Source organism: Hydractinia symbiolongicarpus, chromosome 1, assembly GCF_029227915.1.
Source record: "Hydractinia symbiolongicarpus strain clone_291-10 chromosome 1, HSymV2.1, whole genome shotgun sequence".
Taxonomy (NCBI): domain Eukaryota; kingdom Metazoa; phylum Cnidaria; class Hydrozoa; order Anthoathecata; family Hydractiniidae; genus Hydractinia; species Hydractinia symbiolongicarpus.
Window position 1 is genome coordinate 3404691 of NC_079875.1, and position 126860 is coordinate 3531550.

Sequence of the window (126860 nt, forward strand, 5' to 3'; positions counted from 1 at the left end):
CTCTTACTGTAGAAGTATTCTGCTAACAATTTTGTGAACCCTGAGGACGTTCAAAACAGAGTATTTTGGTGGATTTTCTGGAGTATTGGTTACACACTGTACAGAATGATATTTTTAAACAACACCTTGTCCTTACACTCTTGTTGCCCTTTAGCTACTAGCTCTGCCCGTTCCTTCTGACTCTCTAACGCACCCATTCCGTTGGCACTATATAGCACTGTTTTTCTTACATCGTTAAGCGGATTTCGTAGTCACTCGCCGTTTCATTATCTATAGCTTTGAAGATGATACTAACAATAGAGTTCAATCTTAATTTTGCTAAGAGTCTAATACTTGTATTTTTTTGTGCCTTTAGGTTCAATTTCCTAAATGCATTCCTTAATCCTGCTTGACCTAAAGCAATAGCAATAGCAATGCATACAGGTGTACCAACACTTGTTGTTAATGCAGCAATACCACCACTACTTGTATTACCTAATAATGTATAATCATTCCATTTTACAATTGTGCCATAGGTTTTAAATCTCTTAGAGAGTTAATCACGCTCTTTAATCTATATACTTGACTTGCTATATTTCTTTCCATGTCGTGTGCACTTGGTAGTAATGAAGGATATAGCTTCTTGTGTTTCATATTTATTAGAGAATCTGCATGGTAATTGCTGTAAAAACCATATTTTTTCGGTCAACATAAACTCAAGTCTCTCTGTTGATTCCTTTAGATGGGGGTTAAAATTCTACATGATCATGCTTCCATAAGTTGCTTTTTTGATAGGGAGTATGGCAGGAATCTTCTTGCCTTTCATGAGGCAGTTCTTTTTATCAAGCGATAGGCAGACAAGTCGTAGCCTCAAGAACTTGTAACTCTTGTACCTATCTTTGTAATCACCCTTAGTGTAATACTTTACAAAAGTAGATAACCCCAAAATCAGCCTTAGCTCGGTTTTGATAGTTACTTTGCCTTACATTGCAGGTGCATATTGATGTTGGCTTGAGTATCTAGGATCTGTTTAATAGAATACGTATAACGTTTTTGTTAGGATTGGTACCTACATCCCTTATAGCGGGTTGATTGTTGTAAAACAGGTTAAACCAAGCAAGTTGAATGTTGATCGACTTTAAAATGATATTCGGGCACTAACCTAGATATTCGTCAAACACTGCAAGGTTCTTAATGTCAGTGATCCATCAATGCTTCATGTTTATTTTGGATGAATGGCAATATATTGCTACAACCCTAAGAATCTATCCAATCACAGTGAGTACCTAGAGCGTCTCGTAGCAAAGAATCTAACGAAGCGGATCACCATTAATAAACATGGAGACTCTTTTTATGTAGAGTTTGACAACATCTTTTCAAGACTCCCTTTCTCACGGACAGTCTAATCGGTCAGTGGTCTGTGCATCCTTTCTCGTTATGGCAAATTCAACTCAATTTTGCCACCTTCTATGCTACCTGCGCATGTGGTATATCTATGAGACACTTGCTCTCGTTGCAATCTATAGGTCGAGCCATCTACTTGTTCCATACCTACTTCTAGATTCACAAGATCTTGTCAGAGCTTGAGATTCACCAGCTTGCTCCAAGTGCTTTCAACGTCTGAACAACCTTTTAAACCAGCAAAAACTGCAGCGATTTTTCAGCGAATTCAAAGTGCTTTTACACGAATTTGCATGGAGGAAACAATACATCCTATAAATCTGGTAATCTAAGCGTCAAAACTATCCTGGTGCGGGGCTTAATCTTTTTAATAGGGTACCATAGTCTAGATTGATCTTGAAAAAGTCACAAGGTCTTATGCGTGTATGTGTAGAACGATCATCACAAAATGTGAGATTTTACGCTTATTTCTTGTTAGAAAGTCAAGCTAACAATAGGTTACGTACAACAGGTTATAAAGATAGTGCTATCGATGCTCAGCGTCCATACACGACGTCGTTTAAAGATCTTATCATTAGGCCCACAGGCAAGAAAATTGGCTACTTCCAAGGTGTGCTGATGTATGCACGTAATAAGATCGATTTCACTGTAGTCATCGGTTTGTACAAGATACCTAGTGATATGAATCTATATTTCAATAAAATTCTAAATCTTGATCAACCAATAGCTTTTTCACATTGGTTAAAATTTCTATGGCCAATAACATACATTGCCTAACGACGCAGCGTGTAGAGGTCGCTGTAAACCACATACAGCAAAAACGCTACCAGCTCTAGAGCCAAGCGGAATAAATAGGGCTTTTCCTTTCAATTACTCTAGTTTTAAAGTGAATTTTTTTAAAGCTAAATAAAAGTTATTAAACATTTTTTCCAGTTCTGATAAAGTTGGCATGGAAAGTTGCAAAAAATGGCCCGAAAATCCGTTTTTTCCTGATTTTCTAGTAAAATCCGAAAAAGTCGGGAAATTGGATTAATCAGGTGTCGAAAACTTACAGAAGGATTCTACTTGATGAAAAAAGGTGTGTTGTGAAAGGTATGTTTCAAGTTCAAAGGATAATCCTAAGAAGAGTTATATTTCCCCGATTATAAGGATTTCATAGAGATTTTTAGGGGTAGTTTCAAGTAACAACCAATATGTAAATCTGGGAGGTATAGGACCTAAACACTTGGCATGCAGGTGTATAATAGATAAATATTGGAACTCGATTAGTATAATGCAATGTAGCGTAAAGAAGTTAGAGACCTTAAGTATTAATAGTAATATTATATCTTTGTCACGTAGATCTATTGGTAGTGATCCATAAAATAAATGATGAGTATTTATTTATAGTGATAGAAGATGCATTAGAAATCACAAGACGAAATCTTGTGGCTCTGAGCTTGTTTATCAAAACAACTGATACAAGTGATAACACTTGAAGAATTGGAGTGTGAAAATAAAAACAAACTAGAAGTTATTATATATATAGAATGTGATGTATATGAACTATCAGATGAGATTGATAAAAAATCACAAGAATCGTTAGTACTTAAAGATGAAATACAATAAACAAACTATTAAGGAATTAAAATAGCAGATTTGTATAAAGTATAGTGTGAAGTCTTCAGTTTTTTAGATACCTATATGATAAGCCCGTAACACTCTTTCACATGTTCTGGAGGTATTACAACATCCTTAGAAACTTGTAATAATTCTTGACAAACAAAACTACGCTCGGGACCATTTGCAAGGTAGTAGAAGACTATTATGCCACGATCTAGTCTATACGCTTTTCATCAATATAGGCTTTTCATCAAAGTACTGTTCATGCTTTCGCAAGCGGTACCAGATTTTATGCCGATCATCTGAGTTTTGATGTTGTTAAGGATTCTTACTGTAGAGTAAATTCATTTGTAATGTACTACTAGTCTTCTCTGTGATAACTTTTGTACATTTTGTTGCTTGAAGTGTCTTTCTGCAATAATCTTGTTGAATGACTCAACAAAAGCTGTAAAAGTTTCATGACGCTTGGTCTCTACACCTTTACCTTCTTGTGGATATCCTTGATCATGTCTGCGACGTCTGCAGATTATTTCGTCCTCAAGGGTCTTCTTACCTTAATTCCCCTTCTTGCACACCTAAAAATATCGTGTCTAGTCGAAAATTTAAGAACATTTTAAGAAGAACTTTCTATTTTCAGAGGCAATTAAAAAACATTAAACATTTGCATGTTAGTGAGCTAATTAGAAAAAATGCCTCCGTAATAATTGAGACTGGCACCTGTGTTCCCACCTACCAGAATGCGCACGCATGTACAAAGATATGCAAGCTGTTTCAGCCTTTTGTAAACATTGACTAGTCATTTATACTTTTCGGTTTTTGGTGAGTATGAAATTACGTAACATCATTATGGAGATTAGTATACGCCTTAAGACATAGGGCGTAAGCCGAATACTAATATAAAATGTACCAGCAGATCTTCGTGCAGAAATTAAACAAACCATATTGAAGTGTAATGACTCACAGTTCATAAAAGAATATCAGCCTTTTTTATTTCACTCTATTTTTCTAAAAAAATAAATTATTTATAAACATAATTTTTATATAAAACATATTCGTTTTTTTTTATACCTTAAAATTAATCATGGTTGGACATTTTGATTCGTTGATTCTTTATGGCAATGAAAAACCTATAATTTATTATATTTTATTTTATATATTTTTTTTATTTATTATATAACTCGTCTAAGAAATATTTATCCCACGCAGGGTAAACTTTGTTTTGTTTTTCAAAATCGTTGACACTAAATTTGCACCTCAACTGCTCTCGAATGAACATCAAATGGCCAAAGACACTAAAGTCTGTGTGAAATTTAAACTTCGTCCAGAAATGAACAAATGCGAACTATCATTACTGAGTTTAGCGACGACTTTATTATCATTTATACTCCTTATAGTCGCGTTATCTTCGAAAGAGTGGATAGTTTCGAAAGGTGAAGTGGTGAACTGCCATTGTGTCAATGTCACGAGATGTGATACACCTAAGACTGTATTGAAACGAGAATGTAGTAACATATTATGGGAACAAACTTACAGCTTATTCTCGACATGTTTCGAAATTGTTGACGATAATAGAATAATTATAAAAAAATGCGTTGATTTTACAGAATTTAGGGATGCAATGTGTAAATCGAAAGGAACTGGAGATGAAGTGTTCAAAGGTAATCCTGTCCATAATGCACTGTGGTTTAATGCACGTACAAAAATAAATACATTAATTAGTTCTTAAATTTGTTTCAGTAAATTTAACTACCAGGGAGTGAACAAAATATAGTGCTAGTTTTTAAGCAAGTCCGTTTAAAAAGTCATTCTCGTCTCAAGACCTCTTTAGGGTAAACGTCAAGTTTTACCTTATTTAGGTCTTGGGACGAGAATGGTTGGTTCACCATTCACACCACACGAAAACACCACCATTTTTTGACGATGTAGATATTGACGACAGCAAAATGCACCGAAGTCAACAATGTAGTTTTTTATTCCCATGAAAGGAAATTAAAAAATTTTTTATAATAATTTAATTTTTGCCTATTTACTTTTTATTTTATTTTTAGAACAAGTTAGTGGGTTTATATACAACCAATATATCACTTTTTTATGCGTCACCACATCTCTTATCATTACTTTGCTATCACTTCTGGTAGCCATCATGAAGACATCCGTATTCAAAAAACAGACCAATAACTTAATCTTATATTATTCATCTGTAGTTTTTAGCGCATGTGCAGGTAAGTGACCATATTTTATTCAAAACAAAACAACATCTCGTTTCCAGGGTATCTAGCCTTTTTCATTAAGTTAATTTCATTGTTGGTCGCTTCTTAATAACGGTTCAGTGACCAAGAGACCTTGGGGACGAGAATGATACCAACAAAGTACAGAATGTTGCAAGCTTTTATGTTTTCTTGTTAGCAATCTTCATCATGGCAGCTTTGATAGAAGCGTACTCCAATTTGGCTTTCATCAAGATACCAAGCGAGGTAAAACTTACAAGCGATGACAGCAAGATGAATTATCAAGCCAACATTGGATATGGTTATGGTATAACGATACTTATTTTAGGTTTGTTAATTCTTGGTATAATGCTGAACATTTTAGAATATAAAATAACAAAGAGACAGCAAACTATGACAAAGGTGAAAGTAATAAAAACGGCGCCTCATTCAGGAAACCTTGCGTATCAAGAAGCACAGCTTGATTGGCACGATAATTTGGAAGAAGAGCAACTTGATTGTGATGGGGAAATTGAAACAACGGTTTGGTAGACAAAAGTTAATAAATTATTTTGTTAAATTTCGTTACAAAAAAGCAACAAAACCACGTGACTATTGTAGTTTGTCATCGATGTAATGATAAGTGACGCATGATTTATTCAAACGTTTAATAATTTCAGCGCAGCTGATATGACAATGTTAGATTTTTTACATTTCATTATGCATAAAAATCGATACCCGCGTGTGATGTGTAACCGCGTGTAACTATTAATCGGGGAAATGATTAAAAATAAATGTCTCTCCCAGAAAAACAGACAGAGAAGTGATGTTACCAGCGCCCTCTATTTCTTTAAATTATTGTTATTTGCTAAAATTTAAAAATACTTTTAACAAATGACTTAAAGGGTTGCAAGACGATTCAGACTGTCGCCGCTACGTTAGTTATATTATCTTACTGGCAACTTGAGAGCTCACGTATCCTATAACATGGCTATAACAATAAGTAGGGCGTATTGCAATATGAAATTCAACTATATGATGAATTTATTATTTTCAAGCTTTATCTTGTAATTAATGAAGCCATTCTCCTTGATATCCAGCCCCGGGACGTTTTTTGATGTTAAAATAAACCATGTATAATGGCGTGATCAACCGGGTATTTAAAGTTTTTCCAAACCTGTTTACATCGCTTTGCAAGAGTTTATTTTTGTTTTATTATTATCTTTTATTATGTTATTATTTTTCAATTATTTTTATCTCTTTTCTCTGGTAGGGTAGCAGAGTAGGGACAAAGGTCAAGTATTAAGGATATCTTTTGTGCGGTGTTTGTGCAACGTCGGTCCCAGGGTCTTGTTGCACCTGAGCCGTTAATACGGAGTGGCCACTGCTATCAACTTCATCAAGAAGGCAAAATGCGGTTGGTGTTTGTGTTTAAACCGCTCAGATTTAGGTTTTTCTTTTTACGCGTTCGATTCGAGCGTGGAGCTGTTCGTTTTATGCCCTTTTTCACGACAACGTCTAAGGCTCGTATTTTTACAAAACAGCGTATGCTGCAAAAGAACATTATGGACGTTTCACCAACTTCTCTTTTTGCTGAATTCTATGATGACGTCATGCAATTATTTTTCTATCCCAAATTATTTCAACGAGCTAACAAACAATTTTTGTAGAGTTTTGTAACCATACGAAATCCCTTTCGTTACTTTTGCATTAAAGAATATGAAAGTAGATAAAACATACTAAAAACTCCGCAAAAAAACTGTGGATTTCTTATACCCCTCCAAAGCAGACAACTTTGTAAGACGAAGGGTTTGATTTGGTCCTGCGAATTTTAAAGAAATTTCTAACAGCGCGACTTCTATAAAGTAGACACCTTTAGGTAACTTTGATAGACAACTTCCCATCTTTTTTTTCTTCATCTCCCCCATTAACATCTTCCTTCCACCTGGACAATTATTTTATACAGGCAAAAACCTAATAAGAAAAATGATAGAAAGTTTTTGTTAAAGCTTTTCTTCTCACACTAGCTACCATAACTATATATTCAAAAAATAACACTTTATAACAACCTTAAGAAATAGCTTTGTTAAAAATAATATGTGCTAGTGGGGTTTAAACCCGATTGCGAACTTATGATCATCCCACCCAAAAAGAGTTTAGTCACTTGTGACCAAATAACGAACTTAGCTGGTGCACTAAGCTACTTATAACTTCATTTATAATCCACTCGCAAGCAAATTACTCTGTCAAATATTTTTAGATATTGGATATGAAATAATTGACACTCCTTCATAAAAAACAAATTAATCCTAAATAATCTCGACGAAGAAGAGCGGCCGAAAAAATAATGTTAAAATTTGTCTCGCTTTGTTGATATTCGATTCAGATGCGCTTCGTCAAATATCACAAGCTTTACACCGATTCCACCTCATCCGATATCAGTTTAATAAATAACTTACACACAAAGAAAGTAAATGTAAAAAAAGGGATCACACCAAGCAGAGATATACAGCGTACGTTGTTTTTTATAAGAAATTTGAAAAAAAAAGTCTAAAAATGTTATATTGTAGAAGAACTACTTTGTTCATCACTAACATACTGCCTGGCAGTGAGCGGGATTCGATCCGCAGTCCCCAAAACTGGGAGCCGCAGACGAACCCACTACACTTACATATTGCCGCACGAGAATGTTTCACCCCAGATTGGGGTGAAACATTCTCTGTTGAGAATGAAATACGGATGTGCTATGATAAATATCCACCTATATCTAAAAATGTTTTTCAGACATTTATGGATCTATATTAATATGCTCACGAACATCTGTTTGTGAGTCAAAATGGTAGCTGTGAGTAGCGACAGAGGAATTCCCGTGGACTTACGACGGTCTAACAACGAATAGCATTATAACATAGCGGTACGAATTTTCACGGAAAAATAATTTTGCAAATTTAGCAAAAATCTACAAAAAGCGAGAATATTAATACCTGCAAATATTAGTTGTAATAAATAAATACGCCACTGACGTTTACCTGAATTTAATTATCTAAGTGTTTAAAATTATTAAGTAACATTGAAAGTAAAAACGTGAAATATAACGCACACAAAATGCAAATATAATCTATCTGTAAAATTCTAAAATAAAATAATACTATAATACTGGGCATGGAACTTTATTACTCAATCCATCTTTCTCCTGTCCTTCTTGAGTTTGTCTGTTCAATTTCATATGACTACGAACTAAATTATTCGTCGCTAAGGCAGATAACAAGGAAAGTTCTCCGGCCAATACAGTTGCGCATATAATACGAGCGAGACGCTGCGAATTTTCACCGATAATGTCTCCGCTTCCATGAACACCGAGCATCTACGGTAAACAATGGCAATTTTTTTAAGACACAGCAAAAAACAATTCGATTGAGTTGGAACCCGGCGATTATAGGGAGTACAACTAGACATCCGAAATACAAGCTTAGAATGCACCTAGTATAAGAAGGCTAAGGATTCATAAATACAAAAAAAAAACTGGCTGGTCAATTTTGCCTGTGGAAAAATTTAATACAACGCCCTACGCCTTTTAACTTGTTCTGTGTAAGACTTGATACATCAACACAATTGTGAAGTTTACAAATATAGATTTACACGACAATATTTACATGACAACACGAGAAAAAGTACAAAAAAAAAATTCAACACATGCCAAAGTCTCTTTCATATAGACATCCGAAAATCTTTATAAAAAATGTTGCAGCCTTGAAAGCAAAAAAAACTTTATGGTCACACGTAAATATCAAAAACGAGCATAAATAATGACAGAATGAAATTTTTAGACAAACATGAAAACCTTATTTACGGTTAATGTCGCCATAAACCGCCATCGAAAATCGAAAATGTCAATTTCTAGCATATATTGATAAATACCTTTGTGCAAAAATCAGTAAACAACAAATGAGTGGTTTCTAAGAGAAGCTGTTACGTACAGATCCTAATTCATGGATCACTTTTATACTACCTGTGATCAATGATCAGAAAAAAATAAGTATACGCGCATGCGTCAAAAAACACAGACGCACCTGAAGACATGCTCGTTGTGTAGGAAGATTCGTTCCACCACCTATAGTGCCAGTCTCCAAAGAAGGCATTGTACAACTAAATATAACGAATACAAATACTAAGTATTACAATAAAAGAATATACATTCACAGGGGGTTGGGATAATTTGCCTCGATTAACCAATGTTTAAATTTCGTGACAAAGAAATGCATACAGACATATAGTGCGAAACACTGGTGAACAATTTTTAGTGACTGGTGTCAAAAACATCGGAGGAGGTGAGGACATCAATTTATCTAGCAGTACGACTTTCGTCAAATTTGCAATTGAAAAATGCTTGGAACATACTGTAAAAAACGCAGATTTTTGACAAAAAGTTTGTCTCTACTATCACAGATAATAATTTAAAGCGTAATAACTCAAATTTAGTGTAAAAAATTCCGCCATGAACTGCCGTAAACCAAATGCTGCGTCCTATTTGACACTGACGGGGAGTGAACAATGATAAATTCTTTGATAAAGTAATTTCCAAAAGCACAGCGTAGAAATTTGCCAACTTGTATTGCCAATTTGTATTTTAAAACAGTGAAAAACATAATGGGAGATTAAGGTGTGAGCGGGATTTGAAATCGACTGCTCGCAGGTAATCAGCTGAGATTGACCGCTCTTAACAGTTAATACGAAGATCAGGAAAACATTCCAAAGTAAACATCAAACGATAGAATTAAAGACATTCAAGTTAGCAGATATGTACTGTCGCTGCACCTTTTGTGTCTTGTATTGATAATAACGTTACCTTATATAAAGATCAGATTTGTTTGTTCCACTTGCTTCAAGTAAAGTAATACAGTTTGAACTGACGACATTTTGTGCAGGATCCTAAAATGAAGTTACAATGCGTTTAGTGGTAACTTACTTATCTTTTAACAACACGGGCGCTTATTAATTTGTTTTAGAAATTTATGGAGGGAGTTATAACTGGGGAAGCATAAAAAAAAGGGTAGGATTTAAAATTAGCTTTAGAATCACTACAAATTGTGAAGGATGTTTTAATTAAATTAATGTCGTGCCTTTATTAACCGTTATAAAGTATAAATTTGAGGGTGTGGTTACTATAGAGGGGGCGTACCTAGAGACACAGGTTTCTCCACATAGTGCGGTCAATGACTTTTTCAGGAGTATTCGAGGAGACTTTTTTCTTATGAGTGATTTCGTTCGACAAAAAAACTTTAAGTAAGAAAAAAGCGTGAACAGCCCCTACAACTGCACTAGTAAAAAAACTATTATCCCGGGAGTTTTTCCTATATTTTTAAGTTTCCACGGTTTTTTCCAAAAGTATATACCCTTTCCAGGGGTTTCCATGAGTAGTGGTCACCCTGAAACATCACACTCTGCAGGAAAGTAGAACAAACTGAAAGTATTCAAACTTTCTTTGTCAATTTCAAATGTTTTACGTACGTAGATAATAAACTTCTCTACCTAGTCAGGCTTTTTAGTGGTTAAACTCAGTATCGCCTGAGGAAACAAATACATTACCTGTCCAGTGGCGATAAAGATAGCAGTGACTATATTAGCAGCATGCGCATTTTGTCCTCCAATACTACCTGCCATGGCGGATCCAATCAGATTTTTATTTATATTCACGTCAATTAAAGCTTCTACACTCGTCTTAAGAGTCTAAGAATAAGTGAATTGTATTAATTATGCAGACATTCATGGAGAAATAAGTGAATGGTATTAATTATGCAGACATTTATGGAGAAATAAGTGAATGGTATTTTTTATGCAGACATTCATGGAGAAATAAGTGAATGGTATTTTTTATGCAGACATTTATGGAGAAATAAGTGAATGGTATTAATTATGCAGACATTTATGGAGAAATAAGTGAATGGTATTAATTATGCAGACATTCATGGAGAAATAAGTGAATGGTATTTTTTATGCAGACATTTATGGAGAAATAAGTGAATGGTATTAATTATGCAGACATTTATGGAGAAATAAGTGAATGGTATTTTTTATGCAGACATTCATGGAGAAATTCTTACTACCCAGAATTTAAATTTTAAGGTTCGTACTGGGCTGTCCTGGCCTACAGAAACCCTTTTTATCGCAGTAAAGCAAAAAGGTTAAGTAAACGGCATTATTTATGAAGACATTATAGTTATTACCCTAAATTTAAATTTTAAGGTACATACAGTCCTGTGTTTAGTGAAATGTTGTTGATTGTTATTTGAGGTACTTTTTTATCGAAATGAAGTAAGAAAATTAAAAGAAACGAGTTCAGATTATTGTTCAAATTTCCAAGAAGTTTAAAAACGTAAGTGAAGGATCATGCTCATAATGAGAAGAACACAACAATACCTTCTTTACAACTTCACCAGGTATTACAGCTTCACAAACGACACTCTTACCACGCCCATCGATCCTGTAAACGAACGTTGTGTAAAAAACAGTCACGAAAAGAAAGTGTCACTTTCATACAAGCAAATTTTTAGTTTAGCACAAATACTTGATGAAGTAGTTTCTGTTCAGGAAATGCAAGTTTTACGTAATTTCTCGAATTCTAAATAACTTTTTTATAAAAGACTCACCAATTAATAGCTGATGGTTTCTTGTCAGTGCAGTAGTTCCCACTAACACTGACAATCTCGAGGTTTGGAAACTGTACCTTCAGATAGCGTAAGGCATGTTCAGCTCCCTAGAATGCAAAAGAAATTTGTTAGTTTAAAAACAAAGAAAAAGAAATATTAAACCAAAATTCGAGAATATATGCATGATTGATCACTGCTTAAAAAGTAAATCGCAAGTATATTTTTCACAGCATAATAAATAGAGTAAATAAATACATAACATATATTCATAATATATATTTATCATATTAATTGAATCTTCTTTCCTACTGACTTAATTGAATTGCATTATCCGTCAGAAATAGATATAACATTCTTCTTGTTTGTCTGCTTTAATAACCACCTGGTGACCAACATCAATGTATTGAAATTTTTATAACAAATACAAAATTTTAATCTTACATTAAATTCAGCGCTTTTTGAAATACCACAAAACTTCCTCGTCCCAAAAATACAATTGCCCCCCCCCCCCCGTGACTTTTAATCTCTACATAACAATATTCTACTACTATTATTCAATTCATGAAAGAATTAAAACTTTCCTGTTTATGCCTGGTCGTCTCACCAACCTAAAAAAACTCGTTGATCACAGGAACATGGCAGCTTATCAAAATAACAAAACGTATCCTCCACTATGTTGAAAGACGATTATTCATTACCTTGGATACCATATTCATCCCCATTGCATCTCCGGTGGAGGATTTAAAGCGAATGAATAACAACCGACTTGCAACAACACATTTCACACTTTGAAGCTCAGCAAATCTGAAAAATATTGTACTAGGTAAATCCAAATTTATTCGGCTAAAAAAATACATTGGGATTCGTGTGTCGCTATTTCCAGCTACCATAATTGATTCCCAAACAGAACTATGTACTATAATATATATAGATATATATATATATAGGTTGAAGTATGGCATTTTGAACCTCAACAGTAGATAATTCAAATATAAGATTGCTATTTATTTTTTTTTAAAAAAAAAACAAAAGCAGATTTAAAAAGGTTTCATGTTTAGAATTTCCAGTCTCACATTATGCAGACATAATTTTGCGAAGTTGATGTTTCGTATATCAAAGTCGATATAACAGTAGATAGAAATCTTTTCAAACCTAGAAAACCTATGGTGGGAAGGAGTTTAGGAAACTGAAATTTATCTGCCCTTGCATCTTAACTACTCCAACATCAGTTAATACCAGCATACCTGCTACTTTGATTAAATGCTTCTTCTAGTAAAGACATGTTATCTTCATTCTCAATCCACTGCTTCACTTCACTGCAACGAAATAACATCAAATACAAAGATAATAAACCTTTCTTACTATCACCTTTTTTTATTAGCCGTGGTGGCGAAAAAACAAAACATTGCATGAGAACGAGGTTAGTTTAGATTAAGGTTAGGACGCCAAGCTATTGACTTGCCGTTTTGATCTTAATTATAAATTTTCAACTGGCACATTGGAAGTAGTGAATAACATTTACCAAGCTTCTTTGGCCGTTGGAAGTCTAACTACAGGTCCTCGTGTCATTCCATCACCAAGTAAATGACTGGAAACTCCACCAGAAGTCTGTGGAATGATGCAGAATATATAAGTATTTTATGTGCACACATTGTAGTGGTAAAGTACATATGCACATGAATGTAACGTAACAACATTTAACAATGATCACCAATGTAATAAAAATCAGCAGGGCAAAAGCAAGGTCACATCAAGACAAAATACTGAGCGAAATTACAAATTTACATATCAAGAAACATGTTACCACCTTTCTGTATTTCTGTTATTTAAAACCTATAATTTAGTTTTAAAATATATTTTTGTAATGTAAAAAATTCCATTTAATCTATTTCTTTTTCTAAAGAATGCATTGTATACTCGTCCTAATTAGTAAAAAAAATGAAAAACGTGTTAGTGAATACTTCACATACTTGAAACAAACGAAACGCGACATGAGGCAAAATATGAGTTAATATAAAAGTTAATATTCGCCATTTAACTTTGAAACCAGAACATGTAACAGGTAACAATTAAAAAAAAGTAACAAGAGATAACACCTATACCCTCAAAGCTGAACATCCACGGTTTGTACTTGCAACAAGACATCCTTCAGTTGTTGCCATAGGAACAAAATATTCATCCCCATCAAGGATAAGAGGACCTGCAACTCCGACTGGCAAAGCACAGTACCCAATTACATTTTCACAACATGCACCATACACCTACAAAACAAGGCTTTCCTGCAGAATGCTCAAACTGTTTTGTGTGAATTTTTGAAAAAGGAGACAAAAAGAAACTTAATTTTTCAGGTGAGCTTACAAGGTCTTATGAGATCAAATAATACCTTTTCATAATCATACAGTTTCCATGGTAAGTCTTCTAAAGAGTCTCCTCCATCACCTAGTTTTTCAGCTACATACATGCGCCTATAAAATAAAATTGATTTGCTAACGTTTGCTATATAGAAAGATAATTGCAATGGTGTAAACTAATATAATTAATTATAGATTATAGGTTAATATAGATTGTTAAAAACACAGTTTTCTACAGTTTTTTACTTACATATCTTGCAATTTTGTCTTTGCATGTTCATGATTCAGAAGATACACTTGCTCCTGTTACAACTAGCCTGATTCTTTCCAGTAAATAAAAAGTTTTTCTATAGCCCTTTATTAAACCCTTTCACTTCTATTTCATTAACACATATTGACGAATTTGATCACTTCAGATTTTTTTGACTAACTCATTGATAAGTATTTATCGTTTTAGTACCACTAATATACTTCTCAACGCATTGCAACAACATTATTATATAAACAAGGCATACCTTATGTTAACAGCTCGCTGAAAATCTTTTAACTGCACTTCCAAATTGTGCAATGGAACTTTTTTACTTTTACATAATTCTACTATTTCTTCATTGGAAAATTTGTTTAAAGAAGTCTAGTAAAAAAAGCAAAATTTCCTTCATATTAAAAACCCCTAAAAAACCAAACAAGAAGACAAACAAACAAACAAACAAATTCTTGACAATTCACTTGTTTGTAATCCCAAAACGTATGACGGTAGTGCTTACAATGTTAAAACCTTTTCATAAGACTTCTACCTCAAACGTTTGCAATTAATAAAACTTAAAAATCAATCCAACCTTTATAAGATCTAATGATGGTGACAGTACACCTGCTGCATTGATTGGTGAGCTTGTTTCGTGTTTTTTCAAAGATCTTCTGGGAAGCGACTTCATCAACTCGTGAGATAAATACTTGTACGCCAGTGTCATTATCATTACTGTCACATAGAGCTATGAAATAAACAAACAACCGAATTAAGTGAAGTAGATTCACGAAAAAGTCATTAGTTTGAGTTGTTAAACTTATTCATAAAGAAACATAAAAACTGACAAACCTGTTCAGCTGATACATTCCAACACCTAAAAATTAGAATCTTTTTAGTACTGTAAAAGTGTAGCTAATAAAAAATATAAACACTTCCTAACCTTAGGGTATAACATTGTTCAATTTTGTTAATAAAAGAGAATAGCCATTACAACTGTTGGATAACTTAAAAGTGTCATGTGTCCAATAGATGCTTCTGTTCTTGTCTGTTCTTTTCATGGAAAGTGTTCTTGAAGTGGAAAAAAGCCTTCAGAATAATCCCTTAATGAGCAGTTGCTCCTCATTTCAACAGGGTAAGTTGGTTATTTAAGTGAAAAGAAAGTGTTTTTTAGTGTTTTTTAAGTGACAAATACACACATTAGGCTTGAAACGAAACCCAAATTGAAGTTCTTACCTTGGTAAAATAACATATGATGTCAGTAACTTGTTATTTAGTAGATATGTGATGCAGTTGATGCCATGTAAGGTTATTACAGAACAACACTAAAGAGTGATTTTAACCCTACAGAAACCAGGTATAATGATAGGTGAGTAGCAGAGTAACGATATAAATTTACCAAAAAAAAACCAAAACATGCCAATAATACGTGAAATTTTATCTCAGAGTAAAATAAGAGTGGAAAAAGAGTGCAATTTCATTCGCACAAAGAAGGAAATGAAGCACTGAACTCATAATCATAAAAAAGGCTCTTTAAAATTGTCACATAAATTGTTTCTTTTGACTTTTTAAAAACAATCAACTGTGAAAAATAACACAAAATATCTACCATGAAAATTAATCCTACAAATCTGTGCAATAACAATATTAACTTTATTTAAATCTCTTAAAAGACACACTCACACATTGTCTTTGCATAACAAAGCTAAGACATTTTGTTATGCTTATAAAAACAGCACCTGACTCAAGAATTTGATTTTACAAATTAAAGCCCTCTCACCATAACTAATCTAGCATAAGCTCCAACAGGGTTGGCTGGTATTTCTGGTATTGATTCATCAAACATTGAATTTGCATATATTTTAGCTGAAGGTACATCATTGTCTTTTAGTGTTGGATTTAAGATCTAAACCAAAATATTAATTGTGACTTTGAATTTTTAGTTATTTTTCCACAAACATGGTTACAATGACTCAGTATGGTGTATCACAGTAATAATTCCAATTTGTTTGTAAGGTATACCTGAAGTTGTATGCTTGACAACGCGGGAAACAAGGTGACAAATGTAACACTGTGAACAATCATCGCCAAACATGTCAACACACACAAATGCTCCAATTCTTCCAAACCTAATTGTGAAAGTTTCATAAAACTGATTAGATACACAGGTTCGTTGTACTATATTTTAACACAAATTCCGTGCTTGTAGCTCTGAAACCAATTCAAGTCAACTTCACACAAGATCATTGGGTTTTGTATGTAAAATTTGTAAAAGGAACATGGATTTAAATTCCTACTTTACACAAAAAGTATTATTACATAGTTTGAGTAAAAATAATGATCATAGAACATAAAGTAAAGAGCAATGTTAAACAATATACCTGACAGAGCACCAAAAGTGATGAATAAACACTTGATGATTGTTTTTGTGAACAATTTACTTCCCAGTGACGTTGTCTTTTCAACAAAATCATCTTGACTGTTAACCTAATGCCGATGATAGTTTAAAGTTAAAAGCAATGAAAGTATGACTTTGGTAAATGTGTTTGTTATACAGTTGAATAGGATCACAAATTAAAATTTTAAACAATACTTCCTAAATTTTATGAAGTATTAGGGTATTGATTTTCAAGTTATTCCATTATTTTTTGTTCCTTATAGATTGTTCATGATGAATTGTGTAATTGCTTTTTAAATTTTTATGTCCAATCAACATTATTATTTTGTCTCATTCGCACAAAATTGTTAATCAATTTTTCATCATGACATACTGATATTCGTAAAACACTCAGCTATTATTCGATGCTTTTATCTATGATTTATTTAATGCAAACACTTAGTACAAAAACACAATTAAGACAAAATATTTAAAACCTCGTTGGCAAGAAATCAAACATTTTGAAAGACGAATAATTAAAAGTCTGCAAACACACATTATAACTATGAGACTACGAAATATGTTAAAAAAAAAAATTTTTCTTTAGTGAATGATGGATGTTCCAATTATTAGAATTAGATATCTAAAATTGTGTTGACCAAACACTTAACATATATTACAAGGGTCTTAATATACATTTGCATTGGCAATGCAGAATGGGGAAGAAACTAATGTTATGAATCTTATAACAAACCTTGTGTTGCCAAAATAACAACGAACGTGAGATTCGTCCACATTTATCCCAATCAAACAGAAATAAAATTGTTGGTAAACCAAACCTACAAGAAAAAATAATAGTTACTAAATTAACCGCGCTGTACAGCCAGTCACCGAACAGCAAAATTTTTACATTCAACTGTTAATTGTACCTTTCACTAGTGAAAAGACACTTTCAAAATTTACATAACGAAAAAGTACATTGTTGACCAAGAGCATAGCTATATGGGAACACCTCAGAGCAAATATACAATCAATATTTAAATATTTCAATAAACTAGATCATTTAAAACACTTGTGGGTAAATTTTGATTGTGAAGTAAATGCATGTGTGTTTTTCGCACAGCCATATTTTAATACCATTTGTCCCATAAGTAGTTACAAAGTTTAATTAAAGACCCTAACTTTTCCTATGTGTTCATATTGTGTTCAAAAGTATGACCACTATACGATTTCTCTGGAATTGTAAAATGAAAATTATAAAAACTACAATAAATTTTCTCCTTTAAATAATTCTTACCGTAACAAATATGACTTTTCTGGTATTAACAGCAAAACAAGACAAGAGTAACACAAACAATTCAACACGCAATATACAAGAATGTTACCTGAAATAAAAAAGACAATTATATGTGCAACATAAATAGCCTTATAAGGTATGATACAAAGTTCATCATATCAATGACGTTTTTTGGTAAAAAATACTAACATACGTATAATAATCTTTTTCTGTGAAGTAAATGTCTTCCGTGTGATTCTTGACATTTGTATAAATGCATGCAAAATGGATATGTTGAAAACTATAGCATCATACAAGAGTAGTTGAGAAAGGCTCTAAAACAAACAAAGCATGACGGTAGTAGCATATAAGGACTAGTGGTTAGATCTTTGACTCTAAGAAAATAAAAAACATGGGAAAACACTCATTATACATATACATATAAAAAGCTGTGTGCAACAATTTTAAACAGACAGGTGGCTATTATAATAAACTATTTGTTAGCCCATGCAAAAAAAAGCCAAACTAATTTCTGTCACCATTTGGCACTAGTATCCTACTAAATTAATAAATTTTGTAACTTTTCTCTGATTTCACAAGCTAAAAGTTCTGGTGACAAATTTTATCAAATATTACATACCATATTATTTTCCTTTCTTGTTATTATGTTGTGGTTACCATGGTAACCAAAATATAAATGAGACATCAGAGCAAAACAAGTTGTGAAGACCATAATAAGAACTTCAACATGTCGTTGGAAGCATAGTTGAACCACAGGTGTCAAAACTTTTTCCATTTTTTATATTACTTATCTTCTATTTTTCTAGTGTGTATGTATAAAGTACTACAAAAGAAAGCAGCACATATCAATCACACAAATTAATAATAATTTTGTTGTGCAACAAACACTTTGATTTTGCTCAAATCAGTTCTTATTTTTATAATTTTTTATGCAATTACAATATACCAGTACATATATACAATTATCAACAAAATAAAGAGGAAATTATAACAGCTTATATCTCTAACATTTGATGATCCTGAAAAAAATCTTAACCATACTGATTTATCCAAATAAGTCAAACAGTAAGGTACCAGTTAAAAAGAAGATACCAACAGGATAGATATGTAGAATTTGATTATTTTTTTTTTACATATTAATTGACTATCACAGTAGTAATTTTATTATTCAAATTATTTTTTGGTAAGGGAGAGGGGGGAGGGGGAGGGGGGGGGGGGGATTTAAAACTTTCTTGTGACCTGAGAAATGATAAATTAAAAATAATTAGACAATAAAATTATGTACATAAAACAAACAAGAAGCATTATTCCCCAATTCCTCATAAACTTCATAATTCACAAAGTTTAGCATTTTGTGGACTCTATTAATATGCATTAATAGAGTCCATTCTGCATTAATATGGACAAGTGTGCATTCTTATGCCCTAAAACAGGGGAGTAAAAGTAAATGAGAAGCAAATTTTTAAGCTAAAGATACGTTTGTGATATGTTTAACTATAAATCTTTTCAATTTATAAGTGTTTCAATTATGTCAATGTTGACTGGTCTCCTGCTTTGTGGATGGTGCCATCTTTAAAATCTTCCAAGTGGTCTAGATTATCCCACCATTTATACAAAAAGTTCTCTGTGACATATTTAAACCAAGGTGTAATTAAGGTATTGTTTTGTTCTGCATTTTTTAAAAATTCCTTAAGTCCTTTTTGATCAACATAAAATGTTTTCTGCACTTCATCTTCATTAACATTTTCCAAATCAATGTCTCTTTTGCAAATTAAAACATAGTCTATCTCGTGTTCTCCCCATTCCTTATCAGCTTTTGCATGGTAGTGTACTTTTGTCAAAACTTGAAACGATTCAACAGGAAGCTAAATATATAAGTTAAATACACATTTATTACAGTAAGTTAAACAGACATACACACAGGTTTAGGGGTGTAAAGATGAGGTTGCCCAGAATGCAAAGAAAACAAGAATGAAAAACGAAAATCAGGTGATAACATCTTTACTTTGAAGCTAAGCATTGTTATAGCACTTCAGTATACAAGATAAAATCGGGAGCAAAAAGACATTGATTTAAATATGTGTTAAGAAGATTCGTGTGAGGTGCAAAAATAGCGAACTAAAGACTTATCAAGATATTGTATATATGTAAATAATGAGAGGATCTTGCGTGGCACATAGACAGCAACGGTGGTGTCTTAGAAAGATGTAAGTAATAAGAATAAAAGCTAGTTGATCAAGTAGCAATTTGGTTGAAGAAAGCTTTTATTAAGGTTAATTTGTGGCTGTGATAAATATAGTGTGGGCAAGTCGCCAGGATGGTACAGGCTACATCAAACATGTTGTAAATGTTGGTGTATACCAAGGTTTCGTACTTAGTCCTTATTTGAAGCACTTTGGATAAAGTTCATAACAGTGTGTCCATAAGAGTTATTGTATGCAGAGTGAAGAATTAGCCTAAAGTTTGAGGTATAAAAAAAGGCAAGGGTTTGGAGTAAACAGAGTGAAATGTAAAGTCATGATTAGTATTATAAAGGACAGTCTAAAATATTGCCATTTTTACTAAAATGAATTTCTTAGACAAAAACAGATTAAAATAATAAAATCTATAGTTGAATTTCCGCGCCTGAAGGCGTAGGAAATTCTTTAAAGCCGTCGTTTTTTTAGAGTGATTGTATCGGATTTCACCTTCCTCTGAGAGGAGGATAGTATTGGTATAACTGACTAACTAATAAAGGGCGTTCACACTAGAATAAAGCATGCTTAGTATAAAAATGAAGTATGCTTTGACTAAAGCAAGTTGCCGGTAACATCAAAGGAAGAGCTGTAAACAAAATTTAAAACGAAATGTTGATGTTGTTTTTCTCACTTACGAATGAACTTTCACTTTCATAATACCCGCTCAAAATCCTCACTTTTAACACTCAAATATTTCTGCATAATTTTCATTCTATTGTTTCATGTACTTATAGCAGCTAAAGCAAAAATAAAGAGTGCCTCGAAGCACTCTAAATTTTTGCTTTATTTAAAGCATGTTTAAAGCAAGTAAACAAAAATGCGTTCACATTATTAAGCACGCTTTAAATTGTGCTCTAAATTTATAGCATGACTTTAAAATTCTAGTGTGAACCCTCCTTAACCCTGTCCCAAATGGTCAATTGAAAGTCACAGATTTAAACTTCGTACCCAATCTCCCTAAGTATTGGGAAGTCATCTAAATGACGTTTCAGGCTAAAATTGGACAAAATTTGGCACAGTTAAGAAAAAAAGTATGCTGAACATAATGGTGACATCCTAATTTTGATTTTTGTCACCTAAATGTAATTTTATGCCAAAATTGGTCCAAAAATTAAAACTACTTTATTTTCAACAAAATTTGGCACAGTTAACAAATAAAGTATGCTGAACATGATCGTGACATCAAAATTTTTATTTCTTGTCACCTAAATGCCATTTTAGGCCAAAATTGTTCTAAAAATTAAAACCACTTCATACTCGGCCAAATTTGGCACAGTTAACAAATAAAGTATGCTGAAAATGATGATTATACAAAAGTTTGATCTTTTGTCACCTAAATGTCATTTCAGGCCAAAATTAGTCCAAAAATTAAAACTACTTTATTTTCAACAAAAATTGGCACAGTTAATAAAAAAAGTGTGCTGAAAATGATAATCACATCAAAATTTTGATTTTTTGTCAACTAAATGCCGTTTAAGACCATAAAGGTTTCAATCGCAAGACTTTCTAGCATGAATGATAGGCTGTAATTTTTGTAGCAATTTCTTTTAAAATGTGAGTTTATTATGGCACGTTTCGTTTTGTTTGCGTTTGTTTTAAGATATAATGTCACTTGTGTGCTTTATCTTCACGATAGTGGATTTAGTGGATAAAAATAAGTTGTGCATTCTTTAATAAAAACAGCCCTTGGCGACAGGCAAAATATAGGTATTAAGTCTGAAAATATAGGTATCAATAAGTCTGAAAATATAAGTATTAATAATCCTGCTAGCCAAAAAAATGCTGCAGAGTTAAGTTGTAACCTGTATAAGTGAGACATTGGTAGTGGACAATAAAAGCTTTAGTTTTTTGGAAAGAAATGATAAAAGAATGATAAGAAGTAGATAAGTAAATATTATGAGAGATGGAAAGATTGGTATTGATTTAAAGCATTAAAGGCGTTAATTAGATCAGGTTGGCCGGTTGGGGCACTCAAAAACAGTTGGCGGAGGATAATTGTCTATAAAAGTTAAAGAACTATAAAATAAAGGAGGAAAATAGGTATTAAAGAATATATTAATAGAAACCACTTCCTGCATTGGGAACTATAAAAATAAGTTAAATTAATGCAAACAACCACTACCTATATTTAGGAAAACAAGTTGATTTTTAACACAGAAATGTGTAGGAAAACAAAAAACAGGCATCTTTACCGCATTCTTGTGAACACCAAGCTCAAAATTCATTCTTCTTTGAGCAGCTAGTTTTATTCCAAGGTCATTTTTTTCTTCTAATTCGTCTTTATCATAACTTGGATGACTGCAACAAGTATTTGTGAAGTAATTCGGAAAAGTAACTTTAAAACGTGACCTTTGTTGTAACAATAGCTCCTTCCTTGAATTGAATAAAAACACGCTGAAAGCACGATGCAACATGCCAATATCATTTTGATCTTTTAGCTTATGACATTCATGCTTAGTTGCAGCACCCAAAACTTTATTGTTTTCATCAACAAGTGGTACCAATATTTCAAGTTGTGACATTTGAATTTTACTTGCGTCAAAACTGGCTGACCGTTGTGACCAAATACTCATTTTATTAAAACAATTTAACTGGAAAAAGAACCTCATGCTTTTAAAAAATGATGTATATATTCTAAATGTAACAACATTACGTAAATGACCTTTCTAAACACAAGTTATATTATTATATAAAGGGGACTAAAGCAGCAGTTTCAGTTGCTCTCCTTTTATAACAAAGTAGGACAATTATATGTCTGTAAGGGCATTTCCTATCATTTTATAACAAACCACAGTTATATTTAAGCTTTATAGGTCATTTCAAAACAAATTACAGCAATATTCAAGCTTCTTGGAGACATTTTCTATTCATTTTAGGATAAAATGCAGTGATATTTAAACTTATAATTTAGAACAAAATACTGCGACATTAAGTTTCGTAGCGAATGTGTTTTCGAAATTATAGAATAGAATATGACGTATTCTATTCGTATTCTATTCTATTTAAGCTTTGAAGGAACATGTTTTTATCATTTTAAAAGAAATTCTGGCAATTTTATAAAATATTTAGGTTCAACAACTTTAGTTGGTTTTTAATTAGTTCAACATCATTTCAAAATTCGTTTTAATGATATATACATCACTCACACTTGTACATTCTATCGCAACTGATATTTTAACAATCATATTAAATCGTTTTAAAATCAATACTTTTTGACCATGACAAGAGTAGTTTCGATTGCTATATTGTATAACTAAATAAAGCAATTTTCAAGCAACATTTTCTTATCATTCCACAACGATATATGTGACTGTCCAGGGGAATTAGATAACAAACACTATGCAGGGTCGTTTTCCTAACATTTAATAAGAACTAAATTTGGGATATTTTGTAGAAAAACTACTTTGTTCATCACTAACATACTGCCTGGCAGTGAGCAGGATTTGATCCGCGGTCCCCTTCACCCTGATCAGACCTCTGATCATGAGAGGTGAGTATAATGCGTGAAGTTATATTGTAGAAGGACTACTTTGTTCATTACTAACCTAATCGGGGTGAAGCATTCTCTGTTTAGAATGAAATACGGATGTGCTATGATAAATATTCACCTATGTAAATTTGGGATCTTTAAGTTTTGTTGGGGTGTTTCTTTGTAGAACAAAATAACAATTTATAATCTTAGCATTGATTTCAAAACGAAATATGGAAATGAAAAATGTGAAAATAGAAGAATAACAAGCTAAAGAAAGGTAATCACAATAAAAATCTGTCTGGAAATGTTGCTTAGCTACCAATCTAGATTTTAGTCCAAAAAATTATCTTTGCTTAAACTTTCTAACATTGTTCATAAAACTCCAAATTGTGTCTAGCTCTGCTCTAAATTAGGAACCTTTTCACCTCCTCCAAAAAAATGGTTATGACCTAAACCGGAATACACCTTTTACGATAATTCGGGAAAACTAACACTCCATCGCAGCTTATTTAGCAATCGAAGGAGGTAAACATCACACTTTTATAAGAGTTTATTAAGGAGAAAACACGTTTTGTCGTGATAACTTTTCTTGCTGTGCTTTGTTTTTAATGAAAAGTACACATAAGTTGTATCTTATTATTATTAACGTTTCCTGAAAATTTGAAAGAAATTGATATATACAAAGGAAGTTAAAAAACTGAAGAAAACACGCCTTCGTCTCTAACAAACTCTCATAAAACATGTTTTTTACCTCCTTTTTTCCGATATTGTAAAACGATGGAGAGCCGTAGGAACGCATGTACAATTGAATTATCGTAAAGGTGTATTGCAGCATAAATAGCAAAAAGTAAACAAAGACACATATTTTTATGACGTGAGGAAAAAACAAGACATTCTTTTGCGAGACTGGCTTGATTGCAGCTTGGCAAGCTGGCTCAGTAATCGGGCTTGCTCACCACACGTTTTTTTTCATATATATACAGTTCAACAATATATGTGGATATGTAGACAGATGGGGAGGGTAATAAAGCAGTGTGCCTTTTGCGACATATCTTTTAGATTCAAATGGACAAAAGAATGCAAGGCTAGCATTGAATTCAATTTTTGGGATTTTAATCAAAACAAACTACAGATTCCGACCCTAGATGATAATTAATACTTGAGGAAGGTTAGCTAGGCAAGAAGCTTTCGATTTGAACTTTGAACCAACGCTACGCTTGGCCGCTTGGCCTTTGTGCCTCAGTGACAACAACAACACACCGTAATCCGTTTTTTGTAAGTTATTGGACAGTTACGAAAACGGGATATTATTTTGGACACGTTTTTAAGAAGTAAACACAGGACCCGCACCCAGAGAGATTTCGTCTGGCCGTCTTGTTATAAAAAGAGACAAGGAGCCTTGGGACCTGTAACGCAACCTAAATAAAAATAAATAAAACGCGCGCCGAAGTGTTTCCCCACAAAATTTGCAAAGGTACATATGATTTTTACATTGATCAAAGTTTATGCCCTAAATATTGTTTTTTTCCTTCGGGTAAATTCTTGTTTTAAGTATCCCATCGCTATTTGCGTTCTAGAAATGGAAATCTCCGTTTCTTTTTTGGGTTGTAACAACATTGGTCTTTTTCAGAAAGAGGCAATCTGGTTGGACAAAAAGGTTTACCCTTTCTGATTTAATTTTCCGACGCATTTAATTTCATATGCGTGTTCATTAAGTATTGCATTAATTTTGTGACTGCGTTAATTCACAGTTACTCGAAAAACCCAGGTTGAGAAGAGCGGCACACGTCAAAGGGTTAGCGCGTATATCTTGGCTTTATGTTAAACGCGTAATTTTGAGTAGGCAAGACAAACATTGCGGTGCATGCACAGAATCAAAATAAAGCTCTAGCAGGAAAAGAGAAAATATGGCTGCCAGTTCTGATTTATTTGAAGACGACTTCGAAGCTCTTAACAAAAATGCTAACACATGTGTGACAAGGTTGTTCTCTTCTAACTGACTGAAGTTCAACACAGGATTTCCCAAAGCCGATTAATTCTCCAGACGTTGAAAACCAAGTCAGCTCGTATTTTTATTTCGTCAAAAAGAATCACAACGTATCGCTCTACATCAAAATAATCGTTAGTTTGTCGAATTAATTCTTGTATAACTTTGTGATTAAAGCTTGAATTTGGTGTGATGTAATTGCGGTAGTCTCTTAAGGTACGTTGACTTGGAAGCACTAAAACACCACTATTGCGAAGCTCTTCATAACAGGACGGTGACTTTGCTGGCAATGACAAGCAAAACCATATTATCATTGGATGGAATTTGCGGCCTGACTTTGACGCTGTAAAAAGCTTCTGTTGCTGCTGCCAGAATAGATTCATAAATGGGGTCACTTGGTCTGGAGTGACTCCACTAAATATGTTAATAAAATCATCACTCATATCTTGATTGACATAAACACTAGCTTTTTCAAGAGAAGACTGCAAGTCCTTAATTTGACTTTCTAACTGTTGACATCTCAATCTTTGATTTTGAAGTTTCAACTTTAGTCTCAGTGGTAATGTAAAAGAAACTGGTGCTTTGTCTTTTGCAGGTTCAGCTCAACATCGTTCCCAGGGCTTTTTGTCTCTCATCGGCGCTGCGCTTATTGATAGGTCTGACGAAAAAGGTTCGTCATGTTCGTCTCGCCGTCCGATATGCAAAAAGAGACAACATGTACTGGGATCGAGGTTGGGTTCATCTAACTTCCTACTTTTAGCCTGTGCAGATTTTTCCTGTGCCTTGATAAAATTTGAACATGTATAACATACATCACTTGTACACAGTAAAAAGCAATCAAGAGTGCGGTTAAACTGTTTGCATTTATATGGTTTGTCATCAATAGTGGGTCGGTAAATATTGGAATTGCATGGGACAACAGTCCACCTGAAAATTATCAGGTACCCCACTGCAAATTTTAGGTTTTTCAACACGGTTCGTTAAATCTAAAATATTAACATTGCGAATACATCTTTTGTTGTCTTTATAAATTTGATGATGCTCTGGTAAAAACCAACGATACACAGCAGCTACATAGCAGGGTGATTTGTAGTTTGGTACTTGAACTTAACCCTTTTGCTTAAAAAAAAACAAAGGAAAATTTTAAAATACAAATTTTTCACTACACTTTTCCCAGTGTTGATTTTATGCAACCGCAATATATTTTTTGAATTTCCGCGCCCGAAGGCGTAGGAAATTCTTTAAAACCGCGTTTTTTTCTTTCGGAGCATTTTTTGAGAAAAAATCGACCCTGGGATTTCATGTTCTTCTGAGAGGAGGATAGATAGCTGACTAACTAACTAACCCTGTCCCAAATGGTCAATTGCAACGTCACAGATTTAAACTTCGTACCCAAGCTCCCGAAGTACTGGGAAGTCATCCAAATGAGGTTTCAGGCCAAAATTGGTATTCATTTTTAACAAAAATTGGCAAAGTTAACAAAAAAAGTAAGCTGAACATAATGATGACATCAAAATTTTGATTTTTTGTCAACTAAATGCCGTTTAAGACCATAAACGTTTTAATCGCAAGACTTTCAAGCATGAATGATAGGCTGTATTTTTTGTTAGCAATTTCTTTTAAAATGTGAGCTTATTATGACACGTTTCGTTTTGTTTGCGTTTGTTGTAAGATATAATGTCACTTGTGTGCTTTATCTTCAGAGGTTCATGCACCAAACCTCTTCGAATGTTTCGCATGATTTGGCATGACACAACAAATTAGCAGGTTGTCATCAAATATTTTGGTAGCGAGCGGAAATTCTTGTTTTGCGTTTAAATCACTCTAGTCGTTGGCGCGTGGAAATCCACTTCAATTTACCTGTCGGGATAAAAGAGGAAACGGCCCTATACGAAAAAAACACCACTCATACAATGTAATACATATATTCTGAAATAAAAAATGTCCATACGGGGCATATATTACAATGGAGGAGTGTTCCACAACACACACACAGAGATAGAGACATCCAATTAATCAAGCTTCAATCATCGAGAGTGTCTTGATGACTTATGGCTTCTTTCCAGAGTATTGTCTGACGCTGAAAACGAAACAAAAAACATTCTAAGAAAGCTGGCTGAGGTTGAGATTACATATATAATTATGTAGCTCTAGGTAAATTAGAAGAAAAAGATAGTGCGAATCTATATAGTTTTTATATAATTTTCTCGATATTAACTAAAGCTCGCGAAAATTCATTTCCAAGGTAGCATAACGTGAGTAGTCCGCATACTAAAAACAAAAGGTTGCAAACAATCCCCTCCTGTAGTCACATCATGCTATTGTTCTTTGCCCATATTCATTTCAAAAATAAGTTTGCCGCTTAAGTGAAGGGGGAGGTGGTATAGCTAGCAATTATCAATATTTTGTCCAGCCAAAATGTTTGTAACAGGAAGTGATTCAAAATGCGTTCACAATGTCAATCAGCGTTTTTATTCGAATGTCACAGAAGTGATTCGGGTCAAGCCGGATAGATCCAGTGTAGATTTACAATGTCCTTTTTTTTAGTAATTTCTATTCCCAGTGGTACAAATTTAACTGCAGTGGCGTTGATGAGACCTTAGTGTACTACTACAAATTTTAAATAGCTAGTCTTTGTTTCTAATGATATAAAAACAACATTCTACACATCTCACCTTTGTTGCATAAGAAACTGACCATACTGAATTTGATCAGGAGTTCCTGAGATAGTGATTACTCGTTCTTGTTTTCCTGGTTGTGGATCCTCTATTTTGATGTCAGCGCCACTTCTTTGTCTAAATAACGAATAAAAAAAAAATGAACACTACTTTCGAATCTTAATGCCGAGACAATTTAACTTTATTAAATATAAACAAATTAAAGGGAGAGACATTAATCTGGCTTATTTAATGTCATCTGCTCAACTATCATGCTCATCATTGATACTTTTTTTGTTTAAATGTATTTAACTGAGAACTAGGCACACTTGCACGATATTTTTACATTTTAAACACAAAAGAGGATATAAATAACAAACAAATATCTACTACTAGTCGTTAGCCCATGGAAAAATCCACAGGCTCACCCGTCCTTTTTATACCGCATTGCATGCGTCTCGTTACTTGCGCAGCTAAGCTACCATTTTGCGTCACAGACATATGGACAAACGTATACGGGTATTATAATATAGATTACAAGTTGCTTTAATTATTGAAATCACATTCAATGTAATTTGTTTAAAATGCATGTGAGTGGTACCTGATGTTTCGTATCCTTTCGCCGCCTTTACCAATTATAGCTCCAGCAAGCTGAAATAAACAAATCTAAGTTAGGAAAACGAAACAAAACAAGTTTTTTTCTACATAAAAAGGCAGTGACTATTAAGGGATTTGCAACAACTACAGTATAAAATTAAGTATAGACTTACATCGTTTGGTATAGTAACCTGTGTAGTTTGTGTGTCCATTCCAGCAGGTGCTAAATACAAGTAGAGTGGCAACCATAACATTATTGTTCGAAACTTCCACTTAAAAAAAAAGATACTTAAAAAGTATGGAATTTCTACCCGAGTTGTTAAAGTCATTATTTCCACCACCACCAAAATTGTTGTAATTTTGGTTACCACCAAAGTCAGAGTCGCCACCGAAACCACCACCTCCACCAAAACCACCTTGGTTGTTTTGTCCCTAAAAACAACCACCACCAAAGTGAATTTGTTAATTTAAACCTGAAAATAAAAAAATAAAAATAAAAACTACAAGTAACATACTTACCATGGGTGAAAAATTACTACCACGATTTCCTCCAAAATTGCTACCTCTACCACCCCCTCTTCCACCACGCATTCCTCCTCTCATACCTCCACGCATATTACCACCACCACCTCCACCACCGCCGCCACCACCCATGGGTGGGCCATAGTCGTTATAATTGGAGTTGTTCCATTCTTGGCTTGGATCATATAGGGCTATGTTCCCTTTAATTGGTTGTTCTTGCATTTGTTCGAGAATCTTCCGCAGGGCTGCAATGATTTCTTCTTCGCCACCACCAAGTGCAACAACACGTTCAGTGGAGCTCGGTAGGCATTCTTGATAGACTTTAATACTGGTGTTTGTGGTCTAAAAGAGAAAATAATTTAGAATTGCCTACCTAAAAGTAACTTCTTCTTGTTACTTATTCTTAAAACTTTCTTGGTTCAGGAATTAAAAATAACTGCTGTATTAGACAGAAAATCCATTTGTTTGTAAAAAAAGGCAATGGCTATTAAATTAATATTAGCTGCTTATTTGAAAGGAAAAATGTTTTTAGAAGGGAAGCATTTCCAGGTGAGGGCTAACAAAAATATATATTTCAAAGCATGTTTATTTAAGAGCTCCACGTATCACAACAAAAAAAGAAATAACCTCTCTGATCTCTTTGATTTTAAATCCTGCACGTCCAATGATACCACCAACTTGACTGGAGTGGATAAGAAAATCTACCTCATAAGCACTTTTAGGCGCTTGTCCACCTGCGTTTACTGGATAAGGCGGCTAAAACAGTTGAAGAAAGCAACAACATCAGCAGGACAAGCATCAAGTAAAAGTTACTTTCTCAAGGTATTAACAACTTAAGATGTATTAATTGTCAAAACAGTGTCTCTACATGACGTTGTAAGCTCAGTCTTTTTCAGGAATATTTGAGTAGGTGTGCGCTGATTCGCACGTGTAAATCAAGTAATGCGTGCAATGTAAAATGCACATGTTCACCTCCACATTAGTTAAGAACCGCATGGCTGCATTTCTTGGTAAGACCTGGTTACCAACAACGAAGGGGCCAGGCAAAAGAGACTTATGTCTACGTAGTTTTTTAACTAAGTCAGGAGTCGGTGAATCAGTTAGGATGGTCAGGTTGGCTATGAATAGGCTTGCTCGTGGATTAAAAGGACCAGGACTATTCAATAATTTCTGAGATCTATGACCAATACGGAAATCTATCGGACGTTTTGTCTGACGAGTCTCCAAAAATTATTTTGGGGGTTGCCATCTCACGCTACAAAATGGATTTTATAGGTTGATTTTGAAAACTCAATATTTATTTTTCAGGCGTGCGATTAATCACACACCATTTAGGAGTGTGCAAAGGCGTGAGCGTGCGATCGCATGCCACTCCTGAAAAAGACTATAAGCCATATGTACACATCTTCCTTTAGAAGTGAGAGGATTTTTGTCAGATTTGTTTTTACATTTAAAAATAAATTTTGTGAAAACAACTATGCATTACTTCAATAAATTTCAACAAGCTAGATAGTATGGTACTTACTTCATGACACAATGGGAGACATTCTTTTAAAACATTTATGGCATTTTCTTGAGATGCAGCAATTGATAATACCCTAAACATGATGATGCCATTCAATAAAAAATAGACAATGAACTTTTATTTTATCATAGTATATTTGTTTTAAAACGTATAACCAGTGTTACAGTTGTTAACACAAGGGGCAAAAAATAAGAAAATATTATGCATTATTTTCATAGAAATTGCACTTGCTAATAGATACGGGGAAAAGAGGAAACTTTCATCATTTCGGTATTGGAAGAATCTAATGAATGGCTATATTCATGCTTCAGTTCAGTTGTAGGCTAAAACATAACTGGCAAATCCTACCAAAAAAAAGCACAAAATACTTTTACTAATTTGTAATTGCACACATTATTGAATCTTTTTAGTGTAAGGTTGTTTGAATCAGGATGAAGGCATTTCTCTACAAAATGATTGGAACAGTGCCAACTTTACTTCCACCCTGGGTGTACGTATCAGCAAGAGCAAGATTTGAAAATTAACCAGAATCAAACCGGGAGAATGGGACCTACCGCTCGTGTGTATTAGAATCAGGTACATTAACAGTGGCATTGTACTATAAATATAATAACACCCAAGTGGAATATGGGTAGTTTCCGGGTAGAATATGGAGTTGACCAGGACATCAATTGCATCGGACGAAATCAAAACCAGGAATAACATGGTTAACAGACCAGGTTATAAATGGAAACCAGATTTGAAGTTGGGTTGGAGAAGGAGCGGGAAAAGAATAAGAAATAAACACAATTAGCAACTTGAAATTATATGAAAAAAACATTTAAAATTATATAAATCACTAGCGTGCCGTTTTTTTAAATTGGAGAAAAACAATATTTTTTTTCATAATTTATGTGTCACATCCCAATATGTCAAGCATCTGAATGTTTACCTTTCCACCCTTTATACTAGGTGCCTTATTATTGACTAGTTCTAACAATGAGCAACTTATCTTGACTTTCCCCAGACCCTAAGAAAGTCCTGTAAAGTCTTCCAACCCAATGGAAACACTGATAACATAAAGCTTTACTACCACGTTTAAAACAAGAATCCAATTAATTTTATGAAGCTGCAAGAAAAATTGCAGATCCACGTTTGAAGGCTCTTAAGAATTAGGTTTTCATTTCATATTGCTGGATAAATCCAATTCAATATAGATTCAGTGATTACGAGCCATCAGTTCTAATGTTCAGCTGTAAGGTAGCTGTAATATTTTTAGGTAGAATTTTGTATAAATTCTATTTTGCAGGTTATCGGGTCCAAACATTTCAGATAATTTCAAAAAGCTTTATATTCATTGTGGCTATAGTTTGGTATTTAGATACCACAACAGTGCCTACCAAAACTATAATGAGATACTTCCCCTTCCCAATTTTGAACCCTATGCAATGGTTGAAGACATAATTATACTTGGTGCATGTAGACTTGCATAAATAACACTGGTTATATACTAACCTCTGATCGTAATCTTTTGATTGTTTGGCCTCCCTGTAAAACAGAAAAATACACAATAAAAACTTTATATATTAATGGTTATGTGCGAATATCAAAAACCTTATTTACAGTTCATTTAGGGTGATCCAGACCTGTTGCCTAGCAGCATAGCTTGTGACCTACAAGTTTTAACAGGCTTTAAAATAAATGTATTATTTATGTTGAAACTCACCTTGCCAATTATACCACCAGCATGCTAAAATATATCAAAATTTTATATAGAAAGGTTGATTGTTCAAAGTTGAAGGAATGGGTTTGAGGGAATTGCATTTAGCAAATTTTGTGAGTTAACCTTTAAAAACTTACTTTACTAAGTAGAAGAAACCTTAATGTAACTGTATCTCCTCTCATCTTTTTGCCACCACCACCAGGACCACCTTCACTGCCTCGTTTCATTCCACCTACAAATTTTTAAAAATACACGTCTATAGCCTATTACTAAAATACCAAGATAAAGTAAAAATAGATGAAGTTTAAATTTACCTTGATTCATTTTATAAAGATTTTGAATATGTATTTATTCAGTATAATGCTTCTAAAAATAAAGGCAATCAGAAATTAAGTAATTAATTTATGCCTTTACATATCATCATTCTCGGCTTAACGTCCGTTTTCCATGCTAGCATGGGTTGGACAGGGTATATTAATGACCCTCTTCCAATCTGATCTAGACTGTGTTAGATCCAAACTCAACTTCCTCTATATCAAGTCTGTCCTTATAACCTCCTTCTCGGTATGCCTCTATGCTTTGCCCCAGGAACTATCAAGTCTCTACACTTTCCTACCCAATTATCCCCCTCCATTCTTTCCAAGTGCCCCAGCCAATTCAATATTCTTATCTGGATAACATCTTTAATTCTATGGATACTTAGCCTGCTTTTTAGCTCATCTGAACTGTTTCTTCACTGCCCATGTATCACTACCGTATATAATTCAAATAAAATACATAGCTCAGATTCTATGTTAAAAATACTTTGTGCAACTCACAAAGCTACAGCTATTTTAAGGGGTGGGGATGTTCACAGAGAAGGCCGAACAAGTAGTGAAACCAAACAACTAATCACATGATAAAAAACATCATCAAATATTAACACATCACCCTGGGTAATATAAACTGCTTATTCTTTTACATATTGTTGCTAATACCGTTAAACTTGTTTTTATATGCTTGTGGCTCTAAAAATTAAATTTAAAATAACTTTTTATAAAATAAAAAAATTAATAAAAATATATTTTCTTTCATTTTCAGTTTGTAACAAAATTTCCTCTTATTTAATTTGCAAAAACCCTGGAGCATTACTATATACTTGTTAAGGTAAACTGCAATAAATGAATATATTTGCTAAAACTTGGCCATCATTTTTGTAACATTAAAAAAAGCACTAGAGGTTGTTACAACAAGAATAAAGGAAGGTGTTCCGCAATGAAAGTAAAACAAGAAGCCCTGGGTGCTCTAAGAATTTCCGCCCGCTACCAAAATATTTGATAAAAACCTGCTAATTCGTTGTGTTATTGTGCCAAACATTTGAAGGGGTTTAGTGCATGAAACTCTGAAGATAAAGCACACCAGTGACATTATATCTTACAACAAACGCAAACAAAACGAAACGTGTCATAGTAAACTCACATTTTAAAAGAAATTGCTAACAAAAAATACAGCCTATCATTCATGGTTGAAAGTCTTGCGATTGAAACGTTTATGGTCTTAAAACGGCATTAGTTGACAAAAAATCAAAATTTTGATGTGACCATTTTTCAGCATACTTTTTTTATTAACTGTGTCAATTTTTGTCGAAAATAAAGCAGTTTTAATTTTTGGTTAAATTTTGACCTGAAATGACATTTAGTTGACAAAAAATCAAACTTTTGTACCATCATCATTTTCAGCATACTTTATTTGTTAACTGTGCCAAATTTAGCCGAAAATGAAGTGGTTTTAATTTTTGGACCAATTTTGGCCTAAAATGGCATTTAGGTGACAAAAAACAAAATTTTGATGCACCATTATGTTCAGCATCAGGCCTATCAATAAGAGGCGCGCAATCGCTCCCGCGCACGCAAACACGCGCCTAATTCTGAAATATGAGGCCTCTGTGGAGTGATTTTTCACTCGCCTAGATTGATTCCATGTTATGTAGCTGAGCGATAATATCCTAAATTCCTGAGATTGTATTTTCTATTTTAGATAGAGTAGTTCATTTTACTAATCATAAACTGACCAACCATTCACGTTAGGTGCGAAGCGAAAACATATCTTTCCAGTAATGACCTTTAGATATTCCGTTTTGTGAATCTACTTTGTTACCAGACCCCGACATGCTAAAATCGGAATCGTACGAAGATACATCGACATGAAAAAGTTAGAAGTGGATGATGTTTATAGTCACATGGTCAAACAATGTTTTTGTAACGTAACAATTATGATTTACATGCATGTTGAAAGACGTTTTTAGTTATGATCTGAAGATGCTCTGACAAAGATCAGGGAGAAAATTTATCAAACTTAATTTGTTATTTATTGCCTTAAACCCAAGAAATATTTGCTAAATGATTCTCTTTGTTTGTGAATGCAATATATTTCTTTTGTTTTCGTACTTTCAGTTATCAAATGTCGTTTTTTTCTTTAGTTGTGTAACAAGACTTGTAATTTGTTTTGTTGATCACACCACGCGTATTTATGTGGAACCTGTTCTTGTAATAAACAAGAAAATGAGTAATGTATTTCTTTTGTTTTACATAACACTCCATCTCCCTGTTTCTCCATTCATTCAAAATAGTTTTGTTATGGGAACATCTCTGGGTGAGAGCGTTCGAAACGTTATTCTAAAATAGAATAGAATACAGCAGGTCGTATGTTTTGAAAACTCGATTGCTATATTTATCTGAAATCATTATCGCGACATGTCTTCGTCAAAAAAAAGTATCAAAGGGAACAAAATCCAATTATCTACTTTTATGAAATGGGGTATTGATGATATTATCGGACATAAAACTTTAGAAGAAAACGGAAATAGATTTGTTAACTTCGTTTGGTGCAAACTTTGTGCGAAAAACAAGCCTGCTATTCTTCAGCATCCGAATAGCAAGGGACCAGTGAAGGAAGCTGTCCTGACATATATTGATGGGACAAGTTTCGTAACAAAACACTCTGTTACGCGACATATTTCCGGCGAAGGTCATTCTCTCGCACTATCGTGTGAGAAAAGTAAACCAAAGGAAGATCGATTACCATCAATCACATGTGTTAAGACGGGAGCTAGCGTTGACAAGGTTTGTTTCTACAAAATAGGGTTTTTCAAGTTTTATTTACTTTCACTCTAACACAATTACGTTCACTTCATATTTCATAGATCCAAACGACTATTGAATCAGCAAACGCAAAATCCGCGGCTGAGGCATATACGAAGCTTATCAAATGTGCGTATCACATGGCGATGGAACCGACAATGCCACACAAACACTTTGGTGTTTTGGTAAGTTGCCCTTATAAATATGTTTAAAGTTTTCGAAATAGGTAGAAACCATGTTCGAGTATTGTTTGAGTACGACCATTATTGTTTTATCTATCTGACTTTTCAGGTTAAATGCTGCAAGGAGAATGGTGTGCGACTCATAGAGAGGAAAGAAGACGGTCGTTCTGGACGTGAGTTTGTTCATTGCATAGCTGAAGCTGTCAGGGAAAAATGTGCAGTTGTACTTGCAAGTGGTTATTTTATGTCGATTTTATCAGATGGTAGCCAAGCCAGAAAAACTGGAAGGGAAAAAGAACTTGTTTTAGTGAGAACTGAGAGGAGTGGTGTTCCAGTTTACGTGGTTGCAAGTTTGCTGGAAGTGGCTAGGTTCGGTGGGGGTGATGCTTGTTCGATTGTTGCCGGTATTGAAAGTATTTTCCGTGACGACAATAGTGCGCTTTTGATGGACCAAGAGAGCTTCACTAAAAAGGTTGTCAGTTGTACGGCGGACGGAGCCAGTGTTAACTTTGGTAAATACAAGGGTGTTTTGACGCAGATGAAGGATCAGGGGCGGCCATGGATGTTGATGATTCACTGTGCAAACCACCGCATAGAACTCGCAGTTAAGGAAGCATTCAATATAAACAAGCTGAACGAGGTTGATCAGTTCTACACAACAAATTTTTATCTCTTGCGAAATAGTGGCAAACTAAAATCTGAAGTTGCAGAATGTGCAAAGGCGTTAGGTATCACATACTATAACATATCGAAGATCACAGGAACAAGGTTTGTTGGGCATCGTAGGCGGGGATTTCAGAATATCCTTGAATCATGGCCAGCGTACATAACAGCATACGAAAATTACATCGCGGACGATAAAGGGAGTAATGCTACTACGAAAGCGAAAGTTTCAGGCCTTCTTAAAAAGTTCAAATCCTATGAATTTTTGTTGACTATAGCAACTTACCTCGATATGCTTGAAATGGTTGTTCCTGTCTCAAAAATATTTGAATCGAATGATCTTTTACCTTACTCAGTCAATTCGATTATCGACCAAACAACTTCTGAACTGAATGAAAACATTGACGAAATTGGGGGTGATTTGGAGTTTTTGGACAGTTATGTTGGACGTTACAGTGTTAGTACCAAAGCGGGTGATCAGAATTGGTTGAGTGGAGCATTAGAGGGTCAATTCATTAAAGCTGGCGAAAAGCGGAAAAAAGATAAAACCTTCGTCACTGTAAAATTCCAAACTAATAAAATCAATCAAGACCATGCCATTGATGTTGTTCGAGCTCTGAAAAAAAAGTTGTGCGAGTCACTGATTAAAGTTCTCAAGGAGCGCTTTTGTGATTATAAGAGGGACAAGGAATTGTATACATCAATGAGATTCATCGACATGGAATATTGGGAATCTGATAGAGATTACGGTAATCGGGAAATAATTCTTCTACATAATCATTTCGCCAAGCCCCTCGTGTATGCAGGATTCGACTTGAACCGATCATTGGTCGAATGGAAAAAGTTCAAAATACACGCAGCGACTCACTACAATAAAATGGCAGTACGCGACATGTGGAAGTCGGTGTTGACATACAAAAGAGAATCATTTCCCAACGTGAGCCTTCTCGTCTCTTTGATTCTCAGCATATCCGGATCAAACTCCAGTGTGGAACGGTGCTTTAGTACTGTCACTTCCATTCTATCAGACCGGCGACTTTCAATGGCTCACGATACATTGGAGGATACTTTGATCATTTCTGGCAACGATAATCTGTGGTCACCTCAGGAGCGGGAAGAAATCATCGAAAGAGCGAGAGTGCTCTACATGGCAAAACGCAGGCGGCTCAAGTTGAATACGTCAGAACCAAACCGTATCGATAATATAACTGATGATGATCGCTCAGATGATGATAGTTGTTCAAGTGACGAGAGCTGGGACAGCGAGGACGATCTCTATTTGTAAAACTATAATGAAACACTTTCTATAAATAGTTATCTTCAAATATATATACGAACCTAAAAAAAAAAATAGAATTTTGTTATATTAATTAAGCACCACAAGTAGATAAAAAGAGATTAACATATATACATGATACAATTTTCGTAACGAATGAAGTCAAGATAAAGGCTTTCGAGTCTCCAGTGTTCAGGGGTTCACTGGTTAAATCGTCCCCCGACTTCAGAAATTAATGTTTCTTTTCTCTTTTTGTCTTAATTTTGGAACTGTAAGATCGCTCGCGCGAACAGAATTTCCCCCTCTCAGCGCGCGCGTTTTGTCGCGCGGGAGCTTTTTTCTTATTGATAGGCCTGCAGCATACTTTTTTTGTTAACTTTACCAATTTTTGTTGAAAATGAAGTAGTTCTAATTTTTGGACCAATTTTGACCTAAAATGACATTTAAGGTGCAAGAAACAACAATTTTGATGTCACCATCATGTTCACCATACTTTTTTTGTTAATTGTGCCAAAATTTGTCAAAAATAAAGTAGTTTTAATTTTTGGACCAATTTTGGCCTAAAATGACATTTAGGTAACAAGAAATCAAAATTTTGATGTCACCATCATGTTCAGCATACTTTATTTGTTTACTGTGCCAAATTTTGTTAAAAATAAAGTATATAGTTCTAATTTTTGGACCAATTTTGGCCTAAAATGACATTTAGGTGACAATAATCAAAATTATTATGTCACCATTATGTTCAGCATACTTTTTTTGTTAACTGGGCCAAATTTTGTCGAAAACAAATACCAATTTTGGCCTGAAGCGTCAATACTAGACTTCCCAGTAGTTAAGGAGCTTGGGTACGAAGTTTACATCTGTGACGAACCAACGTGAAATCCCAGGGTCGATTTTTTCTCAAAAAATGCTCTGAAAGAAAAAAACGACGGTTTTAAAGAATTTCCTACGCCTTCGGGCGCGGAAATTCAAAAAACTTAAAAAACACACACACAATTAGAATTATATACGCTTTTATTTATAAATAATGTTAAATTTAAAAAATTTAAAATTCTAAAATTTTTTAGCAATTATTAAAAATTAAACAATTTAATTGTCAAATAACAAAGAATTTCATGGTGCGAAGTAATATATACACAAAGTCAAAGCCAGTGGAGTAAACACTGAAATAAACAATTTGCCCCTAACTTTACCTAGATAAACAATGACTAAACATATTTTTATGGTGTTTCCCATGTAAAATGACCACTGCAAACCCCAGCATTGTTGTCTATGATCAAACTAGTTATTAGCCTAGTTGATTAAGCTTTCTTCTTAGAGGTTACAAAACAGAAGCTTAGATGCAAACAAATGACTTTGCAGAAACCCCAAGTTTAAATTGACCAATGTGACTAATCACTTAAGAGGCCATTCTAATTCATCTGTGTGTTGTTTACCCAGCCTGGCCACATTTTACTCTGGTAAAAACTTCAGGGTTTTAATAATGTTTGTTAGGGTGAGTAAAACCATATTGCATGAAATATTCAGAATGATCTTGCTCACGTGACCACATGAGCAAGAAACATGGAATTAGCCAATCAAAAAGGGTGGCAAGTTTCTAACCACAAAAATATCGTTTAAGACCCAACGTAATTTCTTCCACCTAACTTCTCTGATTTCCCGGTGGTAAGAAAATTATGCTGGGTATCCTTGCTAGCTAGTTATGTGGCTTGTGTGACATGTACATGATGGCCATGAAACTTTAAAAAAAAGCTTTTAAAAATAAATGGTCATCTGGATTCACATTGCAACAGTGAAAGGTAAAGTAACCTGCCTTGTGATGGTTTAATGCTTCAGTGGAAGAATTGCGAGAAAAATAATAATAATAGAGCAAGGAAGGTTTTTTTCGAGAATCTACTATTGTGCAGATATAAAAACAATGTGACGCATAGTAAAATCTTAATTAAAATTTTTGCTTAATTGACAAATCGCATTTGTGCTACATCTGCCAATTTCAAAATTTTACAGGTTAAAACAAACCTAGTTCGTAATGAAGAATAATTAGCTAAGGCAGACGTCACAAATATTTGGTGATAGAGTCATTTGAGAACCAAAAATAGAAGCGGTCGGTCGGCGAATGATAACTCAAAAATTCAAAAAATTGTATCCAACCATCCAGCCATTGAATAGCCAATATTTAATTATGACTTTGGCACCTCGTTTAAATAGAGTTTTCGCACACCGTTTTTTAACTAGTTCTCAGAACCCTTTTCGCATTTTGAAGCGAAGCACAACAATAATGGTGGGTAATCGCTGTGGGTAGACAACAATCCTACAATATTTTTTTGTCATTTTAGTTTTCTGACTCAGTATATCAAAAATTTCGATAAAAAATTAGGGTCGGTTGGGTGACTCTAAAAGCAAATATTTGTGACGTCCGCCCAATGTAAGGTAACCACAATAAAGATCTGTCTGGAAATGATGCTTAGCTATCTAGATTTTACTCAAAAAAATTAGCCCGAATTTCCTAACATTGTTCTTAAATTTCCAAAATGTGTCTAGCTCTGCACTCTCTTCACCTAAAATAGGGAAACTTTTTACCTCCAAAAAATTGTTATAATGTGAAATTGAATCGCGGAATTGAAGATATAGCTAGCTAAACGTGTCTGTCTGATTTGGCCTTTAAACATGGTTAGATCAACACAAAGAAAACAAAACGAGAAAAACAGAAATAAAAAACAAAAATAATGTTCAAAACGTGTAAGCTAGTTTACCCAATCCAAATAAAGTATCTAACGAACCTTTGAATTTTTTGGAAACTTTGACGGCAGCAGCTGCTGGTACAGTGTGCACGTTGCCCGAAAAGGATTTTGGGAGTGATAGGGAGAGCAAGGTGGATATTAAACGTTTATATATAGTTCCTTTTAATTGTTCCCAAAATAAATTAGATTTAAAATAACTTTTAAGTTAATGTTGTGTACAGGATATCCATCGTTCCTTCTTTTGCAAGTACTATATTTTCTGTCATTCAATATCAAAAAGAGAGATATTGTTAATCAAAATTAGCAAAACTGACGGCGGCACGGGCAAAATCTCAGCAAAATTAATAAAAATGGCGGATAAACAACGTGCAGAACGAAAGCACTTTAAAAAAGGTAAACACGGAAATCCACATGCTAAGAGAGGAAAATATTTTCACAGTAAAAATGAATATCGCACAAGAGAGTGGAGAGAAATTAAATCAAAGACTGATCAATGCAAAGAAAAGGTAAGAAGACAAAAATTTCAGTCAGAGTAAACATCTAGCTAAAGCTATATGAAGGTTTATTGAAAAATGAAGAATTTATATTGCTAACTCAGGTAGATTTAATAAACTTGCCATTTTGCTTTTTTTGTTTGCAAATACCTTGTCACAAATATTTTCGCAATTACAATAATACTACAAAGAGCACAGATTGCATTTTGACATGTGCATATCCTTTGATTTCCTGTGGTATATACATAACCAAGGTAGCTTGCAAGTGCAGTAGAGGTTTACCTTTAACATTGTTTTTTTTTGCGATCTCATGCGATGCCAAAGTGTTTTCGCATCGCATCAGATCGCATTGTTATGTGTTCTATCATTTTCAAGGATGTGATATGAAAATGCAACTGCAAATATTCCACAATAAACACTATTGTTTTGCTGCTGACAAGGGACCACATTAATTACGAGAATATCGCTATTCCATTAAAGTACATATCTGCATCTTCATATGGTCCTTTATACCACGATTTAAGGTATTATAATAATTAATAGTGTTCTTTGAACAGCTTATAGTGCTAACGGCAACCCAATGAAAACTTTTGTTGTGTAAAATATGCAAAAAAAATTTCTCCTAACTTATGGTATTCCAAATGTTGGCCAAAGCACATGTCCTGAAATCCGTTACTCGAAAATGGTTTTTTTCAGAATATTTTGAGCCGCATTTATGCTAACATCAGTCTTCATTGTTTTTTATTATATCAATTTCACCATCAGGAAAAAGAAATTTTTTACACCGACCATCATTTCATCGGCATCACCATTGCTACTATCATAAGATATTATATGAACTGGTTAATCAACTTTAAAGCAATGTTGATTCGGCAGATGTTCTCTATAACAATCTCCGATTGTCACTTTAACTTTTGCTCCATGAACAATAGTGAACAAGAACAACATGATTAATATTTTTTGCTATTTTGTATATATGTTTTAAAAAATTCGATATTAATGTAAAACTTTTGTTTACCCTGCATATGCTGTTCATTGGTAGATGCATCGCCACTTTCATCTCAGGATTCTAATGCAAAAAATACAGAGATAATGCAAGATGACAAAAAATGCATTTAGGTTAAATAATAAATTGTACTTCCCATCACCTGACGACAATAAACAACAGTAAGAACTTGTCTCCCTAGACATTACTCTGCAACTTTGAAGGGTGTTACGAAAGCACAAAAAATAAATGAAATGTAATAAACGAAATAAATGCAAAATTAATCACTTTGTTTCCATTTGCTTAGAAAAAAATATTGTTCTTGCCAGCGGACCGCCACACGTTTTAATAATTTCTCACCGATGATCCCATATTTCAACCACTGCTCCTCAGCATGAGGTTGTGTCACCCAAGGAAGATTGGAAAAACTACGTACCTTTCTTGAGAAAGACAGGGAATATTCACTGAATAATTTACTCATAAAAAACGAAGCCATATTAGTTTCCAAAGCCATGTGTTCGAAATTCCTTTTATCAAAAAACTGCCACAATCATCAAACAAGAGGAGCTTCAAAAAACAGGTTCACACTTTCCTTGGTCAACATGGAAATTGGCAAAAAAGCGCTCCCGTTTAGAGCTGCAAAAGTGTGGAATAATCTTCCAGATTAAGTGACCTGTAATTGATGTCTGCTTTCATTTAAGACTTCCATCTCCAATGTATATGGCAAATTCTAATGAAGATTACTTAATTTTTGTTTTTAATTCTTTTACTTTTTAATTTTTCCATATTATAAAATATGTTACTATGTTTGATTGAGCTGAGGCAGTCTGAGGTTTATCATCTTTTTGTTTCTCTTTTGTTCTGGTGGCCTCCAGTGGAAACAATTTGCTATTTTTTCTAATCGTTTCAAAATAGTTTCAAAATCGTTTCACAATCGTTTCATTTTTAACAAAATCGTTTCGCAAATAAAATATGAAACATTTAATTCGTTTCATGATACGATTATGAAACGATGTAAAAAAATTATTGAAACGATTTCCATCGTATGGAAATCGTTTCAATTCGTATCAAAACTGAAACGATCTTGGAGACGATCCCTAAGCACTCAGAGCACCTGTTGAGTTATGTATGATAGGTTGTTTGCTTGAAGTTTGCTTGATGTTTCAAATTAAACTTTATTGTTTTAGATAAATTGTGAGGATATTGGGACCTTTTCAGATTTACCAATATCTGAGCGAACTGTAAAAGGTAGGTTCTTACTGATTTAACTTTATTTTTCCCCTATATATTCTAGATGGGAAGTTGAAAAAAATGGGGTAGGAAAAAAACTTATTTGTGTGATTGAGAGATCTGACTCGGAAGGTTTTTTTTTATGCAAAATGTAAAATTTCTAACAAGTGTCACTGCACAAATTAATTCAAAGGGCAAATTTTAGGCAAAAAAAAGCAATTCAGTAGTTGTTGCAAAAAAAGTGGATCGCGCTAACGATAAGCTAACCATAGTGCGCATAATGTGCTAGCAGAACTTAATTTTCGAACTACATGTGCCTGATGTATTCGTTTTGCATACACACTATGGTGCATCGTTAGCTCTTTTGTAGCCAAATAAAATGCGAGAAAGAATGAAAAAGAAAGATAGAAAGAATGAAAGTCTTGTTATTATTACTACTTCGAAGAAGACGACGTAGGCTGGAAATTTACAAAATTAAAAAAATTAAGAAAAAGGAAACAATCTTTGGTCAGAAAGCAGGGGAAAACCTTTTACATTGAACGCCAACTCTTCTTTTTTTGCGCATGATACGTGATCCACGATGTTAGGTGTCCTGATTCCAGTACTGTAATAACTTTTAGAATTCTGTACAACATTTGTTTCATTAGAATCACTACTGTATTCCACATCTGAAAATGCAGAGCTAAAGCTAGAACTTGAATCTTCCATATTCCTTTCGTTCTCAGCGTTCAGTGTAAGCTGATTTCTGGAGCGTAACGCAAAATAACTGCTTCTAGAGTTAACTGTGGCGTATAAAAGATTAAATGTCTTTTACCGTGTGCTCATTGAAGACGTAAATTTTGTAGGAAAAGATATTAAATTTTTTTATTTTTTTTTAAATTTTGATTTGGGTTTAGGAAATGAACCCAATTTTGAAGAAATTCTGTTTTTATAATAGAACGCCTAATTTCCCTAAGTTAAATTTTTGTAGATAAATTATTGTTGTATTTTGTTTTTATTGTTTGTTGGCTTGTTTACACTAATAAGTATGTAATATACTAATAAAGCTAATAAATATTTATATTTCTAAGGTCTTATTGAAGTTGGCTTTACAAAACCAACTGAAATACAAAAGGATGGCATTGCATTAGCGTTGAGAGGATTAGACGTTCTCGGGGCAGCCAAGACTGGTTCTGGAAAAACACTTGCATTTTTAATTCCAGTTAGTTAGACTATTTTGACAATTTTTATTTTCTTAACTTTTATTTACTAAAGTAGTTGACTTTTTTAAAAAAAATCTCAGACATAAAGTTGAAACAATAGTGTCTACAGTGACTACTTTTTTAAAAATAGTTAGAAGCCTGTTTAACTTTGTTTTTATTCTCTTAGGTTTTAGAACTGTTATGGCGTGACAAGTGGTCTAATGATGATGGCCTTGGAGCTCTTATTATATCGCCAACTAGGGAACTGGTAAGAAGTATCAAAATAGTGTTTTTCATGGTGTTAAAAGTTTGCTTTAACAGAAAAGTGTTATTGCTACTTTTTTAAGTATACTGTCTGTATGTCATTCTAATCCATTTAGTTCATTGTTAAATTTTAGGCACTACAAACATATGAGGTTTTACGCAAAGTTGGAAAATTCCACGACTTTTCTGCTGGTCTCATCATTGGAGGAAAGGTGTGTGCAAATTTCCAAACTCATGTGATTTTTCAAATTATCAGTTCTTTTTGTAGGAGGGCCACCAATTTTGTTTTTCTTTCAGTCATGGTTTTAATATGATGATACCTCAAAATGTTGGGAATTTACAAAGATATTTATTTTTCACAAATAGAGAAATGTTTAGCTAAGTTTGTTGTTTTTGTGGGTGCTCAGACCTCTGTGCTTTTAGGCAGGTTAAAGTAAATAATCCAAGAAAAACATTCTGGTCCCTATTTATTAAATATTTTAGAAAGCATAATACAATACAGCAGCTATTTTTTTTGTGCATTTAGGACATAGATGAAGAAAAGGGACGTATTTTGAATACAAATATAGTTATATGCACCCCTGGAAGATTGCTGCAGCACTTTGATGAAACACCAAACTTTCAATGCAATGACTTAAAAATTTTAGGTAAACTTTCTCTAATTTTTTTAAAAGTTGTACTTTATTTCTTTCGTGTTTAAAGTATTACTTTTAAATATATAAATTATTTGGTAGTTATTACCCAGGTAAAAGGGCGGCATCAATATTTTTGAAAATCGCGCAATGTGATTGCTTAGAACTTACGTCACAGCAGCCAATATTACACTGTATTGCCCGCTACCATAGAAACCGTGTTTAAAGTTTAAATATGGTAGTATTAAATGTAAATAAACACGGAGAAAAGTAAACAAAACGCGAAACAGAAGTGAAACTTACTTTAATCATTTAAAGAATTCTATGATGTAGCTACAATAAAAACCTGTAATGTTTACACGATATTTTTAGTTCGAATGTACGTTCCATATGGGAATAGTTTCTATAAAGACATGGTGTCTACATCCTGCTCAAAATGTTATATTCTTTGTCGTAAAATGCAGTACCTGGATAATAATCCATATAATAACTGTTTATTTCAGGCAATACCTTCAAATATTGACCTCTGTCACGTATTACCCTCACAATCTCGGGCAATACTTTGACGTCGGTCAATATTCTCAGGTATTGCCCTCATAAACAGTTATTATAGGGTTAGTACTGCGTGGTCTTTTTAGCAAAATTTTTAAAAACAATTCTACTTAAAAAATTGGAGTGAAAAAACCTTAAAATACCTTAAAATACAGCCATATGTCTTTTCACACCGACCAGACTTTATTTACATCAACTATATGATAAAAATCCTTATGTATGCAGTTACACACATGCGTAGTTTTAAACACCCTTTATAAAGCATAGTTAAGTTTTTAAAAAAGCAATGTCATAAATCTCGAGCTGCACCATCAAAAACAATTAAAAACTTAATTTAATTTTTAAAATGCTGTTTTTTACACCTGTGGTTAAATTAAATTATTTGTTGAATGTTAATTATTTCCGCATTTGACCAAACTTTTTCATAGCTTAATTTGTTTTGACACTTATCTCAATTCTGAAAGGAAAAGTTACAAATTTCTTACATTAGAAAAGTCATGGTAAATTCATGTCTTTTAAGGCCTTTTAAGATTTTTTTAAAACAAATAAAAATCACACCCAAATTTTTAAAACTGTATTTACATGTGCGATTTGAATCACGGTGTAGTTTTTCTCATGGAATTCGTTGGCCTATATCAATGGAATATGACATGAAATGGCTAGCGTAATATATAAAATATGTTGTTTGTATTTCACAGGAAAGTGTTTACTTATCATGAAGCCAGACCTCTTACTTTTGATTTTTTTAAAAAATAATCATCTATTTCCCACCATTCGGTGTAAAAATCATAAATATCAAATGTTTATTAAAAATGATACAAGATTTAAATACTTATTTTGTTTAAAATATTTCAATAAAATCAATTATCAGATTTGCAGTTGCAGTAATGTCAACTATGTGTCCAAACCAGGTATCATTTGCTTTATGTGTTAAAAACAATATCTTTATTGTTATATTGATTTTTATTTAGTTTTAGATGAAGCTGATCGCATACTTGATCTAGGTTTCTCTAATACAATGAATGGCATTATCGAAAACTTACCTGAAGTTCGACAAACTTTGTTATTCTCTGCAACTCAAACAAAGTATATGTTTATATTTTTTAACTCTACCTAATCCTTACTGTGTTCAAACAAAAAATTTAAGGGTCTGCAAAATTTCAAATTTTCACAATTTTTTTCTTTCTGATGGTAAAAGAATGTCCAAAAAAGAAGGGTTTTTTTCTTATGTTATTATAAAATGGTTTACGAAACGTTGTTACATTTGGTTATAAAATAGTTAAAAAGTTTCTTGCAAACATATTTCATTATAACATTGTTAAAAAACTTTCTTTTAAAGCATAAATCATGCGTCACCACATTTCAAATTGCGAATGTTTAGTTTAATAGGTAAATTATATCTTCGAAGAAATATAAGTGACCCACAAATCGAATGGAACACAGTGACTAAAACGTACTAATGAAATTTCAAAAACATACAAATTTTTGATGTCCCCTATGATTAGTATGCTGCTGCTTTTTGTTGTCAGAAAAAATAAAAAAAATAGTTTAGGTCACACTGCATTAACAAATATTTTTAGATCTGTTCGAGATTTGGCTAGACTGAGTTTAAACGTAAGTTAGTTTAGTTTAATTTTTTCTTAATTTGACATTGACTGTAAACTTACAAGATTTATGACTCTCCATTTTTTAGAAACCTGAGTATATATCTGTGCATGAAAACTCAAAGTATAGCACACCTAAAAAATTAGTACAGGTATTTTTTCAACATTTCTTTCGCATTATTGAAGATATTATTCCGGTTTGTCTGTTCAGTATTCATATTACTGTGGAAAGTTTATCATTTCTTGAACATGATAGTTTAGTAGGCGACGTTTCGGGGGGTCTTTCTCCCATCATCGAGCAAAGTAAAATGATGTTGCGCATGTATTTATATAATTGCAGAGGATCGAAAATCATAAAAATCTTGTATCAACTTCCTGAGATTTGGTTACCAGCCCTACAGAAGAAGTAGTTACCTACATCTAGGCCCGAGAATGTTTACCGTAATTAACTGTAATTATCAGCTCATTTCTGATTGGTTAATTTTTATGATTTTCGCCTACTAAACTATCATGTTCAGGAAATGATAAACTTTCCACAGTAATTTCTTTTGCAGGTACGAAAAAAGATACAAATAAAAAAATATACAAGGTAAAACAACAAGGGAGAGCTGTACTTTAATGTTTATTTTTTGTTTAGAGCTACGTCATTTTGGAATTGAAAGACAAAATCAATTTTCTGTTTTCTTTTATCAAAAATCATTTAAAATCAAAATGTATAGTTTTTGTTTCTAGCTGCAAACAGGTATAGTTTTGTAATTTCAATAATAGCTTGTTTGCTTTGAATATTTTACTCGAATAGTGTATTACTTTTTTGTGATTTTTAAATATTAAAACTATAAATAAAGGATTTCTTGATGCCTAAAAATCACCAAAACATGGTTTAATTATTAATTAACCAAACCGCCAAGAATTCCGTTCTGTTCTTGCCTTCAGATTGTTTAGATTGCCCTAAAATTAACCAGGTCCTGAGATTGTTGATTTGGTTGAAAAAGAGGGTTGATATAGAGGGATCTATTATTTATTCTATTTGCTACGTGTAGGGTAAAAATCAGATTTATTTAATGAAGCAAGAAAGCCTGTGTATTTTACTGCAAGTTTTATCTTTATTTGTTTACATTTTACTAACAACCCTTGTTTTGAACCTTAGGGAAAAAATACAGCTATCTACTCCCTTTTTGATTCTGTTTGTAAGGAAATTACATAATGTAATAATTACATGAGACGAAGGCTTCTAAATTGACTAGAACTTGTGCTTTGTGCATTTTAAAATTTCTGGTTGGTTTGGTTGATTTGATAGGTCAAAAGAATATTTCACAATAATGGCAATATTATAATAACTAAACGAAAAGATTGATACATTTTAATAGGTTTTTGATAAAATTTCCACATGATGTTATGTTTAAGGCGATAAGTAGTAAACTACTGTGGCTAACATTGTCTAATCTTTTTAAAGTATATAAACTTTTGTCACTTATTCCCTAGGTCAAATTTTTGTATGAAGTCTTTCGTAAAGTTCGTCCTGGTATACCTTTGATGGCACTGTATGGCAAACAAAAACAGCTAAAACGGGTTGCAATCTACAATCGATTTTGTGGCACTAAACATGCGTTACTATTTGCGACAGATATTGCTGCTCGTGGTTTAGGTTTGTATACAATTTTCACTTGGAGCATTTTTAAATATTTGCTATCCAGTTCTAGTCGAATCTTGTCTAAACTTTTCTTCAATTCAAAACATTCTGGTATACATACAGTATGTAAATTTTTAATTAATAAGTCACTTAAAATTATTATTTTAGTAGCTTTGAAAAATAATGTTTTGATTTACTAGCCTGCCACACAGTGCTTCCATTTTGTTTTGCTGACTACAGCAGCATGTTTCTATTTTGTAGATTTTCCTGCGGTAAATTGGGTGATACAGTTTGATTGTCCAGAGAGTGTTGATACTTATATTCATAGAGCTGGTAGAACTGCAAGGTAAAAAGTCTGGTTTTTGTTCTCTGTAAATGAATAAATAAGGTGTAAATTTTTTTAGTTTCATATTTCCTTGGTTCTTTATGTGATATGCTAAGATTATTTGTGTGGAAACAGCATATTTTTTTGATATTTTTATTTTAACACTTCACATTCCCTGCTGTGAATGGCACACAATTGCAGTTGAACAATCGACCACACATGCATTATACTGCTTTAGAAAATTGTTTATATACATAGGAATCCTTTTTCTGTGTGATGTATTTTTAGAGTATTAAAAAGTATTAAAAAGCGGTACTAGGTGAAAATGTGTGTTGTTTATAAGAATCATAGAGAAATTAAGTTGATAAATTGCAGCATATTCCTTCCTTTCTAGTATGATTGCTTCAATTACACTTAAAAGCATCCTAAACTTTTAAAAATTGCTAGTCAATAAGAACATAGCCAACACTAAGTACTGCACCTGATAAACATCAAGTTCTCTAAATAATTCGTTGGCAATGTGATAGCCCTTAATTTGATCTCGGGTTGCTATTAGGACAAAAAAAAACCTATTATGAAAGAAACGTTTGTTTCTTGATTTACTATGTATTTTTTATAAGCAACCCAGTTGCTGAGGATCAGGTCCTAAAATTAGTCTAAGGCAACTTGTTTAACAGCCTGAAGGTCTAGCATCTCTCCTCTGACACTTTTCCTCCCGTTTAACAACCTTTCATATTAAAATGTTAGCCAACAATGAAGCAACATATGTTTTAAAAAAAAAATTGTGTTGAGTTCACTACTGCAAAACATAATTCAAAGGATTAAGGCATAGTTCACAATTCTAGTACTGTGCCAGTTAAACAGTAGGTGTTAAGCAACAGTTAGCAACTTCATGGTTAAAAAGGATCTCTCCACTTAGCAACCGAAGGTCTTTCCAAACCCCTCTTTTTTTTTAAAAAAAAGAAAAAGGTCATTGGTGGTAGTATTTGAAAATTTTAATTTTCTATTTTGTTAAAACGTTTTTGTTGATTTAGATATGAAAAAGGTGGACAAGCATTACTTATGCTGTTATCATCAGAAGCATTAATTGTCTCGGTAATTTACCTTCTGTTTACACCAAGTATATTACATTTTTGTAAAAATGTCAGAGAATGTGGTGATTTTTAGGTGCACTTCTGAAGATGGATTGTACTATTGTACAGGTTCTATACCTTCAAAATCAGTATTCTTACCAAGTAAAATTTTATGTTTGCTGAATAACTTTTTACGAAATATTTTTTCAATTCTTTATAGAAATTAGAAGAAAGAAAAATACCTGTGCATGAGATAAAGTAATTGTTTATGTTTTTAATTTAATTTAAAAATTTAATATTGCAATTTACGGTACCTTAAGTTTTATGTTTTCACTTGATGCAAGTTTGATTGCATGTTGCTTATAAACACAATGTAAATGATTACATCGGAATCAATAAGGAATAGTGGATTGAGTTGTAAAATTATTCACTTGACTAGGGGGAAACATTTAAGTCAAATTTTTTAATGATGTGAACAATAACCTCTTGATGCACAAATATTTTTAAGTCCCATGGAAAAATTTGCTTAGGTAAGCTAAAAATAGAAAAAAATGATTGCATTTAAAATTCTGTTTACAACTGCGCAAATTAAACAAAGCAATTATCTTCATTGTGTAAAGCTTTAAGGGCTGATGCAGATTGTATCGTTTGTATCGTTTATTGGTAACAAACTGTTGCAGAGATCTCTATGTTTAAAAGGTTTTTAATGACATCATTAACTCATCAGTCCTGATTGGGTAAATTTTGCCAAGTTTCGAGTATTTCACCAAACTTAATCCCAGGTCGGCCTAGTTACCCAGGTGGTAGTTGAAATCAGTTATATCCATCTGTTTCTAAGTTATTCCAAGTGTCACAATATTTTAAAGCAAAATACATTAACCTTCCCATTTACAGACAGACAAACACACACAGCGTATTAGTATAAGGATATAAAGTATATAGGATTCTACACAAAAAAATTGTTCTTCTGATTTTAACTCCAAACCATATGTATGCAAAATCTAGAAAAAAAGGACACAATTCTAATGATGTTAGACACGCTTCTCGATTTTTCATCTTTTGAAATTTCACTTTTACACGTAGACCCAATCCGAAAAAGATACGGTCCATTGAAGGCAAGTTACAGGCATTTTGTGCGCAAGATCAAGATATTAAACATTGGGCTCAACGGGTATGTAAATATAGTAATGCTTTGTTGAAGAATGTTACAAAAGTATTAAAGAAACCCATCATTAAGCCAAACGCATTTTTTAACATTCAATTATGGTATGTCCCCTGTTTAGTAATTTTATAACTGTGTTAAATTTTTTTTTGTTTGTTTTAGAGTATTATTTCATATGCTCGATCTGTTTACTTACAAGCTGATAAAAGTATATTTGATGTAAATCAACTGAAATTAGATGCGTTTGCAAGGTAGGTCCAACAATGTTTTTCTTAGTTTTTTAGACGTGACTCACAAATCAATAAGAGTACGGTAAATGTAAAGCCATTGTTTAGCTCTCAACCCAAAAATGCAAAAGCTATAATATGTGTCATCAATCACATGCTAAATTGAAGCTTCACTATAAACTTTTTTAACAATTAGTTTTTGGAAATTCACTCAATTCGAAAAGAAAGTAGATATTATTACTCAAGTAATTTTGTTCCTATTTTTCTCTTTTATGTAGCAGCATTTTTACTATTTAACAATTGTGATGCTCTCTAGGAAAATTGACTGCTTCTATTTTTAATTTGTATTTTTCAAGATATAGAATTCCGTATTTCGTATTTTTAAAAATACGAATTGCGCATTTAAAAATATGCGTATTTTTTTAAAAACTGTATTTCGTATTTTCAAAAAATACAGAATTCGTATTTAAAAATATGTATTGCTAAAATACACATTTATAAAAAATACGCTGTAATTTAAAATTCGAAAACATAAAAAAAGTAAGGAATCGCCTCTGAGATTTTTTCATTTTTGAATTGAAACTATTTACCTTATATAGGAATCGTTTCATTATTTTTTTTACATCGTCTCACAACCATATTATGAAACGAATTAAATGTTTTAATTTTTTTTCACGAAACTTTTATATAATTTAATACAAAAAATGAAACGATTTTGAAACAATATTTTGAAAAAAAGTTTAAAACGATTTGATACGATTGTCCAAATAGCGAAAGTAAGACGATGCTAAAGGTACATGACGCATTATTGAAACGAATTTGGAAATAAATGAACTAATTAAAAACCTATTAAACTTGTGAAATATAAACTTGTCTTTTCTTTAAAAAGTTGCCGTAATCATAATCAGAATCGTAATGACAAGAAAATGTGTATATGAAGTTTTGAAGTTGCCGTATTTCATTCTAAAATGATAAGAAAACCTCCCTGTGAAGCTCTAAAATTGCCGTATTTCGTTATAAAATAATGAGAAAATGTGCCTGCGAAGCTCTACAGTTGCCGTATTTCATTCTAAAATGACGAGAAAACATCCCTGCGAAACTCTAAGGTTGCTGTATTTCGTTCTAAAATGACAAGAAAATGTGCCTGCGAAGCTCCACAGTTGCCATATTTTGTTCTATAATGACGAGAAAACGTACCTGTGAAATCTATTAAAAACCTATTAAAAACAAACTTGTAAAATTGAGTAATTTTTCTATTCAGTTTATTCAACCAATCACTTGATACACTCATAGTTTTTAAAATACGAAATTCTATTTTTAAAAATAGAATTTCGTAGGCTCTATCTTAGAATTTCGTATTTTCTATTTTTAAAAAATACGAAACTCGTATTTCGTATTTTTTAAAAATACGAAATATGAATTTCGTATTTTCAAAAATAGAATTGTGTATTTTCAAAAATACAAAAATTTGTATTTCATATTTTCAAAAATACGTGTATTTTGAAATACGAAATCCGTATTTTTAAATACGAAACTTCCATATTTCACATTTCTATTACGAAAAGAGAAGTGGAGAGAGCTTACAATTTTTAAAATGTTTCTAAATCCATTGTGAATATATCACCTGTTTGTGTCTTACAGTATTAGTTATTTTTGTATTACTAATGCAAAGTGATAAAAAAAGTTAAACAAAAGCAAGAGCTATGTTACAATTATATTGTCCAGATGATGACTTTAATGTTCTATTTTACTTGCAGATGTATGTGATTCTGTTATCACAAATATTACTTGTTAAAACATATAAATATTCTCATAAATAAATTTTCTTCTTTTCAGGTCATGTGGGTTGCTTGCACCACCCAAAGTTAGATTTATGAAGGTATGCTGAAATGAGTTCTAGCATCTTAAGAGATTGGCGAATTCGGTTCTTTTCTTTTGTCTCTTTAAATATGCAGTTATCCCATGTAATTCTGCTGGTAATCTTCTTTTAGGTCCATACTCTCTCTCTTTCCTTCTTATTTTATTAACTTCCCTTATGAGAAACATATTTATTTTAGAAAATTGCAAAGAGAATTGGACCATCCACTGTTAGCTCATCTCTCAGTGGTAAATTTGAACAAAAGCTTGGAATTGAAGGGCTTGAACAGTCTAAAACTGACAGCAAAGTCGACACAGATAGCGATAACATTAACGTAAATGATGACGATAGTGAAGAAGGCGATGTTTTAGTTATGAAAACTTCAAATTTTAATCATGATGACCTTGATGATGTGGTAAGTGCTAAGGCAGGGTGAGTTAAATATTGATGTAGCTTCGTACCACTATTTTTAACTCTACCTTTATTTTTTCACAGGATGAGAAAAAGGAAATTACAATGCAAAGAAAAAAGAAAGTGTCAAAAACAGCACTTGCTAAAAAATATTACGGAAGAATATAAAAGTCAATTCAAAAATTACATTTGATGAGGACGGCAAGGTTAGTGAATCTTTGCATCATTCCTTTCTATATGGTATTTTCTATATTTTATGACACAAGTAATTATAATAGTATATTTCTATACTAGATTTTTGTGATTTAAACTTATGTCGAGGGTACTTGTTTATGTTCACATCAGGCTTTAGATTTTGGATCTTAGGTTATTAGGTTAGGAGGTCCAAACTCCTTACTCATTTCAGGATGGTCATTTTCCCTTAATTTTGTTGTTGTTTACAGTTTTGTAATTTTAGGACATTGCCCAAAAAAGTGATGATGAAGATTTATCAGATGTATTATCTACCGAATATAGTGGCATTGATGTTGAAAAAGCAAAAGCGCATATGAAAACACAAGATCGTATTGATCGAGAAAAGGAAAGGAAAAGAATTAAAGAGAAGCATAGAGAACTCAAGAGAAAGGAGAGAGAGGAAAGACAAGCAGACAGTGCTGTATGTCAGAACTTCTTTCACTTGTTTTTGAATTTTATCATCAGTATGTTAACACTTGCTTTTTCTCTGGTTTTCCTCAAACTGTATTTGTGATATCTTATTGTTAAGTAATTATTTTAATTTTAATTTATTTTGAATTATCCGTATGTTTGAATCGACCTGTTCTATGCTAATTGTCACAGTGTTTCTTTTTTTATCTTTTACATTAATAGTTTTCTATTTATTTATTTATTTATTTATTTGCAGGGTCATACTGTTACATTAGGTTATCGAGATGGAGATGCAGAAAATGAAAGATACGAGGTTGAAGATGAAGACGAGAATGATAATATGGGTAGCAACATACAAAAAAGGTAAAGAATTTTACCTGCTTGGAAATTTGTAAACTAGCGTAACATGTACCCTTTGTTATAACTGCTTTGAAAAAAATTACTTTAGGTAGTGAATGTAAGCAGAACAGTAGTTATTTTGTTTTTCAGCAAATATTTATATAGTTAACTTTTATCACAGAAATTTTTGTGAGAGAAGTTTCTGCGAATTCTGTTATTTTTTGGCTTTTTCACGAAACTTTGTCTAAAAACCTCTGTCTCGCAAACCTTCAAGAATGATTCAAGAATTTTCAAAAATGTTTTTTTTTTAAACAAATTTTAGTTTGTGGATTTGTAAAAGTTTATCCCATAATAATCCTGAGGAGTTTCTTGCAAAATTAAAGCTTTTACATTCCCTTTTAAATGGCTATTTTTACAGATATTTTGTCTGAGATGTCACCCCTTGTTTGTAAAAACAAAGATGCAAATTATAATATAAGCATAAACGGTTCATATATATAGCAAGTTTAAAAAGTAGCTAGCCAAGTTATTCGTGTATTAACATCTTAGTATTTATTAATCATGACTAAGCCAAATATGTTATGTTTACTTTTCCCTTTTTTGTTCGTATTGGAGGAATAGCTGTGGCACAATATTAGACTATAGACTGGTTCTAGCAATAGATAGACTAAACCAGTTCACTTTTTTTAAAAAAGATTAATTGACAACAGTGGTATTTTAAATGTTACACTATCCACTTTCTCCTTCCTGACCATATACATTAATCATTACTTAGGTGTAACAAATAGAATACTATAATATAATGGCGTTTGCTAAGTTAAGCCCTTCGTTGTGTGCTGAGGCAAATAAATCTTTTTACCTTTTCAGGAACAGCGTACCTCCAAAAAAGAAACAAAGGTGTGATGAGACAGTAAATGCAAAAAAGAATGAGGATAATGTACATGGAGCAAGTGCAAGTCTACATGAAGATGAAGAGTTAGCCTTGCATTTGTTGGGTGCATCATAATTTATGACAATTAGTTTTGTACAAAATTCATGTAATACAATAAATTACTTTTTTGTAAATTATTTTGTTTTTGGAACTCAATTTCACTTCGTAAGTCTGAACTGGGAAAAAGTTTTGTGCTGAAGCTTTTAACTAAGCTTTTAAAATCTATTTTTCTTAAACAAACCTTTTTTCTTATATCTTTCGATAAATTACCTTTTGCTATTTAAACCCATAATTCAATTAACACATAAAGATATGCAAAGCTGTAATGCATAAACAATCTTTTGTCTCTCAGTATTTCAATGTTGGTATCATATTTACTTCCTTCGTCACTTGTAAATTCTTAATAAGTGGTGCACACAAGCAGTTGTGTTCTCTAAAAAAGTCCATCTTTAGCACTACATCTATTGGAGGTGGTCTTATTGGAGGGCAGCGTTAATTTTAAAAAGGGATTTAATATTCAGTCTGATGTTTTTTTTTCTGTACTTTTATTTAATGTTTTTTATTACTTTATAGAATAGTAAACATGGAATCACATGAACTGATGATTGAGCCTTTATTCACAGATTCTGAGTCTGAAAATGAAATTGATAGCATCCACAGAAGTGTGGAAAAAATAATATTAAATACGTGGTCAAAAAACCAAATGAATGTCCCAAGGTCTAGACATAGGAAGCGTTCTCGTGCTAAAAAAACCTTGGAGTTTCCCTGTAACATATCAGAATATTCAGACATAAAGCTGCCATGTTTAAAAATGGAAAACTATACTAACAACACTAGCATATCGTATTTAGGAAAAGAAAATAATGTTGATAAAATTGACCATAGTGTGCATTCTATTTTTATATACATAAATAGTTCAGATTTAACGAAATGTTCCATAATTGACACTGAAATGAAAGTTATCGTCTGCGATATCTTGAAAGGGTTAACAAATGAGGAAAAAAATAAACTTAATCGAAATTGTTTTGTTACCATTCCCCGTTTGACTTATGTTCGACAGGTGAAAATTGTGAACAAGAACGTATGCAACACACCGGACATTAATGATGCTCTAAGATTTAATCATACTGTAAAGAATCATACTAAAAAGAATCAGAATATTAACGATAAACACTTACTTGATGATAAAAAAGAGTACAAGTTTACATCTGTCATTGATAAAGAAACATTTCCAGATATTTTAAGCCCGGTATATCAGGTTAAACAACAACAAAGGAAGCCTGTTGTAAAGGCTTATCCATATATACGAAAGTTAAGAAGTCATCAAAAACCTTTCAAGGTTCCAAGAAAGCTGATTATTCCTAACTCTGATAACGAGAATAGTCCGATGAGTTCTCCAACATTGGTTTTACCTAACTGTAGATATTTTTAGCTAGCTGTATGTAAATTTTGTTTTAATGATATTGTAACCTAGACATTTTTAGCCAGTTGTTATTTTTGAGTCCTAATTGTAAATTGTGTTTTATCACAGGCTTGTATTTCCTACACAATATAAATATAAGTAAAGTATATATATAATTTTTAAAGACTGGATACAAAAGCTTTATTAAGTGATTTTGATGCTATCAGCCACTGCCCTTTATCATTTGCTAAACTTTGGAAAGAAAATAAACTTTCTCAAATACATTGTTAAAAGGCAAATTTATATATAAAATTTATTCGTGTTCTGTCTGTGTGTGAGAAAAAAAGTTGTGCTACAGACACACAAAATAGCAAATGCAATATATTTTTATTAACTTTGTTTCAACGTCTGTCTGTCACAACACAGCATCCTCGTGTCTCAGTGAAAGGAAAAAAGTGTCTTCTTCATGTGAGACAAGATTTTTTTAGTAATACATGTGACAATGATTTTTTAATTGCTTTGAATTACCTGAGATATTTTATGGCACAATTTTTTTCTCAACTTTAAAAAAACTTTGATTTTGAAAATGAATTGTTTTTTTTTTTTGGTTTATTTTTGTTGTTTTTGTGTTGCTTATCATACTTTCTTTGTGTGTATGTAAATATTAAGTGTAACGATAGTAAGTGTAGTTTCAAAACAAAACTTTGTTTACATAATAACTTAGATTGTAGCCTTTTTAAAGAGTTGTGGCTTCAGTTTGGAGTAAAGCCTGAAATTCATATCTTGTATTGAGTTATGTTAAATTTTGTCTGTTATTTTCTATTTTGCTTTCAGGACTTTGTTGTGTGCCTTATGAGATAAGAAAGCCAGCCAATTGCTTTATTTGTTGAAAGAAATATAGACTAGGAATTTATAACACATAGTTAACCATTTTCCAAGAAAAACATGGGAAAACAGCTTGGTTGTTAGCGTGGACCTCACTGCATTCGGTTAATGGTGTCAAAACCTTGGTTGCTATTTATCTGTAGCAACCAGAATGATTTATAAGTCATTTAAAGTGAGGGGTTTTTGTTAAATATCTTTCCAAAAATCTGATATGATGCTGAGTTGTATCTGGACTCCTTAAGGCTTGTGTATATAACATACTTTAAAATGAGTGTTATTAGATTCGAAAGTTAAAAAGAAATAAAAATATAATTTTCTATTACCTGTTAAAAATCATTTGATCACAAATAGAAAACAGGTACCAAATTTCCTCCAATGAATGCTACCCTCTTATAGGTCTTGCTCTCTAATAAGAGCCTTATCTTAAATTAAGAATTTGTATTAAGTGCCACCATAAAAATTTAATAAGTACTGCTATTTGAGAAAATTTTAGTATTATAATATGGACTAGTTGTTATGGTTTGAGTTGATGAAGTTACACAAGGTCTTATAAAAAAGAAATTTTTTATGGTTAAAAAGAGCTGTCAAAATTATTTTGTCAAAAGTATTCAAAATTTTAGTAGTATGATATACTTAGGTTAGAAAATTTTGTTTATGAAAATGGCGTATCTTGGAGCAATCGATCAAGGTACATCTAGCTGCAGATTTTTGGTAAGTGTTCTAGTATTCAACTGATTCCTTAAATCGTGTTAAATTTTAAACCTCAATTTGTGTATAAAAGTTTCTGCAGCTGGTTTGTGTAATGCTTTCTAAAGTTCACACAAGAACAAATTTATGAAGATTTGTTAGGTGCGATATGATTAGAGTTACTTTCTCCTTTTTGTGACATAAAAGTGTTGTGATTTTAAAAATGAGTTCTACTAGAATGTATTTTAAAACTAGAAAATAAAACATAGAAAACAACCAAAAAAATTATATGTACAAAAACTTATTAAAATAATAGCTTAAAGCCTTAGAAATAACGGTCAGACATTTTCTGACTAAACCTAAAAGTCAGTTTTGGTCTGATATTTTGTGTAGTACAGACCTACGTTTATGTTTGTGAGGAGATAATTTACTTTAGATCATTTACTGACAATCGTTTTTTTTTATTTTATAATGACCTAGCAAGGTCATTATAAATTCTAATTTCAAATGGTTCTTGTATTTTAGATGGTACTACTAAAAGCTTAATAACAATTACATTTTTTTTAGCTCTTTTCTGCTGAAACTGGTGATGTTGTTGCATCACATCAAGTGGAAACACACAGCATTCATCCAGAGGAAGGGTATATATTATGGAGATATTTTTTTGTTTTTTGATGCTGTTAATCAAGTGACTAGCTTTGGAAATTAAAATCGTGACCACCTAACTCAATTCTCTTGGAATTAGCAAATTATTAGCCAATTAGTTGTTAAAGCCCGTGGAAAAATCCACTGAGGCAGGATAAAAATGAAAAAGAAGCGTCATTTGAATTTTGATAAGGTCAGCAACCACAAAAAAACATATTCAAAACCTTGTTAATTAATAGAAAAAAAAGTTATCAAAAGTTTTATTATATTAACCACTGAAAAATTCTGTTTATACATACACTATAACGTTATATGTTAAACCTCTATTGTGTAGATCTTGAAACGCTGATCAAGAAAATGTATAGGATCATGTATCTTTGACAAACGGATGCAGAAATTTTGGGGTTTAAAGTTTTTTTTGATGACCTATTAATCCATTCCGAAACGAATTTTGGGACCAAGGTTTGGTAAACTTACCCAAATTGGTCTCAGGTGGTCCCTAGTTACCCACTGACGTCACCACCTCGTTTCCAAGTTATTTGGCCTCAAAGTTTTAAGTGTATTGTAATGGCTTCATTAATTTAAAGTAAGATATTGACGTTAAAGTAGTGATATTAACATTGCGCTGTAACCTCAGAAAATTTAACATATGAGACATAAGTTTTGGCTACATCGAAGGATAATGAACACATCCACTTTGCCTGTTACAGACAGACAGAAACATAAATAATGTGTGTTGCTAATTTCAAGTGGAGAGAAAATAGACACCAGCACAAAATAAACACAGGGCTTTATTGTTATTTTTGTTGTTGCATATGTGTTTTAAGGATTTCAGAAAAAGAAGCATAAATTATAGTCTACTGTAAAAAAAGAGCACACATAGAAATTTTTGAATCGAAATGTTTTGGAATTAGCCCTTAATCTACTTTGTTTTAACATATCAGCTTTATTCAATGCAACTTCAAACAAATTAAATTTACAAAGGTGGACTAATTGATATCCATTACACAATCATTCTATAATTGATTAGTATGGCATTCTCTCACAGAGCAACTGGGAAATTTAATAAATAAAAAAGCCAATTACAAAATTACAAAAATGTTGTCACCAAAAGAAATTTTTATTTTTAACTTTAATTTAAGGATGTAGGATTATCATGGAAGTTAATTACAAAGTTGAAAAGAACATCTTAAAATTAACAAAGTTTTATTTGTACAGTCCTCAGAAGTTCTCTTATGCTGAATAAAGGTTATTATTATTATTATTATTATTATTATTATTATTATTATTATTATTATTATTATTATTATTATTATTACTAGTCGATAAATCCTGTGGAGTTACCACTTAGGCAGAAGGACAATGGAAAAATAGGTTGTTTTAGTTTTTTTGCTGACGTCAGCAGTGCAAATACAAAATAAATATATTTTTTTAAAAAATTTGTATACCTGTTGCCTTCATCGTATAGATCTTGAAATGCTGATCAAGACAATGTATATGATCATGTATCTTTGACAAACGGTTGCAGAGATATCAAGGTTTAAAGGTTTTTTGATGACGTCATCAAACCGTCCATTCCGAAACGGATTTAGGACCCAGGTTTGGAAAACTTACCCAAATTGGTCCCAGGTTGTCCCTAGTTACCCACGCGGTGAAAAAACATTGACGTCACCACCTCGTTTCCAAGTTATTTGGCCTCAAAGTTTTAAGTGCATTGTAATGGCTTCACTAATCTTAATTAACTTTCCTTTGACGTCAATACTATTTTATCGGTAAAGTTTGGTAAATTACAGAACAATTTTATAGGCGATGTTTTATAGAATTTGTTAAAGAAAATTTTGAAGAATGTAATCCACTTTGCAAAAGTGACAGACAGACACACGGAACTGGCGTATTATTATATAGATTATTATTACTGTTATTTACCCAGGATAGCCTCTTCAGTTCCTATTGGTACTGCTATCAACGAGGGTCCTGCGAAGGGGGTCCTAGCGCATTTAAAGCTCCCATTTGAGCTACGAAAGTCGTGGAAGCACAGCAATCGCTCAACTAGACGACCGCCTAAGATATCAATCCTATTCTCATGCTGAGCGCTAAGCAGAAAGGATAGATTCACACTTTTATAGTCTCTGGCATGACTCGGCCGGGGTTTGAACCCAAGACCTCCCGCACTGAAAGCAAACGCTCTACCACAAGGCTATCAGTCGGTTATGAATGAAAATCGTGATAACATTTTGTGCAGGTGCAAGTGAAACATATGACTACAGACTTCGTTGTGTTAAAAAAAAGAAAGTTATGACTTTGTAAATGTAAACAAGTCATTGTCATAATAAATAAATGGGGTAAGATTATGACAACAATAAATTAAGAGCTAAGCTCTTTAGAGTAATCAGCAGTAAATATGAAATAAGTGTGAAAGCTTATTGTGATAAAGTTTTTTTCTTTTTCATCTTGTGGTCATCTGTCTGTAATGTTATATTATGATGAACTTTAATATGACGTAGAACACATGCATTATTTAAAAAACCTTTTTACGTGCTGTACCAGAACACACCCATCGTGTTCCGGTAATTTAACATCCTAAGTAGACTTTTTAATAGCTCCCTTTGTTATTGGGGAATACAAAGACGCTCTTTATTGTGTTGTCTTTTGAAAAAAACACTCTTGAGGGGCTAATTGAACTCGTAAAATGTGTTTTATAATAAAACTTTTGAAAGATGTTCTAAAACAAACTTGGGGTTATTGTTTTCTACAGGGTTGTGGAAAACCTTTCCCAAATACAGTTTTTCAACACCCCACACACTTTTAATGATTTGGTTAGATCTGTAAGCTTAAATAGTACTGACATTTTCCGACACCAGCATGCCCCTATTTTCTAATTTTTTAGACCATTTCCAGATTGTTTCATAATGCGGACAATATGAAAAATACGAGTGCATTTTTGTATACTTTTCCTTTATACCTGAAAAAATAACTTTTGCAGCTCGCTGGCTATAGAATGATTGCCAAGTTATGCTATTTAATAAACCTAAGTAAAAACAATTGTTTTCAAGAACATTACGTCCGGGTATTGTATTCAGTGTTGTTTAATAAAGCATCATTGTTTGCAACAGTGATTTGTTTAGAAAAGCTATGGAAGGTTTAATGATATTTCCAATGTTACTAAATTAGATAGTTTCTTTAATACACCCAGGCTTAACATTGTATGTGCCATCTACTAATTTTAGGTGGTGCCAACAGGATCCAAAGGAGATTTTATCGTCTGTGTTGTTGTGCATTGAAAAAACATTGGAGAAGTGCACACATGTTGACATTAAAAACATAAAAGCCATTGGAATTACTAATCAGCGTGAATCTACGATAGTTTGGGATAAAAAAACCGGCGAACCCATCTATCCGGCCATTAGTAAGAACTCTTGTATTTTGTTTTCTTCCTGCCTTGGTTATTATAACAGGTATAATAAAAGGTAAAAATTTGTCGTATCCAATATCAATAACCACCATCAACATTCTTCTCGATTATTTTGTGTTATTATGTAGATACCTTTTCACTAAGTGTAAATAATGCAACACAATATAATAATTCCTTAGAAAACAATATTTCTATAGGGTGATTACGCGCCTTTAAGCATTTTTATCGCTTATGTTTTTACTGATCATAGTAGTAACATTGCAGAATTTTTTTATTGTTTTTAGTTTGGCTTGATGGACGAACTCGAGAAACTGTTGATGAACTAATTCAAAAAACTGAAAATAAATCTCAATCAGCATTTCAAGTAAATGAGAAACTAATCAATATTTTACCCGCTATGTCTTATCTTTTTATCACAGCCTATGGCACTAACCTGTACATCAAATAATTATGTTAATCTTTCATAGAACATTTGCGGTTTACCATTGTCAACCTACTTTAGTGCTGTAAAGTTACGATGGATCTTGGATCATTGCAAGGAAGCACAGACGGCATTATCAGAAGACAATTTATGTTTTGGAACAGTTGACACATGGTTGCTTTGGGTGGGTTATTTGTTTGAGTAAAATTTAAGCAAATTTTATTTCATGGGACAAATTTGAAAGTTGAACTGACCTTACCTTTTATTTTGTACAAAAGTTCCATGGGAATGAATTTTGCATTAGAATACAAAATCTAAAATAAGTAATTATTTTTTATCTGTTCCATTCTAGTCTTTGGAAGACCAGTGAAAATTAATTAAAGAAATTTTTCTGAAAAAAGATGTTTAGTCCTTGACTCTTTGAAAAAACTTTTTTGGTGTGAATGCTCATCTGAGCTGTGTTTTTTCGATCTATACCAAAACTTTGTTTCTTTTGTACAAATATTTGTCAAAGCAACGTAGTTTGCAAGGTTGCAAGTAACCTGTGGAGGAGATTAGTGTGTAGGAGGTTTCATAACTAAACTTGTTTTTTGTTTAAAATTAAAGAGATTTTCATCTTGTTTTTTAAAAGAATTTGACAGGTGGGAAAAATGGTGGAGTTTATGCTACTGATGTCACAAATGCAAGTCGGACAATGTTAATGAATATAACTACTTTACAATGGGATGATTCAATGTGCAGGTCAGTTGTTTTAGAAAGTTTGGAAATCTATGTTATTTTATGTGGTTGCAGTGACTTTTTTGACTAAGGTCCATGTACATAATATTTCAGATTCTTCGATGTTCCCAAAGAGATTTTGCCAGAGATACGAAGTTCTTCAGAAATTTTTGGAAATATGGTACGTGAGTAAATGAGCTACCTAAAACTCTGTTGTTGCTTTTACTTCATCTGCGCACAAACAAATTTTACAGTTACATTCCTGTTCAAAACTTTATTGAACTTATTCTTATTTTAAAGGAAGACTTTTTATATAAGACCCCAGTACTTTAAAATTGTTGGAGTAAGTTCACTTTTCAATGTTCACAATAGACTTTTGGATCTTAGGATCTTGTTTTTTTTGGTTTGATCTGAAACCAGAGATTCGGAAAATTCCTGCTAATGTCAGCATGGTCTATTTTCTTATTTTCTAGACCTTCACAGGCTGTCACATTAATTGTTTCATAATGTGTCCTTAATTCTACCAATTTAAAACTTCTCCAAGCCTCCTCTGAAATTTGATTTGTAACAGTTTAACTCAAATATTTTCAATTTTAGTTTTTCGAAACTGGTAAAATATATAGAGATGCTACACAGCAAAAAGTTATTCTTTACTCATTACATTATCTTGAAAATTTCCTCAAAAATTCTCAATTTCTATGAAAAATATGAAAAAGTCCTCAAATGTTCTCTTTTTTTTCTTTTTTTTTTAACAAAAATGCTGTGATTTTTCTCCAATTTGACTAGAAAGAGTGCCATTCTGACTTTGACTAGCATATTTTCTACAATTTTCACCTACACACAGCCTTTCAGCTGCAGAGCTATTATCAGGAGATGCTTGTTAGCCATTTCAAGAGTTAGCCAACAGTCATTTTCAAAAAAAATCAAACAGGATTTTTGCATAATGTACATAAAATTTAATACATAATTTAAGTAGAAGGATAAATTTTCTTCATTCTTTCATTTTATTCATTTATCGATTCATTTATTTGTCCATTCATTTACTTATCTGTAACTATTCTGGTTTGTGATTTGTGAATGTTTCTAGAATTACTGTATTACCTTTCTAGTGTAAAGGCACACTCATTGGTGTTCCAATATCTGGTGTAAGTTTTCTCTCTATTATTTTCCACAGAACTTTTGGGGTTATAATGTGTAGTTATTACGAATAACAAGCTAAATAATTTATCCAAGCCAAAATCTGATGTGCATATTTGCCTTAGGCTATAATTTATGTGAATCGTCAGAATTTCCTAGTGTAATGCATATTTCATTTTTGGTTTCAAAAATATTAAAAATTTTTGGCATCTTATTACTGTGATTATCTGCTGTTGTCCAAAAGATGCCATTATGTCCTAAGTGTTTTGTTTATCAAGAAATATTCTTTATACGAAATACCAAACGACGATAGGTTTTGAATAAACTAAAATTTCTTGGCATATATTTGAAAAGACAATTGTATTTGGTACATTTTAATAAATAACCAAGTGCAGTAATCTTTTTTAAAGCTCCATGTGTTTCTATTCTCTATACAAAAAGTTTGAGCGAGTTGGTTGCAAAAGATAAAAAAAAACTGCAACAAAAAGAAACAAAACATTTCTTATTTATTCTATTCTAAACTTAAAGGCTATCAGAAAGAAAAAGACAGAGATGTGTAATTTAGCATGGAAATATGGGGTTGTAAAAATGTGGCCAGCATTGATTAAGGGCCAGATTTATTAAGGATTAACATCTTTTATCATAATTTTAAAATTTTAAAATTTCAAAATTTCTAATACAAATATGCACACTTGGATAAAAAATGTGTTAGCAAGCAGTTAGGTATAACTGGCTAGTGAAATTAACTGATATAAATTTTTTTTTGCGTACTTTGAATGGCTGGAAATGACTGGAACAGTAAACTTATACCTTTCCTAATTTTAAGTATAAAGACTATAAATTATAAATTTACAGATTCTTGGTGATCAGCAAGCTGCTCTAGTGGGACAGAAATGTTTTGCACAAGGAGAAGCTAAAAACACGTAAGTCATATCTGACCTATCATATTCAGCATCATTCATTTGGTATGTGTATAAATTTTTAACCTAATCGGAATTGGAAAGTTGCTGTTTTGATGACATAATTGTTATGGTCAAAGCCTTCTTATTTCAACTGCAATAACCAACTAATTCAAGCCTTGTTTTCCAGAAGAGGTTGTTGACCAGTATATAAAGCAGGTTCTTTGTTTTATCAAGCTTAAAATGAGTATTTCATGTATCACATCCATTTTCTTTAAAAATATTCAGAAAAAGCTGCAGCACAATAAAAAAAATTAAATTAGGAAAAATCCATTGTTCTCAGTTTTAAGGCTGTTCTGAACTTGTGCTGAATTTAAAGCTCATTTTCTATTAAAACTGTTCTAATTAAAGGTTGTGATACTTCATCAAAAGAGAAAAAGATAATAAATAATGTGAATAGTCATCACCAATAATTTCCATTTGAGTTAAAAAATTTTATTTTATTTCTGATTATTAGGTATGGTACTGGCAACTTTCTACTTTATAACACTGGAAATGTAAGTGTTTCTAGACTTATCATTCTCTTTGTGAGTTTTAAAGTATGCAAAGACTATTAGTTACAAGACATTGTGTATTAAAAATTTTATGTCTCCAGTTGAATCACACCCTGAAAATGTTTACTCGGTTTTGTAAAGGATGTTATTGAAGAATAAAATCAGCACACAAAAAAATGTTTTAATAAAATTCAAGTATGTTTTTAATAAGTGTGGTTCTACTTGAAAATTTTGCAATGAAACTACTTTAAAACTACAATCAAGTTGTTTTACAGAGTCCAGTGTTTTCTGAGCATGGGTTGTTAACAACAGTTGGTTACAAGTTTGGGCCAAGCAAGCCTGCTGTATATGCTTTGGAGGTAAATTTTACTCCTTTTTTATTTGCCTTTATTTATTATTATTATTATTATTATTATTATGTTTATTTTAGGCTAAATTTTGACAGCTGAAGTTGTCATTGACAGGCTGCGATTAAAATAATCTTTTGGCTATTTATTATTTGGGGAGATAATTTGTGTCAGTAATAACGAAAACAGCAATCACTATTGCTAATATTGCAACTTTGCTAATTTAAATATTTACTCTTTGTATTTTCATTTGTACTTCTTGGGAAATCTTTAGATATAATCATGGGTTAAACATTTTAGGGCTCCATAGCAATAACTGGTGCTGCTGTGAAATGGCTTCGTGATAACCTTGGTATAATACAGAATGCAGGAGAGACTGAAGTCTTGGCCTCATCGGTATCTGATAATGGAGATGTGTATTTTGTTCCTGCTTTTTCTGGTTTGTTTGCACCTCATTGGGAAACTAGTGCAAGAGGGTAATACATTTAAGTTGCTTTTATTTCTAATAAGAAATAATATCGGAAACAAAAGAGGCTGTTATTTAGTTTTTTATATTGGGGTTTTTGTTTAGAACTTCTTATAATAATTATAAAGTATAATTATATAATTTAACTAGTCGGTAAGACCCCTGAAAAAATCCACTTAGGCAAAAAAATAACAAATGACGTCAGTGATGTTTCGCCAATATGCACAAAATGTTTTTTTTACAAATTTGTTTACCTGTTTCCTCTATTATGTGGAGCTTGGAATGATGTTCAAGAAAATGTATAGGATGATGTTTTTTTTTGACAAACGGTTGAAGGGATATAAGGATTTAAAGGTTTTTTTATGACGTCATTAATCTGTCTGTTCGGAAAAGGGTGGATTGGCCTAGCCTGACTAAGAAACTGGTCATAATTTGGTCCCAGGTAGTCCCTAGTTACCTACACAGGAGATAATATCAGTTATTTCCAACTGTTTTTAAGTTATTTAGCCTTGAATTTAAAAGTGCAATGCAATGACTTCACTAATCTTACTATACTTTCCTTTGACGTCAATATTGTTTTAACGTTAAAGTTTGGTAAATTACAGATCAATTTAATAGGTGATGTTTCCTAGACTTTTTTGAAGAAAATTATGAAAAATATAATCAACTTTGGAAAAGTCACACAGACACATGAAAGCTCTGTACTACTATAAGAGATGCATATACATTTCCATTTGAAGCCATCTTTAACCCTGGTAGGCCCAGGTTTTACATACATATATTTTACGTACATATATTTGCTAGGACTAATAAAGCAAGCCGTCATCCTTCATGGCTGTCCATAGCTTTTCAAAATGACATCTAACTTGCCACAGTTTTTGGTAGTTCATGAAAGGACATTACGGTGGTGATAAATTTCGATTTTGTCTTGTCTTGTTTTCCACAATGGTAGATTTTTTATGTATTGTTTCATTATGTATTGTTTTTCTATTCAGTTATAATCTGATAATTTAATTTAAAGAAAACCTAAAAAATCAAAGTTTTGTCTAATCGTTAACTAAAATTAAATTGATAATATAACAACAACAATAACATAACATAACATAACAATAACAATAATATACAACTTAAGTATTTATTTTAGAATAATTATTGGTATTACACAGTACACAACAAAATCCCATATAGCAAGAGCCACACTCGAAGCAGTTTGTTTCCAAACTAAAGAGGTGAGTAATCTCTACTCTATCCTAAAAATTATCCTACAGATTGATCAAAACTCTACTTTGTGTAGGAACATTTTTTTACAATATTATTAGAATTGATAATATTTAAAGCTAGTGATTATTAAGGTAGCAAGAATCATTAACATATGGAAAAAAACTATCAATGACTAAGTAAACACCATTATTCCCAGCGTATAAGTATTATTTTCTTATCAATTGTAAATGGAAATGGATCCAGGAGAATTTCTCTAACTATGATGTTACATTTATTTTTAAAACTTTGTTAAATTCATTTTACTTCATGTTTTGCTTAACACCTTTTTTTAAGATTGTGCTCAATATGTATATAGTATAATTTTTTATTTTGTTGTTTAGTAAGAAATATATTTTTGTTGGTTGTGCTAAACACCATCCAATATAATTACATATTTTCATATTTGAGTGTTTCTTGTGCAGATTTTGGATTCAATGGATAAAGATTCTAGTATTCCACTGAAACAGTTGTTAGTTGATGGTGGAATGACGGTGAATAATTTTCTGATGCAACTACAAACAGATATATTGGGGATAGATGTGGGTAAGAAGAGTTTTTTTTGATTTGATCTTCTTAAGTTTATGAAATAAACAGTGAAATTTCTAAATATATACCAGTCTTGCCAAATACATTTTTTCGTTTTGGTAACCCTTCTATAAAATATTAAATATCTATTTTAAAGCAGTATTATTCAAATGGATCGCATTCTATCAGAACTAAATATGGATTTCTACTTGTCTTTCTTATATAATGGGAGCCAACCAACTCATATGGTCACATCAAAAAGATTTTGACATGACATTTGTGTTGTTTTAACAAAAATAATATTTTGTTGAAGTTGTAAACAATCACGATAACTAAAGCATAAGTGTTTCTTTCTCGAAACAGCAATGATAATATCTGTCTTTCTGATTCAACAAATAAGTAAAACCTTTCCTCTATGTTTTGTTTTTATATATACATTTTTTATAAGAACACCTAAATTTCAGCTGAAGCTAGATATTCTTATTTTTCACACTTTTCTATTAATGTATTAATTTAGTATAATTTATTTTGAAACCTAAAGTCTCGTTATCAGATTCACACTAAGAGAAATATAATAATAAAAACATAGTTTAAAAACACGTACAGTGTAAAACACAAAATCCATTGTGGACTGTTAACATGAAATACAACTAAATGAATAGGAGAAAATAGTCGATGTCACTTTGCTATACACGACCGTTCCTGTGAACGAACTGATGTCACTTTGCTATACACGCCCCGTTCCTGTGAACGAACAATTAATGATTGGACATATTTACTATATTCTGGAAAATACGAAAAACCTCCTGTTGATAAATATTTAAAGATTTGCAAAGTATATACACTGTATTATGTTAAGTGATGATGGGTATTACAAACAAGTAGATCGATTGGATATGGCTAGCCCACCTGTGCCCATGATAGCTAATGGTTGGCTTAGCTAATGGTTGGCAATGCATGGATGATATATTGAAAAAAAAAGTGGAAGTTGAGGAAATCAATAATTTGCATTCTGCATTGTAGTTTACTATTGAAAGAAAATCTCATAGTTGCTAACCATTCATGGACTTGCTGAATAAATTCATTGGTAAAACTTTACCTTTCACTTGGTACATAAAAGCAACAGGCATACGATTATAAATTTTCACTTCCATGCACCAGTTAGATATAAACAATATGTAATAATTTATGGGCATGCATCACCTGGAAAGATGTTTACAGAAAAACAATTAATACCCTGTTTCATTTTATGAACCTACTATTAAGAAGAGTCTGAAATCTCTAATTCTTCTATAAAAAAGTGAAGATTATTTAGATGGACAGAAAATGATATTTTTGCAATATTGAGGATGATTATCACTTTGAACAATCCTTAAGAAGGATCCAGGCTCCATGTAAAGTTATTTTTATGATAAGAAAAATTGAAACTGTGTTGCCATCACTTAAATCACTCATCAAATAAGCTCTTAGTTATGGTGTAGTTTACCAAGTATAATGTTCACAATGCAAGTCATGCTATGTCTGGTAAACCATCCATCATTTGCTGACCAGAGTGAAAGAGCATTTAGATCAACAAGTCCTGATGGTAGTCATTTTAACTTATGTGACAGAGTTCTTCTATTATTCTTGTGTAGATCATCCAAACATTTAATGATATTGGAAGCTTTGTGTATTAAAATGTCTTAAGTTGAAATTCTGAGGACAAATATAAAAGTTAATCTAGTTAAATAAAAAATGTAAAGGATTACAAGGTTATTTCGTATTTCAGTGCGAGCAAAGATGGCTGAAACAACAGCTCTTGGTGCTGCTATTGCAGCAGGCTGTGCAGAAGGAATCAATTGCTGGAAGGAAGATGCATCCAAGACAACGGATTCGACTGGGTATGATGTCTTTAAGCCAAATTTAGCAGAAACAGGTATGAATATTGTCTAATGTGTTATTATTTTGTAAATGTAAACATTAATTATTTTTGAGACATAATAAATGTTTAGCACTGTTGAAACTGTCAATTGTCAAAGTAATATACCAATACATTTTAAGCAGCGATTAAAATATTTTTTTTTGTGTTTAATATGTTCAAGAATTTATCTGTCTTTTTCTTTATTTTAATTTAAGGTTAAAATTTTTTCATTTAAATTTTCCTTGTAAATTGAATTTGTGGTTGTTTTAAAAAATATAATTTTTTTTAAATAGATATTATTAAATTAAGTTCAGTTTTTATTTTCATGTTTTAAAAAAATAAGTATTTTTTTCAGCTATTAATTTACCAAAATCCAAAATATTACAAAAATCTTTAATGTTAAAAAAAGTTTGTATTTTCAAGAACCTCACTCGATTCAGTTGTTTTTAACTAAGCAGTCCACTTGTTTCAGTTAAATAGAACCACAGTGTCTACAAGATCATAAAAATGTTCTGAAAATCAGGGGGGAAAGTGTATAATTATTTCAAATAGGGGATAGGTGGACCTGTTTTGTGGACATGGCTTTTAGGCTTTACTTATGAAATCCAATCCAGGAAATCCACTATTGTATTAAGGATCTACTGAACTTAGTGAATAGTTACAAATACTAATCTTTCTTAGAACGGAGTCAATTGTATGGTAGATGGAAAGAGGCTGTTAAAAGATCAAAATCGTGGAAAAATTAAACTTCATTCTTTATTTTAAATATTATATTTTTTATACCTACAAATTATAACTTTAGAAATTTGTAATATATTCTAAATGTCCCCAAAATTCATACTGAATGTGTTGGTTGGGTTAGTAATCAGATGCGGCATTGGTTTATTGATTTTTTTTTATTTTTAGGCCTTTTAGAGCAAAATATATTTTTAATTCAATTTTTTTATTTGTAATTAAAACTCACAAAAAATTAAATCAAAGTTCTTTTCAATTACAAGTAATAATTTGTGCTAGTGTATGATGGGGCTTTTCCTTTGTCAAGTGAGAAATAAAAATATAGCCTAAAATGATGTATGTCAGCAATAAATTTAGCATTTATGTTAAAATTCCAGTTCTTTGTTAACTTTTGCCTAGTTGAGGAGTTCCGTAGCTCAAATCATGCTTAACATGCACTAGAACCACCTTCTCAGGACCCTCATTGATAGCAGTAGCAATCAGAACAGGTGAGGTAAATAATTGTGAATAATAATTACCTTCCTCCCCCCTCCCGCATTTACCACTGACATAAATAGGGTTAATTATTTCTTTGTTAAAATTTTTGTATTAATGTATACAATTCATATTTTAATTCTATGTTCTATTATGCTAAGGTTAATATGTACAAATGTTGTATGAAATGTTCCATAACATACATAGTATTTCACAATAGTGGTAAAAGTAGAGGGTTACGAACTTTAAATTTTAAATTAAAAAATTAATATAAATACTGGATGATAAAAAAGTCTCTAATGATTTTACATAAAAATTATTATATGGTTTTAATTTGTGTGTCCATCATCATCATCATCATTCTCGGCTTAACGTCCATTTTCCATGCTAGCATGGGTTGGACAGGGTGTATTAATTACCCTCTTCCAATCTAATCTAGACTGTTTTAGATCTAAACTCTCCTCTGTATCAAGTCTGTCCTTATCACCTTCTGCCAAGTCTTTCTCAGACTGCCTCTAGGCTTTGCCCCAGGAACTATCAAGCCTCTACACTTTCTTACTTAATTATCCCCCTCCATTCTTTCCAAGTGCCCCAGCCAATTCAATCTTCTTATCTGGATAAACAGATTAAATATATTAAAGTTGGGAAAAAACAGAATGTAAAAACGTTTTTTGTTCTCTGTGTGTTTTTTCTACTGAACTATCTAATTTAGGCTTTTGTTTTAGTCTTTTTATAAAAAAAAATAAAGTATGTCCACTGAAGAAATTGCTGATGTTCAGCATGATCAGGAGGTATTCAGGTATGATAGATTTTACATGTACGTTATGTTTTGATAATCTTGTGGGACTGAGAAGCTAATATGCTCCAATGATTTCAAATTAATGGTGTCAAACAAATTGGTTTTACAAACTGTACTCTTTTTACTTCCTTTATGATTTTTTATCTGCTTCTGTTTCAAAATAATCTTTGGTTTGACTATATTGCCGTTCAGAGGTTTTTTGTTCTTTCATATTCTCAAACAATAGGCCTTTTGTTATTTTATAAGATTCTTAGGTAGCTTCACTGCTGCATCAAGTGCTATTGAAACAAAATATCAAGAATAAAACTTTTTCTGCGCATCATATCATAGCTGCATGATTTACCAAACATCTCTGAAATATGTTATTATTATCATTAGCATTTTTGTCCTATATTGCGTAGCTTTGTTTAGAGCCTTTTGTTGCACATGCAAACACATTTAATTTTATTGGTTAACATATAGCTAGTAACAACATTACATTAGGACTGCCGTGTCATTAAAAACAATTAAAATATAGTTTCAGAGTATTTTCTAACTATCAGAAAAGCAGGTAAGATATGTATCCTAGTAAAAGCACCCAGAGGTAGGGTCAATTTCTTTCCAAAAATAAGATTGCTAGGGGCATTGCTAAGAGAAAATGTTTTATGAAGGTCTACTAAATGTTTTTGAAGCATTTTTCATTACCAAAAGTAGAAAGTGCTGCATAAGACAAATTTACATTTTTTCTCAAAATATTCGTTCTTGTCTAGGAGCACCACTTTAATTTTTCTCAGAGCACCAGAAGTATGCTCTCCAGTGGTGCGAAGTCAACATTCAAGGTGAGATTCTCTGTCATTTTGGTAAAAATACAGTAGACTTAATTGGTCTGGATAATAAAAAATACAGGTTATTTGGGTTTTCCAAAAGAAATGAAACAGATCAAAAAATGCAGCATATTTAGACTGGTGCCAGGATTATGAATTGGACTAGGGCTTTACATTGGTTATGGGTGCCAAACACTCAGACTTACACAAATAATTGCTGCCAGCCTTTTTTAACCTCACAGTATTAAGTTTGGTTCTATTCTTATTCATTATACCTCTAAATATCTGCCCTTTTAAAACTACATAGTCTGATTGCAAAATAGAACTGTTTATTTGTCAGTGTATAAAATAATCCACCCATTTCCTGCTCTGCAATTTTATAGCAAGTTCTTACATCATCATTCATCATTCTCGGCTTAACGTCCTTTTTCCATGCTAGCATGGGTTGGACGGGGTATATTAATGACCCTCTTCCAATCTGATCTAGACTGTGTTAGATCTAAACTCAACTTCCTCTGTATCAAGTCTGTCCTTATAACCTCCTGCCAAGTCTTTCTCGGTCTGCCTCTGGGCTTTTCCCCAGGAACTATCAAGTCTCTACACTTTCTTACCCAATTATCCTCCTCCATTCTTTCCAAGTGCCCAGCTAATTCAATCTTCTTATCTGGGTAACATCTTTAATTCTACGGAGACTTTGCCTGCTTCTTAGCTCATCTGAACTCTTTCTGTCTCTCAGACTGGCCTTACACATCCACCTAACCATTCTCATATTATTCCTTTCTAAACGGTCAAGACTTTCCTGCTTCACTTACCATGTCTCACTACCATACAACATAACACTTCTTACACAGGCCTCATACAACCTACCTTTTACCTCAATTGACAGGACTCTGCTAGTCAACAAAGGAAGTAACTCCCTGAACTTTTTCCAAACAGAATCTATCCTGCAAGTAACACTTCTTCCAACACCCCCTTCACTGCCCAACATATCACCTAAGTAACAGCAGTTCTCAACTATCTCTAACAAGCCACTTTTGTACATTATTAAAGCTGGAAATACTTCATTCTCTATAATCTCACTTTTGCAACGCTTGCATACAACCTGAATGTCAGCTCTTAACCTTCCACTAATACTACTGCACTTCTTATGTACCTAATGCTTGCAAGTCTGACAAAAAATTGAGTTACTACCAACCCCTTTCCTGCAAACTCCACAAGGCCACTTTCCAACTACAAGGTCACACTTGGCTGCAATGCTACTAATCATGACTTTAGACTTTGCTGTGTTTACCTTTAGCCCTTTCTCTTGTAGTCCTTTCTTCCACTTCTCAAACTTTTTAACTAATTCTTCCATCGACTCTGCTATGAGAACCAAATCATCTGCATACAATAACTCCCATGGACAACCTGTTCTGAACTCCATTGACAGCGCTTCTTAGACTAGAACAAACAACAAAGGACTAAGTACAGAACCCTGATGTACACCAACATTTATACTAAATTCATCACTAAGTGAATCGTTAATCCTGACACGACTTCTAGCATTGCTGTACATAGACTGTACTATCGTAACTAGCCACTCATCCACACCTAATTTTCTCATAGCCTCATTGTTACATGTAATAAAATATTCTATACTTTCTGCCCAATTACTTTTTGCATTTTTTTCGAAAAATGATCCTCAGTGCTTGTATTATTGCTATTACTATGCCAAGCTATTACTATGCCAAGCAGCCAATATTCGTTTCTGAAAATCAGTATATTAAAGGGACCCCAAGGTGTCAAAACATGTACAAAAAAAGGGGAAGTTATTGAGTACAAATGAATTCCGTTTATAAGAGACACCACCGTTTCTTTCATAAAAAATGCGAAACATGCCGTTGTGGTTATATTTATGTAAATCTGAACAAAAAAGCTCCGTCCGAGAATGATGAGTTAAGTTGAGAATGATGTACTTAAGTTTTTGCATTTTTTATTTACAAGATGGGCCTGGGGATGCTTATTCTTGACAATATAACCACTACAGTTTAATTTATGGAATTTTTTGTTTTCTTTTTGATATGTTTACCGCTTGGCTAATGTGTGAGAGAAATTATTTTATAAAGAAGGAAAACAAACTAACAAACTGAAATGGTTGAAAGACATTATGTAGTGCTACATCTGGTGTGTGACCCTGAATCTCAAATGTACAAAAATATAAACGTTTAAAGATAAAGCAAATCATTTATCAAAAACTTTTCTAAAACTAAAATAGTTAATAAAAAAGAAAGCAATTTTACCATCTGTTCTACAGCTAAAAACATCTTTTTTTCAAACATATATACTACTTAATATAAAATGGTTCTATTTTTTTGTTGAAGTAATCAAAATTTTATTCTAGAGTCAAAGTGACAATGTGTGGACATACAGGAAAAGTTAGAAAAGTGTTTGACATTGAAAGGTTAGCTTTTAATTGTAGCTTGTCATAGAATCAATTATGGATGCAGCTCTTGCTATACGAACACTGACCAAATTGAAGCAAAAAAAAGTTGAAATTTTCCACTTTTTTTATCAGTCTATTGAAATTGATAAAATTGTTATGATAAGCATCAGAAGGCATGATGTTAAAAATGTTTGGGGGAGAAATATTTTGCACATTTTCTGAGAATCTGCAAAGCATTTTTGGCCCTAACAGCAAACATGATACTTTGTTTTAATGTGGCATTTTCAGTTATATTAAAAAAAGGTGTGAGGTATAATATGGTAAATCAATTAATTCACAGTTCTTCTATAATTTTATGCTAAATAAAAAATTGACCAACCTGCAAAATTAAACCCCTTCATAATAAAAAAAATTGCAGAAAATTTCTCTAAACAAATGTACTTATGTTGATTTTTTTAGAGAATCCTTTAAAAAACTCTGTGATATTCCAAGCGAATACTCATGGGATTATATGAATGCTAGTCTTAGGAATGTTTTCAAGTTTCTTCGTCGTGATTATGCAGTGATAAGTAAAGAATCGCTTGCAGAAATCATTCCTGCATATTGGTGTAATGTATTTAAAAACCTTCTCAAAGATACATGGACTGAAGTGGATGAGGATTTCTATGATCTTTTACATTCAGATGTATGAGTATGTTTACATTTCTATGTTACTTGTTATTACTTGTATTATTACTTGTATTATTACTTGTATTGCTATATTCCTGAGGCGATAGTCTTGTTTTAGGCTAGTGTTTTTTATTATTTTAAAGTTTGCGGTGCATATTTACTGTTTTCATGCCTTTAGAATTATTCCTGGATGCAGTATATAGTTGATCATGCACTGGCTAATATAACCCCACCCGAACAGTTAATGCTTGTTTCATTTATGGGCTTAAGCATAGTAACATATGTGACAGATTTGGGGTATGAACAGATGCGACAATGTGTTAGTAATGACTTGTTGTATTCAATTTTCAAATATGTTTTTCCGCATTTGCGATGTTTCGACAATAAAACGGTAAGTACAGCTATAAGTTTACCTTTCCACTATGCATGATATATGAGATAAAATTCTAGGATAACTTTTTTGAATAGGAATGTCCTAAATTGCTAGTACTTTTAAATTTTCATAAAAAATTTTTACATTTTAAAGCTTTTTTGAAATATGAAGTTTCTTTTGGCTTAATAGAACAATGCACGAAGACTGCAATCCTTGTGCTTATTTGTTGTGTACAACTGTGCAAGAAACCCTGCTAACAGAAGTTCATATCGAAGCAGTTCTTTTCTTGATGGTGCCCAATTTTCGCAATCTGGAATTTCTTTGAAGGTGAAGGATAAAGTTATTTTTCCAAATGAGAGGTAGGTTTTAAACAATTTTTATAAAGTTAACCCAATAATTAATTTTTGATATTTCATAGAACTAAAGTCAAAAATTCAAAAAAATTTATTTAATTCAAATCGCGTATATACAAGTTGTTTGGTATAGCAAGTGATCGTCATATCGACACTTTTGCACGTTTTTCCACGCATGCATTGCTTTCCATCATGCTTTGCACGCAAATCCAAGTTTTTGAGTCTGACCCAGCGCTACAGCTGTATGCGTATCCATAGTCCTATGGCGTATCTTGATATTCGTTAAATTGGTAAAAAGAATAAAGACTGTGTTATGCATTTGATCACAAATATTGTTATAGACTGTTATTTTAATATTATTTGATGAGCTATGTTAGATAATTCTTCACATTTGCATGTTTTTAACGAGGCAGATTTTGTTCAACTAAACCAAGCCCTAGTGGTTAAGGTAGGAGTCGTTTCTTTCGAGGGGCCGAGTTAAAGGACGCCATATTTGTTATACTCCCGTAATCGTTGGGTTGGTATAATAATTTAACTGCCTAAATTTCAGTTATATCAACGTTCAAGATATTCTCTTCATTGTGTGTATGTTTTTGCCTATTGAGATGAAAATATCACGTTTTCTAGCTATGTGTAAATTTGAAACAAACGGATTTTAGCTAGCTAACACAAATTTCAAGGCAGCATCCTCCTGAAGCAAGCTAGCTGGCTAACATTATTTATTCTTATTATTTCAAAGTTTGGTATGTTATTATTTTTTTGATGTTGGGGTTGTGGCTCTTTTCTGGCCAGCTTTTTAGCTATTTGCGGGCTAAAAGTAGCCAAATGCAGTTTGGGCTAGCTACAACAAAATTCTTAATAAATATTTGTTATGTTAAATGCAGTTAGGTGGTAGCGACAACTTTTATTAGTGTAAAACTTACTCCACAAAATAAAATTTCTGAGTGATTTTTTTAGCTGCACATGGTAACGACAGGCTGTTTTTCCTGTGTTCTTATTTAAACTTAAGTTGCGAAAAAGTTTTTTTAAAAAGGGTATATTACGTGTAAACCCATTGACCACACAGATTACCTGTACTAAGCTCTCAGTCCAATGTTAATGATGGTTTTTTCCCGAGTTTCTGTTTATCCCAAGCTACGATAATGTTTTTTTTTTTCAAAAAAGGGTATTATGCCTATATATGGATATGTGCCATTGTTTGCCTGTACTAATCCCTCAGCCCGGAGTAATATTCATCTTTGATTGGTCTTTCAGTTGTTCAACGCCTGGTAACACAGTTACTTCTGGCTTATCCCGACGTTTAGTTTCGGGTTCCCCGGTTAGTCTAAATAATAATACCACGGAATTGCATTTTGGATTTAGTCTCTATTGTTAATTCTAAACCAATGAACCTTTTTGTTTTTTTCTTCTTCCATTTCTTTTTTTTGTTTTTAAACTTGTAGGATCTAACTTTATGGTCAAATCTTAGATATCTTAAACTTGATTGTTAAAGGTATAAAAAAGCATTTCCGAAATATCGCTAAACCACAAGCAATAGTATTTAATAAATTGATATGCTAAAATGTCTTCGTTTCCTTCTTATTAATGTTAAGTGAAGTGCAGTATTGTTAAAGTATTAATTTTCACTTTTTGTATATTTTTACTACATGAAACATTTTGCAAGTTCAAGATAATACCACAGAATAATACCTATTTATTTTAAATAACGGAACAACTTTGTAGAAGTTCTGTACAAAACAGCCTACTTGCGACCTAGGTATAGGGAACAAATTACACGCAAAAAAGAATTCGAAATCTTTCAGCCTGCAAGGCTTTTCATTGTTTTTTAGGCATATCAGAACGCTTTTAAAAAACTATTTCATATAAACCGAAGAATTCATTGTTTGTCCTACAAGCAGCATCAACTGTAAACCTGTAGGCTTCTGTAAACCAACCTGTCATGTCTAATGAACGATTACAAGTCTGCCCTATTGTAACTGCTTATGCGTTCTTCCGTTATGCCCACCTAGATAAAAACAAATTTTGTGTCTGCTCATGTGGAAAATGTTTCAGTGCCAAGTAGGGACACATGTCCACACTGGTACTTTGTCTTTGATATAACGTCAAATTTTTTTCTTTGCTACTTTTAGCATCCACGCATCCAGTCAAAGCATTCTGGCACGCAATTTGTTTATATGCGCAACGAAAATAACAAAAGTTAAAAAGCTTATGCTTTCTGTTTGAGAATTTTGATTAAAATCTCGACCCCTTTGAAATTAAAAAAATGCTGTTTATGATGTAAATGTGTTCAGAAAGTTTTCCTTGGATAGAATACTGAAGGTTAAGTCTAAATCAATTAAAATTCTGAACCTTTTCCCCCAATATGTCTTCAATGATTTGTTCTTGGTGCTCATTTTAACTTTGTCAGGTGTGTATTCAGCAGTAAACTAACTTGAGAAAATGAAAACACAACTATTTGTATTCACAAAAGAAAATACGTTTTTAAAAAGATAATGTTTTTGGTTAATTGACTTGGCTTACTCTTCTTCGAATTACTTGAGTGTCATTCAGTTTGGTTGCATGGCTTTATAACATAATCTTATCTTGTCGCTGTTGATACTCATATTAAATATGCATCTCAGATATGACAGCTGAGGCTTATATCAGTCTAGGACTTTCGCCTATACACGCAATCTTTAAATTTTTGTTTTGGAACTTCTTTACGTTGTTTGTGCCCAACCATTGGTATAAAATGCGTTCTGTAAAACAAAACAATTCTTTCGGACAAAACAGAAGCAAAATTTTTTCAAAAACTAAAATATATTTTTCATGATTTTATGGACAAGCAGTATCTAATATAAGAAAATAATTTTGGGGGGTAATTTCCCCTTTAAGATGTCTACCTTTTATACAATAGTTTTGTTGGCAAAGAAGCATAGAGTGAAATAGAGTTTAAAATTTGAAGTAAATATAAGTGTCTTATTGAGAACTTATTTCTTTCTTGTATAGATAGTTATATTTTTATATAGCGTCTATGAAATACTGATGAATATATTTGATGTAACCAAACAAGTGCTGACAAACACCAAATTCCAGGAAGATGTTGACAAGGAGTATATGCAAAACGTGCACATTTTGGCTGTCCTTAGCTTGGCGTATTTGTTTGAGGAAGGAGTTGATGCCATGCAATTTTCAGCTACTGATGGTAAACACTTTCACTTACAGTATGTGATTTAGGATACAAATCAACATCTTGATAGTTGTAAGAAATATAGGCGTCATTCTCGGCCTTCAGCCTCCTTCCACCTTGCCCTGAATGTCATAATTGAGAAAAGATTATATTTAAGTATTGTCAATATATTTTGAAGCAATCACACATGTGTATCAGCTGCACATCTGGGTTGATGAAACAAATCAAAAGGCTTGTTTGTAAATTGTGAAAGTATTATATTGATCAAACTAAATGAAATTGATGTAAGTTTTAAATACATAATTCTGAAATATTAGAGAAAGCTAAATAGAAAAGAAAAACTCACCATTTGCCTCAGTTCAAATTACAAATATAAATCTAGATTTAAATGAATTACTCTTGCATTTGAATTTGTATTAACTTTTTGTGAACTTTTTCTATGTTAAAACAGTGATTAGAATGTTAAAAAATATAATGTATTTTAAAGATAAAACCGATACATGTAGAAAAATTAAAACCCTAATCACACAAATATATAAGATTTTATATATTATTTTATAACAATAAATGAACCATACAATAACCATGGCAACCCAAGACATTACGCAACAGGACAATACATAAAGTTAACAACTTTTGATAACGGGTTGACAACATAATAGACAGCCTATCAATACAATATTCTTGTTTTACAGTATAAAACATTTAATGTCAAGGGATTTACTTCATGCTCCACCTCCTTTATATTGACATTTAGGGTACACTTTTCGAACTTTAAGCCATCCCTTGGCTCAGTATAAATGTAAGGGTAACTTTCTGAAAATTTACATGAAAGATGAAACTCACTTGCAAACCAACACCACTTTGCTCTTGTCCAACACTCATCCTTGCTTCAGGTTCCTAATTCTTATAAGAATTTTTGCATGTCCAACTTTTTTTCCCTGCACTGCTTTTCTGTGGAACTCTTTACCACATATCATCATCATCACCTACCACACTACCATTGCTGTCGAGAGAATAAGGAGAAATCACTGATTTTTGTAATTATTTTTTGTTTTAGAAATTATAATTTATCTACAGAGCAGTATATATTCTGCTCTTAAGTCGCCAACTTTCATCCATTTGACTTTTTCGTTAGAAGAACTGTTAAACGGGTTGGAAAAGCTTGCTGTGAATAAGGATAACCAAGAGAGGGTAATTAATCCGTGTTTTGTCTGATATGAATGGTTAAGTAATATATATTTTTCTGTGTATTGGTTATTAATTTTTAATTTCATTTATAGATGATTACACACAGAGTACTTGTATTATTGTTAAAGGTCCTTCAACGCTCTGACCTTCCAAATTTAGCATGTGCAGCTGCTTTAAAAGTGCTATGGCAGCTTTCCTTCAATCATGCTTCAAAAATAAAAGAGACCTTATTAGATGTTATTTGTGACCTTAAGGTGAATAATCTCTTTATCAATGCCTGTTTACCCATCTGTTTGTTCACAAGAAAAAAGATATGCTATGGAAACACAAAATTTGACCCATGTAGTGACATTGCTTAATTTATATTTTTGTATTCGCTGTTCCTCTATGATGGTGGTGGTGCATATTGTGTCCATGTAAGCTTTTAACTATATAGCATCATTGTACCCTTTCTTCTTTGTTTGTTTCTGATTTGTTTTCTATGTCTGTATGTATGGTTGATTAATATTTATTTCTATAATGACATAATTTCAATTAACCAGGCACTAAAAAAGTAACAAGGCGTTAGCTAAAATACATGTATATACAGTAAATACACAAAAAAGCGGAAAATGTAACAATAGAGAATCTCAAAAAAGTTTTGCAAACTTATATTGTGCTGCTAATTGCGCGCATCTGTATTATTCGTATTAGTCCAGAGTTTTCCCTTTGGGTGAAACCGAGATCGTACAAACTGCTTTTCAAGCATTTAGGAACAGTTCAAAGTGCACCAACAATAACAGGTACAAGCAAGAACGAATAACCTTTGTATCAACTGCATATTTCATATTAAAGGACCGTATATGTTCTCTTTTTTACATATATTTGACGTAACGTTTACATCAGCCAGGCAGTATGTGTGTATGTGTGTGTGAGGTCTTTTTTCATCACCATTTGCTTACAAGTAACCTTTCTAATAGCATGTATTGACCAGTGACATACAGATATATGTGCTCCTAGATGTTTGAAATTTTTTTCGCCATAGTACTTCTGTATAGTCTTATAACTTATCTAAAGGAACACAACAATGATAATATACGTGAAAACGCTGAAGGTGTTATGTGGGAGTTGGAAGATCGAGCAGGTAAGAGCATTGAATGGAATAATCATGAATTTATAAGCGTGAGTTGTCAAGCTTATTTTACTATTGTTAAATTAACTCAAGCTATAAATTTTGCAGAGTTTTAATTTTTGAAAGTAGTAAAATATTTTTTCAGGATTTAATATTGCGAGTTATTGCGAATGAAAAACTTCTCAACAATTTATTTTCTGTTAATTGGAAGATAAAAATACAACAAAATTGCAAATAAAGTACATGCAAGTAAATTTTGTACAAATAATCTAATTTTAGGAGTTAGGAGAAAGAGCTTTTTATGTGCATTTCTCCCCCCCCCCCCCCCCCCAAAAAAAAAGGAATATCCCCCCCCCCCTCATAAAAATTATTGTAGATAAACATGTAAGGGGATGATTTAAAAGGTACATTAATAGCATGATTTGATGTTATTTTTATAGTTAAAATGTTATGTATGTTTACCACTTCTACTTTATATATTAATATAATATGTAAATATAAGCAGTAAAGTACTATACTTAATTTCATTAAAAAGAGACATCGTAGTTCTTTGATACTATAGCCAGGAGACCGGGCCCAAATTATGCTGGGTTGCAAACATGTTTTCCAAGACGGATTTTGATTGGTTACTTCTATTGTTCTTTGCTCACATGATCATTATATATGGGAAATAATTTCTTATTTAATATTTTTAACAAGAATGATCTCACTCAAGTGAACAAGTTTATTAATTCATTAGGGTAAGATTAGGCCATGCTGGCATTATACTCATTGGTTGATTTTAATTTCAATTTTATTTTGTGTTGGAAATTTCTTTTGTGTTTATACGTTAGTGGTTTGCTCTGACGCACTCGTTTGCATCTAAGCTTTCATATGAGAAAAACTTGTTTATTATCCTTGAAGAGAGCTTAGTTAACTGGGCTAATGATACTAGCATTTAATTTAAAGAAATGTTCTTTTTATGTTTATTTAAGTTTATTTTAAAGTCTGTTTTTGTTATTACTGTTTTCTGCTAGAAAAAAAGATCTCTACATCTGGACCTCAGAAACACATCATGCTAAGCTATTGTTGGGCTCAACAAGATGTTGTCAAAAAAATTGCTCTGCTGTTAAAAGAAAGTGGTTTCAATTTGTGGCTTGATATTGACAAGATGACAGGGTCAACAATAGATGCGATGGCCGAGGCCGTTGAAAATGCGACCATAGTTTTAATGTTTGTGTCTAGAAACTATAAAGAGAGTGCTGCTTGTCAGTCAGGTAGATATATGTATATTTATATTTTTTGACTTGAAAAAGGGAAAAAAAATTGGTAAACCTGAGGCAGAAACGTACATTCATATCATACATTCATATCATATCAGAACATGAATTACTGTAAATTTTCTAATTAGTGCGGTTGGTTAGTACATTGTCATTTTTATGTCTCTATGGCTATGTATTACAATAAAGGTGTCACGTTTATTGTTAGCCTAAAGCTGTAACATATTTCTTTGGCTGTACTTTTTTTTACTGATCAACTTTCTAGACTTCTATGACTTAACTCACAGATTTCTCTCTTCAACTCTCTATTGTATATTATATCTTTTCAAAGAATCCTTGTTTTTTTAATCTTTTAAAAATACATTCAATGTTTCTATTTATCCAAATTTGTTTTAAAAGGTGAAATGATTACACAACAATGAAAAGATGTTTTAAATAGGAACTTGCCAAAAAAAAACATTTCTTAATATTTGATCCAAATAATCCATGAAATCATGAAAAAATATAACTTATATGTAGCTGAATGTTCTGTTTTCTTCAGTTCTGCCTTGAGTAATTTTGTACCAACAGGCTGATACAAAGCCACGCAATCAAACTGATGAAAGCAAAACTAAGTCAAGGATGTAAAAATAATATATTTTTAAAAGTGTATTTTCTTGTGCAAATAGCTATGCCTTCCTTCTTCAAAAGTATTTTTTCTGCTAAATTATTTTGAAAACTTTCTTTTTTATTAAACTTATATGTGTATTGTGTTTGATCGATCCAGCCAAATACAAACCTGGCGTTTTTGGTAACATAAACAATAGTTAATTATTCTATTTGTTTATTTTAGTATATTTTGGGAATATTTTTTAGAAGGATAATAGTAATAATTAAATTAATATTTTAAAATCAGTTGCTCAATTCCTGTTTGGGTACATGGTTAAACAAAAAGAAATTAGGCCGATCTCTACAATAATGCAGAGACTCTGTGTGTGTGTGTGTGTCTGTAACAGGCAAAGTGGATTTGTTCATTTTTCTTTGATGTCGCTGAGAAAGTGATGTTTCAAATGTTAAGTTTCTGACGTTAGGGTGCAACGTCAATAACACTACTTTAACATCAATATCCTATATTAAATTAATGAAGCCATTACAGTGCACCTAAAACTTTGAGGCCAAATAACTTAAAATCGAGGTGGTGACATTAATGCTTTTTCATCGCGTGGGTAACTAGGGACCACCTAGGACCAATTTGGGTGAGTTTCCCAAACCTGGAGCCCCAAATCTGTTTTGGAACTGGTGGGTTGATGACATTATCAAAATATCTTCAAACTCTAATATCTCTGCAACCTTTTGTCAAAGATACATGATCCTATACATTTTTTTGATCAGCGTTTCAGGATCTATACGGTCAATGCAATGGGTATACAAATTACTTCAAAAAAAAAAAAAAATTCTAAACCGATATATCTCATCAACATTTGATGAAAACATATGATCCTATACATTATTTTGATGAGCGTTTCAAACTCTACGCATAACAGGCAACGAATAATCTAAATTTTGCCAATTTTTTTCATCTGCACTGCTGGAGTCAGCAAAACATCTAAAACAACCCTTTTATTCATTGTTATCCTGCCTAAGTGCATTTTTCCACAGGCTTTATCGACTAGTTGGGTATTATTGAAAGTGTCAATCAAACAAAAATAAAGCATTGCAAAAAGAAAAGAAAACTGCACACACACCAGATAAAAATATGAACTAGCTCACTTTATAAAATATCTTTTTGTGTTAATAAAGGGGGGAGAAAATTTAAACCAAGCACACGGAAAAATTATTGAAGGCAGATTGAGAAAAAAAATCTAGAATGTGACGTGGTCTACCACGTTTGGTTCAATTTTTTTATACTTCCAAATGAGTCAGATTTTTGACCAAAATTTTTAATGAGAAAACGCGAATTTTTTAACTTTTCTTATTGAAAGTGGGAAATGAAACTACAAATTTTAAAGTTGTTAATCTTTGTTTTATGAAATATCAAAAAAAAATTTGGGTTAACTTCCCCTTTAATTTTAAAAACAAATTTAAAAACAACAAATGTAAAGGATTTTTCTATTTTATAAGATTTGTATTATTTCTTTATCACTTTTGCATGACAATAATTTTTTTTGGATAATAGTGGTTGCCATTGACAAATTGTCATAAATTAATTTTGTAATATGTAAAAATGTTTTAATCATTTAATTGTTAGTTGTCCTTGATGATATTTTTTCTTTCTGAATGATAGCAAGTGCTGTATTTAATTTTTTTTTCATTATCTTGCAATTAGTGCCACAGTGGCATTGTTATAATCATCACCATCATTATTTTCACCATAATTTTGTTATCATGTTCAGCTGTTTAAAGTCTGTCTTCTATGCGCAAAGCATTGTTTGAATGCTATTTAAGATTACGTTATAGTTTTCATTAGTGTTAGATTTTGGTTTTTGGCCCTAACAGTTCTAACTATTGTCCAATAATTATTTTCATACAACAGTCCTATCACCGGCTTAATGCAACATACCTTAACCTGATGTGACAATGATCAGTGGTTCTCAGATTTTTTGTTCTTTGCTATTGGCTAATGAATTTATTTTTAAGTAGCTCTTTAGCCTTCTTAAAAAAAACAAATCAAAATCAATATATCATTTAATGTGTTTGCATTTATATTTGTTTTTTAATAGAGGCAAAGTATGCATCGTACCGAGGGGTACTGATAATACCAATTATGCTGGAAAACAACTGGAAGCCTGATGGTTGGCTCGGTTTAATAATTTGTACTTTGCTTTACTTTAAATTCCCTGAAGATAATGAACTAGCATTTTCAAGCAAATATCATGAACTTCATACAGAGATTATTAGAAGGTGCAAAGAGAAAGGTATTGCTATACCAGGAGCGAAGAATGTGGCAACATCAAGTGTGAATGCCATGCATGTAAATAATTGGACTAAAGGTAGAACTTTTAGCTATTTTGTTGTGACATGCTAACTTTTTTTTACTTCTTTTAAAATCTGCATTTGTGAAACAATAGAGTTATTAGGTTATTAAATTATTTGAAACTTTGTATCTCCTTAGAATTTCGATTCATCTAGGGTTGTCTGTCAGAAACAATGATTTTCTAATTCCTGGCCTATTTTGGAGTATAAGTTGAACTGGTTGAAAATGTAATATTTTGAAAGTTGTGTCAAAGGCAGGCCTACAACCCCAGCATTTATACTAAAGAAGTGGAAATTTTCCAAAATTGTCCTAGGCAACAGGTTGTCCAAGTTTTTTCTATCAATTGCAAATTTAATAACTACAGGTTTTTTCTTTGTCACCAAGAAAGTTATTCTTCTGTTACTGTTTTTCTAACTATTTTAGGACCAAAGGGATCTTCCTTAGAACTTCAGAATTGTGTAAGAAAGACATATGTGGATGAGCATGTCGAACCAAGTATTGAAAACCTGGTTCAAGGGGGAAATGAAGATTACTTCAAAGGTAGTTAATGCAACTTTGTGTGTGTTAAGCATATAACATGGTGGCCAGCGATCTGGAAAACCTTGAAAAATCTGTAAATTGGGCAAAATTAAAGAAACCCGGGAATTCTTCATTTCAGTAATGGAAAAATTTAAACCGTTTTTTGCTGCCCACCATGTGTAACGTTTTATACATCGAGACCTTGTTGATCCTTTTTATTACGGAAAAGCTGAATTGTTTATTAAGTGAAACAGGATTTCTTTTGTTTTAAATTTTATATGAATCTTTAATACTGATGCTTTCTAAGTTGCCAATATTGATATTCTACAGACTTGTTTCTATTTATATTGAAGAACTGGATTCACTTTGTCCAACTAGTCAGAAGACCCCAAGTGGCAATGCAAACATGTGGAACAAGCAAGAAATTTGTGATTGGCTAGAACAAAATAAGATCGACAGGTAGAATAATAGTTTTTTTTATCTGTATATTGTCCATATCTTTTTTAATCATAATTTTTCTATTGTCCAAATTTTACTAAAAAGAAAGTTATTGCAGATGTATTTTGAATTATTTTTTTAGAAACAAGTTTTCGTCCAACTTAACATTGGATGGTGAATTGTTAAAATTTCTTTATGAACTACGGCTACAGGTAATTGAGTTTTTATTTTGCTCTTTAAAGTCAAGTTAAAGAAATAATTTACTTTTAGGGAAGAATTTCTGCAGATATTTTTATCTTTTATCCTCAATTTTAATAAATAATGGGGATTATTAAGCAATCCAAGATACCTTTAAATTTCATCCCATTTTATATTGGTTGCTACATGGGGAATACTAATAAAGAGGTTGGTAGGAAAGATTTATCTGCAAGATAACTATTTAAATTTGGTGTGCCACTATTCTAATGAATTAAGTCTATAATCACAAGGGAACATGAAGTGCCTGGAGCCTCTTTGACTAGACATTAGTTTTGTTAGACCTGTCGTTTAGTGCTGAAATTTCTTAACATTTGTTGGAACTTTTGATAAACCTTTTTTAAACAAGTTTGAGGAGGATTGTGGGACATGCAATTTTTTCCTAAATATTAAAATAGCTGAAATCCATGTAAGAGTGATGTGTGATGTTTTTTTTGTTACATCTTTTTATTCAGTGTATGTTAGATGCAAGGTTGTTCTCAAGGTGTTGATAAGGAGATTATACAGGTGCTGGAAAAATATGCAGGCCAGATTTGAAGGGAACAGTGACTGACCTGATATGACATCATTTTTGATCTCAGTGACATTTTTATATTGTTTTTCCCTGACCATTAAATGTTGTGTTGTACATATGTACCAAGTTTAACAAAATTGGCATTAATGTGTCTGGAAAAATGATTTTTATATTTTAACATTAAATAAGCTCAAATGGGAGTTATAGGACCCCTTTCACAGTACCCTTGTTGATAGCAGTATTAGTGGAAACTATAGAGGTTATTCTGGGTGAATTACTTCAAATGATTTCAATAGTAATAATAACAGAAAAAATATTAAATTATTAAATGATGAAGCACTCCAAAAGTTAAAACAAAATGGAAGAGATTAAAATATGCCACATTGGTATCTATTATTTATGTCATATAGTCAATAACATTTTGTTCGCCTGATAAATTTGATTTGTAGTTTTTATACGTGGCTGATAATGCAATTTGATTAATTTTACATCATTAATACTATTTGGAAACTGTCAATGATCTAGTAGATTTGCCAAGCCTACAAAACACATTAGGTGAGTTGAGCGCAGCAAAGCCCATTTTCTGATGTAAATAGTGTGGGCATATATAATACTTCTAGCATTTCCCCTTATAGGTGAAATTAGTAGTGATCAAATGGACTCTAACATTTTTTTGCACTGCATCAAAAATGAGATTCGTTTATAAAGCGTTTGTTATATAATATTTTAAAAATTTGATTGTTATTTAGCGTTTTTGCTTTAAATGCAAAAAAATGTATCCTCTAAGCATAAAAGTGTATGATTTAGACTTGCTATACTAAAACAATTTTCTTTCAGATTCCTACCAGTTCTAAATCTGTTATTAAAAAAGTGTTTTATCAACTTGATTGTTTCTTTCGTTGCTATCACATTATGGCAAAAATAATACCATTCTGTTAATATATGTTTTTTTAGCATCCAGTACAGTTTTATAAATTCTTGGAAAACGATTTGCAGCTGAAATCTTTGGAGGACGTGTCAAGATTTGTGATTGGTTTGGGAAAGTTACAGTTTGATTAAACCAAGAATTTACCAGTATTCCCAGCAGTGGTTATACAGCAGCACATGTCACACTAACAGTATCGTTACCCCTCCATATTGTATAATGTCTACATTTATATTGTGTTAGGACCAACAATGAGTATGTTTATTATTTTTTATTGACAATATATTTCAGGATAAAATGCTCTGCTTCTATATTCGTCTTTTGTATTTAAAACCGGTTTGATGTAATTGATCATTAGCGCCTCAAGAGTCATTAAATGATAAACGTTCCGTGTTGATGAACATAAAATTGATACATTTTCCATTGTTAAAAGATTATTGCAATCGTCGAAATGCTTTCCCACCGGACCAGTTCTTTTATGTTTCTTAGGTCGTTTGATTAAATGTCGGCTCGTCTGACATTTAATCAAACGACTTAAGGAACATAAAAGAACTGGTCCTGTGGGAAAGCATTTCGACGATTGCAATAATCTTTTAACAATGGAAAATGTATCAATTTTATGTTCATCAACACGGAACGTTTATCATTTAATGACTCTTGAGGCGCTAATGATCAATTACATCAAACCGGTTTTAAATACAAAAGACGAATATAGAAGCAGAGCATTGGTAATAAAAACTTAATTACCTTACTCTCTTCTAAACTCGTTTTGTTTTTAGATTTTCTTGTAAATTTGATTTGTTGTAGTGTGAGGTGTAGTTTATGTATGATATGTTGAATAATTTTATACTTGTTTTTAACTGTTTTTAACATTATTTATTTGCTTTTAGACCTGAGGATGGATAATGTTTATCCGAAATATATTGTCAATAAAAAATAATAAACATACTCATTGTTGGTCCTAATATTGGTATTTTATCGTGAAGCCACAATGTTTTTATCTTATTCGTTATTTATATTGTGTTATGTGTATCTTTTTAGTTAGTCTAAGCTTAGAATCTTTTTCTCTTAATCATTATAGAGATTTTTATGATTATTTTATTATGGTTAAGGTATTTTTTATTCTTTAAAGAGTTTTAAATTTCGTAAAAATGTTCAATTCAGTTGAACATGTATTTTAAATATTTAAAGTTTCTGCATTTTTGTATGAAAAAATTGTTATTTAATATTTTTATGTGTATTTAATTATAATCTTAACATTTTATAGCTACGATTTTTGTATTTTTGCATGAAAAAATTGTTGTTTAATATTTTGATGTGTACTTATTATTTTGATGTGTATTTATTATAATCTTAACATTTTATAGCTACGATTTTGGTATTTTTGCATGAAAAAATTGTTGTTTAATATTTTGATGTATACTTATTATTTTGATGTGTATTTATTAAAATCTTAACATTTTATAGCTGCGATTTTCGTATTTTTGCATGAAAAAATTGTTGTTTAATATTTTGATGTATACTTATTATTTTGATGTGTATTTATTAAAATCTTAACATTTTATAGCTGCGATTTTGGTATTTTTGCATGAAAAAATTGTTGTTTAATATTTTGATGTATACTTATTATTTTGATGTGTATTTATTAAAATCTTAACATTTTATAGCTGCTATTTTTGCATGAAAAAATTGTTGTTTAATGTTTTGATGTGTATTTATTTATAATGTGAACATTTTCAAGTTATAGTTTATCTATTAATCTTACGAGGAAAAAAGTAGCATAAGTTAAAAAAAAAGAATTTTTACCACGTGTTAAAATTAAGAAAATCATTAAACATTAAAAATCAAAAAAACAAAGAGATGGACAAGTCAGAATAAAATCAATCACAGAACTTTATTTAATGCACAATAATATAAGAAACAGGGATGCATTGCATTATCAAAATGGCAACATTCCCTGGAGAATCGGCTGAGCCATTCTGTGCTTACTTTCTATATAATCATATATAAGTTGTAACTTATTTGACTTTAATTGCCTTAAGGTGCTAAATCTCAGATACAAAAAATAGCCTCTTAACGATTTAAAAGACTTTTATGACTTTCAATTGTTTTAAAGAACACTCATTACAAAGATTTAATTTCTCTTGAAATTAAAAAAGAATTTAACAATTTGGTGAACATATGCAAGATAAAAAAGTTTGAATACATTGTTTACATAAATTAAACTTAATATTTTTTTTATTAACCTATCTTATAAAATTTTGTTTTTTTAAGAACTAAATAAAACATGTCTGCTGAAGGAATTATTGATGCCAATGGAAACCTAGATGGATTCAAGTATAATAGATTTTATTATAGACTATATGTACAACTTTTTATTTTATAACTGCAAGTCAAACCTTTTTCAGGCCATGCCATCCACTTAAATGGTAAATGTCTCAAATGGGTTTCAAGTAAAATAATTTTTTATGCTAACTGAAAATAGAGAGAAAGAAATGAGTAGTGGAACAAAAATTATTACGCCACTCACTTTTTGAGAGTTCATAGTCATTTATTTACACTTTTCATCACATTTTATAATAGTGTTTCAACAATGTTGTGTAGATATTCTTTAGTGCTTTCATATGTTAAGTTTGTTCTTTCAGAAAAGAAGAAGAGACAGGAGATGATACTTCATTTGACTGGTTAGTTTTCACATTTCACAAAACATTTAAAAACACATTTATTTTTAATAGGAATAAATAATACTCATACTAATGTTGTTCCACATGTAATTTATTTAGAATTTTTTGTGTTTATATGAATTCTAGACACAACATAAATTTCATTACAGAAATCGGGGAGAACAATAATCTCTTCTTTTAAGATGTTTTTGTGTCCAGAATTAGGTAGACTGGTAACCAGTGTTTACAACAAACCAACATAGTGGTGTTTTTACGAATTCTACTAGCTTTATTTCAACAACTTACAAACACGGACTTATTTTTTCCTTATTATTTCATTGTTATCGAATTTTCTCAGATTTTTGCAGAATTCATAATAAAATTATTATCCTTAATTACAGTATTACAGCTTCTTTGTCTAAATTACAGGCTTATTGTTAAAGTTTGTACCCTACCCAAAGGTAAAATCAACATTCTTTTGCTGCTTATGGGTAATTTTTTCTTAGTGATCAGGACTAAGTTACAAAATATTTTTTGCTGCAAATTACTTCATTGCAATTTGCGTATCATTTTTAAACTAGCATTAAGCTGCAATCTTTCTTTAAGTTTAAAATCAGAGGGCCCAAACAATTCGGATTAGTTTAATGTTTTATGTGTAGTAGTTGCAATGCTGCTTATTATGGCAGAACAAAAAGCCAAAAAGTTGAAAATTTTAGTTTCATCACTTATTTTTAATTTTGCGATTTAGTGACACATCAGCAGTCAGTTTTCGATGTGCAGCTCCCATAAATCAGTAAGTATTTTTCCTGCCAAAGTTTTTCAACATATTTCAACATCTTATATAATAATACGAAGTGTATGTGACGGTCATAGTGGATATCCTCATTTTCCTTTGATGTCACCAAAATTTTCTTTGAAGTCGCCAAAAAAATTATGTCTCAAATGTTAAGTCTTTTGGCGTTACGGCGCGACGTCAATAACACTACTTTAACATCAATATCCTATATTAAATTAATGAAGCCATTACAGTGCACTTAAAACTTTGAGGCCAAATAACTTGGAAACGAGGTGGTGACGTCAATAATTTTTTACTGCATGGGTAGCTAGGGACCACCTAGGACCAATTTGGGTAATTTTTCTAAGCCTGGGTTCCCAAATCCATTTCGGAGTGGGCGGGTTGATGACGTCACCAAAAAACCTTTAAACCCTAATATCTCTGCAATCATTTGTCAAAGATGCATGATCCTATACATTTTCTTGATCAGCGTTTCAAGATCTATACGATGAAGGCAACAGGTCTATAAATTTCTAAAATTAAATTATAAGGTTTTGATGGATCATTGCTGACGTCAGCAAAATTTTTAATCCCTTATAACTTCATAGGCGTTTGTCAAGAACATATGATCCTGTATATTATTTTGACCAGCGTTTCAACCTCTACACATTACCGACAAAAACAAACAAATTTGGCTAATTTTTTCATCTGCACTGCACTGCTGACGTCAGCAAAACATCTAAAACAACTTTCTTTTTATTGATCTTTTGCCTAAGTGGATTTCTCCACGGGCTTTATCGACTAGTATTAACATAGTAAAACCTTTCCAAGGATTCTCTTACAAAAATGATTTATCCTTATGATTCTTGACTTAACATCCTATTTTCATGTTGACATTGGTTGAACAGGATGTATTAATAGTTCTCAACTCAAATTCCTTTACACTAAGCCGGTTTTATTAACTGCATTCCTTTTCATCCATGTGTCCCGACCGACTTAACTATCTGCATCTCCAATATTACGAATAATTGATTAGAATGAAATCGTGAAACTTTTGGTTTTGCCTCTTTTTTTATAAATAGAGAGTTGTTTATATAGATTATATTGAAAGATACAATAATACCCTGTCCAACCCGTAATAATGAAGAACAGATATTAAACTAAGAATAATAACGAAACACCTTAAAAGCACAAGAATTAACATTTTACCCACATAATATTAAAACCAAAAAGGACGGAGCAATATGGATTGCATAATTACAAATAAGAACCGCGCTACACAACACTATGTAAAGTAAGACCTAAAATTTGCTCGTTTTTTAAGGAAGTAGAATCCTTATAAAAACATAAAAACAATGTGAAATACCCGAAGAAAATAAATTTATATGTTTGTTAATTTTACTAAATGAAAAATAAGTTATATTATAATACCTGTGTACGCCTGTTGTGCAAATATACGTCTGTTGCGCAAAATGTTACTACAAGTAGCGAGACATGTAATTTTAATATATATGTAATATGTAGTTTTAAAAAAATAAAGACATTTCCCAATTTTAATTGCTTAAATTTTGACATTTTCTGTCATTTGGACCTTTAAGGAGATATACATTCAACTTTATAAATGCATAAATATGTACAGAGGCAAATTAACCAACATAAAACATTCACTAAAATCCTAATTATTTCCTTGTCATAAGACTTTTGCAACATTTTTTTCGTAAAATGCACAAACTTTTATTTACCCCCAATTTGTCAATAAACAAAAACTTATCTTTTTGTCGATAAAAATTGACCCGTAAACAAAAGAATGTATTAAACATGACTTTCTTTAATTTTATGAAAAGTACAACAGTTTTTTTGTTGTTTTTATTTTAGATCAGTAGCAACATGTGTCACTGTTTATACCCCAAAAGTACCAATTGTTCTTGAAATGTAAGTTGGTGTAGTAGCAAAGGATCATTTTTTTATTTTTTAAATCCTGAATTACCAACTGTGGTAGGGAATCGTGTTGATATTTATCTGGGCAAGGAGTTCTTGAATGCAGGACGTACTTGTCAGCTATAAAAACCTTATCCCAGGAAATTAAGAAAGTACAAAATTTATGATCCATAAACCCAAAGGAAATTAACAACTTATAAAAAAGAATTTAATATGATTCAGCTAAATTGCAAATCAGAAATTTTAAAGACAAATTTTGGTGAATATTTTTGAATTCATACTAAGAACTGGTTTCTCTTTAGGTAAACCGTACCAGGGCAATATTAAATTTTCTTTGCGTGAAATTAAACAGAAGAAGAACAAAGGATTTATGTGAACTTTGTATTGTAATTGGTAGAAATATGTATTTAGAAATCTTATTTATGGGTTTTAAATTGAAACCTCAGATATTTATGTGATGCTGAGAAAAGGCTTTTAATTTTAATTAATTTTGTGCTTCTTTTATTTTCCTGGAATAAGATGGGCTTCATTTTTTGTGCGTTGTTTCAAATATGGATAAAAGACTTACATTACAAACACAAAGATGTTTTTGCTACCTTGTGTGTTTCATGTTTGTTGAAAAAACAATTTTTAAACGCAGTTTAAAATTCAATATGTTCTTGTGGAAAATTTGTTCATTGAAACTTTTTATGTTTGTTTTTTGTATAGTCTATGTGTTTGATTATACACTGCATCACAATCAGTGAGGTTGTGATATTCATTAATTCAACCAAAAGAGTTAATGAACAAATTCTATAACAGCTTTCTTCTTAGTTATCTTGTAATCCACCATATTTATATTTTAGGCCAAATTTTGTAGTATGTGAACAATCTGCTCCTACAGTGTAAGAATTATTTTAACTACTACAGTGACTTTATCATATTTTAAATAACTAAAGGTAGTGTCTAATAAATAAATAAAGTATAATGACAACCCTATATACCCTGAAGCATCACATTTGAATCATTTCGGAAAAAAATTATTTGTTTTTTAACAACGCTGGTCACCCCATTTAGCTGTTTTAAATATGCACAGCTTTTCTTTAATTTTTTATTGTGTCCTAATTTCTTTTAGCAGCTTACTAGAGTCATTTGATAGGCTTTAGAACCTAACATGATTTGTCAGAGATCAAGTAACATACACTAGCAGATTCATTTAAACAATTTCATCCATTTGTGAATTACCTAAAATTCTGCTGTTGTCGTTGCTTCCATATTGACCTAAATTAACCAGAGTAATTAAACATCCAAATTGCATGCCAGATTCATGATAAAATAATCCTCATTATTTGCAGAATTTTTTGGAAATTAAATGTAATTATGCTTGCCATTAATACATCTAATTACATTTGTGATATTACATGTTTCTAAAAATGACTGACATTTTTAACCAGTCTTTTTTACCTTCAGTGTTTTTTACAAGCTGTATTGTGTCTGTTTTTTTAAAATTTCGCTTTTTTTTTTACACACAAATTTAGTAGCTTAGAGTGTTCTCCATAAATCATAAATTGATGGATGATCTCTTTATGATAGAATTTGGGAAATATGCGCTAGCGATATGCGCAAATTCCATAATGTCCGCATTATGAAAGAATCCAATTCGCAATTTGAAAAGGTCTTAATAACCATTGAATTGATGATCCTTTATCCACTGTGAACATTGAGAGTACATGTTACATAGAAACCGCTTTCTAAATTACTAATGATTACCAACAATTGGAAATCTCCCCCCCCCCCCCCCCCCCCTTTTTTTTTACTAATCTATGACTGTAGTTAATTTTTTTTATAATTTTTAAATTGATTTAATTGTATAACTGAAATTATACGGACATTTTAAAATACAACCCCGTAGAATTTTTAATTAAAATAACTTGGAAATAGGGGTGGTAGATTAAATTAAATTAAAACAATGAATTGTTTCCAGGTTCTCTTGCATAAAAAATAGCTTGTATCCAAAATTTCCATAGTGTACAACTTTTAGGATTTTGTGAAGAAAATGCACCACTACCAATTTTTTTTACATATATATCTATGGACTGTTTTAAAAGAAACAGGGTGCAGAGACTACATATCTTGCTATTAAGAAAGTGCAACTACAATACATTTACAATAGTGACACACCCAATTCTGTTGTTTAATACACACTTGAAAAAACCAAAGTAGTGTATGCTACATAACATGTGGTCACAAATCATGTTAAGTTTTGAAGCCTATTAAATGAATCTGGTCAGTTGCGAAAAACTATTTGGACACAATAAAAACTTGAGACGTCTAGATGTAGCCACTATGTTTGCCTTTGAGGAAACGTTTTCAAAAATGTGATGTTTCACACTACACACTTTTTTTAATAAGACTATCAAAATTCAAACCAGGGGTCGTTATTCTTTATTCTCTATTGTTTTTTATTTACCCCTTGTGTATTTCTAAACAATAGGCCTATTGTTTTTAACCCAAAATATCAGCAAAGTGGTCATATATCAGCAGTAATATCAGCAGTGGTCCGAACAGGTGTTGAGTGTATTGTTTAAACAACAAAGAAATAAGAATAATGACCAGCCCTGGTAGAAATTTGATATTCTTATACATAAAATCATGTAATAGATTTCGAATTAAATAAATACGGCGAATTGATTTACTTCGTCTATTCCTAACGTTGGCTGGTATAAAAATGTGAAGCTGGGGAACTTCCTTTCATAACTTTTGATAGGCTTGTCCCAATTGAATTAAACTTTGTACACTTATATTTGACGTTATGGCACACTTAAAAATTCAAATATTTTTAATGTAATAATTTGAAGAATTAAGTTTGTTTATAATTTAACCTTAGTCTCTAGTAAGAGAGGTACAAGGTGACAAATGTTAGTTTTTATTGCAGAACTAAAATTTACCATTTTTTGTGCTAAAATTATATTTTTGTTTTTAAAATATTCGCATAATTTTTTGCATGTCATATTTGTTTTAATAAAAATACAAGTATTTATTATTCAACCTTGCCACTTTAGATTTCCATTAGACTTCTATAAAACATTCCAGTTTTTTGTCAAAAAGCAATAATGTTATTTAACTGTGTGCTGATTTAACAACAGCCACAAAAGAAGTGGATAATGAACCACGATTGTAAGATTTGACACTCAGTCTTATTATTATCTCTTCTGGGTTTTTAAACTTTTTTATCCATCTGTTAAACCTTGTGATCCATTTGAACGTTCAATATATTTCTGCCATATAGCATCTCCCAAGGTTTTTATCCATCTGTTAAACCTTGTGATCCATTTAAACGTTTTCTTTAGGGCAATGGACGATGATACTCAAATAATCACAAAGTAAGTTGATGGTGAAAGGTTGAATTGTGTATTAATATAATATTGAGACAGTTGATTACACCTATCTTTTTTTGTATTGAAAAATACTTCAGGTGTATGCTGCTTTTTTGCGAACTATTTTTTACTGGATCAGTAAAAGTACCTCTTGTTAATTCTTTGTCGTTACTCAGATAATACTTTTTACTTATAAAATAAAATAAAAATATTTAAATTATTAAATTTTGGAGATAAAATTTTCTCTTTGCATGCTTTGCAAAAATGTATTTTTTATCCTAGAGGTTCAATATATTTCTGCCATATAACATCTCCCAAGGTGCAAAATTTATCATTATTCCATTATTCTGGGTTTTTTAATATTAAATTGTGCAATTTGGAGTGTGCTGTGTTACTTAACTTTATCATAATGAGATGCCATTTTTCACTTTGTTTGCTACAATTGTGCAGTAATGTAATTCTGTTTAAATAATCAAATAAATTTTCTAGAATCGAGAAGACCTATTACACACCTGAAAGAGTATCAAAAGAGGTGCTTGACAGCGAAAGGTTAACTTTAAATTTTAGTATTGTAAAACTGTTTATGATTGTGCTTCTATATGAGGATGGATGAAACACCCTGTAAGTAAAGAAAATATTGATGCTCCTAATTTTTATGATTGTTTGTACATGCCCTTTAAATTAAAGAAATATCAAATAAGCCATTAAGATAAATATATTAATAAATTTATATTATTTGGTCAGTAATATATTTTATTGGAAAAAATTTTCCTGTGGTAAAGTGTTGTAGCAGTATGTAAGTTTTCTAAAAATTGTATCAAAGAAAAAACAACCAGGAAATGAAAATTCCAGGTCAGGTCGTTATGAAACATTTGCGAATATTTCTCTCAATAAAGTAAATTTCTTCATTTTTTAGACAATCCTTCAAAGCACTCTGCGACCTTCCAATTGAACACTCGAATTGGAACTGTATAATTGAAAGTCTTCAGAATGTTTACAAGTTTTTTGTCCATGAGTATGCAATGATAAGTAAAGTATCGCTTGCACAAATCATTCCTGCATATTGGTGTAGAGTATTCAAAAAGCTTCTCAGACATACTTGGATTGCAGTGGATGTGGATTTTGACAGTCTTCTACATTCAAAGGTACGAATTTATATGAATTATTATTTAATATTGCTTGTATAGACAACTTCCTGTGCTTCATATTAAGTTATTTTGTTGATTGCCATAATCATGCACACATTTCTGTAGGCAGAAAATATAACAGGCAATAAACAAATCCATTTTAAAAACGAAATTTTGTTTAAAATTGGTAAATAATAATTTACAAAAATTAATTTCAGTCCCTTCTGCATCTTCTGCTTCTAAAAAAATTATATTCATTTTACTATTTTCCAGCTTTATACTTCAAGAATGTGTGTGTATGCACAAAAACGCAGAGAATATTGCCAGTTTGTAACCAATGCAAAGTCATCTATTCTTATTTTTGGTAAAGTTCTTTAGAATACCTGAAACCAGCTGCAGTGATAGTTGATGTGTTATGTGTAATTCATGATTTATAATTTACTGACCGGTGTCTTTAGGATGAATCTTGGATGCAGTATATAGCTGATCCTGACCTGGATAATATATCCCCACCCGGACTATTAATGGTTGTTTTATTTATGGACTTAAGCATAGTAACGAATGTAACAGACTTGGGTTATGACCAGATGCGTCAATGTGTTGACGATGACTTGTTGTATTTAATTTTTAAATATGTTTTTTCCCATGTGCAATGTTTCGACAATGAAAAGGTAAGCAGAACTACAAATGTAACCTGTGTAATATGTTTTTATGAAGTCGATGTATCCTTTATGTGAGACCACCACATGTAGAATAAAAACATGGTGTATACTAAATTGATAAGTCAGCTTTTGAAAAAACGTTTGCATTTTAGAACTTTTAAATCTATTATTTTTATTTGTTGTTTCAGATGTTTTGATGTTATATTTTGTTTTTTGGGGTTTTATAGAACAATGCAAGAAGACTACGCTCTTTGTGCTTATCCATTGTTTACAACTGCGCACGAAACCCTGCTAACAGAAGTTCATATCGAAGCAATTCCTTTCTTGATGGCATCCAATCTTTGAAAGTAGAAGTTTCTTTTAGAAACAAGAATGAAAAGATAACAATGGAGAGGTAGGTTTCAGCCAGTTTAAGGTTCTCCAATTGCAAATTTTGTGCAGACATCTTAAAATACAGCATACATTTTGTTGACAAAGAAAAACACATTGAAAGTTGATGCAAGTACCAACGGTTATCATTAAAAAAATTTTTCTTGATTGGTGTATTACACATATTAATATATTGGTCCTATTATACAGGGAAGAAAACAGCATCTATGTATTACTGATGAATATATTTCATTTGACCCAACTGGCGCTGAAAAACACTGAATTTCAGGAAGGTGTTGACATGCAGTATTTTCAAAAAGTGCAAATGAATGCTGTTCTTAGTTTGGCACATTTGTTTGAGGAAGAAGTTGATGCCATGCAATTGTCAGCTACTGATGGTAAGCACTTTAACTAGGCTGACAAAAGTATAGTCATAAAATGTAAGTATTCAAAGGTTCAAGATTACCTATTAGTCCCAAATTTTTGTTTATTATAATTTTTTGTTTTTCTTAAAATTTTTGCCACTCAGGACCAACAATTGAAATTTACCATATTAATTTAGAAATTATCAAAAAATGTCAGTCATTTCTTGAAACCAAAACATTTGGATTAATCTGCAGATATTTGATCTTGTTATATTTTACCACTACCAGGAATGAAAAATTAAAATAAACGATGTACTGTTAAAGTTAATTAGAGAGACTCAATACAAACACACCAACTACTCCTGAGTAAATTATTGTGTTGACCTAATATTGGGCAAAGTGTAGAACTGCCTAAATTATGTTAGTTCTACTTTATAAGAGCTTGTATTCATTTTAGGAAGTACCTTCTACAAGTGAGGTCCATAAAATGACCCGTATCCATCTGTCCATTTATCTTTTTTTTTTTTATTTCTTATCGGCTGCAAAATGGCGCATTTATGTGTACAATGAGCCAAAACGTTTTAAAACAGTACATTTTTTAAGACATTTCTCAGGATTATGTCATTATACCCTCTGATAATCAAGTTAGTATTTATGAGAAAAAATCTCATCAGTCCCAGGCGCGGATCTAGCCGATTTTTTTACTATGTCAGATCGTTGAATATAAAAAAACAATGCTGGGGGTCTTGACGTGTTCTACGCTATTGCCTCAGAAGCTTTTGTGACTAAAACGTTTTACGTACACTAATCCGCCAAGTTGTTTTCCTCAACAAGGTCGTGACACAAGGAAAAATATCAAGCCGTATCGTTAAGTTTTATCCAAGTCTTAGTAATACATCTTCCTTCTAAAAAATATTCGTGTACATTTTGATCGGCAGAGTTGAGTTTCTTCAGCATCTTTCTCGTTATTACACTAGCTCGCAGATGCTAGGGTATTCAAATACAGCTGTCCGTCCCAAAATGGTAATTTTGGCCTCTCTGAGCACCGACACGGGAGTAGTCGTGTGTTCGAATCTCATCTTGGTAACTATTTTTACTTTTTTTTTTACTTTTACTATCTTGCCTCCGAGGATGTGTTTCCAACTCGTAACTAACTAACCAAACGGTCAATTGCAGCGTCACAACTTTAAACTTCATACCTAAACTCTCTAAGAATTAGAAGTCATTGGCCAAAATTGGTATTTGTTTTCGACAAAATTTGGCACAGTTAACAAAAAAATTATGCTGAACATATTAGTGACATAATTTTGATTTTTGTCACCTAAATGTCATTTTAGGCCAAAATTGGTCCGAAAATTAAAACTATTTTATTTTCGACAAAATTAGGCAAAGTTCACAAAAAAAGTATGCTGAACATGATGGTGACATCAAAATTTTGATTTTTTGTCATCTAAATGTTATTTTTAGCCAAAATTGGTCCAAAAATTAAAATTACTTTATTTTCGACAAATTTATCAAAGTTAACAAAAAAAGTATGCTGAACATGATAGTGACATCAAAATGTTAACTTTCAACCATGAATGATAGGCTGTATTTTTTATTTTTTCTAGTAATATGTTTTTTTTAACTAAAGCTATTTCCTTTTTCGAACAATTAAGGTCGTATATTATTTTTCTTCATTTTGCTTTTTCTCACTGATTGACTTTCTTATACCCCGGTTTTTATGACATTGTTTTTTAAACCAATCAGCTTGATTTTTCAAGAATATAAACCAGTAAGAATATTTTAAAATCATAACAAACTGATTTAATCAACATGTGAGGCGCAGTAAACTTTTTTTGATATAAAGTCAATTTTATTTAAAAAATAAAATCACCAAAAAGCTTACAAAGCTTACAAAGCTGACAAAAACAAATGATACCGTTCGGTATAAAAGACTTAAAAAACTCAACGAAAATTTTTAGCTTGATGCGTACTTAAAATGTCAACATTCTACAGCTTTTTGTTAACGAAATAAAATTAATTTTTTGGACAGTAGTTATAGGTGGAAAGAATACATATCTCTCTTCCTCGCCCTCATCAAAAATATCAAAAAGGGAAAAATGATGAGTTTAGTTGACTAGATTTTTGATATCAGAAAAACGCTAGAAATTAGCTAATAAAAGATGAAGCATCCTAACACCACAATTTACAGCTAAATTCGCCACATAATTGACTGAAAATTGCTCTTCTCAGTCCAATATTTTTTACGTTTTGATTAGCCTGGATTATAAAAAACACATTCTAGCCATAGTAACAAATAAGGAGAAAGAGCAAAAACAACTAATCTTAAAGCTATTGTGCAGAGATCCTTGTATGTTTTTAAATGGGGAGGAAAATAGTACTCTGCATGTTAATTTCTTCGGATTAAACAAAAATCAACTTGTTTTTGTAGCAAGTCAGAAAATGGTAACATAGAATTACATTTAAGCTCTAGCAATTCGGCATAAATTTCATGTATCCCATCAGAATTTTCTCATTCGAAAACCAACTTTACACTCGTAAGCTATTGCAACCCATGTTGATAACGGAAAGGTCTTTTCGAACTTGTGTGACCAATATTTATACGAAATGCCTATAACCTTTATCAATACCTAGAAACAACCTTGACAGGGTTTGTGTGCTGTGAAATCTAGTTCCACGGTCAAACCCTTACGAAAGAACATACATAAGTTATGTCTAGAAACAACCTTGACAGGGTTTGTGCGCTATAACGTCTAGCGCTACGGTCAAATTCTCACAGAAGAACGTATTATAGTAGTACCTAGAAGCAACCTTGACAGGGCTTGTGTGCTATAACGTATAGTCTTACGGTCAAACCATTACAAAGAAACATTCCATGGTTATACCTAGAAACAACCTTGACAGGGTTTTGTGTGTTATGAAGTATATGGTTACAGTCTGACACAAACTATGTTTGCCTAACATTGGTTGAATTCGCGTTGTGAGGTATGTGATATAGTATATAAGGCGAAGCAAACAAAGAAGTAGATTTTCGGAATTCTCGTGCATCGCTGGGTAATATTTGGCTCATTTTTTTACTACGTCGCGTGACAGGGTTGACATAGTCTAAATCCGCGCCTGAGTCCCATCTTTAATGAGAAATTCTCATCAGTCCCATAATGACGGATAACTCATCTTTCATGTGTTTTCCTTGCTATGAATTAATTAATAAAATCCAGGTAGAATTATTGAAGTACCGCGTGTTTAACTTTTAGATAAAAGTTAAGCCCTCTTAGGCTCTAAGTTTTGTTATTCTTAAGGCATCATGTTTACAAGTATTGTTAATGGTTATTTTTTTATTGTAAATGCAAATTGATTGCATACACAACAAACGGCAAAAAGTATTTCCTTGTTTCCATTGTTTATTGAAAATTCCACCACCCTGTTCGAAATCAGGCAGCTTTTTCTGTTAACTGTGTCATGTATTAAGAAAAAGAGAATGAGAAGAAATATCCATTTAAAATATTTATATGCCTGATTAACTGAGTTCTTGTTATCTTTTTTTGTTTTTTAGAAATTATAATGTATCTACAAAAACGTATAAGTGCTGCTCTTGTGTCACCAAACTTTATCGATTCAACCTTTTCGTTAGAAGAACTTTTAAATGGGTTGGAAAAGCTTGCTGTGAATGAGGATAACCAAGAAAAGGTAAATTGCTTATTTTTTGTTGATTGTTCTGTCTCATGTAGTTGGATGTCTTTTGGTTAATTAAATCACTTTACTTTTAATTAAACTAACTGCACTTTATGTATTCTTGCTAAGTTATGAATGAGACTTATCCCTACCAACTGTCAGTTTTTTGGCCCTCCGTACAAGTGCATTACTGGTTAATTCAATAACTAGTTTAATACCTTATACAGATGGTGATGGACGGAGTACTTGTGTTAATGTTTGATGTCCTTCACTATTCCGATCTTCCAAATGCAGCTTGTACTGCTGCTTTAAAAGTACTATGGCAACTTTCATTTAATCATGCTTCAAAAATCCAGGAGTCAAAAAGGTTATTAGATGTTATTCGCAACCTCAAGGTAAATAATTACTCTCTATCAATGCCATGTAAATTAAATTTGACCATGTAAGAATTTGTACCATAATAACAGCTGCACTATATTGAAATACATTGGGTATATAGCTAATGCATTTGCTATGACTGATACGTATATACTATAGTCCATCTACTATATATATATATAGTATCTCTTTGTATCTATATGCAACCCAAAATGTTTGTATATTCCTGTTTATTAGTTAACAAGTAACTTTTCTAATAGCATCACAAAAATGATGATATACGTAAAAGCGCTGAAGGTGTTATGTGGGAGTTAGAAGATAGAGTTAATTCAGGTATGATATTGTATTGTATAACATTGAGTATGCTACGAAAGCTGTGCACAAACAACATTCGCTCAACTAGACCCGCCTAAATTATCATTTCTGTACTTTGGCATGACTCAACTGGGGTTTCAACCCAAAATTTTTGACAGATTTATACCTGGCATTTTTTTAACATTTGCACTCTTCTTAACAGCTACTCATGCAATATTTAGGTCATGCAGTGAAGCCTTTTTTGATTTGCTGAAATCTTGCTATTAGTTTTTCTTTAAAGGTTTATACAAATTGTAGTAATATATATCAAATTTGGTTTAAGCCTTAACTGTTCGAGAATTATGGAATTTTGCATACCATTTTTGATTTAAATCCATGAAAATAAAATCAAAATTTTTTAGTTTTTTACAGTGAACAGTTAACAAATAAAGAATTGAAGGCGAACTGTCCTTGCAAAAAGTTTTTGGTCCGTATGTGGACAAAATTACACAGTTCTCAGTTTGTGTTCCTATTTAGTCCATAAAGAGCATTAAGTGTCCACGAGTCATAAATCCGGAACCGCTTATGCTGAGGTGTTAAAACTTGGCATACTTGTCAAAAGTCTTAATACAAACAGATTCCAGGTAAAAAACAATTTGATGATGCCATTGGCATCAGGGCTGACGTCACATATGCTTAAAATAGGCCATTTTCTATTTTTAAAATAGATCTAAGTTTCTCAAGCATTACTGACGATACGGCCTTAATTCTTAGTAGTAGTATAAACTAAATAGGAAAAAAGTGATTTCATAAAAAAAATGTTATTGACATCGTTAGGGTCAAAAGTGACGTCATGTAATAAATTTCAGCATTCAATTACATGCCAAACAAAGGTTATACTCAGTTAAAGCCCCTCCCTTAAAGTTAGAGTGATTTGCAAAAGTTCTACTTACCCTTTTGTTAATTTCTACAAAAATTGGTGTTGTAATTTTCCATAAATTATGCCCTTTATTATATCATTATATATTCATTAAATCTTTGCTATATTTCAGAACAAAAAAAATCTACATCGGGACCCCAGAAACATATAATGTTAAGTTATTGTTGGGCTCAACAAGAAACTGTGAAGAAAGTTGCTTCGTTGTTAAAAAAAGGTGGTTTCAATTTGTGGCTTGATATTGACAGAATGACACGTTCAACGATAGATGCAATGGCAGAGGCCGTTGAAAATGCAGATATATTTTTAATGTTTATGTCGAAAAACTACAAAGAGAGTGCTGCTTGTCAGTCAGGTATAGAATTTTTTTGAAAACTGTGAAAGAAGACGTGAAATCAGGTTTACGAATGTTTTTGCTTTTCTAAGTTTACGCCTGAACTTTGAGTCAAAAACAAACAAATCTTTTTGGGGGCAAATAAGCAAATTATCTCCTGGTGTAAATAATATCTGTAATGCTTAATAGCCAGCCTGCTTTTCAGATCAATCACTTTTTCTACATCTTAATTTAGCAATACAATTTACAAAAAATATTTTCTTATATCGCATTTCTCCAAAAAATATTAAAAATATTATCCTTTACTGCCATAGACAGTAAATCTCTGAATTTTGATTAAAGTGTTATAATTTTATTTGCTAATGCTAAAATATAACTAAAATTGATGTAATCATTGCAGCTTAATGCCTCCAAAAGATTATCAAAGAAAAAAATGGACTTTCGGAAATATCTTATTTGAGTTATATTAATAGATCTGTCCGGTACAAGGCTAAAAAATTATCATATTTTTACAGTTGTGTTTGTTTTTACAGAGGCGAAATATGCAAGAGTGCGAAAGGTTGAGATTATACCAATTATGCTTGAAGACCAGTGGAGAGCTGATGGTTGGCTTGGTTTTATCTTGGGTGACTTACTTTACTTTAAATTCCCTCAAGATGATGAAAAAGCATTTTCGAACAAATACCATGAACTTTATACAGAAATTAGTAGATTCTACGAAAAGAAAGGCCTTGTTATACCAGCAGTGGAGAATGTGGAAATATGTAGTGTAGATGCGCCAAGTAAAGAGGCTAAAGGTAAATTTTTTATTGCACATTAATAACCTTCCCCACATGTTTTAAATCTTCCAGCCAATTACAATTGGCTGGAAGTACAATTCCAGCCAGTCAATTAATATTTGTCATTTTCATTGAGACTTTTTTACTACAAGAAGTATAACAACAGCAGGATAATTAGCACATAGATGGTAATAAAAATAAAATGTAAAGTTTTTTTGTCCTGTTGCTTCCATGGAAAAATAAAACGCCCCCTTAATTCCTGTATTCCTCACATGCATGTTAGAAAGGGCTGTTTTGTGTGTTTGGTTCATGCTTGTTGATTTACAGAAACAATATAAATTGTATACTACGACTCATCATTAAAAATGATTTTTTAGATAAACTAACTAACTAAAAAGTTGCACTTCTATCACACGAAGTTAAGAAACTCGTGAATATTTTTTTAACTTCGAAAACAATATCAAAACTAGCAGTATACTCTACATTATTCGTTGTGTCACAAAAAGAACAAAGATATTTGAATCTGATTAATTGTTTATTTAAGACACCCTCATTTTAAAGTTTAAAGATGATTGTAAAATCTTGTTATGCTAATGACTATTTTTTATGTAAATATAATTTTATTATTTTTATTGGTTTGCAGTCGATAGTACCCTAGGTCATACAGTGAAGCCTTTTTTGATTTGCTGAAATCTTGCTGTTTCTATGGAAAAAACTGCCCATCTAAGTTCAACGTTTACCTTGTAACCAGTAAGGTCATTACTATTTTTATCATACTTAGGAAAGAATTCTCACAAACCTGGTAGAAAACTTTGTTCGCCCGTGCGTATTAAACCAAAGCAAGATAATCCAGTTGAACAGGGAACTAATACTTTAGGTAAGTTACTTAGCATGTAATATACTTAAAATTACCATCGTGTTTGTTGTTAAGATTAAAAAAATGTTATTTTCAATGAGTTATTTAAAGTGAAACTGGGTTTCGTATGCTTGAGAAGCTGGGTTGTTTGTAAAGCAAATATAGATTTCTTTTGTTTGAAAAGTTGGTTTGCTTGGAAAGTAAGACTGGATTTATTTTCTTCAAAGAGCAGGGTTGTAAGATAAAAACTGGACTTCTTTTGTTGCTTAAATAGGGGATTGTTTGTCAAGCAAGACTGGATTTTTTTCTTTCAAAGTCTAGGTTGTTTGAAGAGTAAAACTGGATTTCTCTTGTTTAAAAAGCTGGGTTGTTTTGTCTGAGTTGTCAAATAAATTTAAATTTCTTTTCTTTAAAAAATAGGTTGTTTGTAAAGTGAAACCGTATTTCTTTTCTCTAAAAAGATGTTTGTAAAGCAAATAAGTTTTTTTTTTAATTTTGTGTTATTTGCTATGATTTTATATTCTGCTGTGTAATATTTTTATTTTACACATTGACATACGACTGACTTCTTGTTGTTATATTTAAGGTCTGGATTTGCCGAAAACACCAAGTGGAAATAGTCCAAACACGTGGGACGAACAGAAAGTTTGTGATTGGTTGGCACAAAATAGCATAGACAGGTAAATCGAACACAAAAATATTCAACCTCAGTATGTGTTATGTCTTCCCTAAAAGTTTAACTTATCTTAAAGTAACAAAAAATAAATTACATTTTCTAACAATCATGGGGTTTCCTAGAAAATCTTTTTTTCCAAGGAATTTGTCCTGAAAAATGCTCGTAATTGGCATGAAAGATGAAATAATTGTCATTGACATGGAAGATAGTTTATGAAATAGTTGTCATTGACATGGAAGATAGTTTATGAAATAATTGTCATTGACATGGAAGATAGTTTATAAAATAGTTGTCATTGACATGGAAGATAGTTTATGAAATAATTGTCATTGACATGGAAGAGAGTTTATGAAATAGTTGTCATTGACATGGAAGATAGTTTATGAAATAGTTGTCATTGACATGGAAGATAGTTTATGAAATAGTTGTCATTGACATGGAAGATAGTTTATGAAATAATTGTCATTGACATGGAAGATAGTTTATGAAATAGTTGTCATTGACATGGAAGATAGTTTATGAAATAATTGTCATTGACATGGAAGATAGTTTATGAAATAATTGTCATTGACATGGAAGATAGTTTATAAAATAGTTGTCATTGACATGGAAGATAGTTTATGAAATAGTAGTCAGTGACATGGAAGATAGTTTATGAAATAGTTGTCATTGACATGGAAGATAGTTTATGAAATAGTTGTCATTGACATGGAAGATAGTTTATGAAATAGTTGTCATTGACATGGAAGATAGTTTATGAAATAGTTGTCATTGACATGGAAGATAGTTTATGAAATAGTTGTCATTGACATGGAAGATAGTTTATGAAATAATTGTCATTGACATGGAAGATAGTTTATGAAATAATTGTCATTGACATGGAAGATAGTTTATGAAATAGTTGTCATTGACATGGAAGATAGTTTATGAAATAATTGTCATTGACATGGAAGATAGTTTATGAAATAATTGTCATTGACATGGAAGATAGTTTATGAAATAGTTGTCATTGACATGGAAGATAGTTTATGAAATAATTGTCATTGACATGGAAGATAGTTTATGAAATAATTGTCATTGACATGGAAGATAGTTTATAAAATAGTTGTCATTGACATGGAAGATAGTTTATGAAATAGTAGTCAGTGACATGGAAGATAGTTTATGAAATAGTTGTCATTGACATGGAAGATAGTTTATGAAATAGTTGTCATTGACATGGAAGATAGTTTATGAAATAGTTGTCATTGACATGGAAGATAGTTTATGAAATAATTGTCATTGACATGGAAGAGAGTTTATGAAATAGTAGTCAGTGACATGGAAGATAGTTTATGAAATAGTTGTCATTGACATGGAAGATAGTTTATGAAATAATTGTCATTGACATGGAAGATAGTTTATGAAATAGTAGTCAGTGACATGGAAGAGAGTTTATGAAATAGTTGTCATTGACATGGAAGATAGTTTATGAAATAGTTGTCATTGACATGGAAGATAGTTTATGAAATAATTGTCATTGACATGGAAGATAGTTTATGAAATAGTAGTCAGTGACATGGAAGAGAGTTTATGAAATAATTGTCATTGACATGGAAGATAGTTTATGAAATAATTGTCATTGACATGGAAGATAGTTTATAAAATAGTTGTCATTGACATGGAAGATAGTTTATGAAATAGTAGTCAGTGACATGGAAGATAGTTTATGAAATAGTTGTCATTGACATGGAAGATAGTTTATGAAATAGTTGTCATTGACATGGAAGATAGTTTATGAAATAGTTGTCATTGACATGGAAGATAGTTTATGAAATAATTGTCATTGACATGGAAGAGAGTTTATGAAATAGTAGTCAGTGACATGGAAGATAGTTTATGAAATAGTTGTCATTGACATGGAAGATAGTTTATGAAATAATTGTCATTGACATGGAAGATAGTTTATGAAATAGTAGTCAGTGACATGGAAGAGAGTTTATGAAATAGTTGTCATTGACATGGAAGATAGTTTATGAAATAGTTGTCATTGACATGGAAGATAGTTTATGAAATAATTGTCATTGACATGGAAGATAGTTTATGAAATAGTAGTCAGTGACATGGAAGAGAGTTTATGAAATAGTTGTCATTGACATGGAAGATAGTTTATGAAATAATTGTCATTGACATGGAAGATAGTTTATAAAATAGTTGTCATTGACATGGAAGATAGTTTATAAAATAGTTGTCATTGACATGGAAGATAGTTTATGAAATAGTTGTCATTGACATGGAAGATAGTTTATGAAATAGTTGTCATTGACATGGAAGATAGTTTATAAAATAGTTGTCATTGACATGGAAGATAGTTTATGAAATAATTGTCATTGACATGGAAGATAGTTTATAAAATAGTTGTCATTGACATGGAAGATAGTTTATGAAATAGTTGTCATTGACATGGAAGATAGTTTATGAAATAATTGTCATTGACATGGAAGAGAGTTTATGAAATAGTAGTCAGTGACATGGAAGATAGTTTATGAAATAGTTGTCATTGACATGGAAGATAGTTTATGAAATAATTGTCATTGACATGGAAGAGAGTTTATGAAATAATTGTCATTGACATGGAAGATAGTTTATGAAATAGTTGTCATTGACATGGAAGATAGTTTATGAAATAGTTGTCATTGACATGGAAGATAGTTTATGAAATAGTTGTCATTGACATGGAAGATAGTTTATGAAATAATTGTCATTGACATGGAAGAGAGTTTATGAAATAGTAGTCAGTGACATGGAAGATAGTTTATGAAATAATTGTCATTGACATGGAAGAGAGTTTATGAAATAGTTGTCATTGACATGGAAGATAGTTTATGAAATAGTTGTCATTGACATGGAAGATAGTTTATGAAATAGTTGTCATTGACATGGAAGATAGTTTATGAAATAATTGTCATTGACATGGAAGATAGTTTATGAAATAGTTGTCATTGACATGGAAGATAGTTTATGAAATAGTAGTCAGTGACATGGAAGATAGTTTATGAAATAGTTGTCATTGACATGGAAGATAGTTTATGAAATAGTTGTCATTGACATGGAAGATAGTGCTGGATGATAACTAGTTTCCATTATAAAGGGCGGATAGGTTTTCAAATATTTTCATGTTATTTTATCCTTAAGTATATACTTTCTTAGTTTGTGTTTAATAAAACAGTAATGAGTTGGTGTTCTGGTATGATTGTGTTTTAACACTGTAGTTTTTTGCAGAATACAATGAAATTTATTTTCTGATTTTGCGATTGTTCTGATGCTGTAAAATTTATGCTATGTTAAAAAGATTGTGTATTAATTTCATTTTTAGAAGCAAGTTTTGTTCTGATTTAACAGTGGATGGCGAATTGTTGAAATTTTTGTTTAAGCTGCAGGATCAGGTATTTTGTTTTGTTGCTACCTAAACTGAAGTTTATAAAATAAGTTTTAAAATCTTCCATTGATTTTATAAAGTCCCAAACCACAAAGTTTTTTAAACACCTGTTATTGTGTTATTTTTTCGTCTGATACAAAAATATATCTAATGATTTCATTGATACCAATTAAGGAGAATTTGATGATTTTTGGAATATACTATTATTTCTATATTTATATACTATTATTCCATGGTTGCTTTTAAATTAAAAAGGTTCTTAAGTGTTACTACGCTATTCTACTAAAATAGAATTTCGTATCAGTTGGGTTGTTTTCTCTCGCTTATCCATAAATGTCTTTACTTTTTTAGCATCCGATACTCTTTTATAAATTCTTGGAAAAAGATTTGGGTCTTAAATCTCTTGAGGGCGTGTCCAAGTTTGTGATTGGTTTGGACAACTTGTTTGCTGATTAGAATGAATTTTACAGCGCTATGATGACATACTGGTTCTAACATGTGGAGATTTAGTCCTTAACTTGATGAATTGATTGATTGATTTTGTTTTTGTCTATTGGTTTTTATTTTTTTATTTTTCTACAAAAAGTATCTCTGTGGATATTAAATATTTTGAAAATTACGATTTGTCAAACAGTTTCATTAAGAGTTGCGGTAAAATTGAACATTCACATCCACCGCACATATTGACGTTCTTAGTGACCAGCAATTATGCCAAAAAGTCAACTGGAGTTACAAAAAACATACGCATAAGGAAGGCTTTGCTCTATGTACTGAAACGTCAAAATGTTAACAAATTGGATTTTTTGTCCTTTTTTATTTATTTATTCGTATGATACATGCTAATAATTCTTTTTAACGTATGGTGTTATTAATTGGGTTTCTATACAGAAAAAAAATTCATTCTACATTTCAATATATACTTATTTATTATATGGTAGAGTTTATGATTGTTCTCGATTAATCCGCTGTTGTCATGAACAACTGTGTTGTTCTGCAAAAGTAGGCGAGACATGTAATTTTACTCAATTTAAATTACAAGTAGGTTCTTTTGTATTTAATTTTTGTATTAATCTTTTGATATTTATGAAATATACTATTTTTCATTCAATTTCATTCTCATGTTATTTCTTTATTTTTTTGAAATAGAAACAATTTTGTTTGTTTAAAACCGGCTACTCGGAGGGGGTTTATAAATTCTTTTAAACCGATATTTGTGGAGGGTGTTAATAAATTTTAGTGGGTGGGTTTTCTTAGGTCTGAAATGGCGGAAGAAATTAATAGCTGTGGGATACGAATGTTCGAATTAAGCAGCAGAAAAACAGAAGAGTAAAGCAAGGAACCAAACACATGTAGTATGTTTTAAGGATAGGAACTTTCATGAGTAGAAATTTTCGCTACGTAACAAAACGCGAAAAAACATGCTTTTTTATCAATTTTTTGTTTTACTTTTGAATGAAAAATGTGAAGAAACTGAAATTTTGATGTGTTTTCAGATTTTTGTAAACGAATCCAAATATAACCAGGCATGCGTTTCTTCAGTAACTTACTCTCTTACACTCTTCGCAGTTTTTATCATTGGTTAGGGTATGTTTATAAAATTTATTGCGTTTTCCGGTGCGAGAGATTTTTGACAGTGGGAGAATTTTCGAAAGAAGGGGCTCAGGATTATTTTCTATCTGTGGTATTATCTGGCAGTCCTACGCGAATCCATCCCTGCTATTTTATTCAGCTTTTTCATAGCTTATAACTGTTATATTACCACATCCACCAGTCATTTGTACAGTATGATATCAAAGGAAAAGGAATCATGAACAAACAAGGAAAGAAAGTATGTGAAAAAACTGTATACTACACGTAGTAGTAGTAGGGAGTGATTATAACCAGGTTTTCGCTCCTCCTACGCCTTTACCCCTAAAAACCCTGCTTACACCATTTTCACAACCACCTCATCCCAAAAACAAGTAAAATCGAAATCATATGACGTCATACGTGAAATCATAATAATACAGAATATAAATGCCAATAATCAACACAAAATAATATTAAATGTAAGATACCAGAAATATAATGCTAATAACCAACACAAAATAATATGAAATGATAGATACATTAAATACTAACCACTATATTAAATAATAATCATATTAAATAATGTAAACGAAATCATATGACATCATGCGCAAAGGCATATATGCTATTATACATAATATGAGTAAGGGAAATTCCCAATTGCCAGTTATCAGAGCTATATCAAATAAATATGAGGAAGAATATTAAGACGAGTGCGAGATTGCTCTCGATAAATATGATAGATGTAAGTGTGGAAGGAGACTAATAATAAAAGGAATGATATTGTGCTGGCAACACTATATGATGTTTATCACGTACAATGGTGGGTGGTGTCCTTGTATTTATTCATTTAACTTACACAATCATCCAGAATGGCTTCAGAAATACCAAAGTATATTGACATGGATTGAGAAAATATATGGTAGCAAATTCACTACCCCACCAGTTAAAAAAGGCTATGTTAGTACCAAGGTAAAGGAATGGAATATGGAGATTAATACTGATTTTCATGATCAACCAGTACCACTTAAGCAGCCCTGCGACTTCATCTGCATTTTAAAGCTATCAAGTATCTATCGGAAAGGGAATAAGAACTATCTGCAGGTTATGCTGGAAGAGTGTAAGTATAAACCAGTGCAAAAATCCAGGACACGACACCTTGATTCAGATGATGATGACATATTCGTCGTAGTATAATAAACATGCGAGAGCTTAAAAAAGAAGCGAGAGAATTGGGTATACGTGGATATTCCACTATGAAAAAAGGTGAAATTATAACCGCGATTCATAAAATGAAGTACAAGGATGGTTCGGCACAGACGGACAGTCCTTATTGCAAGCCATGCTCGGATATCGCGGCTATGAAGATCCTAGAAGAGTACATCAGAGGCTTGGAGGTAAAACAAACACGAAATATCATCTATGACGGTGATTTTATGATCGATAAAGATAGCGGTGAAGTGCTTGGTGTAATTTAATGTTTTGTATAAAACATTAAATTATGAATAAGTCGGAGGCTCATCTAGGTAGCGCTTACATGTTGAACATATTGAAGTTTTTTCATAAACTCCTGCTTGCCCTCCTCACACCCTTTCTCAACTAGCTGCTGTCTCTCTCGTTCATTAAGCGATTCTACGATTTTTCTGGTTCTCTGACGTATTTGCTCCTTGAGCAGCATATAGCGTTGCTTTTCCTGTATAATTAAGCTTATGTCATAATTACTAATAACCCCATTCTCCACGGCTCTACTGATAAGGTCGATAACAGAGTTAAGTTTGGTCTCCGCCAACAACCTTATACCCTCGTGCTTCTTGCTTTTGACATCTAACCTCTTACCAGCATTTTTCAAACCTGCTTGACTTAATCCCATGGCTACGGCAATACCTGCCATGGCTACGGCCAATGGTACACCAATGCCAACACCCGAAGTAATGACACTTACGGCCAGCAGGCCATGATCGGTGTATCTAACCCAGGTACCATGCATTTTGAATTTTTTGGCGAGTTTGTCCCGCTCTTTCATCTCATTACGTAGATATTGTTCCACCTCCTCTATTTTTGTGAGTCTGTACACTTGACTTTCGTCAGGCTCCTGATCAGGAGCGCTCGGTGGTAAGCTAGGGTATAACTTTGTAATGTCTGTAATATTTATCTATAAGCAAATGCATGGTAATTCCTACGAAAGGGTTCTTATCGTTTTGATACTCGTTGATGAGCATGAATTGTAAAACGTCCGTTGAACATTTCAAAGGAAGGTATACGAGACCATGTCACCATATCTTCCCAAGCGTTTAGCTCATTGATGGGGAGCCCGGCTAGTATATTGGATTTCTCACCGTTTAAAAGAGAATAATCCGGATCCAGCTGGGGGCATACTAGTCTAAGACGCTGGTGAACGTCAGTCTTGTAGATGCTGTCGTGGTCGCCTTTGGTAAATTTGACTTTGTTATCGAAGGCCCGTCCCATAGGGTCCTGCAGTGCTTGATCAATTATAACATCATATCCATCGTTGACACGTAGTCTGCATACTCCGCTTCTGAGTACGAAGAGCTTGATCCTCCCTCCCGCTTTGTCGTTGATTATGATCGCGAGATCCTCGATTCTATACAAACCCAGCGCAATCGAGATGGAGACTTCCAAATCCCCGACTTCAGTCGGCTTAGACCCCGCCTTATGGATGTTGATTTCGCTCTTAGTGAAGAGATTCACCCACCTAGGCCTGATACTTATGGATTTTAGAGAGATCCTCGTGCCCTCACTCAGATATTCATTAAAGATTATCGGCTTAGATATATCCGTAATGTATAACTGCTTCATGTTTGTTATAACAAATATGAATATATATAGCTATAATCCCAAGGCAAAGTACAAGTCCAACAGAGGCGCGTGGCCTCTCGGCGTAAATAACTTGGAGCATCAGGACCTCTACGTGTCTACGACTCAGCACATTCCAGTGGCCTTCCCACAGTTCACCAAATATCCTATCAAAGTTCCAACTAACATGTTGAACGATCCTGTGAGTGTAAATTGGGAAGACCAAGCCTTGAACTATTGGAATATCCAGGTGAATTTTGCTTGTCATTGCGCGACAACGGCGTTGGGGATCTCTGCCAAGCACATGACTGGCTCCGTACCCCTCGTTAACGCCATTTTCAAATTTCACGTATATTACCACATGCGTCGTATCCTCGCGAGAATGAAGGTACCCATGCCATACGAGGGAGGCTTTTCTCAGTACGATAACCCCTACTCCACCTCGGGGTACGCGCGAGTATGTCGCGAGTATGGTGCGGACCCCAACGTTTTGTACAAGTTCAAAGCTCTGACGTCATCATTGACGAGTGGTAGATGGTGGCCACAGGTTGATGGGGACTATGCAAAGTTTATCACTCCCACTAGCCGACGTCTGACATCAGAAGGTCTGACCAAGCTAAGCGAGAGTATTCGCGTGTACGTAATCTTGATACTAGGGTCTCAAGCAGAGGCTAAAGCATCCCTTCTAGGGTCTGGTGCGGACAACTACACAGCTAGACAGATCCTACTGCAGAAATGTTTGGCCATGGTTCAACGTCAAGAGAATGTAGGCCAGGACATTAACGAGTATCAAAAGGTGCTCCAGTACGCACGAACTCCAGTAAACTTCGCCGTAATGCCCAGCGTGTACATGCTTCCCTCCAACATGGATCTTCGCTTTTGAAAGATTGTGGGGTATAACAATAACATTTTAATCGCGCCTTCTAACACAGGTGTGGGTGTGAAGCTAGACCTGAACATAGGTCATACTGTCAAACATAAGGCATCCTTCACCATACCTCCTAGGCAACATATCAAGAAAACCACGTCTCATACCAAGGAAGCCCACAGGCAGCACGAGGATATCAAAGCTACCGTTATCACTGTGGGAGTAGCATTGATAATTGCCATCATATGGATAAAAAAATAGACATAGTTGTATGGTAAACCAGGTGGCTTACCAAAACGTTCACCGCTTTCATCGATTCTTATTCCTCCTGTTCCCTACATAAGCCACTACGATCCCTACTGCAGCAGGCAAGGCCAAGTATAGGTGTCTCGCTACATACTCCACGATTTTGGCGGCTATACGGAAAAAGAACGACAACGCTTCCAATGATCCCTGGTAATGCGGCCCCAGCCTTGCCTGCTAGATACTTCAGGAATTTTCCCAGTCTCCCCAGCTGCTTTTGAACAAACCCTTTGCTACCACCACCTCCTCCTGTACTTCTTACGGCGCCTGCACTACCTCCAGTAACGGCGAGCACGATGGTAGAGACCAGCAATCCAACAGCTGAGACGATGCCCGCGATAGTGATCCCCTGCTCTTTGAAAAAAATGGTCAATTTCTCCCGTAGGGATGTGTCGTCCTCAGCGATCTTCATGAGGGTCTCCTTAATCGCCTTCAGCTGATTGTGGATATCCTTATCCCAATTTTTTTGTTGCTCATCGGATACACATGGTGTAGCTTTTAACCTCTTCAGTTTACTGCTGAGAGTCTAAAGATCGCGGTAAACCCTTTTTTTCACGTTCGTCTGATACTTCGGTAAAGGAAATATCTTCCGTGAGGCTCCTCGTTTCATCTAAAACTTTCTCGAGTAGCTGCAACATTTCGATGTCATCAGGGTTTTCATTGATGGTATCAATATTATTCATAAGTTTCTGGGCCATCTTCCTACTACCCTTGTTGGGTGTAACATAGTCGACAAAACCTAAGGCCTTCAGACGCGTAGGTCCCAAAGCCGTCTCTATAGATTTAATAGCTCTTAGCTCACCGGTCGCAGTCGTAAGCGCTATCTCATTATATTCTTTACTCCCCAGCGTAACCGCCCTAAAAACAAGCTTTTTACCTTCATCGACCCTAAAATAATGATAACTTTTATCAGTTGACAGCCTTAATCCTAAATGCTTGCTAAGCTTAACATAAAGATTGTCGACAGTTTCCTCTAAATTCTGTTCTCCAAGTCCAACATCCAATCGCCTATGCGTACCTCCTCCCTTCTGTTGTCCTGGCGCTATGCCGACATCAGGCTCTGGTCGAAGGATCTCACTTTCAGTGCTGAACTCATTAGACTCCTCTTGAATGTCTTCCTCTGGCGTAAAATTTGGCTGGATTTATAGGCATTTATTTCAACCCATGTACCTGTATAAATAAAGTTGTCTTTTGGAACAAAATTAGATCCTAACAAAGAGATCAAGACGATGCCCGGCATGAAAGGCATATCGCTGACTATAATGTTTTTAGTGTATATAAAGACTTGTGGCTCCCAAAATTTGAACGTGAGAATAATCTTATCATTCAAGGACTGAACCCAAATGACGGAACGGTAAGAGCCCTCCAGGTAAAGGCCAGTGATCACGTTGGCACGGATGAAGAGAAGGCCATCGCCGCGGCATATGGTAACACGTTTTGTATTCCATTAGGATCCATGTTTGAGCGCACGAGGCATCTCCCATTTTATCAAGCGGGGATTCACGATAGGCTGCAGTTTGTGATTCACTTAGCTTCATATAGTGAAGTTATAAAGAATAGTGGTACTGCAGCCTCTGGAAGCACAGCAGCCAAGCCAGCCGATGCTAGTTATAAAATTACCAATATTGTGCTCGAGTTTGATAAGGTGACCAACGAAGAATTAGCGAATGCTATGCTCTCAAGGTACTCCAGATTGGCTCTACCGTACGAGCATATACTTAGGAGTAAAGTTGTCACCATGAAAATATCTGACACGAATTACAACTTGCAAATCGACACACCGGCGAAGAGCCTTAAAGGTGTCCTACTGCTATTTCAGGATCCTGGAGTATCCAAGGCATATGCTGGTAACAATGAAAAATTCTACAATCCTAAAATTACATCGATCAGTACGACCATAGAAGGGTCTCCAAATGAGCTCTTTTCCCACGCGATGTTACCGAAGGACCACATGGAGCAAGTCGCTGAACTCTTCGGATCCCATGATTCCATCGTCACCATTGGTCAATATCTAACGGAGCGTTTTGCGTTGTTTCTGGACTTCCGAAGCAGTTCGGACCATACCCTACAGGGGAGTGGGCGGCTCTTGCAAAAGTTATCGGACGGCATTACACTCCATATGACTAAGAAGGCCGACGGCACCGGTGACATACGATGTTACGTGTATCTCTTAATGGATGCGCAATTGAATATCCTCGACGGTAGGTTTCATTCAGTAGAATATTAAGAGCATTAAAATTGTTTTTGTAGGCCTTTGGTCTACAAAATAAACATAGCAAGCATAGCAGTACTCGCAGGTGGAGCCATTATAAACGCATTGGCATTTTCAGGCTCAAATTATCTATTCAGCAAACTTAGTGGGCACGGCGAGGCAGAACGTAAGAGGCATGATTTAGCGGTTGAGAAATTACAAGCTGCTCAAGCCTAATGGGTACGTGACAGACAAACAAAAATAGATTGGTATAATAAGAGACGAGAAGAACAAAGGCAAGCGGGCCAGAGTTTAAAAGAGCTTGATGAGGGTATGCGAAGGTACTATTAGTCCAGGAGCTCATAACAGAACTTTAGGTCCCATTTTCTACAAAAGGTTTGACCCTCTAAATAGGTTGGTAGTATCACGGACAATAAAAATCACATGGTCAGCTGACCCAATTTGGGGGCGTTTGGGTCCCAGGCCCCTAAAATTACCCTAATTCAAGACTCCTATTTGGTCCCATAATTCTCAAAGCTTAAAAGTTAGTAACGTGTGTCATTATATGAGAGAATCTGAAAAATGATAAAGCTTACCGAAAAATTGGGTCTTAAGACTGGGTCAGACCCCCCTCAAAGACCATATTTAGGACCTTAATTTGTCCCCATAAGCTACAAACTCCAAATTTTGCACAAACATTCTCTAACATAGTGTAATGTCAGTGGTCATAAAGCTGACCAAAAATTTGGGTCTCTTGGCCTAGTCAGACCGCGTCTCGCCCCATATCTCTATTTTTAATGCGGAGGAGAAGCAATAGAAAAACATTTGTCTTATTTCCAATGTGTTCAGGGCCTTAACTTATTTTTAGAATTTTTTTAAATAGAATAGAACGTTTTCGTCCAAATACAACAGGAAACCGACATAACAAACCAGACAGTGAAAGAAAAAAGTTAAGAGAAGCAGTTATTTTGAAGCAAGTGAAGTAAAAACGTGAACAAATTACCGGGATATTTGCATATTAGACTATCAAATATAGAAAATTAGAAACTTTAGATAAAATGTGATAGATAGAAGATATGACAGGTAAAGATATATGTAATTATATCAAGTTTTTAGTTACTGCATGTTGTAGTCAGTTTCGGATGATAAGTCAAAAAAAGTTTTAATAGTCTGTTGTTGAACTGAATTTTTTAAACATATATTTTGTCAATTTTTACTTCATTGATTGAATTTCTCATTTCGTAGAATTTTCGAACAAAGAAATATTCAATAAGATCAATGAAAGCGATGGTAAGAGGAAAACATAATTAATTAGAATACATTAATTTAAGATAACCAATAACAAGTTATTATTGTGATATTTTGCAGATGTTGTAGCTACTGTAGATGACAATTTAAATGCAAATGGAAATACTGACAGTGATGGTAAGTTGAAGATGCTTTAATGTAAATGAGACCTTCTTTGATTTACATACTTGTTAGATTATGTTGAAGCCTTGTAAATATTAATTCCTTTGTACATTTTTACGTTCTAATTATATTAACTGATTTTTTACGCTATTTACAGAAGAATTACAATATATCTTCATATTAACGTTTTGTTGTTTTGTATATTATATTTAAGTGACATGGCGTATTGTATTTATACAATATATTTAATGTTTTTGAAATCACTGCTTAATCGGAACACCTAAATTTCCGTAAAACCTTCTTTTCACCACAATTAAAACCGTTTTTGTCAATTTTGTAACTTTTAGAACGATGCTGTGTGCTGCATGTTGGTGATGGATACAAAGTTGGCAAAATAAATCTCTTCAATACGGAAACCCTGGGAAAGTGCAAATCTATCTTAGTTACACGTAAAAATGGAAATCTAAAGTACAAGGATACGCAACTTCCTGATTTTTCGGTAAGCTTTATCATTTTTCAGATTCTCTCATATAATGACACACGTTACTAACTTTTAAGCTTTGAGAATTATGGGACCAAATAGGAGTCTCGAATTAGGGTAATTTTAGGGGCCTGGGACCCAAACGCCCCCAAATTGGGTCAGCTGACCATGTGATTTTTATTGTCCGTGATACTACCAACCTATTTAGAGGGTCAAACCTTTTGTAGAAAATGGGACCTAAAGTTCTGTTATGAGCTCCTGGACTATATATCGCAACGATAGAAAAGGCACCTAAATTGTCAGACTTTTACACACCGAGAAATCAACAACAAGACGGTGAATTGACGTTCATTCTTGGCTCCTTGGCCCTCCTCGGCGTCGTAGCGTACAAGTATATGTAAGGAATATTTTTGTTATGTATAATAAACATGTCAAAATCAAAGCATATTGTTACTCCTGAGGAAGCAGGAAAGTTAAGTCAAATCTACTACCAGTCCGAACATCTCTGGACTGGGAGAAAAGCGATCAAATTACTCAGCGAGCAGAGTAGTCTTTCCAAAAAGAAAGTCATACATTGGCTACCTCGGCAACTTGCTTGGCTGAGGCACATTCGAGGGCCAAAGCGTATCAATTACCCTCATTTCACAGTTACGAGGCCGAATCAAATGCACCAGTTTGATCTCTTGTACATGCCTCAAGATAAAGTGTATGGAAATACCTACAAATACATCCTCACAGGTATCGATGTAGCTTCGCGCTACAAGGTGGCTAGACCATTGAGGACCAAGAAAGCCAGTGAAGTTGCGGATATGTTGAAGGACATCTACAAAGGTCCTTTGCGTTATCCTCAGACTTTTCAATGTGATAATGGCTCAGAGTTCAAATCGGATGTGACGAAATTGTTAGAGGCTTAGGGTGTCGAGATAAAGCGAGCGACTACGAAATACCACCACACTTTCACGGCATTTGTCGAAAGCTACAACAAGGTACTCGCACAAAAGCTTTTCAAGCCTCAAGATGCTCAGGAGCTTGCATCTGATGAAACAAGACCACATGGGTGAAACACCTATATAATATTGTAAAAATTATGAATAATACCAAGACCGCGATGATTGGTATTAAACCGAGCAAGGCCATTAAACTAGATGAAGTACCGCTTGCGAAAAGCGAGGAATATCCTGAGGAAAAGCCTCTACCCGACGATGGCCTTTTGCTCTATCTCCTGCAGCCTGGGGAAGAACATGGGGATGCAAGGAGACGTGCGACAGATGCCTATTGGTCGAAGCGTACATACAGACTCGACCGTATCGTAACCGGTGGTACCCGTCTCCTATACTACTTGGCAGATGAACCTGATCGAAGTTTCATGTCAGAGAAGTTAATGTTGATTCCTGAGGATGTTGAAAATTACTCCGGAGCATGTGAAAGAATGGTAAATTTCTCGATTTTTTGTGTGTTATGAACATGGTAAATTTCTCGATTTTTTGTGTGTTATGAACACACAAAACCACACGTCTAATCTTCTAATGCCGGATCAACCAGGTCCTTTTCTTAAAAATACCACGTCTTTGTATGCGGGCGCAGTAATACGGAAGATGGTGGTACTTATCGTCTTCCGGTGTAGTATGTTTGCGGAAAATCATGATCACATTATCCTTGCCTGCATCATTGGCATGTGGTACGTATCTCTGTCGAAGTCCCGCAATTTCTAATGTTCTTAGATCGAGCTGCTTCTCTCTTTTCTGAAGATCATCGTTAAGCATCGCCATAGCCATATCCCTCTCCTCAATGGCCTCCTCTAATTTTTCAATATATTATTGATATATTATATATATCCAAATATTTCATGACCTCAATAGCCCTTGGTTTTCAAATCTCAAGAGCAGCATTCAATGTTATGAAGGCATCATGAGGATTTTTAGTTTTTCCAAGGGGTTGGTTTGAAACCAACCCTATTTCATTACGTGAAATAATTGGAATATCTCGATGTGACTCTGCATTATTAGCAATACCCAAGAACCTTCCCAAATCAGAACGCTTGAACATGGGTTTACTTTGATCATCGAATAGAATTTCAATAGCTCCAGCAGTTAATGTGTTAAATTCAACAAGACAAGACATTTTTTATTTAATATGACATAGCCCAACCAGGGTGATCATTAGGACAGATATGAATCCGAAAAAATGCATGTTCATCTGGATTCTTTCTCTCTTCAGAACATCACGAAGCTCTTCTTGGAGAGCTTCCAGACTCCGCTCTAAATGTGGGATCCTATCCATTTCTTCATGGCAAGCAGCCAGCTGTTTTTCAAATATTGTTATATATGATATTTATTCTAATATACTCCAAGCCATTGGGTGCTCGAGACGAATATATAGGCATGCGTGCTTTGATTTTTTCAACTGGTTTTTGATGGGCTCCCAGTCGCTAATCATATTCGTTTCCTCATCCACCAATTTCATGTCACTTCTTTCATGCGGGTACCAGAGGAATAACTGCTTCTTTTGTCTCCTCAGGTTTTTGGGAATTGCGGTATAACTCTGAGTCAACAGCCATAACGAATGCTTCCTGTGTCTACCACTGATCGCTAATTCCAATAACGGTTGTCGACGCTTATCCAGCGATTCATCAGCGATCATATCGTCGACGATAAATAATGTTTCTTCAACTGCCAGCAGCAACGACAGCTTCTCGATCCATTCAAATAACTGATCCTGCGGTTCTATCAAAAACACATAATCATCCTTCCAAAGCGATGGTGTTTCCAGATATGTCTTGTTCCACCGCAGGGTGGGGCAAAGGATTATAATATTATGAAAGTGACCTCTGTAAGAACCCTCCAAAAGATCGAGAACTCTTTGTGTTTTGCCACAGCTTGTGGGGCCAGTAAATACGCTCGTGCACGGGTCTTTTACGATATCAATAACCATGTTTGTTGTATGCCATTGGCAGACAATAAAACCTTGAACGTTTATTTTGGAGGCATCATCGAACGCTTGTACCAGCCTTGCTTTATCGCATAATCATCAAATAAGATCGCACCAGTCGTATATCCAGCGAGTTTAACCCCGTCCTCAAGATCCATTTTCGCACCTGGTTTTGAAACCCCTAGCGCCTTCTTCTCACCTAGCGCTAGTAGGATAGTGTATGACACTAGTCTTACGGACTCCCACAGGCTATCAATAACTTCCTTTTGATGTTCTTTGCTGTTCATCCTTTATTATATTAGCGCATGCGAAAAATATCAATCTCGGGCTTTGAAGGTTTTTGTTGAGCCACTGCAGGAAGCTGCTGGGTACCCGCGGGTCTCTTACGGATAAAATATATGACACCTCAGATGTATGCGATTATTGCAATAAGGCCTCCACCGATGTATATTCCACTTCCTGACTCCATAGAACTCACCTCAGAAGAGGTTTTGACTGGAGGCTGTACAACACTCTCTTGTTGTCTAAGATCTTCTTTCCTCTTCTTCATAAGTGCGGCCAACTTGTGGCCTTACTCTACCTGGGTGCTTCACTGGTTTTGTTATTACCCTCTGTTCTTGCGATTGTTCAGTGCTCATTTCTTCAAAGTCTCGAGACTTATAAAAATCACTTCCCTAGCCACGAGGGACCTGTGGCAACACATACAAATCTGATGGAAGACAGCAGCTGGTTGTTCCAACCATGATCCACGTACTTGCATAGTGTAATCTCGTAATCATTATCGTCACCATTAAACCGGATTGCTATTTTATAGTCTGAATTATCAAATGAGATAACCTGCGGATTAGAATTTTGCACCTTGGTGCGTGATATGATTTGACCCAGTTTGGGAATAACATGTTTCAATGTAAAATACACGCTGGCCATAAGATGTGTCTATATACATTTTGCCTTAGCCGGGTATAAACATTTCCTCTTACGTCGCCAAGACCTGAAGGTGGAATGACAATCTCTTCGAAAAGCCTTGTTTCCAATTCTTCAAACATTCTTTTCTTTCTCTATTTCTTCCTTTTCATCAATGGACTGTGAAAGTTTTGTGTGATTAATTGTATGCGTGGCAACGAGCAAGGGCGCTAACATTTTGCCA

At 32.7% G+C, this 126860-nt stretch overlaps 10 protein-coding genes across 13 annotated transcripts; 7 read left to right on the forward strand and 3 right to left on the reverse strand.

The window, feature by feature from the left end:
- The first annotated feature begins 4997 nt into the window (after window positions 1-4997).
- LOC130630626 (uncharacterized) lies at window positions 4998-6983 on the forward strand. The gene is made up of 2 exons (XM_057444197.1): window positions 4998-5204; window positions 5389-6983. The coding sequence occupies exons 1-2, from the start codon at window positions 5126-5128 to the stop codon at window positions 5739-5741; spliced, it is 432 nt and encodes a 143-aa protein (XP_057300180.1). The 5' UTR covers window positions 4998-5125; the 3' UTR covers window positions 5742-6983.
- A 203-nt stretch (window positions 6984-7186) lies between these two features.
- Window positions 7187-18949, reverse strand: LOC130630546 (3-hydroxy-3-methylglutaryl-coenzyme A reductase 2-like). The gene is made up of 22 exons (XM_057444080.1): window positions 18722-18949; window positions 18296-18416; window positions 18103-18190; window positions 17560-17644; window positions 16810-16915; window positions 16451-16557; window positions 16209-16334; window positions 15665-15753; window positions 15281-15305; window positions 15024-15176; window positions 14703-14818; window positions 14220-14301; window positions 13939-14097; window positions 13359-13444; window positions 13081-13152; window positions 12535-12640; window positions 11837-11943; window positions 11607-11670; window positions 10776-10916; window positions 10036-10118; window positions 9260-9335; window positions 7187-8553 (listed from the first exon to the last, which is right to left on the reverse strand). The coding sequence occupies exons 1-22, from the start codon at window positions 18875-18877 to the stop codon at window positions 8338-8340; spliced, it is 2364 nt and encodes a 787-aa protein (XP_057300063.1). The 5' UTR covers window positions 18878-18949; the 3' UTR covers window positions 7187-8337.
- A 612-nt stretch (window positions 18950-19561) lies between these two features.
- LOC130630618 (isopentenyl-diphosphate Delta-isomerase 1-like) lies at window positions 19562-23612 on the reverse strand. The gene is made up of 2 exons (XM_057444184.1): window positions 22532-23612; window positions 19562-19967 (listed from the first exon to the last, which is right to left on the reverse strand). Exons 1-2 carry the CDS (start codon window positions 22946-22948, stop codon window positions 19629-19631), a joined length of 756 nt encoding a protein of 251 aa, XP_057300167.1. The 5' UTR covers window positions 22949-23612; the 3' UTR covers window positions 19562-19628.
- A 4095-nt stretch (window positions 23613-27707) lies between these two features.
- Window positions 27708-40980, reverse strand: LOC130630600 (heterogeneous nuclear ribonucleoprotein K-like). The gene is made up of 14 exons (XM_057444159.1): window positions 40825-40980; window positions 33116-33167; window positions 32939-33033; window positions 32805-32828; window positions 32594-32626; window positions 31654-31697; window positions 31100-31172; window positions 30202-30330; window positions 29572-29916; window positions 29364-29484; window positions 29226-29275; window positions 29057-29106; window positions 28474-28593; window positions 27708-27878 (listed from the first exon to the last, which is right to left on the reverse strand). Exons 2-14 carry the CDS (start codon window positions 33123-33125, stop codon window positions 27848-27850), a joined length of 1125 nt encoding a protein of 374 aa, XP_057300142.1. The 5' UTR covers window positions 33126-33167; window positions 40825-40980; the 3' UTR covers window positions 27708-27847.
- Window positions 35534-38136, forward strand: LOC130624138 (zinc finger protein 862-like). The gene is made up of 4 exons (XM_057441440.1): window positions 35534-35902; window positions 35983-36105; window positions 36212-37761; window positions 37937-38136. The coding sequence occupies exons 1-4, from the start codon at window positions 35534-35536 to the stop codon at window positions 37938-37940; spliced, it is 2046 nt and encodes a 681-aa protein (XP_057297423.1). The 3' UTR covers window positions 37941-38136.
- Window positions 40981-40998: 18 nt separating the features above from the next.
- LOC130629782 (probable ATP-dependent RNA helicase DDX10) lies at window positions 40999-56462 on the forward strand. Its single transcript, XM_057443453.1, is given in 23 exon segments — window positions 40999-41291; window positions 43452-43512; window positions 44565-44695; window positions 44863-44943; window positions 45074-45151; window positions 45466-45586; window positions 47095-47209; window positions 47704-47737; window positions 47817-47879; window positions 48365-48469; window positions 49210-49372; window positions 49619-49703; window positions 50717-50777; window positions 50976-51013; window positions 51839-51926; window positions 52080-52168; window positions 53981-54023; window positions 54202-54417; window positions 54498-54561; window positions 54564-54619; window positions 54871-55068; window positions 55315-55421; window positions 56265-56462. Coding segments are annotated over 23 exon segments (2292 nt in total). The 5' UTR covers window positions 40999-41135; the 3' UTR covers window positions 56404-56462.
- Window positions 56463-59244: 2782 nt separating this feature from the next.
- On the forward strand, window positions 59245-72390 carry LOC130630574 (glycerol kinase-like). The gene is made up of 16 exons (XM_057444121.1): window positions 59245-59326; window positions 59870-59943; window positions 63175-63353; window positions 63644-63723; window positions 63827-63964; window positions 64412-64521; window positions 64612-64678; window positions 65607-65642; window positions 66490-66557; window positions 67051-67090; window positions 67363-67446; window positions 67735-67910; window positions 69045-69129; window positions 69583-69703; window positions 71454-71600; window positions 72267-72390. Exons 1-16 carry the CDS (start codon window positions 59270-59272, stop codon window positions 72329-72331), a joined length of 1527 nt encoding a protein of 508 aa, XP_057300104.1. The 5' UTR covers window positions 59245-59269; the 3' UTR covers window positions 72332-72390.
- Window positions 72391-73264: 874 nt separating this feature from the next.
- LOC130630553 (uncharacterized) lies at window positions 73265-92250 on the forward strand. Of its 4 annotated transcripts, XR_008982088.1 has the most exons (17): window positions 73265-73593; window positions 74343-74411; window positions 76777-76836; window positions 77278-77503; window positions 77666-77878; window positions 78050-78219; window positions 81222-81397; window positions 82443-82576; window positions 82666-82827; window positions 83630-83696; window positions 84701-84940; window positions 87643-87912; window positions 88320-88436; window positions 88769-88874; window positions 88996-89065; window positions 90577-90802; window positions 91438-92250. XR_008982088.1 is itself a non-coding variant. In XM_057444090.1 (16 exons), the coding sequence occupies exons 1-16, from the start codon at window positions 73544-73546 to the stop codon at window positions 90679-90681; spliced, it is 2235 nt and encodes a 744-aa protein (XP_057300073.1). In that variant the 5' UTR covers window positions 73265-73543; the 3' UTR covers window positions 90682-92250. The 4 variants fall into 4 exon arrangements, 3 of the variants coding, with proteins under 3 accessions (XP_057300073.1, XP_057300086.1, XP_057300092.1); XM_057444090.1 differs by having other exon boundaries at window positions 90577-92250; XM_057444103.1 differs by lacking the exon at window positions 74343-74411 and having other exon boundaries at window positions 90577-92250.
- Window positions 92251-92402: 152 nt separating this feature from the next.
- On the forward strand, window positions 92403-114257 carry LOC130630537 (uncharacterized). The gene is made up of 20 exons (XM_057444068.1): window positions 92403-92884; window positions 93193-93231; window positions 93959-94003; window positions 95861-95917; window positions 96769-96807; window positions 99253-99285; window positions 99769-99828; window positions 100196-100424; window positions 100865-101077; window positions 101296-101462; window positions 101648-101835; window positions 105359-105492; window positions 105705-105872; window positions 106116-106188; window positions 107202-107441; window positions 107954-108217; window positions 108981-109076; window positions 109642-109735; window positions 113087-113156; window positions 113501-114257. The coding sequence occupies exons 1-20, from the start codon at window positions 92835-92837 to the stop codon at window positions 113603-113605; spliced, it is 2364 nt and encodes a 787-aa protein (XP_057300051.1). The 5' UTR covers window positions 92403-92834; the 3' UTR covers window positions 113606-114257.
- A 5535-nt stretch (window positions 114258-119792) lies between these two features.
- On the forward strand, window positions 119793-122868 carry LOC130630607 (uncharacterized). The gene is made up of 5 exons (XM_057444366.1): window positions 119793-120904; window positions 122140-122184; window positions 122263-122319; window positions 122652-122803; window positions 122863-122868. The coding sequence occupies exons 1-5, from the start codon at window positions 120160-120162 to the stop codon at window positions 122866-122868; spliced, it is 1005 nt and encodes a 334-aa protein (XP_057300349.1). The 5' UTR covers window positions 119793-120159.
- The last annotated feature ends 3992 nt before the right edge of the window (window positions 122869-126860 follow it).

What these genes read in the sequence shown, in the direction of transcription:
- LOC130630626 (XM_057444197.1), top strand. Translation starts at nt 5,126, where the DNA reads ATGAAGACATCCGTATTCAAAAAACAGACCAATAACTTAATCTTATAT. An exon ending in AGTTTTTAGCGCATGTGCAG is followed by an intron (nt 5,205 to 5,388) that starts GTAAGTGACCAT and finishes TTTTCTTGTTAG; the next exon opens with CAATCTTCATCATGGCAGCT.
- LOC130630546 (XM_057444080.1), bottom strand. Translation starts at nt 18,877, where the DNA reads ATGGAAAAAGTTTTGACACCTGTGGTTCAACTATGCTTCCAACGACAT. An exon ending in CCAACGGCCAAAGAAGCTTG is followed by an intron (nt 13,153 to 13,358) that starts GTAAATGTTATT and finishes ATTTCGTTGCAG; the next exon opens with TGAAGTGAAGCAGTGGATTG. An exon ending in AAATCTGATCTTTATATAAG is followed by an intron (nt 9,336 to 10,035) that starts GTAACGTTATTA and finishes CGTTATATTTAG; the next exon opens with TTGTACAATGCCTTCTTTGG.
- LOC130630618 (XM_057444184.1), bottom strand. Translation starts at nt 22,948, where the DNA reads ATGAGGTTCTTTTTCCAGTTAAATTGTTTTAATAAAATGAGTATTTGG. An exon ending in TTGGTGTTCACAAGAATGCG is followed by an intron (nt 19,968 to 22,531) that starts GTAAAGATGCCT and finishes TTATATATTTAG; the next exon opens with CTTCCTGTTGAATCGTTTCA.
- LOC130630600 (XM_057444159.1), bottom strand. An exon ending in TAATGACTTTAACAACTCGG is followed by an intron (nt 29,276 to 29,363) that starts GTAGAAATTCCA and finishes ACTTGTATTTAG; the next exon opens with CACCTGCTGGAATGGACACA. An exon ending in AGGTTACTATACCAAACGAT is followed by an intron (nt 29,107 to 29,225) that starts GTAAGTCTATAC and finishes TGTTTATTTCAG; the next exon opens with CTTGCTGGAGCTATAATTGG.
- LOC130624138 (XM_057441440.1), top strand. Translation starts at nt 35,534, where the DNA reads ATGTCTTCGTCAAAAAAAAGTATCAAAGGGAACAAAATCCAATTATCT. An exon ending in CGGGAGCTAGCGTTGACAAG is followed by an intron (nt 35,903 to 35,982) that starts GTTTGTTTCTAC and finishes CATATTTCATAG; the next exon opens with ATCCAAACGACTATTGAATC. An exon ending in ACAAACACTTTGGTGTTTTG is followed by an intron (nt 36,106 to 36,211) that starts GTAAGTTGCCCT and finishes CTGACTTTTCAG; the next exon opens with GTTAAATGCTGCAAGGAGAA.
- LOC130630574 (XM_057444121.1), top strand. Translation starts at nt 59,270, where the DNA reads ATGAAAATGGCGTATCTTGGAGCAATCGATCAAGGTACATCTAGCTGC. An exon ending in CAGAAATTTTTGGAAATATG is followed by an intron (nt 64,679 to 65,606) that starts GTACGTGAGTAA and finishes TTACCTTTCTAG; the next exon opens with TGTAAAGGCACACTCATTGG. An exon ending in GCCAAATTTAGCAGAAACAG is followed by an intron (nt 71,601 to 72,266) that starts GTATGAATATTG and finishes AATCTTTCTTAG; the next exon opens with AACGGAGTCAATTGTATGGT.
- LOC130630553 (XM_057444090.1), top strand. Translation starts at nt 73,544, where the DNA reads ATGTCCACTGAAGAAATTGCTGATGTTCAGCATGATCAGGAGGTATTC. An exon ending in AAAGTGTTTGACATTGAAAG is followed by an intron (nt 76,837 to 77,277) that starts GTTAGCTTTTAA and finishes TGATTTTTTTAG; the next exon opens with AGAATCCTTTAAAAAACTCT. An exon ending in GTTATTTTTCCAAATGAGAG is followed by an intron (nt 78,220 to 81,221) that starts GTAGGTTTTAAA and finishes ATTTTTATATAG; the next exon opens with CGTCTATGAAATACTGATGA.
- LOC130630537 (XM_057444068.1), top strand. Translation starts at nt 92,835, where the DNA reads ATGTCTGCTGAAGGAATTATTGATGCCAATGGAAACCTAGATGGATTC. An exon ending in AATGTTTCGACAATGAAAAG is followed by an intron (nt 101,078 to 101,295) that starts GTAAGCAGAACT and finishes GGGGTTTTATAG; the next exon opens with AACAATGCAAGAAGACTACG. An exon ending in AGAAGATAGAGTTAATTCAG is followed by an intron (nt 106,189 to 107,201) that starts GTATGATATTGT and finishes GCTATATTTCAG; the next exon opens with AACAAAAAAAATCTACATCG.
- LOC130630607 (XM_057444366.1), top strand. Translation starts at nt 120,160, where the DNA reads ATGTTTGAGCGCACGAGGCATCTCCCATTTTATCAAGCGGGGATTCAC. An exon ending in GCAATTGAATATCCTCGACG is followed by an intron (nt 120,905 to 122,139) that starts GTAGGTTTCATT and finishes CTCATTTCGTAG; the next exon opens with AATTTTCGAACAAAGAAATA. An exon ending in TGGAAATACTGACAGTGATG is followed by an intron (nt 122,320 to 122,651) that starts GTAAGTTGAAGA and finishes TGTAACTTTTAG; the next exon opens with AACGATGCTGTGTGCTGCAT.